Below are 122,675 nucleotides of genomic sequence, written 5' to 3'. Positions count from 1 at the left end.
GGGAACCAAAGGCCTAATTTGTTTGGTCCTGGAGCTCAAGCTTTTTTTTTTTTAGTTAAAGCTTGTCCTAACATCCTTGGACATCCCTCTTTAGTATTGGTTGAGCAGCCTTTCCTTTGCCCTGGCAATTGGCAACATACACTGTAGCACATTCTTATCTAGGAAGTGCCTTGTAACAAAATGAGGCTATTTGTTGGGTATCTCTTGGCTTAGCAAAACCCAAAATCTCCTGGCAATTAGGGTTTGGTGGCTAAATGAAAGAGTTATGTAGTGCAAAGAGAGGACTGGTTTCAAGTTCTGAGCCTGGGCCATCCCCAGACTGCTGCCTGTACTGCTTGAATGGAAAGTAGCATTAAATTGTAGCAGATAGCTCACCTATTTGTTTCTAGCTTTCAAGCCAGTTTATTCCTCTGGCTATAGGCTGAGGAAATGTGGTAAGCTTAGAAGCTGCAGAGCATGACAGAAGCATTCCTTTAAACTATCAAGGAGGAACTGGGAAAGTGGACTTGCTGGGGATGAGGTACATTTAAAAGTTCTCCACTTAGCACCACAACTGCCTTCCCCAGGATACCATTTCAAGGTTTTTTTAGACCATTGTGGTTTACCCTGTAGGAACAGACTGTCCCTTTGTTCTAGACTGCAGAAGCTTCAGCACTATCCTCTTGGCAATGTCTTTTTGGGACAACGAAGCCAATTGGGACCTTTCTAGGGAGCCCTCTGTCCCTCTTCCCCACCTTCTGAAGGCGAGGAACTTTCCTCTTAGAAGAGACTGGGAGTTCCCGGCCATGTTTTTGGAAAAGGCCTATGGCTTGTTAATGGACGCGACCTGAAAAGGAGGAGGTGCTTGGGTACTTTGAAGTATTTGACTAGGTGTTTTGTACAGTATGTTGTATCTTCACAGCATTCATGTGAAGTAGTTTATCACATAACATTATCACATTCAATTGCACATAACAAACCCCCAACTATATTGGCTTAAATAAGAAACTTACTACAAAGAAGTCTTGATTTAATATGGCTCCAAGATTGGCTAATTCAGTCGCTCAGTGATAATACCAACAAACCAGATTCTTACAATCACTTTCCTCTGCTATTCTGTGTTGGTTTATCTGCATACTAGTTCACCTCAGTGTCCCAAAGTGGCTACTGTAATTCCAGGAAGGAAGTGCAAATAAGGCAATCCTTGGAAGCCCCAGCAGATCTGGCCTGTCTCATTCACTAGAAATGGGTCATCTTCCCACTCCTGCCACTGGCAAAGCAAATGAGATCATCTATCATGAGTGGCTTAGATTAGGAGTTATCCTCTGAGTCATGTGGATTAGAAAGACAAGTTTTGACTGCTACGCAAGAAAGAAGGGGATAAGGACTCCTGGGTAGGCATTCAGCAGTGTCTGCTCTGCCTAGGTGCTCTGGCTTTTAGAGATGAGGAATGTGAGGTTCAGAGAGAGTGACTTTCTTGGAATCATACATAGTAGCAGTGGGCCTCAGTCTCAGCTCTGTCCCAAAGGCCAATATGTTTTATACTGTGTTCTCCTGCAGTACAAAATAGCTTTCTCTCTGTATAAAAACTGATGGTCTCAAAGAAAGAAAAACAAAAACTGATGGTCCAGGAGAATATTTCTGAACTTGAGTCAAGTTGAGGATCATCCAGTGATGTTTATCTAGTACAGGAAGCCTAGGAATGCAACTTTCAGAGGGCATGGATTTCCGTGTTCCTTAAATGCCTGTAGTATTTTATAGTTCTCCCTTCTGAAAGCAAGCAGTGCCACAAGGGATAAGGACAGAATTTTAGCCTGAGCCCCATTCTTGAAGCCCATTCATTCATCCATCCGTCCCACAAATATTTATGGAATGTAGCTATGTGCCAGGCATTGGGGCACATAGGCTAAGCACTAGGCACTGGGGCTATGACAGTTAAATACACAAAGACCCTGCTCTATGGCCTTAAGGGCCAACTCATTCGGGAATGAGGTTATCCAAAAATAGGGTATGCATGTGGTCAGGGGAGAGCCTCTTACAGCTTGCTTTTGGCGGAATTATTGGACCTCTTTTATTCCTACTTGATATTACAATTCATGAACCATTTACATGGGCTCACTCTAAAGAGGTGGTGAAGTCCCTGAATAGCAGAAGCAGATGGGAAGGCTTTATTGACATTAAATTGGACTGAATTAGGAGGTCCAAATCCTGCCTCATCAATGTCAACAAAGAAGACAGTGCCTGCCCCTCAAGTGCTCATCACTTCTGGGAGATGACAGTGAAGCCTGCAGTCACTTAGTCACTTAGTCTGGAATCAGTTCCAGAATGGGAAGTTGAGGGTGTGATAGAACCTTGCACAAGAGTTGGTATTTACCCTGTTGGGGTGCTGCTACTGACTTGGATTCTGTGTAGTCAGGTATTGAAAATTTAGGATACAGTGTTTCATTTGGTGACATTTAATATTTTGAAATGGAAATTTTCTGTAAAAGGGTTAATGGTTTGAAGAAGAAAGGCAGAATTGAAGTCAGAGGTGGGTTTGAATCCCATCCATTTATGAAATGTTTATTGTAATAGGTGCATGTAATAAGTGCTTTAAAATGTTAACTAAACTTTTTTTATTCACTAGCATGTAGTTAGGGAGGATTTTCTCTGCTTTATATACATTCCCTAACTTCATTAACCATTATATAAGGTATATTTCTCTCCATTTCTCAGATAAGAAAACAAGCCCAGAGGCTTAGTGATTGATGCAAAGTCCCACAGTGACTTAAGTGATGGGGGGGGGGGGGGGAGTGGCACTGAAGATAGGGTATTTTTTCTCCTTTTCCTCTTTGTTTCAAGCTTTAAAAAGCAAAAGTACTTTGATTTTTAAAAGTCTAAATGATGTTCCTACTGATGTTTGGGATATAGGCAAAAATCAAATCATTCTTCAGCCTTAAATAGTTATCACCTCTCATTAAGGCAACATATGAAGGACCTACTATTTCCTAGCGAGTGTGCTGGCCATCGTAATCTTACAAAGCTCACAAACTAGTGCGGGAGGGGGGCACACAAACTAGTAAGCAGAACAAATTACAGATTGGGAGGATTATTAAGGAAATGCTGTGATAGAAAAACGGGCCCCCATCATAGATCGGTGATCCGGAAAAGACCGCTCTGAAATAAGTCTTAGGTTGAGGTATAAAAGGAAGCATCGCAGGGCTGGAGAGGGAAGAAAAGGTGAGTGTGAAGAAAAAGGAGAGGCTCTGTTCCCGGCCAAGGGAAGAGGGGCGCCAGGTCGGAAAGGGAAGCGCTTTGCCTGTTGTGGGAATTAGCAGATCAGTATAGCTGTAGCATAGTGATGAGGAAAAGTCTTGCTTGAGGAGAAAGGAAGGGCCCATTTACGCGGTGCGTTTTGGCACCGGGAAAGCGTGATCTCAGCGTGATGAGACGCTATTAAAGCGTTTCAAACAAGGAAATTATCCGATACGTTGTGTAATGTCCTCTCAATCCTCTTTTCCCAAGCTAAATTGCACCCCCTCCCCCCCCCAAAATGGTCGTCAAAGCAACCCACGGACTTGGAGTGATCAATTATGGTGGTCACTTGACCGCCTGCTGAGGAGGAGGCGCGTGGTGCCGCCCAGGCTGGGCGGGGCGGGAGGGGCTCCTTAAGGAGGGTGGCTCTGCCCTAGACGTGCTCTGCCCTAGTCACTCTCAGCTGCAGGTCCGGGCTTTGCTCCTCAGACCGGCCACGCTCCAGGTAGGCTCCTCCCCAGGTAAGCTACCCCCTCAGCGTTGTCGCCTTCAGCCGGCACGGCCCAGCACTAGGGTGGTGCTAGGAGTCCAGCCCCTCCGAGTTGTCTCCGGCCGGTACGGTACTGCTGAAGACCGTGGGAGGGCCCGCCCGCCCGTCGCGCGTGCCCCACGCCCCGCCCAGACTCGGCGCCGGCTCCCTGACACCTCCCCCGCTTCCTCCGCGCCGGCCGCGCCCGCACCGACGTCGCGCCCGCACGGCTTGGGGCGGAGAGGCGAGGCTTGGACGTCGGGCGAGTCCGGGCAGCGGAACTGACGCCAGCGGGCTTCCGGGGGCGGCCCCCGGGGAGGTCGGCGGCGGCGCCGCAGTCGTGGAGGGGCAGTGGGAGCGTAAGCGGCCGCGGGCGACGCAAGTTCCGCACGGGGTTCTCCTCTCCTCGATTCACGCTTCTCCTTCCTCTCGCCTAGTCGCACGCTGCCTCCCCACGGCGGCTGTTCCTGACGAGAGCTTTCGGAGTGCGGTAGCTGAGGAGAAGCCATCACCACCTCGCCTCGGGGCCGAACGAGGGTGCCTGTCGCGCCTCGTCGCCCCCTGCGCTGCCTCCTTGCCCCCAGTGGTGGGCGCCCTTCTCGCTCGAAGCACTCCCCCCAGCTCCATGAATGGAAATCGGCTCCGCAGGTGAGCGAGTCCGAGCTGCTGGCCTGGTGGGTAGGGGTGTCCCCAGAGCATCGTCGCTCCCTCCGCCCCTGCCCAGGTGCGAGAAGTGTGCGCGGGCCCGGCGGCTCTCCCCCGCCCCCCGCGCGGCCCCTCCCCCGCAGCCCCGCAGCCCCGCCGCCCCGCCGCAGTTCCCCGGGGCCACTGAGTAGGCGAAACTGCGGGGAGGGGGCACTGCTTAAAGGATTGAAGTTTGGGTATCTCCAGGCGGTATTACTCTTTTTTTTTTTTTTTTCTGGAGTCTAGAAGGGTTTGTCGTCCTTTTTTGTTATTCCAATTGAAGGTGTAACGGCGTGCGCGTCCTTTAACCGGGTTGTGTGTCCCATGGAGGCGCTGGGCGGTCAGCTCTCTTACCTCTTAAGGTAGTTGTGAAGCTACATGGAGATAACGGAGGAGTGTTAAGTTTGAAATAGGTATTACTACAGCGTCAAATGCAAGATGGCATTTCATCCATCCCCGATTTCTCTTCTGATATTTGCGGCCGCATGGTATGTAGTTACTGAGGATTTCGGAAATGTCATATCGGCCCAGATTACAGCTTACGTGAGGAGGTGGATCTTAAAATTGCTGACAATATATTTTTCTCATTCCTCATTCCCTAGGAAAACGGATATTATATTCTTGGCAATTTAGAATTAAAAAAAAATCTTTTCTCTCCTTGGGAAAACTGCAGTCTTTAAGGAAAATTGCAACATGGGCAGTAGTTACCTTGAAAAAAGAAAAAGCTTTCTTTATGGTTCTAAAGTAATTAATTGAGAGGCATAAAGTAGGTGTTACATAACCGTTTGCTTTCCAAAGGGTAATACTTAATATGTTAAATTTGAAAGTGTGCTTTATTCAGACAGTAACAAATTTGTAAGTTAATTTTCAAAATATTGGTGGGAGGGGGCGTCATGTTACTCATGGGACCGCAGGTCCCCGAAGTTCACATCTCATTTTGCCAGTTTGGGAAGTGCTTGAACATAAGAAGAACTTAAATATAAGGAAACCAGTGACATAATGATAACAAAGGGTTTGTTATGATTAGGTTAAGAAGTAGAATTGTCAGTAGATGCAAACAGCAGTTAGGATTTGTAGAGGTGGGGTGAGGAGAGGGGCTTATTACAAGTTTCACTGTATGAAATTTTCTGTAATCGGTTTCTCCCATTTCTCTTTCGTGTGCTTTTTCTGTAATCTTCATATTTTCTTAAAAAGGGAAGCTTTGTAGATTGTGAAGAGTTTTAGACTTTTATTTGTTAATCATTGGTTTGTGTATTTCTGAAACTGTGTCCTGCCTTTTTAATTTTTTAATTTTCTACTGTACTGTTTAGTGAATATGATGATCTCGGGCTATAGATAACTTTTACATAACTGTCCTTTCGTCACGCCTGGAAAACAAAACGTGAAAGTTAAACACTTTATTGATTGTCCTAATATTTTAAAAGATAGTTCAGTTTTTTTTTAAACTTCTTTTGTCCTTTGGGTTTTTCATACAAAATTATGCCTCAGGGCGTGGACAATATCTTAGAAAATATTTCTGAAGTCCAACCACCTAGCCGACTGGTCCAACTAGCCAGGTACGATTCAGTAAATGCTCCTATGAATTCTTGAGCTATAGATAAGTTTTACATCTTTTTGCATGTGTCATTGCTGAAATTTATACCCGTTAAATTGTCTTCACATCTGGGGAGGTAGAGTTAGATAATGTCTATCTCATCTTAGATATCTTGAAACTCAAAAGGTTGTTCTTCAAGGATGTTTATACATGATTAACTGTAATAATGAAGTTAAAATATAGTCTGTCTCAAGGTTGTCATCATCAAAAACAAAATTTTCATTCTTCCTGAGACTTACATGTAATTGTTATGCTGCATGTGAAATTGAAAGCACAGTTGGGCAAAATGTGCAACGAAGTTTTAAATCCAGAATTGGGCAGGTATAGAGAGGGGTGCCTGGCTGGGTCAGTGGAGTGTGCGATTCTTGATCTCAGAGTTGTGAGGGAGAGCCCCACCATGGGTGTGGAGATTACTTTAAAATCTTTAAAAGGAAAAATTAAAAAAAAAAAGAATTAGACAAGTATGTATTTTGGTTTACAATTTTTTAATACAGGTGAGCCTCGGTGGCTCAGTCAGTAGAGCATGTGACTCTTGATCTCTGGGTCGAGAGTTTGAGACCCACCTTGGGTGTAGAGATTACTTAAACAATTTTTTTTGGACATAAATGCTCTCTGATAGTCTGTTGAGTCAGTGTTGGATCTTTGTACCAAATTTTTTTCAAAGTTTTGTGTGTGTGTGTGTGGAGATTCTTAGGAATTATGACAGGATATTTTATTTTTTTATTTTTTATTTATTTATTTTTTTAAACATTTATTTATTTTTGAGACAGAGAGAGACAGAGCATGAACGGGCGAGGGGCAGAGAGAGAGGGAGACACAGAATCGGAAACAGGCTCCAGGCTCTGAGCCATCAGCCCAGAGCCCAACGCGGGGCTCGAACTCACGGACCGTGAGATCGTGACCTGAGCTGAAGTCGGACGCTTAACCGACTGAGCCACCCAGGCGCCCCTATGACAGGATATTTTAAATGCTAGTTGTTAGGTAGATACATAGAAAACTTAAAATTTACATTGGAAGACTTAGGATACAAATACTATATAATTGTTTCTCACTAAAAGTTAATATTTGTTCTTCCTTTTTGCATGTAATACTTAAAGCGACTTTTAAGGGTGTTCTGTACAATGTACTGATTTAGTACTATGTGAACTTTGATTTAACCCGAAAAGGTGGCACAGTTGGGTTTTTAGCTATAACAGTAGTTTTGCATTTTTTCCTAGAGGTACTTCCGACGGAACCCTGTTTTTTATGGTTTAGTTACATTTGGACTAAAAGTATACGTTTTGTTTTTATTTACAAAGGTTTTTTTAAAAAAGTAATCTCTGTACCCAACGCGGGGCTTGAATTTACAACCCCGAGATCCAGATTCGTGTGCTCTACTGAGTCAGCCAAGCACCCCTAAAAGCATATGTTTTAATTCCAAATAAAGTGTGAATAGAAGTAGAAATGTACATTGAGATATGAGTTCTCATGAGTAGCAATTTTTAGGACATTAATACTCTAGTCTGTATTTTTAGGTAAAGTCAGACTACTGTTTAGGGTAGAAGGAAATGTACTTAGCTGCAATGGAAGAAAAACACTGTTACTTTAAATTAATGATAGGCAAAGTGATTTGACATGTTTGGTAGTTGTTTTATACAAGGGGTGACTAGACCATCTTAATGATACTCTTAAATTCATGTTTGGATCTGCATAGTAGTCTTAAGCCTCTACATTTCTTTAATAATAAAAATCTAGAAAAATCATTCAAGAACAAGTTCCAAAGGAACAGAAGTTGCATGTATGGAAACTAGATTTGAATGAAATGAATTAAAGTTGTAGATTCAAATTAACTAAAATATATAATGCCATTAGGTTCTCAGTTTAGTAACTAAAATAATCTTTTTAAAATCACTTTGGGATGTAAGTTTTCTCACTTGTAGATTTTTGTCTTGAAGAAAAAAAAATGTCAAAATGCTGCTCTGTCTGGAGAATATGAATTTTGGAGGTAGAAAAGGTTTTTCTACTTGGTTGCTACTTAAATTTTAGCTTGTGCTGTTCTTGAGTGGCCATGATAATTTTTTCCCTAGTATTTGCTGCTCTTGACTGGCAGTGGGACTTACAAAAATATGCGTGATTATTTTGATTTGTTTTAGAACTTAATTTCTCTGATAGTGATAGAACACCCTGAGGGAATATAGAAAAGGAGGCAAGAAACAATTTTGTTCTTCTCAACAAAGATTTAAAGGAGAAAAAGAACATATAGGTAACTCTCAAATGTAATTTGATTAACATAATAAAGACCTTTAAAAATTATCCGTGATTCCATCACCCTGATCACTTTTTAAATTTCTAAGCCAGATTTCAAACTAGTAAATCTATTTTTAAAAAAATAAGGAATTAAGTAATTGAGGAAAGTGGCTAGAATGAATGAAATGATTTCAAGATGCTACTCCCTTTTGCTCTTTTGGAGACTATTATGTACTAAATTGTCAACTTAGATTTAATTCATATTAATTTATATTTTCCAGTGGGAACATTGTATTTGTTTGGTTCTATAAGCCTGGCCTGAGAGCATGCAAAGAGGCCTGGGGCCCTGTAAAGGGATATTTCCTGGAAGAGTTCTCTGTTGTATATGGAAAAACCCTAGTTTAGAATAGAATTCTTGCTAAACTGACATAAACTATTGTATTCTAGTTGAATACTATGTTGCTTTCTATCACAAGCATCTTTTTCACATTGATTTTTATAGTCTTTAAATACTTGAGGGTCTATCTGAAAGATGAAGTAAGTAAATATTTTGTTAATCTAACAAAACATTTATGATACTTAAAACTAGAATCTAAAGTAATTTATAGGGGATTTTTGTTTTTGTTTTTTTTTAATAGATGAGGGAATAAGGCGAGTGATAGTTCTTTTTTTGGGAAAGTAAAACTAAAAATATAACTTAAGAATAGTATCCTTTCCAAACCTATTTAGTGTTCATTTGTTGGAATAAACAGTATTCACCAGACATTCCTACTTCTAATTCAGTTGTCTAGGATACCCAATAGACCCCCATTCTTGGCTCATTAACAAAACAGATGTGAGAAAGAATATTGTGTGGTTTTTCAACCATAATGGTTATGCTGTTAGGATACATGAACAGCCTTTCTGTATTTGGAGTTTCTGTAGTTTTCTGCCATTATCTGTGTTAATATTAACAACTTTCTTTGACTAATCATTGCTTTAAAAAAAAAAAGACTATTGAGATTTAGCAAAACCATGTTAAACTGTTTTTTCTTAATGTGGGCTTTTTGTGATTTGGTTAAAATAAAAAATTATTTTATGAAATACATTATTATGAAATAATAGTGAAGTAACTTATAAGAATTCTTTGTTTTGTATCATCCAGTTTTTTCTACATTATAAAACTACATTATTTCTAAATTGTCAAGTTTTTGAGAAATGAGAAGGTATCTACAGAATATAAACATGAGATATTTTTGTATTTTTCATTTGTGGAAGGAATTTTGCAAGAAAATATTCTCAATTGTAGATTTACATAATACTATTTTTGAATCATTACCAATACTTGATATTTTAACTGAAGTTCATTACTGTGTCTCAGAATTAAAAAAAAAAAGGTTAAAAAATAGATTGCAAAATGGGTTAATACCTTAGCAATCAAGTCTTTTTTTTTTTTTTTTTTTTTTTTTTTTTACTTTTTGAACAAGAAAGTTCTGCCTTCTAAATTAGGACTTGATCTATCTGTATATTTAACATAAACATAGCATTACTCTAAAATTACTCAAAACTTTTTTATCTAATTTTTTTTTTTTTTTTTTTTTTTGAGAAAGAGACAGAGTGCTGGCCCGGTAGGGGCAGAGTGAGAGGGAGACACAGAACCAACCAGGCTCCAGGCTCTGAGCTGTCAGCACAGGGCCTGATGTGAGGCTCAAACTCACGAACCATGAGATCATGACCTGAGCCACCCAGGTGCCCCAAAAATTTTCTAAAATTTTTGCTTGGGTACTCAAAAAGTTTTTCAAAAGCTACCCAGCCTTTAATTCTGAAATAAATCTCGATACATTTCCATAGGGCAGGACCTACTTGGGCCATGTCCTCCCTTGTTTTCAGGGGGCACAATGCCTTTTTAAAAATAGTTCCCCAGTACTGCCATCTGAGAAATTTTACCCTCAGCAGGCTGAATCTTCTACAAGTGATTATTAAGCTATAGTGAATATAATAAATGTAATATGGTAATAAGTGCACTGTTTGTATAAGTTCATCGAATGAATAGGTAGAATTAGTATGTGGGAGGTTACTAAAATCTCTTGCTAATGTTTACTGCTTAGCCTTGTGGGTATATGTAGTAAACAGTCATTTTATTATGTCAAATTTTGAGGCCAACACAATGTTTATTTTTCCAAAACAAAAATTGAATGTTTTCCTGAATATAAAATAAAATATTATTTTATTTTTTTAAATGTTTATTTTTGAAAGCACACACACAAGTGGGGAGAACATAGAGAAAGGGGGACAGAGGATCCAAAGTGGGATCCATCCTGACAACAGAGAGCCTGATGTGGGGCTTGAACTCCAGAACTGTGAGATCATGACCTGAGCCAAAGTCGGACGCTTAACTGACTGAGCCACCCAGGCACCCCATATATTTTCAAATCTAGTAGGCAATGTATGTATTTGTTAAATAAATGTGCTTCACTGGAAGTATAATTTGTTGTGTTGACAGAATTGTTTCTTCATTAATTTACATTAAAATATTTTTTGGATACTTAAACTTGATTTTATAATAACAGTAGTTTGTTACATTGCTTATTCATGAAACAATTTTGGTCTTTTGCCAGTTTGTATAAATAACACCCAGCAAAATAATGGAAAACAATTTGGGTGTGTGATGTAGTGCACAAAGCATGGGTTTTGGAGACAAATCCTGGCTCTCAAATTAACTGACTTGATAATGATGTGTCATTGTAGATTCAGTGATTGTAACAGATGTACCACTCTGGTGTGGGGTGTTAATAGTGATTGAGGCAGGCTAAGTCTATTTAAAAGAATTAACTGACTTTGGGCAGTGCATTTAATCTTCCTTAACCTTAATTTCCTTGTCTGTACAATGGGTGCTAAAAAAGTATGCAAGGGAAATGGTACTTCTCTTCCTACTTTTTAAGACCTTTTATTGTGGAGAATTAAGGGTGTATACAAATAGGCAGAATTACATAATAAGCTATTATGTACCCATCATTTAAACCCAATAATCCTCATCCACATCCAGTTGTGTCCCTTCCTATTTCCCATGACCTTGTACTTTTTGGAAGCATATTCTAGTCATAATGCTATTTCATTCATAAATGTCTGCTAAGTGCTTATAAAAAATACAGAGTCTTTAAACCATAGTACCATTCTCATTGCAAAATAATAATATTCCTTTATATCAAATATCTGGTCAGTGTTCAATTTCTACTTGTCTCGTATATTATACTTTTGTTTCTAGTTTGCTTTGGTTTATTTTTTCATTCTTGAATTCAGATCCAGTAAGTTTCACACATTGTGATTGATATATCTTTTAAAAATACCAATATAATTAATGTACAGTGTTATATGAATTTCATGTGTACAACATAGTAATTCAATTCTGTGTGTTAGTACTCATAAGTATGCTCTTAATTCCTGTCACCTATTTCACCCATTCCCCCCCTTTGGTAACCACCAGTTTGTTCTCTTTATTTATATTTAAGAGTCTGTTGTGGGGGCACGTGGGTGGTTCAGTCGATTGAGCCTCCGACTTGGTGTCCAACTTTGGCTCAGGTCATGATCTCATTGATTCATGAGTTCAAGGTCCATATCAGGCTCTGCACTGACGGTGCAGAGTCTGCTTGGGATTCTCTCCCTCTCTCTCTCTGCTCCTTCCCCACTTGTGCTCTTTCTCTCTCTTTCTCTCTCTCAAAGTAAATAAACTTTTGAAAAATTAAAAAGGAGCATTTGGGTGCCTTAGTCAGTTAAGCGTCCAACTTCAGCTCACATTGTGATCCCATGGTCTAAGTTCAAGCCCCACGTTGGGCTCTATGCCAACAGCTCAGAGCCTGGAGCCTGCTTTGGATTCTGTGTCTTCCTCTTTCTCTGCCCCACTCCCCTTGTGCTCTGTCTCTCTCTCCCGCTCTCTCTGTCAAAAAATAGACATTAAAAAACCAAAAATAGACATTAAAAAAAAAAGCATTGGGACGCCAGGGTGGCTCAGTCAGGTAAGCGTCTGACTTTTTTTTTTTTTTTTTTTTAATTTTTTTTTTCAACGTTTATTTATTTTTGACAGAGAGAGACAGAGCATGAACAGGGGAGGGGCAGAGAGAGAGGGAGACACAGAATCGGAAACAGGCTCCAGGCTCTGAGCCATCAGCCCAGAGCCTGACGTGGGGCTCGAACTCACGGACCGCGAGATCGCGACCTGGCTGAAGTCGGACGCTTAACCGACTGCGCCACCTGGGCGCCCCGCGTCCGACTCTTGATTTCAGCTCAGGTCATGATCTCATGGTTGTGAGATTGAGCCTGACGTCAGGCTCTGTGCTGAGTGTGGAGCCTGCTTGGGATTCTCTCTCTCACCATCTCTCTCTGCCCTTCACACGCACATGCTATCACTCTCTCAAAATAAACATTAAGGGTTGGCTTTAGCTCAAGCGGTTACTTCACCTGTGGTTATCAAAATAAACTTTAGGGGCGCCTGGGTGGCGCAGTCGGTTAAGCGTCCGACTTCAGCCAGGTCACGATCTCGCGGTCCGTGAGTTTGAGCCCCGAGTCAGGCTCTGGGCTGATGGCTCAGAGCCTGGAGCCTGTTTCCGATTCTGTGTCTCCCTCTCTCTCTGCCCCTCCCCCGTTCATGCTCTGTCTCTCTCTGTCCCAAAAATAAAATTAAAAAAACGTTGAAAAAAAAATTTTTTTTAAATAAAAAAAAAAAAAACTTTAAAAGAAATTAAAAAAACTAAAAAACATTTTTAAGGTTTGGTTTTTTGTCTCTTTTTTGTTTTGTTTCTTCAATTCCACATATGTGTGAAATCATAAGGTGTTTGTCTTTCTCTTTCAGTTAGTATTAGACCTTCTAGATTCATCTGTGTTGTTGCAAGTGAGAAGATTTCATTCTTTTATGTGGCTGAGTAATATTCCATTGTATATATACTACCTTTTTTATCCATTCATGATTGGTATGTCTTTTAAGTGTCTTTTAATCTGTAAGTGTTCTATAATTCTTCCCTATTCAGTTTATGGATTGTTTGTCCTTTTAGAGTTTCTCACAGTCTGGATTTTGTTGGTTCCATCTTCATGGTGTAATTTAACATGTTTCTTTGTTATTTTTAATTTTTTTTCATGTTTGTTTATTTTAGGAGAGAGAGTTTGAGCATGCCAGTGGGGTAGGGGCAGAGAGAGAGAGGGGGAGAGAGAATCACAAACAGGCTATGCTGTCAGCATGGAGCCCAACAGAGGGCCTGATCTCATGAACCTAAAGATCATGACCTGAACGAAAATCAAGAGTTGGTCACTTAACCATCCGAGTCACCCAGGCTCCCCTAACATGTTCCTTTGAATTTACTGTAAACTACTAGGACCTAAAGTCTTGATTATATTCGGGCCATTCCTTTTGAAGTTACTCCAGTCAAGGTTTTGTCCCTACCACTCTGTTGAAATTGCTCTTATCAAGGTCAAGAGAGTTTGCTAAACCCAATAATCAGTTCCCAAATCTTCGTTTTATTTGGCTTTATTTGATTATAAGTTGCTTCCTTTTTGAAATCCTCTTTTTCCCACTTTCTCCAAGTCCTCCTCAACCTTACTGGATATCACTTTTCTGTCTCCTTTGCTATGCCCTCTTCATTTCCCTAATCTCTAAACATTGGGAGTATCCCAGGGTTTAGAGTTCTTCTGTATCCCACCACAGAGTGGGTAATCACTAATCCAGTGATTTCAAATACTGCTAATATGCTAAGGACTCTCACGTTTATGTCTCTAGCTGGACCTTTTCCTTGAACTTTATACCCATCTAACTGCCTATTAGACACCTAGTTGTATAGACCTCTCAAATTTAGCATGTCCTAAAAATCCTCTTGATTTCCTCTCCAAACTTGCTCCCATCACTCTTTCCTAATTCAGTAAATGACATTTGCATTCATTCAGTTGCTTAGACCAAAAAACAAAACAAAACCCTTGAGAGCTTTTTTCTCTCATACCACACACCTACTCCATTAGCAGTTCCCATCAGGTCTACCTTGTAAGTATTTTCCACATCAGCGTCTTTCCCCCAACTGCTACTTCCCCAGCCCTAGCCAACATTATCCTTTGTCAACTAGCCTACTAACTGGTCTCGCTGCTTGTACCTTTACAGGCAGTTTTTAATAAAGCAGCCTGAGCGATCATTTAAAAAAAAAAAAAAATTAAGTCAGATCATAATGCTTCTTGAACCAGAACGCTTGTTGGTTTCTCATGTCTCACGATACAATCCGAAGACCTCATGATGGTTTACAAATCCTGTGTGATCTGATCTCCCATTATCTTTGACCTCCTCTCTTACTCTCTTCTTGCTCACTGTGCTCCAGGCATAGTGGTCTCTTTGCTGTTCTTCACCAAGCAAGCTTCTGCGTTTTCCTTTATATTTGATTTTTCCTCAACCTGAAATGTTCTTCCAGATGTCCATGGACATGAGAAAACATGACTTGTTTTCTCACTTCCTCTGTTTTCTGATTACTTGTCACCCTTTCAAAGAGGCCTTTGACAAACCTGTCTAAAATGGTTAACTACCTATTTGCTTTCAACCCCTCCTTCTATCCCCTTAACATATTTTATTTTTCTTTGTAGCACTTACTACTACCTGATTTGCAAAAAAGAAATGCAGTGTAATCTGCTCCCCCCAACCCTCCCATAAAAGCTTCATGAAGACCAGGTCTTTATTAATATTATGAAAATTATTGTTCACCTGAGCCTGAACAATGCTTGATAGTTGGAGGCAATAAATATTTGTTGAGCAAATTAATGAGTCGATGAATGATAGACTTTCACCAGATGTTAGTTTGTAGTGTAGTGTAATGATTAAAAATGCAGTCTCTAAATCAGACTATTTACAAATCCTGACTTTATCACTTTATAAGTGTGAATATGTTTTTTAATCTCCCTGTGCTTCAGTTTCTTCATAATATAGTACTTGCCTCAAAATTATATTATGAGAAATCACAATGCATTTCAAATATTAATAACACAGATTAACTATTGTTGTTGTTAATATTAACTTTAAATATTAAGGTGGAATATCCCCCCCCACAATATATTAGGAACTAGTTAAAGCAGATAACTGACTTATTATTTAATCTGTGTATCTATAAAAACTTGAATATGGGGTGCCTGGGTGGCTCAGTCAGTTAAGTGTCTAGTTTCAGCTCAGGTCATGATCTTGGGCTCAAGCCCTGTGTCGGGCTCTGTGCTGACAGCTCAGAGCCTGGAGCCTGCTTCATATTGTGTGTCTTCCTCTCTGCCCCATCCCCCGCTCACACTCCGTCTTTCTGTTCCTCAAAAATAAAAACATTAAAAAATAATTTGAACATAACGTTCAATAAATACTTAAAGTAGATATGACTTTTTATGTTTTTGATTATAAAGTTTTATTTATTTAAGTAATCTCTACACCCAGCATGGGGCTCAAACTCACAACCCTGACATCAAGAATCATGTGCTCCTCTGACTGAGCCAGCCAGGCACTGCTTTGTTTTTTATTTTTTAAAAAATGTTTAATGTTTATTTATTTTAGAGAGAAAGAGGCAGCATGCACAGGGAGGGGCAGAGAGAGAGAGAGAGAGGAAGACACAGAATCCAAAGCAGTCTCCAGGCTCCAAGCTGTCTGCACAGAGCCTGATATAGGGCTTGAACTCACAAACTCTGAGATGTCTCAAGCCGAAGTTGGATGCTTAACTGACTGAGCCACCCAGGCGCTTCTGTTTTTGATTTTTTTAAAGATTATCTGGGTCGGGGGTACCTGCCTGGCTCAGTCAGTAGAGCATGTGTTTTTATTTCAGGGTCGTGAGTTGAAGCCCCACGTTGGGCATAGAGCCTACTTTAAAAAAAATTAAAAAGGAATTATCTGGGCCACCTGTGTGGCTCAGTGGGTTAAGCATCCAACTTCTGCTCAGGTCATGATCTCACGGTTGGTGGGGTCAAGCCCTGTGTCGGGCTCTGTGCTGACAGCAGTTTGGAGCCTGCTTCAGATTCTGTGTCTCCGTCTCTCTTTGCCCCTCCCCCACTTGTTCTCTCTCTCTCTCTCTCTCTCTCTCTCTCTCTGTCTCTCACAAAAATAAATAAACATTTAAAAAAATTAAAAAAGAAAAGGAATTATCTATAGGAGCAGTGAGATTAATGAGAATTGGGGATATAGAACAGCAAAATACTATTTTTAAGCCAATCTTGATAGTAACCACATGTAAATAAAATAGCAGAAAAAAAATTTTTAACACATAAAAGGTATTTTGAAAATGTAATGCCTAATTCTAGAGAGGGTAAGAGAGAGAGAGCTGGGGATAATGATGTGTTCCCATGACAGTTTGGCAGTAAATATCAAGAGTCAAAAAAACAGTTCTCTTCCTACCCTTTGATTTTGTAAGTCTACTTCTGAAATTGATATGAAGGGGCAAAATTTCTATATACCTGTTTCCCTCTGTACTTCCCCCCCCCCCCCAAATAGTAGGTGCTTAATACAGGATGGTGCACTTAGTATATTGTGTGACATGTGGTACATGCCTGTTAATATTTGTTGAAAAGCTATAGTTTTTTTTATGACTTAGTGCCAAGCACATCTAGAATGTATAGTTTTATCTCATTTTTTAAAGCATTTATTTTTGAGAGAGAGAGAGAACGAGCGGGGGAGGAGTGGAGAGAGGGGGACAGAGAATCCCAAGTAGGCTCCGTTCTGACAGCAGAGAGCCCTATGCAGGGCTCAAATTCACGTACCACGAGATCATGCTAAATAAGGATTTACCAGAAAGAAATTAAGGAAGCAATATCATCTACAATTAAATCAAAAAGAATGGAATACTTAGGACTAAATTTAACCAAGGAGATGAAAGACCCATATACTGAAAATTGTAAAACATTGATAAAAGAAATCGAAGAAAACACAAATAAATGGAAAATGCTCTTGGATTGGAAAAATTAACATTGTAAAAATGCCCATACTACCTAAAGCAGTCTACAGGTTCAGTGCAATGCCTATCAAAATTCCAATGGCATTTTCCACAGAAGTAGAGCAAACAATCCTAAAATTTGTATCAAACCACAAACCACAAAAGACCACAAATAGCCAAAGCAGTCTTGAGAAAGAACAAAACTGGATGCATCATGTTCCCTGATTTCACATTATATTACAAAGCTGTAGTAATCAAAACAGTATGATATTGGCACAAAAAGAGATACATAAGTCAATGGAATAGAATAGAGAATTCTGGAATAAACCCACACATATATGGTCAATTAATATTCGACAAAGGAACCAAGAACATGCAGTGGGGAAAGGACAGTCTGTCTCTTCAATAAATGGTATTAAGAAAACTGGACAGGGGCGCCTGGGTGGCGCAGTCGGTTAAGCGTCCGACTTCAGCCAGGTCACGATCTCGCGGTCCGGGAGTTCGAGCCCCGCGTCGGGCTCTGGGCTGATGGCTCAGAGCCTGGAGCCTGTTTCCGATTCTGTGTCTCCCTCTCTCTCTGCCCCTCCCCCGTTCATGCTCTGTCTCTCTCTGTCCCAAAAATAAATAAACGTTGAAAAAAAAAAAAATTAAAAAAAAAAAAAAAGAAAACTGGACAGCCACATACAAAAGAATGAATTTGTATCCCTATCTTTTTTTTTTTTTTTTAATGTTTGTTTATTTTTGAGAGAGAGAGTGGACAGAGCATGAGCAGGGGTGGGCCAGAGAGAGAGGGAGACACAGAATACGAAACAGACTCCAGGTTCTGAGCTGTCAGCACAGAGCCCAACGTGGGGTTCGAACCACGAACCTTGAGAACATGACCTGAGCCAAAGTCAGATGCTTAACCAACTGAGCCACCCAGGCACCCTGAAATTGTATCCCTATCTTATGGCATACACAAAAATTAATTCAAAATGGATTAAAGACTTGAACGTAAGACCTGAAACCATAAAACTCCTAGAAGAATACATAGGTAGTAAACTTGACATCAGTCTTGGAGGTGATTTTTTAAATTTTCATTTGCATGGAATATATTTTTTTCAACCTTTCACTTAAAATCTTTGTGTGTCCTCACATCTGAAGTGAGTCTCTGGTAGGCAGCATGTAGATGGGTCTTTTTTTTTTTTTTTTTTATCCATTCAGCCTCCACTCGATGTCTTAGTCCATTTACAGTCAAAGTAATTATTGATAGGTATGTACTTAATTGCTCTTTTGCTAATTGTTTTCAGGCTGTTTTGTAGTTCTTTCCTTCCTTTCTTTTCTGCTCTTGTCCTTTGATGATTTTCTTTAATGGGTGCTTAGATTCCTTTCTTTTTATCTTCTGTGTATCTACTGTAGGGTTTTGCTTTGTGGTTACCACAAGGCTTCATGACTTTTTCTTTTTTTTTTTAAGCACCAGCAGTGCATTCCCTTCGTAGGTACTTAGCAGGCTTTAAAAAACTTGTGTAGAGCCCCTGACTTAGTTGGTTGGGTGTGCGACTCTCCATCTTGGGGTGTGGGTTCAAGCCCCACATTGGGTGTAGAGATTACTTAAAAAAAATCTTGGGGGTACCTGGGTGGCTCAGTGGGTTAATCGTCGACTCCAGTCAGGTCATGATCTTGCCTTTTGTGAGTTCAAGCCCCACGTCCGGCTTTATGCTGACAGCTCAGAACCTGGAGACTGCTTCAGATTCTGTGTCTCCCTTTCTCTCTGCCCCACCCCTGCAAACACTGTCTCTCTGTCTTTCTCAAAAAGAAACAAACATTAAAAAAAATTTTTTTTTAAATCTTGTATGTGTGATGTCTGGTATTCTACCAATTGCATTGTAGTGTAATTTGAAACTTCTTTATACATTGTCTTGCTTTAAAAAAAAAAAGGCTGTTTTGGGGCATCTGGGTGGCTCAGTTGGTTGTGCATCATGATCTCGTGGTTTGTGAGTTCAGCCCCGTATTGGGCTCTGTGCTGACAGCTCAGAGCCTGGAGCCTGCTTCGGATTCTGTTGTCTCCCTCTCTCTCTGCCCCTCCCCCGCTTGTGCTCTCTCTCTGTCTCTCAAAAATGAATAAATGTAAAAAAAAAATGTTTTTTTAAAAAAGGCTGTATTGAGTTTGGGGGACTTAGTGTAAACGTTTGCTGTATAAAAATAATTTGAAAAAATTATATCGGAAGATGTTTAAGCACATTCTAAGAAGTTTAAGGCTCCTGGGTGGCTCAGTCAGTTAAGCTTCCAACTTTTGATTTTGTCTCTGGTTATGATCTCCTAGTTAGTATGATCCAGTTCCACGTCAGGCTCTGTGCTGACAGCATGGAGCCTCCTTGGAATTCTCACTGTCCCGCTCTCTGTCCCTCCCCCACTTGCATGCACGTGCTCGCTCTCAAAATAAATGTTTAAAAATAAATAAAAATAAAAACGAAGAGGTATTTCATAGGAAAAAAATTCAGTTCTGTGGTGTATGCCTGTAATTACCGGGCCAAAATGGAAGAGAAATGGAAACCTAGAAAAGTAATGACCTTAAAAGCCACTTTTTCCCTGAGGGCATTTGCTGGTTTTGGAAACATTAAGTTTTGATGCCTTGAAGGTGTGGAGAGAACAGAAATTAAAGTCCAGAGTCTGCATATGAGAGTATACAGGAGACTTCTGTGCCATAAGCTGAGACCCTCGAATGCTATGCTCAGGGTGAGAATAATCTTGAAGTGGACAACCCTTACTGGAAGCCTAAATTGTAATCTTGAATTTATTTTAAGTTGTACTGGACAGGTAGTATTCCCAGGTACCTGACAGAAACAAATGCAGACCTTTTCTTGGGGAATATATTTTTATCCTAGTTCTCAAATTATTTGTGCAAACTACTTTTCGAGTACAAGGCCCATCTAGATATACATGCTAACAAGATACCATGAGCAAGAAAGACAATAATGAAAACAAAATCATAGACTTCAGATATTGAAGCTATTGGTTGCAAATTATAAAGCAAATATTTATAAACAACTGTATTTACAGGGCTGTTACTACAGCCTGTTACTACAACTGGGTTGGCTGTAGAATCCATGCGTGCAGGCTACTGAAGGCAAATTTTAGAGGTGTTTGAAAAAGACAAAAATAAAAAATGAATAAAGAAATAACAGAAGAAACCCTTCTGCAATACTGATCTCAACTGAAAACTGAACATATATTATGTTCCAAGCAAACCTAACAAAAACAGAACCGCATGAGGACATATTTATGGATTTTCAAGTCTCAGATATAAAGAACACATACAGAAAAAGAAATCCATAATAGCAAATTTTAGATGAAAATTTAGATGGAAATTTGAAGATCAAATTGTTAAATATATAGGTTCAATTTAGGTTGTTTGTATATGAAGGTAACACATTCTTTAAATGTGCAAGGGCTTGGGAAATCTGCCCTCCCCATGCCTTTTCGTGTAACATTACTTAATGACAACATTAGAATAACAAGACAAATTTGAAACCTCAAGAAGGGAGACTACTGGGGTTGTAAAGGATGGGTAGTAATCAAAGAAACCATATAAATTTATATATTTATATTTATTATCTTTAAAATTAATTTTTATTTTAGAGAAAGAGCATGCAAGTGGGGGAGAGGGGCAGAGAAAGAATCTTAAGCAGGCTCCATACTCAGTGCAGAGTCTGACATTGCTCGGTGTCATGACCTGAGCTGAAATCAAGAGTCAGACACTCAACTGACTTAGCCACCTAGGCCCTCCCATCCATCCATCTTTCTTCCTTCCATTCTTTCTTTGTTTCTTTTGTCTCTTTTCTTTCTTTCTTTCGTCTCTTTTGGCGCTTTTCTTTTCTTTTTAATATCTTATTTTTAAGTAATCTCCACACCCAATGTAGGGTTCAGATCACAACCCTGAGATCAAAAGTTGCGTGCTCTACTGACTGAGCCAGCCAGGTGCCCTGCTATTGTATGTTTTCTAATTTGATCCTGACAAGATTCAAAAGAAAGAGGCAGATCAGGTATTATTCTCATTTTATAGATCAGAAAATAGAAGTTTCAGGGCTACTAATATTTGACAAAGATCAAGTGGTTAGATAAATGGCAGAACCACAACTATGACCTGGTCTAGAATTACTCAGTGTTAGCTATGATGTTATCAGTATTATCTAGGATAACAGGAAGACTAATATCCTCATAAGAGGTTTTACCAAAAAAAAAACAAAAAAAAAAAAACCTGATATAGGCAGCACTTCAATGTACTTTCATCCAATGAAAACAAGTTAATTAACCCAACTTTTAATTCCTGATATAAACTTGATTTTTGTGTGAAGCATTATCCCTTTGATACATTGCTAGATTTACTTTGTTAAATTTTTATGATTTTTGCATGTATATTCGTGAATGATACTGTTCTGTGATTTTATTTATTTTTCATAATGTTCTTGTAAGGTTTTACTATCAGGGTTTTTCTGGGATCATAAGTTGAATTGGGAAATATTTACTTTTTTCCTGATCTTTGAAAGAGTTTGTATAAGGTCCGTATTATTTTTTCCTTTAATTTTTGCTGTAATTCTCTAGTGGAACTATCTGGATTTGGAATCTCTTAGTGTATGTGTGGAAATATATATATTTTTTAAAGATTTTATTTTTGGGGCGCCTGGGTGGCTCAGTCGGTTAAGTGGCCGACTTCGGCCCAGGTCATGATCTCGCGGTCCGTGAGTTCGAGCCCCGCGTCGGGCTCTGTGCTGACAGCTCAGAGCCTGGAGCCTGTTTCAGATTCTGTGTCTCCCTCTCTCTGACCCTCCCCTGTTCATGCTTTGTCTCTCTCTGTCTCAAAAATAAATAAACGCTAAAAAAAAAAAAAAAAAAAGATTTTATTTTTAAGTAATCTCTACATCCATTGTGGGGCTCAAACTCACGCCCCTGAGAGCAAATGTTGCATGCTGTACCAACTGAGCCAACCAGGTGCCCTCTGGAATTATTTTTAATTGTGGATTTCATTTTTTCAAATAATTACAGGACTTTTCAGATATTTTAAATGTAAGTTCATTCAGGTAACAGTTATTAATTAACTGAATTTATTGTTTGAATTTCATTTAACAAAGTTACAACATTTTGAGCTTTAAAATCTTAATGCTAGATATCACTTAAGGCGTTTTTTAAACTTTGATAAAGTATACATAACATTAAATTTACCATCTTAGCAACTTTTTAGCATACAGGTCAGTACTATTTAAGTATATTCACATTGTGTGCAACAAATCTCCAGAACTCTTTTCATCTTGCAGAATTGCAGCTATACTCACCAAGCAACAATTCCCTACCCTCCCTTTACCCCAGCCCCTGGCAACCACCCTTGTATTTTTTGTCTCTGAATTTGGCCACCCTTGTATTTTTTGTCTCTGAATTTGGCCACAGTAGATATTAAATAAGTGGCATCATACAGTGTCCTTTTGTGATTGGTTTATTTCATGTAGCATAACATCCACTAGGTTCATCTATGTTGTAGTGTGTCAGAATTTCCTTTTTATAAGGTTAATGTTCCATTATATGTATATACCACATTTTGTTTATCCATTCATCCATCAGTAGACCCTTAGGTTGCTTCTTCCTTTTTGGTGTTGTGAATAATGGTGCTATGAACAAAGGTGTACAGTTATTGGGGTGCCTGGGTGGCTCATTCGGTTGAGTGACTAACTCACCTCAGGTCATGATCTCACAGTCTGTGGGTTGGAGCCCCACGTCGGGCTCTGTGCTGACAGAGCCTGGAGCCTACTTCTGATTCTGTGTCTCCCTCTCTCTGACCCTTCCCTGCTTGCTCTCTGTCTCTGTCTCTCTCAAAAATAATAAGCATTAAAAAATAATGTGTACAGTTATTTCAATACTCTGAATTCTTCTGGGTGTATACCCTAGAGTTGCTGGATCATACAGTAATTCTATTTTTAATGTTTTGAGGAGCCACAATATTGTTTTCCATTTTATAGTTATAGCAACGGAAGACTTCAAATTTTATATACTTTGGTATGTGAGTAACCTGTATTTCTCTAGTAATTTGCCTATTTCACCAAACTTGAAAATTTATTGACATAATGTTGTATCTTCAATATCTGTAGTGATATCACTTTTTTTTTCACTTAAATTGGTCACTTAAGCCTTTTTCCTCCTCTTTTAAAAATCAGTGTTTCCTGGGGGCACCTGGGTGGCTCAGTTAGGTGAGCATCCAGCTCTTGATTTTGGCTCAAATCATGATCCCAGGGTCTTGGAATTGAGCCTGCATCGGGTTGTGCCCTGAGTGTGGAGCCTGCTTAAGATTTTTTTTCTCTCTCCATCCTCCTTTCCCTCTCTCCCCCCTCCCCCCACCTCTGCCTCACTCCTCCACTTGCTCTTTCTTTCTAAAATAAAAAAAATAGTGTTTATCTTTTATGGTATTTTGTTCATTTGTTCTTGTCCTTATTATGTCGTACTTTAAGTTTAGTACTTTGTTGTTGGTCTCACACTCTTCGGGTCTGATTTGTGTTTGCCCATGCTCGTCTGGGTTTGTGTGATTGCTCTCCCCTTCTTTCTACCCCTTTGAAAACAAGTTCTCACAGGTACCATTTTTTTGTTTGTATGTTTAAATGAGGAGAGTAAGTTGGGGAGAAAAAAGTTGAAGTGTTAGAAATGATAGCATCTTTTAGCACTAGGCTTCATCCATTATCAGCTGTACTAAGAATTCTCATATACTCTGATTGACAAGATTATCAAATGCAGCTTATAACCGTGTTACTCTTTTTTTTACCCTCTCTTTGGCAGGACCCGTTGGGGCCCAGCCCCTACTCATGGTGCCCAGAAGACCTGGCTATGGCACCATGGGCAAACCCATTAAATTGCTGGCTAACTGTTTTCAAGTTGAAATCCCAAAGATTGATGTCTACCTCTATGAGGTAGATATTAAACCAGACAAGTGTCCTAGGAGAGTGAACAGGTAAGAATCGTGAAGTCATGGAGATTATTTTGCTGTTGATATTTGTTTGCTTTAGTAATTATGTTTACCTTTCACATTTAATAACAATAATAATGTTTAACAGTTTGACCAAGCACACATGGTAATTTGTTTTGAAATTGTACTTCAGGGGCGCCTGGGTGGCTCAGTCAGTTAAGCGTCCGACTTCGGCTCAGGTCATGATCTCGCAGTCCATGAATTCGAGCCCCACGTCGGGCTCTGTGCTGACAGCTCAGAGCCTGGGTCCTGTTTCAGATTCTGTGTCTCCCTCTCTCTGTGACCCTCCCCCATTCATGCTCTGTCTCTATTCAAAAATAAATAAACGTTAAAAAAAAAAATTAAAAAAAAAAAGAAATTGTACTTCAGAGCTGTGATGTTGGGAAAAATCAACAAATAGCCTTGAAATTTTCTCATATAGCATAAGCTCACATGTTTTCTCTGTGATAATAGAGAAGGTCCAGCTCCTTTTTACATGCTCTTGAAATCAGACTAAGCATATCTTTTCCATTGCTGTTGGTTAACATATCTGTGCTTTCTTTTTTTCTCCCCTTTACGTGCCCACCTTATTTATCCCTTTAAAATGATGGGATGGTAGCAGTAGTGGGTAGAAATAGTGGTTGTCATGTTTCATGCTTTCTGTTCTGGTCCTCAACTCCTGACTTTCCTTCCTTTTATGTAGGAACAAGTACATAATGATATAGAAAATTTATCAATATGCTTTTAGTAAGCTGCTTCTCTCAACCTCCCCCAAATGTATGTGTGTATGTATGTATGTATGTGTATATACATATATGTATGGTTGTGGTTTAGGCAATAAGGGAAGATAAATGGAACTTATGACATGGTGTACACCATGAAGGAGCTTTTAAAAAACAAAATAGGCGCCTGGGTGGCTCATTTGGTTAAGTGTCTGACTCTTGGTTTTGGCTTAGGTCATGATCTCACAGTTTGAGAGTTCAAGCCCGTGTTGGGCTTCGTGCTGGCAATGGAGGCTGCTTGGGATTCTCTGCCCCTCCCCCGCTTACTGTTTCTCTCCCTCCCTCTCTCTCTCTCTCTCTCTCTCTCAAAATAAATAAATAAACTTTTTTTAAAAAGCAAAACAAAACAAGACATACAGACAAAACACTTAGAAAACAGTGATACTCAACTTAGCATTTTGATTTATGCTATCAAATATCCCAGCCTTTTCTTATTCAATAAGTATTATTAAGAGTCTTCATTTAAGACATAGGTGGTTCTTGCTGTCAAGAAATTCATCATTTAGGGGCACCTGGTGGGGCTCAGTTGTTTGAGCGTCCGACTCTGGCTCAGATTATGATCTCCCAGTTCATGGTTTTGAGGCCCATGTCATACTCTGTGCTGACAGCTTGGAGCCTCCTTCAGTTGCTGTGTCTCCCTCTTTTTCTGCCCCTCCCCTGCTCTTGCTGTTTCTCTCTCAAAAATAATTAAACATTAAAAAAAAAAGAAATCATCATTTAGATAAGACACATAAGAAATATGAAGTGAATGAGCACTAAGAGACTTTGCTATAATGTGTAAAAAAAAAAACAAAAAACCATCATATGAATGTAATAATGTGGAGTGCAGAGTTCTTTCTGAGGTCACTCGCCTACTGCAAAATTTATTTAATTCCCTGTGGCCTACAGAATGACATCTCAAATTTAGTATAATATACCCTTCTTTGTTTGGCTCTAATCTATATCCTTTACCATATTCTGCAGTCTTACCTAGAATGCCCTTTCTGCCCTTATCTATCTGGCAAACTTCTATTATGTTTCAAGACACACCTTTTGAACTCCGTAGTCAGAGGTAGTTCATTCTTCTGTGACCTTATAGTACTTGGTGTACAATGCTGTTATAGTATTTTTAGTGTATATTGGTTACTTGTTGCTTTCCTCTTCTCACAGTATAATTTCTTCATGAAAAGGAATACTCTTTTTCATTATCTTTGTAGTGCTGATATTAGCTTGATGATTGGCACATAATAAATAGTAGAGTGAATGAAAGCTTATAAAAGTAAAATGAGATGAACATGATGGTGAGGGGGCAGGAAAGAGAACTGGACATTATAAAAGGCTATATTTACCCAGAGATTTTCAGTGTCCTACCCTTTTCTCTTAAGGTCCATAAGCTAGTCTTTGTCTTAGAGTCCTTCCTCTCTCATCTGTCTTTCTGCTAGCCATCTGCTTATGGGGACCCAACTGTCTTCATGCCACACTCTCAAATTCCCTTTTTCTTGTTTCTCAAAACTGGGGTGTTAATCTGTAAATTTGAAGGATAATCCTGGCCCTTTTGATTGATGTCTAACATTTTATTTTATCTTATTTTTTTTTAATGTTTATTTATTTTGAGAGAGAGAGAGAGAGTATGCACTCAGGATGGGCAGAGAGAGGGGGAGAGATAATCCCAAGTAGGCTCCATGCTGTTAGAGCAGAGCCTGACTTGGGGCTTGATCCCTGGGAGCATGAGATTATGACCTGAGCCAAGATCAAGAGTTGGACACTTAACCGACAGAGGGACTCAAGTGCCCCATATTTTGTTTTATTTTTTAATATTATTCTTTTTTTTTAAGTTTATTTATTTATTTTGAGAGAGGGAGAGAGAGAGAATCCCAAGCAGGCTCTGTGTTCCACACTGAGCCCAATGCAAGGCTCAGTCTCACAAACCACATGATGATGACGTGAACCCAAGAGTCAGATGCTCAACCGACTGAGTGTTGGTAGATATTTTCTCTAAGGCAGATTTTTTTTTTAAATGTTTATTTATTCTTAAGAGAGAGAGCAACAGAGCATAAGCAGGGGAAGGGCAGATCAAGAGGGAGACGCAGAATCTGAAGTAGATTCCAGGCTCTGAGCTGTCAGCACAGAGCCTGACGCAGGACTTGAACCCACGAACTGTGAGATCGTGACCTGAGCCAAAGTCGGATGCCCAACCAACTGAGCCTCCGAGGCGCCCCTAGGGCAGATATTTCTGAACTCAATTCCTTACTACTGTCTTTCCCCCTTGCCCTGCCCAAAAGAGCCACCCCTAATTTTAGTATATAGTAAAGAATTGTTGTTGGTTATTGATTAAGTAGGAGAATCATATGATGAAAATGTTAGGAAAATAAAATTGCTTTAAAGACAAAATGGGTTATAATTTAGAAAATAATGGGAAATGGAGGCTTGGGGCTTAGAGGGATGTCAGCTGAGACTTTTTTTTAGTTTTTCAGAGTTCTGAGGGACTAGTGTAATATTAGGTTAAAAAAAATAACATATTTATTAGGTTTGTTCCTTCTCCTATATAACTTTTTATTTTTGGTAGGAATGAGGAAGTTATTTGTATATTATGTAAGTGTATATGAAATTGGGGTGCCTGGCTGACTCAGTCAGTAGAGCATTTGACTCTTGATCTTAGGGTTGTGAGTTCAAGCCCCATGTTGGGCATGAAGACTACTTAAAAGAAAAAAAGAAGAGAAGTTAAATAGCATAGAATTTCACATGTGGATGCTCAACATATTGGTTAAGTTTGGGAGAAATGTATGTAATAATTTGGTGTGTGCATTCTGGTTTTAACTTACTTCCCTAATTATATTTTGTCTTACGGTTGTTTTGTCTTGTTACGTTGTTTGCCAGTAAGAGTAAAACATCTGTAATTTAGATGTTTCCAAATGGAAGTTTTTTATCCTGTATCTTTAATTTGAGTTTTCACAGGAGCTACAGGATTTCTTTGAGATTCTTAAAATGATAGAAATCAACTTTACTCTGTTTCTTTGTTAATAATGACTTGATTTTATGTCAGCATTTGTAGAACTTACTGCCTTTATTCCTTCAAAAGAGTAACTTTTATCCTCACTTTTTGCAATATTGCTACATAACTAGTTAGTTAAAATTGTTGGTAGACTTCTGAAATTCATTCAGTTCCTACTCTTCAACAGCTAGAACTCGAGAAGTTAGAAGAAACTAGATACAACTAGACAATTCCTATTCCATATTAGCTAAACAGATATGGGCCAAAATGCCTCAGTATTTAAATCAACGGATAGGAGGTTTTTCTTGTCCATATGCCACATGCTCAAATATTTGGCACCATGGTATTAATCATAATAGTAGAATGATGGATTGTAGCCAAACAAGTTTCCACTTTAGTCATAGGAGTTTTCTTGGACAAAAAATACCCAGGAAATGCTTGTGAGTCATTTTTTGTGAGTCAACTTCTCTACTTCAGATTTTCTGTCTATTGCTTGTTTTGTCCTTTCCTCACCCCTTTAGGCTATGTGTGTGTTGTTTTTTTGCCAACTTAATGATTTTGATTGAAAATGATCATTTGGTAAAAGAGCATGTTTGTTAAGCAGACTTTAAATGTTTCCAGTTTTTTTTAAGTGCATGGTCTCAATAACTAAAAATCAAATATTTTTAGAAATACTGACCTAGAGTATAAATTCCTTAACTTGAGGTTTTATGCTAGTTTGTCCAACTGCTAAATATGTATTGGGATAAACCTCAAATAGATTGTTATGTACTTACTCAAAATCATTAAGTAGTGAAATATATACATGGGAAAAATTGTATAAAAGCTGATTATAACTGCAAGATCTGTTATTGTTAAACATGAAGTAAAGATTCGAAGGAATCTTGAGATGGTATTAGATTGTGGTTGAATTTTTTTGGTTCAGTTTTCTTTTATAAGTGAAACATTATCTTATACTCATTGTACTATTGTCACTGTTACTGTTGTGTTGTAATTCATGATACAGTGCCAAATATTTGTGCATGTTGCATATGGTTGTGGTGTAATACTGATGATTGAATTTTAGAAGAAAAAAAATAAATCTATATTGATTCCATTTTGGCTTTTAAATGGAAATCTCAGATCAGAGTCTTGGAAAGAACTCCCTTTCTGGTGTTATTAGGAATGTCATTGGCACAGTGTTGTAAATAAGTGATAAGCCAAGAGAGGGATATGCTTTTTTAAAATGATAACTTCATTTATACGAAATTCACATAGTATACAACTCAAAGTGTATAATTCAGTAGTTTTTAGTATGTTCAGAGAGTACAACTTTGTTGATAATTGCTTATTTCAAGTTTTTATTTAAATTCTAGTTAGTTAACATATACCACAATCAAGTTTTAGAACATTTTATCCTCCCAAAAAGAAACCCCATTACTCCTTAGTAGTCACTTACCATTGCCTCCCCACCCCTACCCCACAACCCCTGCCAACCACTAATCTACTTTCTGTCTCTACAGATTTGCTTTTTCTGGGTATTTCATATAAATGGAATCATATAATGTGCGGCCTTTTGTGTGACTGACCTCTTTCACTTCACATGTTTTCAAGGTTCATCCATGTTGTAGCATGTATCACTACTTCATCCCTTTTTATTACCAAATAATACTCCATTGTATGGATATTTTGTTTATTGATTGATTCATCAGTTGATGGACATGAGTTGTTTGCACGTATGAATAATGCTATGAGCGTTTGTATACAAGATTTTGTGTGGACATGTGTTTTCATTTCTTTTGGGTGTATTGCTAAGAGTGGAATGATTTGGTAACTCTGTTTAGTCTTTTGAGGAACTGCCAGACTCTTTTCCAAACTGGCTGCATCATTTTACATTCCCACTAGCAGTGTATGATGATTAAAGTATCTCTGCATCCTTGCCACCATTTGTTATCTATCTTTTTAATATAACCATCCTAGGAGTTTTAAGTAGTGTCTCATTGTTATTTTGATTTGCATTTCCCTGATGGTTGATGATGTTGGGCATGTTTTCATGTACTTATTGGCCATTTGTATATGTTTGGAGAAATGTCTATTCAGGTTCTTTGCCCATTTTTAAGTTGGATGTTTTGTCTTTTTGTTACTGAGTTGTAGGAATTTTTTTACAAGTATAGTTAAAAGTGCCTTATTAGATATAATGATGTGCAAAAATGTTCTCCTTTTCTGCATGTTGCCTTTCACTTCCACTTTCTTGACGTTTTCCTTTGAAGCACATTTTTTATTTTGATGAAGAACATTTAATTTTTTCTTGGGCCAGTTGCCCTTTTGGTGTCATGTCTCTAGAGGAGTATACTTCTGATTAAAATGATTTAGAGAACATACCCCAGAAAACACTGCTGGTGAACATCAAACAATTGTAGTTTTGAGTATTTAGCTATCTTGGAGAAACCGTACCATACAGTATATGTCAGTTAATAAGCATGTTTTATTTTCCTTGCTAATCGCTTGGAAGATAGGAAAGCTAACAAGTGGTGATTATTTCAAGTCTCAAGAATTCTTTTTTTGTAAGTTTATTTATTTATCTTGAGAGAGAAAGAAGGACAGAGAAGAGGGGTAGAAAGAGAGAGAGAATCCCAAGCAGGCTCTGCTCTGTAGTACTCAAACTCACCAACTGTGAGTGAGATCATGACCTGAGCCGACACTAGGAGTCAGCCACTTAACCTACTGAGCCACCCAGATGCCCCTGAAATCTCAAAAATTCTTTTAAGTAGCATCTAGATAAGTTACTCAGTAGTATTTAGTCACCTAGCTAATATTTCTACAATATATTTGAAGTTCAAAGATAGTTTTATAAGTAAATATATTTCTAAAGGGACTAGTAGGTAGGGTTTATTTCTAACATCTATTTGTGTAGATTTCAATTATAGTAACAGCTGTATAGTATTCTGTTGTTGGTGTGGAATTTCCTTATTTTTAGTCTACTGTATTTTTTTTTTTCTTAAATTGAGTTAAATCAATTTAAACCAATTATCTGAGGGGCACCTGGGTGGCGCAGTCTGACTTCAGCTCAGGTCATGATCTCATGGTTCGTGAGTTCGTGCCCTGCATCAGGCTCTGTGCTGACAGCTCAGAGCCTGGAGCCTGTTTCAGATATATTCTCTCTCTCTCTCTCTCTCTCTCTCTCTCTCTCTCTCTCTCAAAAATAAATAAACATTTAAAAAAAATTTTTTTAAGTAAACCAGTTATCTGAATTTGCTATATAGTTGTACCAAGGTAGAATGCTGTTTAGTAACAAGATTTAAAGAATATATGGACTCTGACTGGAATTACAATTCTAAATTCTGCAGTAACTTTTAAAACTTAAAGATCATTTTAAGATTATCCTGCTTTCATTAAGTGTTTCACTCACTGTGCCCCTTTTTTGTAAGATACAAAAGATGCAAGATACAATAAGGTACAAGGCAAAATAAGATGATCCCTGCTAGAGATTCCATCGTTTGTATGTAGTGAGAAATCCTGTGAGTTGTGCATTATGTGCTGTGATGAAAGAGTAATGATTCCTGCTTTTAGTTAGGGAGGAAGATGTGATACATGACATGGTATCTGAACTAAATAGTGGAGTAGGAGAAAGAATATATAGAGTGAACATAGCAAAAGCTTGACGTATTTATGTAACAGAAATAGGCCAATATAAATACAGTAGCTCGAATCTAAAAATTTAGCTGGAGGGGAAGTTATGAAGGGTCTTAAATCCATGCATGCTGAGGCTTATGAATTCAGAAACCGTGAAGACCACTGGAGGCTTTGAGCAAATGAGGAACATCTATAGTTAAAAGCATAACTAATGGCAGTGTGACGAATGAATTAGAGAAGAGAATGACCAGAGTTCTGGAGAACATTGGGACGGCTGTTGCAAGTAGTCTAGATCAATAGTCTTCAAATCTTTGATTACTCATCCCCATTAGTTAATACATGTTTGACCATGGACTGAACAGTAAATAAATAAATGTATATGCACACACGTTTAAAGTTTTTAAATTTATAGAAATGTACTAGTGTCCTAATGTATTACATAATTATAGAAAAATTCAAGGTGGGAAACAATATTTTGAAATAAACTATTTAAATTTTTTTTTTAACGTTTATTTATTTTTGAGACAGAGAGAGACAGCATGAACAGGGGAGGGTCAGAGAGAGAGGGAGACACAGAATCCAAAACGGGCTCCCGGGGCTCGAACTCACGGACCGTGAGATCATGACCTGAGCCGACGTTGGACGCTTAACCGACTGAGCCACCCAGACGCCCCTGAAATAAACTATTTAAAAATATGTTTACTAATTTGAAAATTTCAGATTAATACACCAAAAATCTGATTGAATATATTCCATACACTTGAACTGAAATAAGTTGCAACATGCCGAAGTGAATGAATGAGAATTCCAATGTTGATTCTTTTCTTCTTAATTGAAGTGTAGTTGACATACAACATTATATTAGTTTTAGGTATACAACATAGTGATTTGACAACTCTATACATTATGCTGTACTCATCACTGTACTCATAAAAGTGTAGTTATCATCTGCTACCATACAGCATTATTACAATACACTGTTAACTCTTATATGTTGCAGAAGTCCTGTTATTCTCTTAGGGTTCCTGGTGTGCCATATGTTATATCTGATCATATGACATGGGATAAGTGACAATAATAGTGTCAATTCATATTCATGAATGTTTCTAAATGTTAATTTCTAATTATTAGATGAAAATTAAATGTTTTTTTTTTTTTCTCACATACTCCAGCATACCCCCTAGTACCTCTGATACCTACTTTTCTAGATTAGAGGTAGTGTTTTCTAAGACTTAACTGCCAGCAGTGGCAGTGGTGATGAAAGGGAGGGCTTAGATGTAACATTTGGAAGAAAAATGAGTAATTTCGGTGTAGAGGGAAAGGGAAAAGAGATTTAGGTGTAGAGGGAAAGACCTCATAGTTCCTAGCTTGTGCAATAATGATAGCCTTCACAGAAATACAGGTGGTAAAAGGACCAAGTTTATTTCTGTTTTGGATATTTGGAGGTAGAATTGCATAAGAAACATGAAAATAGAGAAATTCAATAGATAATTGGAAATAAGTGTCTAGAGTTCAAGAAATCAAGATAGAGATTGAGATTTGAGAAGTGTCAGCATATAGGTGATAGTTAAAAGCTAGAGGCGGGGAAGAAGCTAGGGAAAGTATGCAGAGTCAAGATTGAGAATGGATTTCTGGGGATTCTGTTGTTTAACGGTTACCAATGAAGACACTTAGATTGGAAAGATAAGAGAACCAGGACAAAGTATAAGCTGTTTCAGAGAAGCCAGGACTGTAATAGTTGAAAAGAGATCATGTTTTTTAAGAAGTCATTGGTGGCCTGAGGGAGAAGTGTTCTAGAACAGAGTTGTTAGTGTAAGCCAGCTTGAGTTAAAAAATGATTGCTCAATCTAAAGTAATCTATCAGTTATCTGTGAATACTAGAAATTTACTCCACTGGTTTAGCTAGTGTGGTTACATAATACTATGAAAGAATTCACACCCATGTGAAATTATTATGAAGATAGTTTATAGTAAAATGCTCTGGTGTACTACAAATTTTATATTATAAAATATTAAAAATTTGATCTGAAGTATAACCCCTTCTCTACTCTCTATTTTTAAACTTTATTGTGATGCAAAAGTGTTCATTTGGCTACCTTCTGTCTTACTTACTGAGAAGTTATGAAGATAAATTCAAGGTTGGAAGGATATAAGGAGAGACTGCCAGCTTGTTTTAGTTGTGTTTTATAAGTAAGCGTCTGGGTGATTTTATCTTCTTGTTATACCTTAGCAATCTTCCTTCTTTCTCTCTATACTATAGTGACAGATTAATTTATTGTAGCTGTGAATACTAAACTAATGTGAAGAGTCACTTTTGGGGGAAAATATTATTTCATGGTTTCTCTTATAGACTAGAATAGTATTTCCCATTCTACCTTTTGGGAGCAGAGAATAAGAGGTACCTAGAAAAGAGATGAAGGTGGGTCTCTGTGAGCATATAGTAACAATTAACAAAAATAATTTCTTCTCTTTTTTACATTAAAATTTCCCTCTCCTACCATTTTTCTGCTGTATGAGTCAGGTGGTAAAGTGGAACTTACTGAAACCAATATTAAATTTTACTTTACAGTCTGTGCACCAGAGCATGATGGAGTCAAAAGACTTGGTACCAGAATGTAGGAAGTGGTGGTTGAGGTAAGAGTGGGAAAGGTAGGCTGTAGCCCTTTGTAAGACCAATATACTCAGGTAGGTTCCATTTTTGTAGTGATCACCAGATATCCTTAAGGAGTTTTAAATTCTATCCTGAGGTTCTACAAAAATGTATCATATTATACTATACAAGAATTCTTTCCTTCTCAGACTAGGGTTATTAGTAAAAGGAAGCCACTAAAGATTGGTTAGAAGTTCTTCTCTCCCTTTTCTCAGATTTTCTTTCCCAAATTGCTTTCCTAAATATTGCTTTAGAAGTTAAAATATTTTGTGTGTCTTGGTTATTGTAAACTTACTGCGATTTACTCTTTAAAAATTTTTTTTCTTTATGTTTATTTATTTTTGAGAGAGAGCGAGCAAGCAAGTAGGGGAGGGGCAGAGAGAGAGGGAGACATAGAATCCGAAGCAGGCTCCAGGCTTTGAGCTGTTAGCACATAGCCTGACACGGAGCTCGAACTCAGAAACTGCGAGATCATGACCTGACACTTAACTGACTGAGCCACCCAGGTGCCCCTCCTTTTTTAAATTTTTAAAAATTTTAAATAAAATAATTATTTTTATACTACAATTTACTCTTAAATGTTGCTCTAAAATTTCTACATTTGAACAAAAGATCAAAGGAATTCTCCTCATTGTTATAATAAAGACAACCTCACATAATACAAAAACAGCTCCACAACTATGATATAGAGAAAATTCAGTTCATAGTTTATGTTAATTACCAGAATTCATTCTTTGTATTAATGCATTGTGATGCATCTGTTTGTTGTTTGGAAGACTTCAGTATTTCAACATAGTTTTGAAGTATATTTATGAGATAATTATGCTTAAATTTTTAAATAAAAATAGAATATATATTGGCTTTTTCCCCCCAAAAGTGCTTACACTGATATCCCATATGGTCCCTGCAACAGCCTGTAGACTATTAGCCCATTTTTACTGATGAAGGAACTAAAGTCAGAGAGGCCAGGTAACTTTCATAACAACTTAGTGGCAAAGTGGGACTAAAAACTTATTTCTCCTCCAGTGCTTATGTTACCACGTGTTGCAAAGGTTTCTCATATTGGCAGTTTCCCAGTTCAGACTTTCTTCACAATACAGTGAGCAACTTTGCTGCTATAGCTGAATAGATGTCTAGATAAAGCACTATTTTAGAGTTTTTTCTTCAATTCCACAGCCTCTGTGATGAACATTCTTTTTTTTTTTTCCCTAAGGTTTATTATTTTTGGCAGAGAGAGAGCACCACGCAAGCAGGGGAGGGACAGAGAGAGAGACAGAGACAGAGGATCTGAAGTGGGCTCTGTGCTGACAGTAGAGAGCCTGATGCAGGGCTTGAATTAATGAACCAGGAGATCATGACCAGAGTTGAAGTCAGACGCTTAACTGAGCCACCCAGGTGCCCTGCCTGATGAACAGTCTAAAATACATTATCCTTTGCCATAGTATCTTTTGAGATAAGAAGTAAAATTTTGCAGTTCCTTGATTTGTCATTTTGTTAGTTTGCATACTAAAGTTTAATTAAAACTCTAAAGTGGTGCTTGGATGGCTCAGTCAGTTGTCTGACTCTTGATTTTGGCTCAGGTCATGCATGATTTTATGGTTCGTGGGTTTGAGCCCTGTATCGGGCTCTGCGCTGACAGTGCAGAGCCTGCTTGAGATTCTCTCTCTCCATATGCCCCCTCTCAAAATAAATAAATAACCTTAAAAAAAAAACAAAAAAACCAACCTCTCAGTTACATCATGTTAGTGAGAGATGAAAGTAAAGAGACATAATGATAAATGATGGTCCTTGTAAAAGCTGATTCCCTTTGAAATATAGGTTTTTGTAATTATGAACTTAAAAGTAGTTTAATGTCAGAATTGCCCAGTGTATATGGAATTCTAACACCATTCTTCTAAGGCTTTGAGAGCTTAAATTCAAATCCGTGTTTAGTGTAATTATTCATAAAGAAGTTTTTATATCTGATGCCATGGGAAAATCTGCAGTGTTTCATTATTTGATATTCTCCTAATTAAATTTTACGGTTAGAGTAGATTACAGACATTCATTTCAATCTTCTGGTTGGTGTGTTCTAGTTGGTATCTTCATTGACATAACTGCTCCTCGAACTGTTCTAGCAAAGATGAACCCAGGTACTTTATAAGATAGTGTAATCTACTTGTGAATAGTTCTGGTGGTTAGGAAATGTGGGAAATTTTGTTCCAAAGTCTAGCGTCTTATATCTTTCCAACTATTTGTCCTAGTTCTATCCTTTCAAACAAGATAGATTTTCTACTTAGTTAATCACATGACAGTCCATCAAAATAGCCAAAGGTTTCTATAATTTCCTTTGAGTCTTTCCTATTCTGGACTTGAGGTCTGTAGTTTGATTTATTTATACTCATGTTACATGAGGTTCTATCAGGATTACCTTCTTCTGGTTATATTTCATTTTTTTTAGGGTCTTAAATTTTTCCAAATTGAACAGAGTACTTCAGAATGTGAAGTGACTTATATAATATGTGATGGAATGGTTACTTACTTTATACTGGGATACTTAAATATATGCAACCTAATTTCCTTAATTTTGAGGAAGCTCTATCCCACTATTAGCTCATTCTGGACATAGAGTCATCTAAAGTCCCTTCCCACAAAAGCAGTGAGTAAGTTCACATCCTCTAATCTGTTCTTATTGCAGTTGAGCTTTTTAAACGTAAATGTTTAGATTTTACAATTGCCCCTGTTATGTTTCATCTTCATTGTGCTCATTGTTTTAGTTTTTTAGTGAATTTTAACATGCTAATTTGTTTTTAGCATACTAGTTGTGTCTCCCAAGTGTGTATAATTTGAGGGTTTCTTAACAGGTATTTTATTATTACTATATGTAGGGCACTGGACACATTTCTTTTGTTATGGTATTGATAGTTTTTTTTGAAGGGGGTGCACTTTAGAAGTTTATTCTGGTTAAAAGTTTCCATGAATGTCCTAGTTAACTTAGAAAAAGAAAAGGAACTTGCCTTGCCCCATGTTACACATAATAAAACACTTCAGTAATTGTGAAAACATAATGATACTGGTTTAAGAACAAATAGACTACTGGGGCAATATAGAGAACTCAGAGCCAGATTCATTTATTTGTTGAGAACTTATTAAGATAATAAGTTCTTATTAATAATAAATTAAAAAAATTTTTTTAAGTTTATTTATTTTGAGGCAGAGAGAGAGTACCAGTGCATAAGCAGCGGTGGGGAGGGGGGACAGAGAGAGACAGAATCCCAAGCAGGCTCTGCTCCATCAGTGCAGAGCCAAAGGCAGGGCTCAAACTCACAAACTGTGAGATCATGACCAGAGCCAAGATCAAGAGTCAGATGCTTAACTGACTACACCACCCAGACGCCCCCCCAAAATGGCATTTTTATTTGATTGTTTATGTATAGACATAAATAGATGGTATGGGACAACTGGCTTACTATATGGGGAAAAATAAGACTCCTTATATAACACTGTTTATAAAGAAAAACCTCAGATGGATTAATGACCAAGATAATGTAGATAAAACTATAACATTAATAAAACATAATGCATCTTTGTGCCTTAGTATTAGGAAAGTATTTAAAACATCAAAAGCATGAAACCATAAGGTGAAAAATGATTCATTTGTTGATACAACATTAAGGATTTCAGTTCATAGACATAGACATTGTCAACAGGCATACAGCATTTGGAAGAAGATATTTGCAATGACTAAACCTGTTAATGAATCAATATCTGGAATATCGAAGAAACTCCTTCAATTCAACAAGAAGACTGGGGCCATAAATGAAAAATGAGCAAAGGAAACAAACAGGAAATTCACAAAAGAAGAAACACCAATGCATGAAGGGATGCTCAAATTCATTAGTAATAGGAGAAATCTCAAGACCATTTAGTTTGGGGCCCCTTCGTGACTCAGTTGGTTAAGCGTCGACCTCAGCTCAGGTTGTGATCTCACGGTTCATGAGTTCAAGCCCTGCATTGGATTCTCTGCTTCCAATCCTCTCTCTCCCTCACTCTGCCCCTTCCCCACCCGTGTAGTCTCATTCTCTCAAAAATAAACATTAAAAAAATAAATAAAACCTTTTAGTTTTACCTGCTAGTCTAGCAAAAATTAGAAAGCATAACTATATAACGCCAAATCTTGTCTGGGATATAGGGAAATGGGAAACTCCAGGAATGTGGGTTGTGGAGCCACTCTGGAGAGCAATTTGACAGTTCGTTTAGTTGACAAAATTCACTTGGACCTAACAATTTTGTTCCTGAGTATATAACCAGAGATTAAGTCTCACTTAAGTCCACAAAGGGACATAGTAAGAGGTATTTCATTGCTTATATCATATTTGGTGGCTGCAGTTAAAGTCTGCATCGTTGGGTGACAACATATGAAGTATTTTGCATCAATCAGAAACAATGAACTAAGTGTCCCACAGCAATATAAATACATTTTATTATTATTTTAATGTTTATTTTTGAGAGAGAGAGAGAGAGAGAAACAGAGAGACAGAGCACGAGAGGGGCAGAAGGAGAGGGAGACACAGAATCGGAAGCAGGCTCCAGGCTCTAAGCTATCAGCACAGAGCCTGACTTGGGGCTCAAACTCACAAACCATGACATCATGACTTGAGCCGAAATCGGACACTTAACCAACTGAGCCACCCAGGCGCCCCAATATAAATACATTTTAAAAACCTAGTGCCAGAGAATAAAGAAGGGAATATATACGAATAGAAGGATGTTCAAACACATTAGGAGAAAATAATTTATGAAGGGGACAGGTGCTTAGGAAATGGAGGTGGAAGGAAAGAAGAGATGTCTTACATAGATGAATAATGATATGAATTGAGGAGTATGATTTTTTTTTAATGTTTATTTATTTTTGAGACAGAGAGCATGAACAGGGGAGGGTCAGAGAGAGAGGGAGACACAGAATCTGAAGCAGGCTCCAGGCTCTGAGCTGTCAGCACAGAGCCCGACGCGGGGCTCGAACTCACGGACTGTGAGATCATGACCTGAGCCGAAGTCGGACGCTCAACCTGCTGAGCCACCCAGGCGCCCCTGAGGAGTATGATTAACATAACCTTTCATACCTAGGAAATAAAAATGGAGTTTAGGGACTTGTTTGGTAGTGATATGTAAGTTGTGTTTGAGAAGAAAAAATAAAAGGCATAAAAATGAAGAGACTTAAAATAATCCAGGTACTGGGATATGAGGTTGTAATTTAGAATGGTGATAATTGGAAATGAACAGAACATCCTTAAGATGTTTTGTCACAGCTATTTTAATCTCCACCATTTTGATCCTGAGAGTGCTTTGATTGGGTTGCTAGGATTTGGTAAGCTTAAAATTATACCAGTTTATTGTTGAGTAAAAATTTGACAAAATAGTCAAAACATTCTTAAATATTAGATCTGTATAGTTTCACCTAAGAAACTGGACTTGATAATGGCTGCAAAAGAAAATCTTAAATGGCAGAAAATCTTTGAAATGTGTTTTCTATATAAAAACTGATCAGTGAAGCAATTGCTCTAGAAGAATTTGCTCTAGAATTTGCTCTAGAAGAGGCTTGGTCTTGATTTAAATAGTTTCAGCAAATTTACTCTAGAAGAGTAAATTTTTTTTTTACTCTAGAAGAGTCTTGGTCTTGATTTAAATGGTTTCAGCAAGATGAAATTGAAGAAGGGAAAAATGGAAATTTTGAGCATGTGGAAAATTGCTCTAGGTATCAGGTCAGCTTACTGTGTACCAGAAAACGCCTTTTTCTCTCCTTTCTCTCCTACCTACCCATAGGCTAGAATTCAGTATTTTACTTTACCATTTATTACATTTTTAAGTGTGTTGTAAGTTTTACCAGTAATATGTAAGTATATTCTCATCATAATATATTTAGATTATTTAAGCAAAATAAAAAAATCATTCTTCACTTCTCTCTTCAGAGTTAACCACTGTTATCTTTTTGGTACATATCCTTCTAGATATCTTTCTACTGCTTTTACAAATAATGTGTGCACAAAAATAAACGTTGATTTGTGGATATTTAGTATTATTCTCACTATATTCCATTTTTTTTAAATGTAAAAGTCTTGAATATCTTTCCATGTAAGTATATATAGAATAAAAATGTTTGCTAGGTAAAAACAGGCTTCAGTATATTCTTACTGGCTAGATAACGTAAGGATGATTTGGGGAGTTGAAAGGATTGAGGGGAGTATATGTGTGTTCTCAAAAATCTCACAGTCTAGTAGAAGTGAAGCCTATAATAATTATAATGCATTGGAGTAAATGTTCTAATAGATATATGTATTAAGGTGGTATTTGAGCACAGAGGGAAGAGCATCACTCTTTTGATAGAGAAATTAATGTGTCAGGTAGTACTTGGAAATGGTAAAAGGGTTTTAGGATCATTTTCTAGGGATAATATTTTACAGGTCTACTGTGGCCCAGAACGATTTAAGTAATTCACTAGATTCATTTCTCTGTCTTTTGTGAAATTTGTATCACTTGCCAGAAATTATTCTTTCTGGTGTCCTAAAGTATGGTCCTGAAAGTAGTATCTTTATCATGTATGATTGTCTTTTAGAATTTTGGCAGCTTTAAATGGTTCAGAAATTACTTTAGTTAAATGCTCATATTTCATCATGCAGAGGATTATGTGAATGTATTTTTTTCCTTTTTTTAGAGAGGTGGTTGACTCAATGGTTCAACATTTTAAAGTGACTATATTTGGGGATCGTAGACCAGTTTATGATGGAAAAAGAAGTCTTTACACAGCCAATCCACTTCCTGTGGCAACTACTGGGGTAAGATGCAGTTCTTTATTGGAAAGTTATACTTTGGTGATGTCTCCTTTTAAATGCACTTACTACATTTTATTATAGTCCATAGATACATAAGAGTGTATCATTTATCTTTTTTAACTTTTTATTTTGAAATAATTTAAAACATATAGAAAAGTTGCAAGAATCATTCAAAGAACTCATATAGACCCTTTACCCAGATTCACCAATTTTCCCTTTTTTCCCCCCAGATTATCTCCACAGGCACATTATTATTTTTTTAAGTTTACTTATTTATTTTGAGAGAAAGAGAGCGTAAGTGAGTGGGAGAGGGGCAAAGAGAGAATCCCAAGCAAGCCCAATGCAGGGCTCAAACCCACAAACTGTGAGATCATGACCTGAGCTGAAACCAAGAGATGGATGCTCAATTGACTGAGCCCCCCAAGGGCCTCTCACCAGTGTTCTTTAACATTTGCCACATTTGTCTTATCATTGTCTTTTTTTTTTACTCTTTATATCTATACTTATTTAGAGAGAGAGAGACACATACGTACTTTTTTTCCTGAACCATCTCAACAGTAGGTTACATATATCACACCCTTTAATATGTATTTCCTAAGAACAAGGATAAAAATTAAAGTACAGTTATCTACTTCACTGAATTTTTCATCTGTATGATACTTTGGTCTGATCAACAACCCATATTCTTCCAGTGATGACTTTTAGCATTTTTTTTTTCCTCTGGTACAGAATTCAGTCCAGGTTTGTGATTGTATTTAGATACCATGTCTTTTTAGTCTTCATTATTCTAGAACAATTCCCCAGCATTTTTTGTTTTCCTTTCATGAAATTAACATGGTGGAAGATTACAGGCAAATTATTTTGTAGAGTGTCTCTCAGTCTGTGTTTGTTTGGTGTTTCCTCTTGATTAGATTCTGATTTCACATTTTTGGCAAGAATAATTACACAAGTGTTCTTTCTTATCAGTGGATCATATCAGGATACATTTATATGTGTTTGTTCCATTAATGATGGTACTAAGTTGATCACTTGATTAAGTTGGTATCTGCCAGGTTTCTCCTGTCAAGTTTTTTTTTTTTCTCTTTAACTCTTGTGGGGAGATTTTATTTTTAATTGTGGTAAAATACACATAACGTAAAATTTACCAGCTGAGGGCTCCTGGGTGGCTTAGTTGGTTAAGTGACTTCATTCAGCTCAGGTCATGGTCTCATGGTTTGTGAGTTCGAGGCCCACATTGGGCTTGCTGCTGTCAGTGAAGACCCTGCTTTGGATCCTTTGTCTCGTCTCCCTCTCTGTCTGCTCTTCCCTTGCTCATTCATTATCTCAAAAAAAAAGAAAAAGAAAAAAAGAAAATTTACCTTCTGAGCCATTTTTTAGGTCAGTTTAGTGGCATGAAGTACGTTCTCAGCCATCACCACCATCTATCTCCATAACTCTTTTTATCTTGTAAAACTGAAATTCTGTACTCGTGAAACACTACATCCCCATTCTTCCCTCTCCTCAGCCCCTAGCAACCACCATTCTACCTCTGTCTCTATGACTTTGACTACTCTCAGTGACTCATCTAAGTAGAATTATATGGTATTTGTCTTTTTGTGACTGACTTATTGCACTTGGCATTATGTCCTCAAGATTCATCCATGTTGTCACGTATGTCAGAATTTCCTTTTTAAGGATGAATAATATTCCATTGTATGTATATACCACATTTTGTTTATCCGTTTATCCATTGATGAGTACCTTTTGGCTATTGCAAACAATGCTGCTGTGAACATGGTTGTACAAATATCTGTTCCGGTTCCTGCTTTCAGTTCTTTTGTGTATAAGTGATAATTCTGGGGTGCCTGGGTGGCTCAGTTGATAAGTGGTAATTCTATTTTTAATATTTTGAGAAATCACCTTACTGTTTAGTACAGTGACTGCACCATTTTATATTCCCACTAATAATGCATAAGGGTTCCAAATTCTCCACACCCTTGCCAACACTTGTTTTCTGGTTTTTTTTTTTTATAGTAGCCATCTTAACGGATATGAGATTATATCTCATTGTGGTTTTGATTTGCATTTCCCTAATGATTAGTGAGTTGAGAATCTTTTCATGAGCTCTTAGAAGCTCATTTGTAGATCTTCATTCTTTGCCCGTTTTTTAAATTGCGTTTAGTTTTTGTTGTTGTTGAGTTTTAGGGATTCTGTATATATTCTTATCAGATACATGATTTGCAAATATTTTCTCACATTTTGTAGATTGCCTTTTCACTTTGTTGATTGTGTCCTCTGATGCACAGAAGTTTATAATTTTGATATGGGAAATACCTTAAGGATCTTCTTTCTCATTAGAGAAAGTATTTTTATTTTTTTGAGGGGTGGGGGAGCTGCGTGAGTGGAGGAGGGGCAGAGAGAAATGAAGAGAGAGAATCATTTTGGGGGCAGGGAAAGGACAGGGAAAGAAAATCTTAAACAAGCTCCATGCCCAGCACAGAGCCTAATGCAGGGCTCAGTCTCAAAACTATGAGATCATGATCTGAGCAGACAAGAATCGGATGCTTAACCGAATGGTCACCCAGACACCTCTCTCATTAGATTTTTAAGTAATTGATGATTTTTGCTTGGAAGGATTATTACTATGTAGTAATGGTGATTTTCTAATTCTGTCATTCCTTCAACATTTATTAGTTGATATTCGACTATAAGGGAGAGAATTTTCTTCTCCCTAATATATTTCCCCTTATTTATTTCACTGTCCCAGTTTTCCTAGATTTGGCCATTGGGAGCCACTTTAAGCTAGTTCCTGTATCCCTTTGACATGACACACTTTTTTTTGAGTACTTCCTTATTTTCTGGCACAAGATGTTCCAGGCTAATCTTATGTTTTCCCTGCTATACCCATGCAACTGGCCCTTTGTCAAAGGAACAGTGATTTCTTTTGGTTGGAGGATGCAACTTAGAAACTGAAATCTGGGTACTGAATGTATTCATTGCTGCTGGAGTGCAGGTATTTGTAAAATGGACAGATGGGACATAAAAATACACAAATAAAAGAGACAATATATCATAAATATTATATGTCATGTAATGGACTTAACACATGTATCCTACAAATACTATTTACTGTGCAATATACAATATATATATTGGAAATCATGAGTTCAGAGTGATTCTTCCAAGTTTCAGTCTGTTTCCCCCAGGATTCTTTCTTTACTCCCCATGTTGCTTATTTGTATCTTCCTTCTTTTTTGAACCTCAAAACATCACCACTTTTACTCATTTGTTCAATCCTACCATATACATATAAAATCATATCTGAATTACTACACCATACCACTACAGAAAACAAACTTCCTCATTAGAGTTTAAGATTTTATTTTGTATGCAGTTCTTTCCCACGTGTACAGCCCCCAATATGTTCTGTGTTCAAGAGTTCATTGTATTTTTTTCCCCCTTCTTTCAGTATGGTTATGTTATTCATTTGAAACATATTTGGTTCCATTTGATTTTGTTTATATTTAGTTTTAATTTTTTTACTTCATTCTTCTTGATTTTGTTTTTAATTTTTAACTTATAAAACTTTATTAAAAAAAAACACAAAAAGGGGTACCTGGGTGGCTTGGTCAGTTAAGCCTCTGACTTCAGCTTAGGTCATGATCTCAAGCTTTGTGAGCTCGAGCCCCCGTCGGGCTGTGTGCTGACAGCTCAGAGCCTGGAGCCTGGTTTGGATTCTGTGTCTCCCTCTCTCTCTGCCCCTCTCCCACTCACAGTCTGTCTCTCTCTCTCTCAAAAATAAATGAACATTAAAATAAATAAATAAAAACACAAAAAAAACCCTTTATTTAATATGTTTCCAGAAGTCAAAACTGTACTGAGAAATATACTCAGAATTGTTCATTCCTCCTTTATTTCTTCTGGTCTGTTCCTTCCCATCCTTTGAAAGTAATCCATTTCTTTGTTTCTGATTGATGCTTCTTGCATTTCTTTTTGCTGAAATAAGATATATGAATATTTTCCCATTTTCTCCTTCTTTCTCACACAAAAGATGGCATATTATTTGTAATCTTCTCTACTTTGCTTTTTGTACTTAACAGCATAGCTTAGAAAGTATCTATTGATTTAGCATTGAGGTTGGTTTTTTATATTTTCCCTGTTTTTTCTTAAATATTTTTATAACTTAAACCTAAAAATACTTGTACTTATCTTTTTCAATTTATCAATTGACTGTTTTCCCATCAACAGGTAGATTTAGATGTTACTTTACCTGGGGAAGGTGGAAAAGATCGACCTTTCAAGGTGTCGATTAAGTTTGTCTCTCGGGTGAGTTGGCACCTACTACATGAAGTACTGACAGGACGGACCTTGCCTGAGCCGCTGGAATTAGACAAGCCAATCAGTACTAATCCTGTCCATGCTGTTGATGTGGTGCTACGACATCTGCCCTCCATGAAGTGGGTGCTTCTGGCTTTTTTTCCTTTTTAGATTTTAAGTGTGTAGGCTTTTTTCCCAAGAGTGAGTTGTGCAGGCTTCCTTTAATTAACCTTCACGTGTTGTATATTTTGATGGCTTCATTTAGAGAATAGCATGCATACTAGTTCATTGACATGAGACGTAAGTTACAGAAAAAACTCTGATTTTTGAAAGTAAATGCACATTGTTAACTTAGCTATTCTAATAGATACCTCTTAGAAAAATGTCTAACCCTTTGTCTTAGAAGCTGTAAATCTTGAATAACTGATATGTTTTCAGATATATTCCTATAGTTAAATCCCCTTGTTCTAAAGGTAATTTTGCTGTTTATACAATAATATCAATTTGTATTGAAATTGCTGTTCTCTTAATCATACTTCACACAAGTGTGTGTTTGTATTTGTGTGCCTGTATATATAGGATCAATGTGTCCTTTTAAAGAAAAATATGTCTTGCAAACACATTTGTAGAAATAGCATTTTCTAAGATTGGAACTGGTTTTTCTTTTCATCTGTTTCTAAGAAAATATTTTAAATAAAATTTATTCTTACCCAAACTAACAGTTTTAGGAATAGAGAATTTCAGTGAAGGACGCTGACAGGTTTGTTTTGTTTCTCTTAGAATGGCTGCTTTTTGCTTTTCACAAATTTGGGGAATATTTATTTTCATATATTCCTAATGATAAGCATCATTATGATAAATTAAGTTTGTGTGCTCTAGACTTAACCTCTTCTGCAAATTTAAATACCTATATGGGAAGGAAAGGACTGAACATGACATTTTAATTTTTGTAGATATACGCCTGTGGGGCGTTCCTTTTTCTCAGCTCCCGAAGGATATGACCACCCTCTGGGAGGGGGCAGGGAAGTATGGTTTGGATTCCATCAATCTGTTCGGCCTGCCATGTGGAAAATGATGCTTAATATTGATGGTAAGGGAACTAAAACCATATTCTGTATTGGGTAGTTGATTCCTGTATTGCGCACGTGCACCTGTGTGTGTGTGTGTGTGTGTGTGTGTGTGTGTGCGCGTGCGCGCACGCAGTTTATATATAATTATATGTACTGGTGTCTTGAAGTTATATTTGGACATATATTAAGACAAAGTGGAAAAACTTTTGTGTTACATTTAGAAAGCCTTTCCACAGAAGTTGTCCTGGAATGCTACTAAGCGTGAAGTAAGCACATGAAAGCAAATATAGAAGCCTTGACATGATTATCTGAACAATCTCACTTTTGTCCATTTAATTCTTATTAATATTTCATTATGAAATACATGTTTTAAAGCAAGAGAAGTCTGTTGGTCATTTTGACCCCAGGTGTTATACCTACTGCTGATGCTTATAGTAGTACCAATTGCATTCTTATTTTTAGGTGTTTTCTATTAATGTTTTTGAGCATATTTAAAAGTAGGGAGAATAGTATGATAAACTACCGCCTATATGCAAACTGTCAAGTTTGTAGAAATACCTTTACTCCTCAATTAGAGTATTTTTAAATCAGATCCCGGATAGCAAGTTTTTTTGTTTCTACTACTTAAGTATGTACCTCTAAAAACATGGGTGTTTCCTTACATAGTCATAATGCCATTATCATATGTAAGAAAATTTTAAGTAATCATTTGTAGCCTCTAATATTCTCTCCATAATCAGATTTCCTTGATCTCAAACATGTCTTTTTATAGTTACAATCCTAATTAGGATCCAAACAAGATCCATGTATCATGTTTGGCTGATCTGCCTTTTTAATGCAGTAGTCCCATTTCCTCCCTCTTGTTTTGTTTTTTCTTTTTTTTTTATGCCATTGACTTGTTAGAGAAATTCACTTGTCCTGAAGAATATTAAAAAATCCACATTTGTCTTCTGTTCTTGTGGTGTCATTGCCTTGTTTCTCTGTCCCCTATATTTCCTGAAAGTGAAGTTGGCCCTAGAAGTTTGATTCAATTCTGGTTCAGAATACTTCATATGTGCTTCATGTTATATCATATTAAGAGGCGCACAGTATCTAGTGGTTCCAGTTTTAGTGATGCTAAGATTGACCAGTAGGTTCAGAGATCAGTCGGCCTCATCTCTCCATTGTAAATTTCCCAGTCAACTTTTCAATGACTAATATTTTATTTAATGATCATTGTTACCCAAATCATTTATTTCACTAGGGATTACCAACTGGTATTTTTTCTCATTCTTTTATTCCTTTTGAATTAGATGGAATTCTTATGTGAAAAATCACAATGTCCTATTGGTAATTTAGTAGTCATTGGTAGCTTTTTTGCTTTCTGGGACAGTAGGATATTTCAAGCTTATCTTATATTTCCTACCCTGTACCTGGAATCAGCCATTCCTTCAAGGATCCCTATGTCTCTTCAGATCACTATATAGTTTCTGCATTATTTTCAGCTGCATCTACCATTGTGGGTATATGTCATTGAGGAGCTATATCTCAGAAGTTCTCTTTCAGTGTATATTAGAGCTGTTTTTATTTGCCATTTCAGAACATTTCATGTATATGTAGATCTTTAGAATAGATTTCAGGACATAATGGGTCAAGGGCAAATGTGTTTGTAATTTTGGTCATTATTGCCGAATTGCCCTTTTTAGAGCTTCTAAATATTGTGCATTCGAGAATGAGACTACCTGTTTTGTTATGTCTTTGCCACTAGAGGTGTCAAACTCTAGATTCTATTAATTGCATTTGCAAGAAACAGTTTCCTTATCTGCTTTTATTTTGCATTTGACCATCTTTTCATATGTGTAAGGGTCACCTTTTTTTTTATTAGCTATTTATATCTTTTGCCTTTTTTCTTTCTGTTGGATTTTTGGTTTTCTCATTTACTGAGAGCTTTCTAAATTAAGGAGATTAACTCCTTGTTTCACAAATTGTAGATATTATCCCTAATTATTTGTCTTTAACCTTTGGTACAGTCTTGTTTTTATTTTTTGCCATATAGAAATCTGTATTTGGTTGGGAGATGGTAAATACATACACACAAACACTTAAATGTATTAGTCATTTCTTTTATGACTTTTTAAATCCTATAGGGCTAGTCTCATTTTTCTCTTCAGGCTTTTCTAGGCTATCCTTACTTATTTTACCATGTAAACTTCAGGAACTTCTTACCTAGGTTCAGTGGGTGTGGGAGGATGGGCTGTAATTTTTTTAAATGTTTTATTTTTATTTATTTTGAGAAAGAGAGCAAAAGCACAAGTGGGAGAGAGGGAGAGAGAGAATCTTAAGCAGGCTCCATGCTGTCAGTGTGGAGCTGGAAGCGTGGGGTCCAATCCCATGAACTGTGAGATCGTGACCTGAGCCAAAATCAAGAGTTGGTCTCTCAACCAAGCTACCCAAGCACCCCAAGATGGACTATAATTTTTATTGAAATCTCATTACATTTAGAAATTGTTAGGACAAATTGGCATCTTTAAGATACTGAGTCTTTTCTGTCCAAGAAAATGCTATACCTTTCTATTGGTACAACATTAGTTTTGTTTTCTTCAGGAATGTTTTAAAGTTTACCTTACATGAAAGTTGCACGTATCTTCTTGTTATTCCTAGATATTCCACCCCCCCTTTTTTGCTATTAAATGGGTTTTATAGATTCTAACTGGTTATTGTTTACATACATGAAGGCTTTTGACTTCTGTGTACTTTATGTCTGCCTTATTACATTTATGTTTATAGTAGTTATTCAGGTGGTATTCTTGGCATTTCTAGTTATAATCGTTTCATCTACAAATAGTGATAGGTTTAACTATTCCTTTGGATTTTTATACTTCTAATTTTTGTCTTATCAAATTATATTGACTAATTAGGCAGTGTTAAGGAGTAGTGACTAGCAGGCATCCTCTTTACCTTAGGAATGCTTCCAATGTTTCTGCATTAACTATGATACATATATATGTATGTGTATGTATACGAGCATCTGATGATTCCTATTTTATTAAGTACTTTTTAAAAAAATGTTTTATTCATGTTTTGAGAGACAGAGACAGACCATGAATGGGGGAGGGGCAGAGAGAGAGAGGAAGACACAGAATCCAAAGCAGGCTCTAGGCTCCAAGCTGTCAGCACAGAGCCTGATGTGGGGCTCAGACTCACAAACCGTGAGATCATGACCTGAGCCAAAGTCAGACACTTAACCGACTGAGCCATCCAGGGGCTCCTTATTAAGTACTTTTAATCAATAATAGGTAGTGAATTTTGTCAGATTCCTTTTCAACGTCTATGGAGCTGATAAGATATTTGTCTTTTTAACAAACGTTGAACCGAACTTGTATTTCTGGATTCTTTTAATGTGATACTGTATTCTGCTTGCTAATATTTTGCCTTTTTAATCAAAATGCAAAAGTAAGTTTGACCTGATCTGTATGTAATCTTCTTTTTTGTGTGTGATCTTTTTCAAGTTTTGGTATTAATCTTATATCTCATAAAGAATTTACAAGTTTTGTTTTCTAAAATGTACAACAGTTTTTAAATAGTACTAAACTTGTTAACTCTTTCAAGGTTTGATAGAATTCTCTTGTGAAGTCTGGTGTTGTGGTATGTTTTGTTTTCTTGATGCATAATAGCTCTTTGAAAATTGTTCCATTTGTTTTGTGAAAACTAGTTTTTTTAGGCTCAGTTTGTGGTTCAGATTTGGTAGATTTTATCTTACCAGAAAATTATTTTACCTGTATTTGATATTTTATAGAAAGTTTTACAAAGTCATTTCTTATTTTTTGAAATTGTGTCTACTTCTGTGGTTTCCTCCCCTTTCTTATTTTGTATATCTGTGTTTTGTCCATTTTACTCTTGATTAGGATGGAGTAGTTTAAACAACTGATTTCAGTGCCTCCCCAAACCCCCAGCAAAAGAGCTTTTGAATGTTTTGGGTTTTTTTTAAGCTCTCTGGCTTTCTGTTTTCTAACTCCTTAATTTCTGCTTTTAGCTTTATAAATGTTTTCCTCTACTTTTTTCAGTTACTTTAGTTGTTTTTCTAACTTTTTGAGCTATATTAGTAATTCATTTACTTTCATCTTTTCTTAATGATGAAAGTATTTAAAGTAATGAATTTTCTTCTGATCACTGTTTTAGCTACATCCCAAAGCCTCTAATATGTAGGATTTTTATTATTGTCCAGAAACACCACGAATTGCATTCGTATTTTCATTATTATCCAAATATTACTTGAGATTTTTGAAATTTGCAGGTTGAAGATCTTTTTATTTTCTGTTATCCATTATTTATTTTCCAATTTTGTGATTTTCTTGGGTTGTTAATCAGAGGATATGGCGTGTATTTCCCCTATTAGAATTTGTTGAAGTATGTTTTGTAGTCTGATACATAGTCAATTTTTGTGAACGTTTAATAGCTATTTGAAAATAGGTATATTTATTTATTATGATAGAGTTAAATGAATATCCATCTGTGCTTACCATTTTGATTAGGTTGTTTAGATCATTTCTTAGTTACTTTTGTTTAATTGTTCTCTAAGACTAGGGGAAATAACTTAAAAATTTCTATTATTATTGTGTCTCTCCTCATATCTCCTGTGATTTCTGCTTTCTTAATGTTACTGCTACATTTTTAAGAGCATACACACACACACACACACACACACACACACACACCTGTTCATCGTGAATTGTACCTTTTACATGATAAAGTGAATTTTTTTTTAATTTTTTTTTTAACGTTTATTTATTTTTGAGACAGAGAGAGACACAGCATGAACGGGGGAGGGTCAGAGAGAGGGAGACACAGAATCTGAAACAGGCTCCAGGCTCTGAGCTGTCAGCACAGAGCCCGACGCGGGGCTCGAACTCACAGACCGCGAGATCATGACCTGAGCCGAAGTCGGACGCTTAACCGACTGAGCCACCCAGGCGCCCCAAAATGAATTTTTTTTTTTTAACTTTGGGCCAAAAGTCTGCATTATCTAATGAAAGGATTATAATTTATGTGTGTGTGAACCTTATCCTATATGTTAACTTCTTTCCTGTCCTTTACCTTTTTTAATATTTTCTGAATCAGAGATGCATCTTGGTGATAGCATAGAATGGTTTTGCTTTATGGGTCAGTGTAAAGCTTTTTTTTTCTGTTAATAGATTAGTTGCCAGATAGATAGGAAGGAAATACATGCTTGGTCTTAGTTATGTCAGATTATTTTATATTTTCTGATTATATATGTTTTGAAACTTTAAGTGGTCTCTTTTCTGTGCTTTTTAAATGATAATTTTGATATTGAGAAGAGTTTTTTTTCCCTGCTAGTGGTAAATCTTTATACCTTTACCTTCATGTAATACTCATGTTTCTTTCTTTTAACTTTTTTTTTTTTTTTGTAGTATGGTTGACATGTTACCTTTCAGGTGTACAACATAATGATTCGACAAGTTTATTATGCTATGCTCATCACTCATCTTTCTCTTTTTAAAAAAAATTTTTTTTTAAATTTTATTTTAGAGAGAGAGAGGGAGAGAGTATGAGTGGGAGAGAATTTTAAGCAGGGTCCATGCTCAGGGCAGAGCCTGATATGGGACTCCATCCCACAACTCTGGGATTATGACCTGAGCTGAAATCAAGAGTCAGATGCTCAACCGACTGAGCCACCAGGCACCCTCATCTTTCTCTTTTTTAAAGCAGTGTCTTTTTTCCTTAATAAGTAATAATTCAGTTAGCTTTATTCTCTTCCTTTTTTTTCCTCCCTCTCTTTTACTGACTACTTTTAGCCAATATAGCAATATTTTATTGTTCTTTATAATTTTGTTTAAACTTTTACTACTTGACTTTCAACAGTGACTCCTATCTATTACTATAAGGTACAGTGAGTTTATTCTTCTTTTTATTTTTCTACTGTCATTGGTTTATTTGTATGTACTATTATTCCTGCATTCTTGGAGCATGTAACAGTTGCATTCCATTCTGTCACCTGTATATCCATTTGTTTTAACCTTAAATCTGCAATTAAATGTATTTGTGCTGTCAGTCCTGCTGAAATTTTTCCTGTCATCTACTAGTTGCAGTTTGTCCTCAAGTTGTTTCTTCAAGAAGGGCTCATGAATAAGAGCTAAGTATTTACATACTGAAAACCATTTGCCTATAGCATTATTCCTGAAGGATTGTCTAAAACAAAATTATTGACTTATACTTTCTGGAGTATCTTCTAAGTATTTGTCTACTGTCTTCTGACATTGAATGTTCGGTAGAGAAGTATGATACCAGCTTGATTTTCTTTCCCCTTGGAGGGGCCTGCTTTTTTTGTCTGGCTGCTGAAACTTATCTGGTTGCTTTAACACTAATTTCACTACATTTTTTGTTGTTGTTGACCATTTTGGGTCAGTTTCCAAGGGATTCCCTTTGAAAATGGAAGTTTTGAGTCTTTTTTAATTTTTTAAATTTAATTTTTAAATTTATCTTGAGAGACAGAGAACAGAGCAGGGGAGGAGCAGAGAGCAAGGGAGAGAGAGAATCCCAAGCAGACTCCATGCTCAGCACAGAGCCCAACTCAGGGTTCTCACAACTGTGAGATGACCTTAGCCGAAATCAAGAGTTGGACACTTAGCCTACTGAGCCACCCGACACCCCAGTTTTTCTTTGTTTATATTTAAGTTAATTTCTTTTAAAAAGTAACTGTTCTCTTTGCTCCTTAGTATACCTTTTGTGGTGTAATTTTTACCATGTGCTTATAGTTTTCAACTTTTAAAAATCTTTTTCTTCCATTTCTTTCATGAATTTTTCAGTACTTTTGTTTTTACCTCTTCCTGTTGACTGGCTGTCTCTTCCCTGAGTTGTTAAATTTCTGCTCTGATATTTTACTTTTTTTTTTCTTAAGTTTATTTATTTAAGTAATTTCTCCATTCAGCATAGGGCTCAAAATCACGACCCAAGATCAAGAGTCCGTGCTCTTCTGACTGAGCCAGCCAGCGGCCCCTCTGAGATTTTCTTAATAGCTGCATTAAGAATTTTTGAATTCATGTTATGAAGTAGTGTTACAGTTTTCATCTACTTTGTGATAATTTTTTGTTGAGTTTTATTTGTCAAGGATGTTGTACTGTCTTACATTTTTATGGTGTCTTTGTATGGATACTTACCACTTTTTTGTTATTCATATTTAATGAGATGAGCTTTTCCAAACCACCTGTTTGAAGAGACTAGTCAGGAAGAAGAATTGGAAGAGGACATTAGGAGTGAGGTGGTTGTCCAGGTTTCTGTGTTCAAGGCCTCTGTCCTCAGATGTTCTGATGGATTCTTTCTTCAAAATATAGGTACATCTCCTATGCCTCTTAGTAATTTACAAGTGTAAGAGGTGTGAGCTGTCAGCTACCAGGTCCTTATTAGTTTCTGCTCCCAAGGGATACAGCTCCTGCCTTTTAAAGTGCCTGCTTGAAATGTTAACAGAGAATTTGTGAACGGTATACAGGAGTTCTTTGCGGTATTCTTTGGACATTTCTGTAACTTTGAAATTACAGATAAAAAGTACATGCCTTGGTTTTAGAAGAGTTGTAGTATCTGAGATCTGTCACTTGTAGACTACCCTCCACTCATTCTCATGGCACTTTCTCCACCTCCTTTTTCTACTTCCTTCTGAGATTCTGCCATTCAGCCTCAGTTCTAAACATTGCAGTTCCTACTTATGATAGAACCCTCTGTTTCTGGGAATTAAAATTTGCTGTTCCCCAACTAGGCTCTTTTCATACTTCATGTCTTTTCCCTTGCCTAGGTTCTACCAGTCCCAAGTACTTTAGGCCATATTTAGTTATAATTTGGCATTTCAGGTTTTTATTGTCTCCTAGGTTCACTGAATACAATATTTTAAAAACATTCTCTTTGTTGTTCTATATTGGGTTCTAGGAGAAAAGGGGGAAAATTTGGAAGTAAATTGCTGTTTTCCTACTGGAACTTAAAGTCTAGCTTTGGATATTATTAAATTTCTAAATAATAAATTGGTCAAATAAATCACAAAGAAAATATTAAATATTTGAACTGCAGGATAATGAAAATACATATCAGAACTGGTATGATTAGCTAAAGCAATGCTTAGAGAGAATTTAAAACCTTAAATGCCTATTAGAAAAGAAGAAAAGCATCAGTACCTAAGTATTCATTTCAACAAGTTATAAAAATAAAGAAAAATTAAATGCAAAGCAAATAGAAGGAAATAAGAGTTAAAAACAGGACTTAATGAAATACAAAACAAATTTATTTCTATTCTGTAGGTAGAGAGTTTTGAAAAGTTTTTAAGAAGGATAGTGACATGATCATATTTGTTTTCCAGAAAGAGACCTCTGGCAGCAGTGTGGAGAATAGATAGAGGAGAAAAAACTAATCTCAGGAGCCAGTTAGGAGGCTTTTTCAATCCCTAGTTCAGGTAAGAGATGGTGATGGTCTAATGTGGGGTGGAGAGAAAGGAACATATTACAAGGAATAAGTTGAAAAAATAGGTTTCAGAACCATGTCCAGGAAAAAACAACAAAAAAACAAAAAAAAACAAAAAAACTTTGGGTATAGTTACTGGTACATGGTACTGACTGGAAATGAATAGACCAGAAGGTTTACTAGGTTATTGAAGGAATTGTTTTTTTTAGAAATAAACTACAGACCTGGTATATCTGTCAGGTTCAACCAGAGAAGCAGAACCGGTGGGAGGTCTATGTAGAGAGAGAGAGATTCAGCTTACAAATTGTAGGGGTTAGCAAGGCAAGTCTGAAATCCTTAGAATAGGCTGTCAGGAAGGGCAGACTGGGATTCTTGGGTATGGGCTAAAGCTGCTGTTCATAGGTAGAAGTTTTTCTCTCTCTTAGGGAAGCCTCAGCCCTGCTTTAAGGCCTTTCAGCTAACTGAATGAGAGTCATCCAGATTATCCAGGATAATTTCCTTTACTTAGTCAACTGATTATGAATTTTACTTATATCTATAAAACACCTGCACAGTAATACCTAGATTAATGTTTGAATAGCTGACAACTAGTAGCCCAGCCAAGCTGACACATTAAAACAAAAACATACCTAGCCTGCAAAGTTCTGTGATCATTCAGTCTTTGAAATAACCTTTATGTTCCTAACCAACCCTTCAGGCTCAGTGATTGTGCTGTATTATAAACTAGCTTCCAAGAAGGGCATACTCGCCAACATACACTCAGAGTAGTGACTCATTCATACCAGGTGTGAATGGTGATGCTGTCAGTTGAATTCAGAGATGGATCTGCTGTCACTGGTTAGTTGGCAGTGTACACCATATATAAATAGATAAAATGTTAACATATCCAAAACTTGAAGTTCCTATGGAACATATGGATAGAAACGCCAGTGTGTCATTGGAAATGCAGATATGAAAATCTGTAGTGGTGGGAGCTAAAAGTAAAACTTTGGAGACTGTTCAGTATGTAAATCCATATTTGAAACTGTAGAAGTGGAAAAACTTTTTTTTTAATGTTTATTTATTTTTGAGAGAGAGAAAGACAGCGCAAATGGGGATGGGGCAGAGAGAGAGAGACAGAAGATCCGAAGCAGGCTCTGTGCTGACAGCAGAGAGCCCGATGCAGGGCTCGAACTCACAGACCATGAGATCATGACCTGTGCCAAAGTCAGACAGTTAACCAACTGAGCCATCCAGGCACCACAAAGTAGGAAAACTTCTTTAGGAATAGTATTTAGAGTAAAAACCAGAATGAGGACAAACCCATGGCAAATGCTAGTATTTAAGGGAGGAAGAAAGACCAGTGAGCAAATTAATGATTATCGCAGCAGTATGAGAGCCCAAAAATGGTGTCAAGGAAGCCAGGGGAGGAAACATATTCAAAGAGTGGATGATTTCACAGTTAAGCAGTGGGAGCTTTTCCAATAAAACCAAGAGTAAAACAAGGATGTCAGGACTATGATATTTAGATATATTGTGTTTGCCAACTTCTGTTCTTCTTACAGGTTTCAGTCTACATGTTACTTCCTTGAGAAGCAATGTTTGATACCCATCTCTCCCCCCTACATCCAGCCACCCCCCAAGTCTGAATTAGGTATTTATTTCATTCATGTATTCCCATAGCACAGTGTACTTCCCCTATAATACAGCATGTGTCACTCTGAATTATAAATGTTTTACTGTTCTTTCTCCTATTAGAATGAAAGTTCTGCAAAGGTAGGGACTGTCCATCTTATTCACCAGTGTACGTATCCTCCATGCTTAGCACAATTCTGGGTCATACTAAGCAAAGAATAATTAGATAAAACTAAGAGCATAGAGAAGGAGTATCCCAAATGAGCCTGGAAAGTTAGAAAAATATTTGGAGGAGTAAGTGATGCCTTAGCTGAGCTTTAACAAACATGAGATCAAGAGTTGGATTGAAAAGGAGGTACATAGGAATAAAGATTTTTGAGAAGTCTCTAAAATAAAAACTTGATTGAAAAGACATAAGAGAAAATCTAAATGAAATGAAATGAAATGAAATATAATAGGCTTATTGAGAAGGCTCAATTTGATTGTCAGTTTTCCCAAAATTAACCTGTAAATGTAATTAAAATTTTTATTTTTTATTTATTATTATTATTATTAGATTTTTTTTTGGTTTTTTTTTTTTGTTTTTTTTTTTGAGAGAGGGAGAGAGAGAACATGAATGGAGGAGGGACAGAGAGAGTGGGAGAGAGAAATGCCAAGCAGGCTCCACACTATCGGTGCAGAGCCAGACACAGGGCTCAGTCCCACAAACTGTGGGATCATGACCTGGGCCGAAATCAAGAATCAACCAACTGAATTCAACTGAATTCAACTGATTCACCTCAATCAATCAACCAACTGAATCAACCAATTAACCAACTGAAGTCACCCAGGTGCCCCTGTAAATGCAATTTTAAATAAAATCCCAATAGGGTATATCATGAAACTTAGTAAGTGAATATTAAGGCTTATATAGAAAAATAACTATAATGACTAAGAAAAGCCAATGTAATTTTAAAGAAGAATAAAGACAGAGGAATTGCCCTCTTTGTTTTAAAACTACAATAATTACTATTCCATACTGCTGTAAGTGCAGGAATTGAAAGATTAATGAAGCAGAATACAGAGCCTTGAAATAAGCCATGTGTATATGGAAACTTTGTAAATATTATGTGGCTTTTCGTATCATTGAAGAAAGAGTAGAATATTTATCAAACGGTGTTCATACAGTTAACTACATGAAAAAAATAAATTAGACCCGACTCACATCACACCCAAAATTTATTTCTGGGTGGATTTTAATCCTAAATATGTAATGCCAAACTTTGAAACTCTTTTAGAAGAAATCTTACAAGAGAATATATCCAGTGTTGGACAAAATATAAAGTGTGTAAATTATAAAAGAAAATACTGACAAAAACTTGTATGTTATAAACAGTTAAAATGCTAGGAGAAATAACCAAGACCTTTACAAAATATAAGGACAGACCAATAGGAAAACAAGTACTTCAAAAAAGAGGAAACCCAAATGGCTAATAAATACATGAAAATCAGATTCTCAAATTCATTTGTAATCAGGAAAATGCAAATGAAATTAAAAAGGTTCCATTTCACGCCCTTCAGGTTTGTAAAAATTAAAGTCTTACGTTAGATGTTGTTGAGGATGTAAAGTTACAGTGTTGGTAGGAGTATGATTTGGTATAGCTGCTTTGGAGAACAGTTTTCAATCTCTAGAAAAGTTAAAGTAAAGATGAAATTGCACGTGTTTGAAAACCTATAATATACCATAGAGATACCTTGCATTTGTGCTTGAGGCATTATTTGTTATGGCAGAAAATTGGAAATAGCCTAATTCCTTATCCGTGTTTCTTTGGGAAGCATTATGAATGAGTACATAAATTGTTATAGAATATTGTGGTGTTCTGTGTGACAGTAAAATGAGTGAACCAGATCTACATGTATCAACATATTATCACTAAAAACAATGTGGAGGGGGTAATAGGTACTGAAAGGATATGTTATTATTTATGTAAATTTAAGAAAACAAAAGTTTATACAGAGTGCATACAAATGCAGTAAAATTATCAAAACATGGATGGGACAAATACACACCAATTTCAGGATAGTAGTTCCCTTTAGGAAGAAAGAAGGAAGAGGAATGGAATAGGTTGGTTGGCATAGAGAGAATAGATAGACCTTAAAAGCTGCATGTTACAAGAAAAAGGTGAGAGTATGTTTTTTGTGTGAACAAAGTGTGTAGATAACTTACGGTGCACTGTGAAGCAAAGAAGTCAGAAGATTGATAGCTTTTGTAAAAAAAGATATGTGGCATACTAATGAAATGAAAATACAGCCTAAAAGTTTAAATGAGTTTATTTTTTAGTTGACAGTAAAATATAGTGCTGCTGTGAAAAATAACGAGTGAAAATATTGCTCTGACCACCTTATTTGCTTATGTTTCCTTTTTTGTTTCTGTGTGATTTGATTTTGCATTGCTTGTGTTTGGTATATTGCACTGAACAAAACAGCCCTTATTGATCTTGAAATCTACTATTGAGCAATGTAAGTATTATGGAGGAGAAGTACTAAATGCAGAGGGAGCATGTAACAGGGATCCATTCTAGTCATTGGATTTGAGGAACATTTCTCTAAGAAAGCGACGGATTCCCTCTAGGTGTTATTGGTGGTGGAAATAAGAATGGAAGAGTGAAGAACAAGAAAAGAGCAATTTAATTCGAATTATGTGACTTAATCTTGTCTTCAAAATGATTGCTTTGTGCTATGTAATATTCTCTCAACTATGTAGGTAGACTTACCATATTTTACCAATCTAAGACTCAAAAATATTTTTTCTTCACATTTCATCATCTCTGAAATTAGAAGATGTCTTACAGTTGATGGTTTGTCACAGTTTAATTGGCAAGTTTCTTTTTAGGATACATAAAATATTGATGTACCTTTCCATCACTGGTGTCTTAGATTCAATGATATGTGGGATGAATATATGTTTAGTTTAGCCTACATTTAAGCCAAACTCATTTGCAACTTGCATTTTATTATAATTCCTACATTTCTAAGACTGTCACAGTGATGTGGTATTAGTTGTATTTCCCTTCAGATACCTTTATCACTCATTGGTAAGCATTTTACATTAATTATTATTTTTTTTTAATTTTTTTTTTTCAAATTTTATTTATTTTTGGGACAGAGAGAGACAGAGCATGAACGGGGGAGGGGCAGAGAGAGAGGCAGACACAGAATCGGAAACAGGCTCCAGGCTCTGAGCCATCAGCCCAGAGCCCGACGCGGGGCTCGAACTCACGGACCGCGAGATCGTGACCTGGCTGAAGTCGGACGCTTAACCAACTGCACCACCCAGGCGCCCCTACATTAATTATTTGAAGTAAATTCTACCAAAGTTGCATGAGTTAAGTTTAGAGAGAGAAAATTTCAATAAACTTTCTCTCTAAATTGACTCTTTCTAAGGGTCACATAGTTTATATTTAACATTTATGTTAAATAATTTATATGATTTTCAGAAGTAACAGAAGCAAAATCAATGAATTACTGAAGTAGTAATTAGTATAAGTTTATTGTGCACACACCAAAAACAGTTTGCAAACTGGGAGCATTCAAGCCAAAATATGGAATGAGGCTCAGGGGCATATTGTTATAAAGCAGTTTATATATAGAGAGAGAAAAAAATGATTGTTTTATTCTTCAATGATTGGTTATAATATTAGAATTTTTATCTTATATCAACCTTGGGAAACAGTTTAAGTTTTGCTTATGATTTTCAGAGGCATGAGCAAGAAATGACCGAGGTCAAGTTAGTCTTGTAAGACAAGCTAAATTAAGCTTTGTTTGTGTGACTAAACTGGTTTTGTCTGCTCAGGGAATTTTCAAGGCTGGTGTCCCATATGCTTTTGATTTTAACAGTATAACGTAACCTATTAAGCCAATATTTAAATATAGCCAGCTTATATTTAAGGCTCAAGGTCACATAATTTACATTGAAATTATAGAGGTCAACCTCTGACTCCAAATTATGTCCATATTATTCACAGCTCTATACTGTATCCCTTAAAAAGCAAGATTCCTGGCAGACAAATTTCAGACCCAGTACATCTGAATTGAGAAAGGTTATATTATTTTTATTTACTTATTTACTATATTTTTATATACTTATTTACTTATTTACTTTATTTTTATATACTTATTTACTATATTATTTAATTATTTTATTTACATATTTTTATGTCCTTTTCAGTAGAAGTAGCTTTCTGCAAAACATTCAGTGTCTGTTTTGCTCGTAGAAGAAAATAGAATATATAAATTGTAGAATTTAGTGATTGTAATTTATTCTGTGTAAGAGTCAAAAGTTCGCACTGAATATGCTTTCCTTTGCAAGGAGAACAGATTTCTAGAAAGTAATTTATTAATCACAGTATTAGTGTTGCTGGCTTTATATGTTTGTTTTTGAGTTCGGGTATAAGATCTCAAAGATTAAGAAATAATTTATGATAGTCAAATTAGTCTTCTCAGCAGTAAACAAAAGCAGAACATTTTTTTGGAGTATAATGAGAGTCTCATTTCAGGCAACAGGACAGGAACTTTATCAACATATGGTCCAGCCAGGCAAAGTAAATATGTGTGTGTCAGGCTTACCCAGACCATCCTCACATTACAGAATCAGAATAATGGCAGCAGAAACCTCAGTGACAGCCTTCATCCTATTTGTTTCAGTCTCATTGAGTATGCCCTTCGTATTTGGTACACAGCTGTCCTCTTGGAATCGCACATCACTATTTCCCTTGAGAATTTTTGTCTTTTTCCTTTATTGATCTTCTGTTTCCTATATCCTTTTTTTTTAGTGTTCAAAAGTTTCATGAGGAAACGTTACGTATGTAAGAGGCAAATATTGTGACACCTTGCGTATTGGGAAGTGAACTTAAATGACAGTTTAACTGAGTTTCTATGTTGGAAATAATTTTCCTTCACAAATTTGAAAGCAGTGCTCCATTTTTTAAATAGCTTTAGTGAGGGGTTTTGTTTGTTTTTTATACATACCATAAAATGTACCCATTTTAAGTGTATATCTAGTGTCTTTCACATATTTTGCTTTGCCTTCTGGAACATGTCCTCAGCTTCATCTTTTAACCCTTTATTCACTTTTTCATTCTGCTATCATGTTCTTCTTTTCTAGTAGTTATTTATTTCCTGAGTGTTGTAGGATACTATTCTTGTTTCACAGTTACAGTATCTTCTCTTGGCTCACTAAGAAACAGTAAAACCTTGGTTTAAGAGCATAATTCATTCCAGAAACATGCTTGTAATTCAAAGCATTTGGGTTTCTTTTTTTAATAAAGAGAAATCTTTTTTTTTTTTAAATATTTGTTTATTTTTGAGAGAGATAAGAGTTTGAGTGGGGGAGGGGCGAGAGAGAGGGAGACACAGAATCCAAAGCAGGCTCCAGGCACCGAGCTGTCAGCACAGAACCCGAGGCAGGGCTGGAGGCAGGGCTGGAACTCACAGACCACGAGATCATGACCTGAGCTGAAGTCAAATGCTTAACCAACTGAGCCATCTAGGCACCCCTAATCCAAAGCACTTTGTATATCAAAATGAATTTCCCCATAAGAAATAATGAAGTTGAGATGATTCATTCTACAACCTTAAAATATTCTTTTTTTTTTTTTATTATAAAAAAAAATTTTTTTTTTTCAACGTTTATTTATTTTTGGGACAGAGAGAGACAGAGCATGAACGGGGGAGGGGCAGAGAGAGAGGGAGACACAGAATCGGAAACAGGCTCCAGGCTCCGAGCAGTCAGCACAGAGCCCGACGCGGGGCTCGAACTCACGGACCGCGAGATCGTGACCTGGCTGAAGTCGGACGCTTAACCGACTGCGCCACCCAGGCGCCCCAACCTTAAAATATTCTTATAGAAATTATTACAATACTGTAATATAATACAAAATAATAAAATATAAAATATAAAGAAAAATAAATTAACCTGCACTTACCTTTGAAAACCTTCGTGGCTGTTGTAAGAGAGATGAGAGGACGCTTATTGTGTAGGACAACTTTCATCATCACTACCAGCATCAATGCTATCTATTGGTTCAATGGAATCTTTCTCTTTTCATGCACCGTTAACAAGGAACCTATCCAGTGACACTTGCTTTTGCCTCCTTTTGAGGATTTCGTGGAAATGTGACATTGCATTGTCGTTAATTGTATTCATTGCTCGCACTGCTACAGCCTTATTTGGGTGGTGCCTTTCTACAAAATTTTGCACTGTTTCCCACATTTTACACATCTCCCTAATCTCATTTGGTTCCTCTGCCTTTTTCTTCTCCGCCTCCTCCTCCTCCTCAGACAGGATGCAGACGTAGATTTCTTACAAAATCTTGCAATTTCAGCCACTCGCATACCTCGTTCGTACTTCTTGATGATTTCCTTCTTAACTTCCACTGTAATCATCTCCCTCTTACTGCCTTTCTTTTCAGCCTTTTTCTGCATGGGGGCTATTGTATACACTCTCATGGATGTTGACTATACTACAGTGTTAATAAACTCTTACTGTATTTAATATAACTGGTAATAAGGTAGCAGAGGAAAGGGTCTATATCTGCAGGCAGCCTGACCTAGGATGAAGCAGAGCATTCCTAAGCTTACTCTTGTTGGAAAAGCAAAGGACTGTCCATAGGTGCTCTGAAGTGACAGAAAATACACTAGTGCCAGTTGTGGGCACCTTCCAGCGTTCTGAAAAATGCCTGATTTCTGCCAAACACCATGGCCTGAGACCGAGCATGCAAGCACAGGAGACAGTCACCCACAGTCCCACAGCGCTCATGAGAGAGACGAACCGTCGGCTCAGGTGTGATCGTGTGACATTCAGTGTCACGTACTGCTCATCTTGTGGAATATTCGCAGAACAAGTTATTTGCAATCCAAGGTTTTACTGTAATCTATTTTGGAGTTTTCTTTTTCCTGTACATGTTTACCCTTCCTACTCCTTTATGTTTTGATCTCTGCCTTCCATGTTAGAGTCTTTCTTTCTTCAGATACATTGTATCTTTGGTTATCTACTCATGATTCATTAGGATCTAAAACACTGACTAGAAGCTCCGAATGCATCATTGGGGCCAGTTGAATATGAACTTCATTATAGGGTGGTTTCAGTGGACTGATGTTAGGGGACCTACATTTGTATCCTCAAGTGTGTTTGCTTGGCTGGTCAGGTTACTCAAAGATAAGTCTTTTCAGCTCCTGCCTGAAGGGTATCAGTCTGGTTGTCTACATTCTAGAAGCCAACATTCAGCATTTAATGTTCATATTCATTTAATCCCTTCTTTTTGGTACAGTCTGTGCCCTCAACTGTGCCTGATATGCTCCCTCCAGAGAGCCTTTCCTTTATTTTTTCCAGAAAATAAACCTCTGGATTTATGTAGGGATGACAAAAGGGCAGTTGTTCAGCATTGTGGGATTAGACAAGGGTCTAGGACGCTGCCTGCTTCTCAAACAGCTTTCCTCTTTATTTTTCCACACCTCTCCCCATTCTGTCACTAGTTTCAGAGGTACTGCCTAGTTTCAGAGGTGCTGCCACTCCTCATGCTTTTTGAAGATTATATAGTGTAGATGCAGTTGGTTCTTATCTTTCCCAACCTAGCTGGCCTGGGATTTCATTTTCTTGGATCTACTATGTCAGTTACAACCTGTCCACTTGCTTTTCAGCTTTTTTTTAATTTTAAATTTTTATTTATTTATTTATTTTTATTTATTTTTATTTATTTATTTATTTATTTATTTATTTATTTTTGAGAGAGAGAGAGCACCAGCAGAGCAGGGAAGGGACAGAGAGAGAGGGGAATAGAAGATCTGAAGTGGGCTCTGCAGTGACAGCAGCAAGCCCGATGTGGGGCTGGAACTCACAAACTGTGAGATCGTGATCTGAGCCGATGTTGGACACTCAACCAACTGAGCCACCTGGCGCTTCTTGCTTTTCGTCTTCTGAAGTGTTGATGGATTTCCTGTTTTCTGTTCTCCCCTCTTTCTAAGATTATGTTTTTGGTTTTTTAGAGAGAGAGCGTAAGTCTGGGAGAGGAAGAGTGGGAGAGGGAGATCATCTTAAACGGCTCCATGTTCATGGAGCCTAACACAGGGCTGGATCCCATGACCCTGTGATCATGACCTGAGCCAAAATCAAGAGTCAGATGCTCAACCGACTGAGCCACCCAGGCACCCCCCCCCTTTTATAATTCCTTACCATAATTATAACGGAGTTTGGGGATTGGGGAAGGAATGAAATGAGCATCATAACCCAGAATTTGTTCTTAAAAGGCAGAGTCTTTGTCTGGATCATCTCTAAATTTCAACCCATAAGAGAGTCCTTGATATAGTAGGTACTTAATATGTTTACAGGGATGATTAAGTCTTGCTTTACAGCTATAAAACTCAGTTGGTAACAAGTTTGTGATGAAGGCCTGGTTTCTTGCCACATGGACCACTCAAGAGGTCTGGTTAAGTTTTCTCACAGTATTGTGGCTGACTTTCTCTGGAGCAAGTAATCCATGATAGAGCAAGGTAGAAGCTGTAATGACATTAAGGCCTAGTATTGAAAGCTACATTTTGCCATTTTTATAATATCCTGTTAGTTACACAGTTATATTCATTGTAGGAAAGACTTATACAAAGTTGTGAATTCTATAAGGCAAGACTTATTAGGGACATCTTGCAGGCTGGGTATCACACAAAGTTTCTGTCCTAAGCTAAAGAACAAATCCAAATTAAAAGAAGGTAAAAAATAATAAAGATCAGAGCAAATATTAATTAAATAGAAAACAGTGCAGAAAATGAATGAACCCAAAAGTTGGTTCTTTTAATGAAATTAAAAACTCCTAGCAAGACTAAACCAATTTAGAAAAATAGAAAAAAACAGATTACCAGTATCAGGAATGAAAGAGCGTCTCACTAAAGGTCCTTTAGAATTGAAAGGTTAATAAGGAAATGTTATGAGCTTTATACCAGTTAATTTGATAATTTAACATGACTTTACAGAAATTTACTCTGAAGAATAATCTGAATAGCTCTGTATCTATGAAATTCAATTCATAATCGAATTTATGAAATTTATGAATTTATGAATTTATTGAAAATTCCAGTGATTTTACTGGTGAATTTTATCTAACATTTAAGGAAAAAATAGTACCGGTCTTTCACTAATTCAGGAAATAGAGGAGGAAAGACTTTCCAACTTTATGAGGCTAGTATACCTGTGATACCAACACTTGACAAAAACAGTATAATCCTCCCAACAAACAGAAAAATCATTAGACACATTCTAACGTTCTCATGATAAAAATTTACAATAAACTAGCAATAAAAGGAAACTTTTTCAGCTTGATAAAAGCGTCTAGAAAACATAAGAGGCATCATCTTCATACTAAAGGGTAAAAAAAGATTAAAAGCTTTTACTCCAAGATCAAGGCAAGGATACTTGCTTTTCACTGCTTGATTCAGCATGGTGCTGGCAGTGCAAACCAATGCATCGAGGCAAGAAAAATAAAGACATAATGTTGTAAGGGAAGAAATAAAATTCTCCCTGTTTGCAGAAGACCTGTTATTCTCTACATAAAAAATCCTAATGAATCTACCAAAAAAAAAAAACACACAAACCTACTAGAATTAATAGATGAATTTAGCAAGGACACAGTATACTAGTAGCATAGACAAAAATCAATACAAGCAGTATAACAAGAAATAATACTAGCATTCAACAATTAAGAAAAAATACCATTAATAATAAAAAAAATAGATTTAAAGAAAGATGTGCAAGTCTGTATAATGAAAGCTACAAAGACTTCCCAAGAAAGATATAAAGATACCATGTTCTTGGACCAGAACACTAAAATTGTTAAGCTGTCCGTTCTCCCCAAACTGACCTATAGACTCAACACAATCCTAATGAAAATCTCATCAGGATTTTTTTTTAATATAAGTTGACAAGCTGTCTTAAGATTTATATGGGAATACAAAGAACCTAAAATAGCCAAAAACATTTCAAAGAAAAACAAAGTGGGAAGATTTATACTACCTAGTTTTAGGGCGTTTAAATTTTTTTTAGTTTTTATATTTTTTAAGTTTATTTATTTATTTTGAGAGAAAGAGTGCACTGGCAGGAGAGAGCAGAGAAGGAGAGAGAATCCCAGGCAGGCTCTGCCACTGTCAGCACTGAGTCCAAATCGGGGCTCAGTCTCAGCAATTGTGAGATCATGACCTGAGCCAAAATCAAGAGTCGGATGCTTAACCAACCAGGCACCCCATACTACCTGGTTTTAAAGATAGGCTACAAAACCATAGTAATCAATACAGTGTGATATTGGGGTGAAGGTAGACCTGTTAATCAAGTTATAGAAAAGCTACAGATATTAAGATACTTGATCTTTATTTTTTTTCTTAAGATACTTGATCTTAATCACAGGCTGAGAAGCAATTAGAATAGCTACAGAAAGAGACCCACTCATGTGGTTGATTGATATTTGACAGAGGAGCCAATATAATTCAGTGAGAAAAAGGTAGTATTTTTTTTTTTAATACTTTATTTTAGAGAGAAAGTGAGCACGGTGTGGGAAGAGAGAATCTTAAGGAGACTCCATGCTCAGCACAGAGCTGGATGCACGGCTTGATCCCAAACCCTGGAGTCATGACCTGAGCCAAAATCAAGAGTCGGTGCTTAACCAACTGAACCACCCAGGTTCCCCGAAAGGATAGTCTTAATGAGTGATGCCAGAACAACTGGTTATGTGTATGAAAAAAATAAACATAACCCCTACTTCACACTATACTCAAAAATTAATCCACAAAGCTAAAACTGGGAAATTTCTAAGAAAACAGGAAAAATATTCATGTCCTTGGAGTGAAAGATCTATTTTTTCAGTTTATTTATTTTGAGAGAGAGATCGTGAGCAGGGGAGGGGCAGAGCAAGGGAGAGAAAATCCCAGGCAGGCTCCATGTTATCAGCATATATCCTGACGTGGGGCTCCATCCCACGAACCGAAAGATCGTTACCTGAGCCGAAATTAAGAATTGGACACTTAAGCGACTGAGCCACCCAGGCTCCCCAAAACATTTTTTAATATACTGGAAACTTCATCTGAATGAAAACCCTCTTTTCAAAACACTTAAGATGAAAAAGTAGGCACTGCTGGGAGAAACTATTTGCAAAACATCTATCTAAATAAAAGACTTGTGTCCAGAATATTAAAAACTTATACCAGACAATTTTTAAAATGTGGTCAAAAGCAGACACTTCACAAAAGATGTATGTGAATGGCAAGTAAACACTTGAAAAGATGCTAAACATCATTGCTCATCTGAGAAAGGCAAATAACCACAATGAGGTACTTACTTCACACCCACTGCGTGGGCTAAATTAAAATGACTGGCAATACCAGGGCACCTGGGTAACTCAGTTGGTTTAAGCATCTGACTAAGGTCATGATCTCATGGTTTCTGCATTTCAGCCCCACATCAGGCTCTGTACTGACAGCATGGAGCCTGTTTGGGATTCTCTCTCTGCCTGTGTGTCTCTGTCTCTCTCTCTCTCTCTCTCTCTCTCTCTCTCTCTCTCTCTCTCTGTCAAAACAAATAAAAACTTTAAAAATTCCACCATTAAAAAAAAAAAGACTGTCAATACCAGTGTTAGGGTGTGAAGCAACTGGAAATGGTAGGTGTAAATTGTACAACCACTTTGAAAAATATTTTGGCATATTCTTTTAAAGTTAAACATTTTCTGGCTTTATGACCCACCAATTTTATTCCTAGGCCTTTCCCCAAGACAAAAGAAAAAAGAGGTCATACAACGATTTATGTGCATATATTTGTTTATTCATAATAACTGGAAACAGGAAATAACCCAAATATCCAAGAACAGATGAATGGAGAAACAAATTTTGATGTATTCATACAAGGAAATACTACCCAGCAATTAAAAAGAACTATTAATTTATACAGCAGTATGAATGAATCTCAATTAAAATGTGCAAAAGAACGAACTCAAAATGGTATATACAGTATAATTACATTTATATGAAATTTTGTAACCAGTTAATCTATTGTGAAAGAATACTATAAGTGTTTGCCGAGGGCAGATGTGGGAGAAACTAACTACGTAGAGGCAGGAAAGTACTTTCTGGGGTGATAGAAATTTTCCTTCTTAATTGGGGTTGTAGTAGCATAGATATATACATTTGTCAAAATCATTGAACTTTACACTTAAAATGCATTTTATTATATGTAAGCCTGAAAATCCTTTTCTAAAAGTAAAGTATTCCTACATAACCCACCAGAAAGGCTAAAATTCAAGTCTGACAGTACTATCAGTGAGAAATTAGCACAAAAATGACTTATACATTGCTCATGAGAGGGTCAGTTGTTAAAACCATTTTGGAAGAGTTGACATTATCTAGGAAAATTAGAGATACAGATCCTTCATGACTCAGCAATTCTACTTTTAGATGGAGCCTTTTCTACCAGAGAAATTTATATGTGTATGTGCATCAATAAGACCAACTATAGGAATTTTCATAACCTTACAGTAACCAAAGGAAAATGCCAACACAAATGTCCAACTTTAGAATAGATAACTATATTTTTTTACCAGAGTGTTAGTGCAGTGAAAATGAAGAAACTATTTACATTTAATATATATGAGCTAGAGACCATCCTTAGCAACAGTCTCAAAAGGATTACATGCTTTATGTTTCCAGTTATATAAAGTTCAAGAACCAGGAAAACTAAACTGTTTTTGAATCTGTACTTATGTTGTGTATTTAAAGAAAAGGAAGTGATTACCATGAGCCAGGACTTTGATTACCTTTGAAGGAGAGAGAGGAAGTTAGGATTGGGAAGGGGCTAAGAAAGAGGTTGCTAAGATACTGGCAATATTTAGTTGTTGATCCAGTGCTGGTTCTGTATATATTTATTGTATAATACTCTCAGTAATATTCATATTTTATATACTTTACTAAATGTGTGATATTTTATATTAAAAATAGAAAAAATAAAACAATTCTTTAATCTATCAATATCTCCTGGATGCTATGTTAATAATATCTTGCCAGGTGATAATAGGAAATTCAAAGATACTTAACATGGCCTCTAAAGTGCTCACTAATTATAACCATAAAAAGACGTTCATTGTGTAATAAGTAGTCTTAATCTCTGTTCTCATACTTTCAGAGCCATGGGAGTAAGCCTATTAAAATTGAAGCAGATAACATCCATACCATGTAACCTCTCAGGAGGTAGTATGTGTACATTAAGGTATAATTGTGATTATGTTTTTACAAGCTTCCAATGTTATTTACTGTTCTATTTTATACTATTCATTTGGACCTGGACTTATTTCATAGTCATAGTTATTTTAAATATGGCAAGCACTTACTACTTTCTTTTTTCTTATCTGTTATTTTCTGCCATGTCTTTTGACATAGTGAAAAGCAAACTTAAGAATTCTAACCCCTTCTTGGGGCACCTGAGTGGCTTAGACCGTTAAGGGTCTGACTTGGGCTCAGGTCATCATCTCATTATTCCTTAGTTCCAGCCCTGCATATGGGGCTGTCTGCTGACAATGCAGAGCCCACTTTGGGTCCTTTGCCCCTCCTCTTCTGATGCGTGTGTGCAGTCAGTCTCTCTCTCTCTCTCTCTCTCTCTCTCTCTCTCTCTCTCGCTCTCTTCCCCTCCCCCCATCTCCCCCCCCCCCCCCGCCTTCCCTCTTTCTGAAAAAAAAAAAAAAAATTCTAAGGGTACCTGGGTGGCTCCATCAATTAAGCATCCAGCTTCGGCTCAGGTCATGATTTCCTGGTTGGTGAGTTCTAGCCCTTCGTAGGGCTCTGTGCTGACAGCTCAGAGCCTGGAGCCTGCTTCACATTCTGTGTCTCCCTCTCTCTCTGCCCCTCCCCTACCCTCCCCTTCCCACACTCTCTCTCTCTCAAAAAAATAAGTAAACATTTTTAAAAAATTCTAGTTCCTTCTTAATGGAACATTCTCCTGTAAGACCTCTTTAAGGAGTTAGTTTACATTAACAAAGTGATTTTGCCTAGAATTAAGACCTCACTAGATCAGTGAACAAATGACATGAATGAACAGTTCTTCAGAAATGAAAAAAGAGGGATGCCTGGGTGGCTCAGTCTGCTGAGTGATGGACTTCAGCTCAGGTCTTGATCTCACGGTTTGTGGGTTTGATCCGACATTGGGCTCTGTGCTGACAGCTTGGAGCCTGGAGCCTGCTTCAGATTCTGTGTCTCTAGCTCTTTGCCCCTCCCCCCCACACGCTCTTTCTCTCTTTCTCCTTCTCCCTCTCCCTCTCTCTCTCTCAATGAATAAACATTTAAAAAAAATTTTTTTAAAGAAATGAAAAAAGAAGCTCTGTTGAGTTCCTATTATGGTCAGCGTACAAGTAGGTACTTTGCATTGAATCCCCACACTAATGCTATGAGTAGTAGGTATTCTAAATTTACAACTGAACAAATAGAAATTCACAGAAATCATAATCAGTAAATGTTGGACCTAGGATCAAAATCTATGTCTATTTTATTTTAAAGCTTGTCCTTGTTTTATTATTCAAACACTGCTATGCATGAAAAGAAGAAAATAAACATAGCTTGGAAAAATCAATGTGCAACAAACAATCAGTGACAGGAATTAAAGGATGTATTTCTATCAGCAAAAAAAATTTATCATTTATCAATCTATATAAAGATACATTAGAGGTGTAGAGTGTATTACAAAACCTTACTGAAATTTAAATGTCCTTAATAAATTTGGAGATGAATGTTGATGAATTGGAAGACTATCCTACTGGTATTCTAGACATAGTCTCTTTTGGTGATTTTTTTTCCTTAGTTGTAGATTATATATATCTAGATACTGGCAATCTAAGTAGTAGATAATATCTCATTTTCCACCAAAGTCCTCTCAATAATATCTGTACTTGATTTCTAATTTTATTGATCTGAATTCTAACACGTGGCTAGTCCATTTTAATTATGTGCACACACTCCAGATTTATCCATCTGTTGATGGATATTTTGGTTTTACTATTAAAAACAATGCTACAATAAGCATTCTTACTCATGCCTCCTCTGGCATATAGGGAATTTCTCTAGAGTATGTATTTCAACATAGTGGAACTGCTGGATGGAAAAGTAAGCATATCTTCAAATTTACTATACATTACTATTTGCTCTCGTCATTGTATCAGTTTATATCCCTCCAGTCTGCATGAGAGCATTCATTCTTCCATTGGCTTGTTGTCAGTTTGTGTTACAGGTCTTAAAATTCTTTGCCCATCTTGACTGGTGTAAAATGATAGCTCAATATTGTTATGTATTTCCTTAATTACACATAAAATAATTCATGAAAATTTATGGGTTTCAACATTTAGATTTCTCTTTTATGTAATGCTAGTTCATGTCATTTGCCACATTTGTTGTATCTTGATTATAGGAACTCATTACATATTTCAATACTAATTATTTGTGGGGTGCCTGGGTGGCTCAGTCGGTTGAGCGTCTGGCTTCGGCTCAGGTCATGATCTCACGGTTTGTGGGTTCCAGCCCCACATCAGGCTCTGTGCTTGATGGCTCAGAGCCTGGAGCCTGCTTCGAATTCTGTGTCTCCCTCTCTCTCTCTGTTCCTCCCCCATTCATGCTCTCTCTCTCTCCTTCAACAATAAATAAACATAAAAAAAATTTTTTTTTAAATACTGATTATTTGTTATAGGTGTTACACATGTCCTCTACCAATCTATAGCCTCATTCTGCTGCTGTTTTGGGTGGTTTTTTGTTGTTTTGCTTTGTTTATGGGTGCATTTCTTACAGTTCTCTTCCATATTTTTTTTTCCCTTATAGTTTTAATAGTTTATAGTTTACGTATTTTAAATTCTTAGGGGTGTGTTGGTTGAGCATCTGACTCTTAATTTCAGCTCAGGTCATGATGCTAGGGTCATGGGATTGAGCCCCATGTTGGACTCCGCACTGAGCATGGAGCCCACTTAAGATTCTCTCTCCCTCTGCCACTCTCCCCCGTTTGTGCTCAAGAGAGAGAGAGAGAGAGAGAGAAAGAAATTCTTATGATTTCAATAGTTTATAGTTTTAATATCTTGTTAAGAAATTCTTCCTTACCACCAAGATCATAAAGATATTCTAGGGGTGCCTGAGGGGCTCACTGGGTAAAGCATCTGACTGTGGGTTTCGGCTCAGATCATGATCTCAGAGTTCATGAGATCGAGCCTTTGTTGGGCTCCACACTGACAGCACAGAGCCTATTTGGGATTCTTTCTCTCCCTGTTTCTCTGTTCCCCCCACCCAAAATAAAACATTTTTTAAAAAAGATATTGTATATTTTCTTCTAAATGTTTTTTTTTCATATTTATTCTCTGCATAATAATTTGTTTTTGTATATTGTGTGAGGTAGGCTTTCAAATCTGTTCTCCTGGTCTGTGTGTCTATCCCCATAGTCTCTTGACTTGAATAAGATTATAACAAATCTTGATAAATGATAGGGCAGACCTTAGACTTAAAAATTGTCTTGGCTAAGGTCACCTGGGTGGCTCAGTGTGTTAAGCATCTGACTCGTGATTTCAGCTCAGGTCATGATCCCAGAGTTGTGGGATTCAGCCCCTCATTGGGTTCTGTACTGAGCATGGAGCCTGCTTGAGATTCTCTCTCTCCTTCTGCTCCTCACCCCTGCTTGCATACTCTCTCTCTGAAAAAAAAAATTTTTTTTAAATAAATATTCTTGTTTTGTTGCCCTTTCGTATTAGTTTTAGGATTAGCTTCTTAATTTCCAGAGGTCCAGGTGATAGGTATTTTGATTGAAATTACTCTGAATTTGCAGATTAATATGGGAATAATTTATACAAATAGAGTATATTACTCCATTTATTTAGATCTTCTGTAGTATCTTTCAATAGTAAAGATACCGTTTACTTCTCTAGACCTTTTGTTGTTTTTACATTTTTATTTTTTATTTTTGAGAGACAGAGAAAGAGCACAAGTGGGGGAGGGGAAGAGAGAGAATGAGACACAGAATCCGAAGCAGGCTCCAGGCTTTGAGCTGTCAGCACAGAGCCCGACCCGGGGCTCGAACTCACGAACCATGAGATCATGGCCTGAGCTGAAGTCGGACGCTTAACCGACTGAGCCACTTAGGCGCCCCTACTTCTCTAGATCTTATACATATTTTGTTTGGATTTCATCCCAAGTCCTACTGTTTTTTGTTGTAATTTTAACATGTATTTTGCTAAATTACATTTTAATTTGGTTGCCAATGTATAAGAATAATTTCTTTTCATATATTGATCTTAAGTCTAGCAACCTTGCTGAACTCTCATTAATTCTATAATTTATCTGTAGATTTTATTGGGTTTTCTGTGTAGTCATACTGTGAATAATTTTTTCCCTTTCTAGTCTTTGTACCCATTATTTCTCTAACTTGCAATACTGTGCTAGCTAGAACTTCCTAGTAAATGAAGTTGAACTTACCATAGATGTTTTTTAATATGAATTTTTAAAAATTATTTTAGAGAAAGAAAGTGAGCATGAGCGGGGGAGCAGAGCAGTTGGAGGGAGGTAGGATGGGGGGGAGAGAAAGAGAGAAAGGAAGGGAGAGAGAGATAAAGAAAAAAGAGAGAGAGATAGGTAGATAAACAAATCCTGGGCAGGCTCCATATTCAGTGAGGAGCCTGAGGCAGAGCTCCATTCCAGGACCCTGGGATCATGACCTGAGCCAAAATCAGGAGTCAGATGCTTAACTGACTGAGCCCAAGTGCCCCTGAATTTGCCATAGGTTTTTGGTAGATAATTTTTATCAAATTAAGGAAGTTCTTGGGGTGCCTGGGTGGCTCAGTTGGTTGAGCGTCCAGCTTTGGCTCAGGTCATGATCTCACAGTTTATGAGTTCGAGCCCCGTGTCAGGCTCTGTGCTGACAGCTCAGAGCCTGGAGCCTGTTTCGGATTCTGTGTCTCCCTCTCTCTCTGCTCCTTCCCCGCTCGTGCTCTGTCTCTGTCTCTCAAAAATAAATAAACATTAAAAAAAATTTTTTAATAAAACATTAAAAAAGAAAAGAAATGAGTGATGGTGATGTGCTATTGGTGAAGCTCTTCTAGTTCTGAAGCCCAAGATTAAGAAGTCATGCTGGTTGACTGTTAGTAAACTACCAACTGTAGCTAGATCACATCGGGCAAATGCTCTTTACTTATTACTTCCTGTAATTTGGATTAGTACCAGTATCATTTACTAACACTGTCTTCTCAAATCTGTGCAAGACAGGAAAAGCTTTCACTAGAATAAACAGGCCAGGGTGGCACAACAAGCTTTGTTTAGGAGCGTATGTGTGGCTCAGTTGGTTAAGCGTACGACTTCAGCTCAAGTCATGATCTCGTGGTTCTTGGGTCCAAGTCCTGAATCAGACTCTGTGCTGATAGCTCAGCCTGGAGCCTGCTTCAGATTCTGTGTCTCCCTTGCTGTCAGCCCCCTCCCACTCATGCTCTGTCTCTTACTCTCTCAAAAATAAACATTAAAAAAATAACCTGATAAAAGTTAAAAAAAAAAAAAAAGAATAACCTTTTCCTCTGCTAAGGAGCTCTGGCATGTGTCCCCTTACAGGCCTTGTCTCATACCCAGAATATTTCTATACATGTAGCAGAGAAAGGTTTTATTCAGTTACCCATGAAGAAAAATAGATAATAAAAACTATAGGACTTGGCTTTTCTGTTCTTCTGCCTGTCTCCTAGTCAAACAGCCATCAAATTGAAACTGCTTGATTCAGAAATGCTTTTTTATATACATAAGTATGCATAAAGGATAATTATAACTTTATAATTAGTTAATTATCATGGAAACTGAGAACAAATTTCTGAATTTTTTTACAGAAACATTAATTTGTACCATTTGTGTTTTTCTTAGTTTCTGCCACTGCCTTCTACAAAGCACAACCTGTAATTCAATTCATGTGTGAAGTTCTTGACATTCATAATATTGATGAGCAACCAAGACCTCTGACTGATTCTCATCGGGTAAAATTCACCAAAGAGATAAAAGGTGAATTAATTAGCATTTGGAACAACTTAAGTATAAAATGCATGAATATAACAAACTTTTATTGAAAAAATGTTTAAAGTCTGTTCATGTAACATCATCTGTAAGAATATAGATTATGAAATGTTACATTAAATTCATTACCATTACATCTTAGATAATTGTTTGAAAGAAAGAAATGCCGAGTAATGAAATTAATATTGATACCAGCTAATATTTTATTAATACTTTGCGTTGCTAGCTAAAAGTGTAAGAGTATCTCATGGGAAAATGCTTCTATAATACTGTTAAAAGTAGGAAACTTATTCCAAAAACATTGTTAGGGCAGAACTGGAGTCATTATTTTTATATATTCTAATATAATGACCTCCTTATTTTTCTGAAATGATAGAATATTTTATTCCTTTGAAACTTTATGGATATGGGGCTAGCTAGCCTGTTTCATGTGTTATTTTAGAATTGGAACTTCCATTATTTCATGTACATTATACAGTTGATCACTGATCTTGCCTATTTTATTTAGAGCTAAAATTTGTACAGTGGTGTTGCATCCTATGTATATTTTACTAACATAAATTCATCTCTATAAGGTCTTCTGGAGAGAAAAAGAAAAAATTTAATAGTTCTAAAACTATTCTGTTCTAAAATTTGTGTGTAATTCATCTTTATCTAAATGTACATTTCTATGTACATTTAAATATACATTTATAGTTTTATATGCAGTCCTATTGACAGTGTACTTTATTAGCAATTGAAGGTATTTTTCATGAGTAATTTTGATTGTATAAAATTCTTGCCTTGTTCCTAACTTAGAACTTAATCCTCATGTAACATGTGACTCCACTGGGGGCACCTGGCTGGCTTAGTTGAACTTGTAACTCTTGATCTTGAAGTTGTGAGTTCGAGTCCCACGTTGGGTATAGAGATTACGTAAAAAATAAAAAGATGTGACTCCACTGTATTTAGTTTTTTATTACTTAGGCAAGAAGAAAAATTAGATATTCTCTAATTAGAATGAGTAGTATAAATTCCATTTGTAAGTGTTAAATCTTACATAGTCAGAAATTGTTTTGTTTTGTTTGTATTTTAAGATTTTGACTGTTGTAGATAATTTTCAGCTTCTGGTTTGAATGAAACATTGAACTGTTTCAGTGTTCACTGAACATCTTTCAGTTCCCTGAATCAGTTAGAATACCTCAGTGCATTCTGCTTGCTCCAGTAATCATTCATTCTTTGCCATTCAGTACCCAGGGGAGAGAGAGAGTGTCAATGTAATAAAACATTAAAAGGAAAGTTCTTCCTGCTTTGAAAATGAGCATCTATTTTATCTCAAGTTATCTAAATGCCAAAATAACAAAGTGTCATATATTAGTGTATTGCAACCATATCATTGTCCTTTCATAATCCGTATTAACTGCACTGTTAGCATTGTCGAGAGGTTAGTGCATTACCCACCATTAATGTCTGATCATCAAAATACCATGGTTTCCAGTGGAGTTGCTGCTTAGTTACCACCTCTGATATCATGAAGTCACTTACATTATTTTGCGGTAACTATGCAATCAACTCATATCACCACTCTATCACAGAAAATACAAGATGTACAGAACAAGGATTCAACTGCTGCCCGAAGAGCATGGACTCGATCTTAACTTCAACTGCTCAGGGGCCCAAAGAAATGACTGAAAAAATGACTAGAAAGCATTATAAAGTTGATGTTAGAGTGAAGGTAAAGCCAAGTTTATAGGTTAAATATTTGATTTATTAAAGCCAAAATTTTTTTTTTTTTTTTTTTTTTTTTTTTTTGGTTGGATGGAGGGTTTCGGGAGGGACCTGGGCAGAGAATTATCTAGTCCATTTTTTTTTTTTTTAATTTCAACTTTTTGCTAAGCCCTGGGTTCGGTCTAATCCTTAGGCACCTATAACCCTGGATTTGGGGTAGAAAAATCTGAGTTGGATCTACTTGATCAACTGATGATTTTTTTTCTCCATTCAAATTCAAAAAGGCTTTCTTCTTATTATTATTTTTTAAGAAGGCTCTTTAACATACATCATGTAACCCACCATGGAAACTCAGCAGAATCAAAGTTCTATGTTCTGTGCTATATATTTGGGCTTAATTTTTTAGCCAGCATAAAGGAATTTGATGGTAACTGTTAAATAGTGATACACACTGTGCTGTAACGAATAGATTTATTTAGTATATTCATTAGTTCCAGTTGAACTTTTTCCTAAATATTCAATAGTAACTTCAGGGTTGTTCCTTTGTATAATTATTCATGACGGTTTAACAGAAATATTAGAGGAAGTGTACGTAGTAAAAGTACCATATGTTTATACAAGAACCAATTTATTTTTGGTATAAACTTATTTAGTAGGCTATTAGAATATTACTAATAACTTCTTTAATTCAGGGGGAAGACTTGAAAACAAATGGCTAGGTGGTATAGATAACAGAAAAAATTTTATAATTTTTATATTGTGTTTTCTCCCTAAACAATATTTTTACATCCTGCTTACCTCATATTGCTTACTTCACATTTTCTTCTTATAAGGCCTTCTCTTGATAGTACTTTATTTTCTAGTTTCCTTTATAATATAGAGGCGTGTTTTATACTCTAATTGATCTGAAATTTAGTCTTACAATAGTAATTACTAATAAAAACTATTTATATCACTGATTCAGTTAGGAGTACTTCTCAAGAAAAATCCATACCAATCTGGTACAGTTGACGCTATGTGCATTTAACATCTTAATTTGTGCTGATAAATCAGAAGAAAATATTACTGTGAATGAACTTTGTGTTTGGTACTGCAGTTAGTGATTACATAGGAAAATAAATTACACTGTTTCAGGGTTTCTCAACCTTTCCACTATTAACATTTGGGGCTGGATAATTCTTTATTGTGGTCTGGGGTGGGAAGTAGTGCTGTCCCGTCCATTGTAGGATATTTAGCATCATCCCTGGATCCAAGAATCCCTAAATCTAGCGTCCAGTAAGTGCCCATAGCACCTCCCAGTCATGACAGTTAAAATTGTCTCCAGACATTACCAAATGTTCTCTGGAGAGCAAAATTGCCTGTAGTTGAAAACCACTGCACAATAGGAATCACAAATATAACAGGGAAACAATGCAAAAATAATAACCATAAATACTATCAGGAAACTAAAAGTTGTCCTTCATCTGCCCCTTTTTAGATTTTCTGCCTTTGGAGTCTAAGCCATAGTAATGGAGTTGCTTATCTGTAAGCAGCAGCAACTGTATCAATTTGTTACTCTTTTCTATCTAAGTAGCTCCAAGATTGCACTGGCAAATATGGTACCACTACCCACATGTAGCTACTTAAATTAATGAAATTAAGTTTTCACTTTCACACTAGCCACATTTCATGTACTCCATAACACATATTGCTAGTGATTACATATTAGCACAGATGTAGAACATTCTATCATTTCAGAAAGTTCTGTTGGACAGTACTGCTTAAGAAAATTAATCCCAAAGATTTTACCAGTGGTTTAAAAGACCATTGCTTCACTTTGTAAAGCAGGTCTGGGATCTTCATACTCCTATGGTCCATAGATGGATTGCAAGGATCCAGAACATCTATGTGTATATGCAATTTTCTGAGAGTTTACCGCTTTCATCAGATTCTCAAAGGGATCAGTGATTCCATAGGAAGGCAGGGTCACCTGCTCTAAGAATTGTTTGGTTGCATTTAATTTCTAATAGTAATAAGAGAGTTGTGTCACTATACTATACTTCAACTAAATTGTCACTCTGCCTCTGTTAAAGGGCCTGGAACTTTCTGCTTCCTACTTTAAAAATCTTTGAAGGACTTCCTTCTGAGATTTATTAAATTCTAAACTTCAGTCACTGTGTGATGACTAGACTATTCACATATCACATACTTTGAAAATTGTGGAGTATGTTGAGAATTGTTACAGCTCTTTCATTTCTCATTCCCTCTCCCAGCAATAAATACCTAAATTTATTATAAACAGGTTGTTTTGTTTTTTTTAATTGATGGAGAACTTTGTCCCTTGCTCTATAGGCTTTGCAACTTTTATGATTCTGTTTTTTAGTGTGTAGATCTTGATAGGATAGGGAAAATATTTGGAGATAGATATATCATGATTGTAATCATTACTAGCAATGTTATTTATAAAATGTTAATTTCACATTGCCTGTATCACAAATTTTCTGTCTGTTTAGAATTTGAGTTTTTCTGTAGTGAACAGGCTTTATAAATATTTGACATGTGACAGTTCTATAACCTCAGTTTTTCTTGTTGGGAACAGGTCTGAAGGTTGAAGTGACTCATTGTGGAACAATGAGACGGAAATACCGTGTTTGTAATGTAACAAGAAGGCCTGCCAGTCATCAAACGTAAGAAAAGCTGGTGTTTGTCAGAGCAGAGATGATATGAGGCAGCTTGCTGTAGTTAGTGGATTGGGAGTTTTGCTCACCATAATGAGATGAGAGTTGTTAATGTGTACCTTTTTTTTTTTCTCCAGCTTTCCTTTACAGTTAGAAAATGGCCAAACTGTGGAGAGAACAGTAGCACAGTATTTCAGAGAAAAGTATACTCTTCAGCTGAAGTACCCACACCTTCCTTGTCTGCAAGTGGGGCAGGAACAGAAACATACCTACCTGCCACTAGAAGTAATGTGTTTAGGCTGTTTCTTAATATCCTCTTGTTCATCATTCTGTTGGGGTTTTTATGGCATATAACTTACTTCAGACTCTCGCATTTATTTTGGAGATTGAACTGTTTTAAATTTTATTTTAAAATTTTAGTAATGAAATAATATGGAAAATTTTATCCACAAATCCTTATTGCTCTAAAGTAACCATTGTTAACATTTTGGTACACTTCTTTTCAGCCTTTTTATCGAGTGTACATTTTACCCTGTTACAATCATACTATAAGGCAGTATTGTTTACTACTTCTTAACATATTAAAAAGAAGCAGTTTAGGGGTGCTTGGGTGACTCACTTGGTTAAGTGTCTGACTCTTGATTTCAACTCAGCTCATGATCTCATGGTTCATGAGTTTGAGCCCCATATCAGGCTCTCTGATGTCAGCACAGCTTGGGATCCTGTCTCCCTACCTCCCTCTCTCTCTCTCTGTCTCTTCCCTTCCCTTGCTCATGCTCTCTCTCTTTCTCAAACATAATAAACAGACATTTTAAGAAATTTTAATTTCACATGTAATTACCAATGAGAGTTAAAAAAAGATATATGCATCTAGTACAAAACTTTTTTCCATTTGTAGGTCTGTAATATCGTGGCCGGGCAACGATGTATCAAGAAGCTAACGGACAATCAGACTTCCACTATGATCAAAGCAACAGCAAGATCTGCGCCAGATAGACAAGAGGAGATTAGCAGATTGGTTAGTACTTGACCCTAGAAATGTGAATTAAAAACATGTTAGGATGAGCTACTACTGAAGAGCCATGTCCTTATCAGCTCATACCTTACTTATTACCATTTCATGGACTATCAGAATTAAAAGGGATCATGGAAGTCATTCATTGGTGTTCTAGGGGTAAGCCTTAATGGGTTCTATGAGAAGGGTTAGATCCTTCTAATTTAACCCCAAGCTCTTTAATTGTAGATCTAGAGCAGATTCTCTCAGAACCAGTGTTTCAGTTTAGTGAACTGCAACTTTACTACCTCCCACCTAGTAAAGGAGAAGGAAGAAAAATCAAGGTATTATGACTAGCAATAGTGAGTCTTAACTATCAGTAGAATTGCTTAGTACCCAGTATCAGACTGGTAGCTGTATAGGATGAATAAAGAAATACAAGACTGAGGTGCCTGGGTGGCTCAGTTGGTTAACTGTCTGACTTTGGTTCAGGTCATGATCTCACAGTTTGTGAGTTCGAGCCCCACATTGGGCTCCCTGCTGTCAGCACAGAGCCCACTTTGGATCTTCTGTCCCCCCTCTCTCTGCCATTCCTCCACTCATTCTCTCTCTCTCAAAATAAATAAGTAAATTTTATAAAAAGAAAGAAAGAAAGAAATACAAGACTGCTCCAACTATGTAGGGTCTCTAAGCTATATCGTTGTTGTGAGTGGAAGAGGAGGAAAGTAGCAGTACCACTTTATAAAACTGATGGGATAAGGCAAAATGAAAAATAAAAGGAACCTGGATCTTCTCTTACTCTCTTCTTGAATGCCATTTAAATTATGTAAGTGAAGAGGAAAAAGTCTGGAAATAGGAATATTGCTTTGAGTAATAATGAAGATTGTTATAAAAAAGTTAACAACTGGCCTTTTCATTTTGTGAGCCAATTATGGGAAATTCCTGTATAGTTTTATAAAGAGCAAATAAAAGCTATCACACGATACTTAATTAGGAAAATACAGATTTGTTCTCATCATGGATTTTTTTATGATCTATGACAGGGTTTTAAAGCCTTTAAGAGGCTAGAACTTCTCACTGTCTCTGTGAAATCTCAATAACTACTTATAACTCATTTATTTCAGCTTTCCTATCCAAAGAGAGAATATCATACAGTAGTTAAAGTACAAGCTTTGGAATCTAACAGCTCTGGGGTCCATCTTCTGTGCTTACTTACTGTTACCATTATTGTATTATTATAATTATACCATCTACGGGGCACCTGGGTGGCTCAGTCAGTTAAGCATCTGACTTCAGCTCAGGTCATGATCTCATGGTTCATGAGTTCGAGCCCCACATCAGTCTCTGTGCTGACAGCTCGGAGCCTGGAGCCTGCTTTGGACTCTGTGTCTCCCTCTCTTTCTGTCCCTCCCCTGCTTGTGTTCTGTTTGTCTGTCTCTCTCTCTCTCTCAAAAATAAACATTAAAAAAAATTACAATTATACCATCTGGAAGACTAGTGCAGTGATTGAGAATAGAAATTCTAGAATTAGAACATACATGGTTTCAGATTCTAGGTCACTTGCTTAGCTATATGGTTCTAGGCCAGTCACTTAACTGAACTAAGCTTTAGGTTTATCCTTCGTAAAGATTATAAAAGTTACAAAAGACCTACGTTTATAGGTATACGTTTATTGTGGGAATTAATTATACAACTTAACACCAAGCACATCACACAGCAAGTTTTTATTTATAGTAGTTGTTATTCTTTGCAACTTTACTATGAAGGTACACTGAAACACACCAGAAATGAATGGCATTTAAGCTTGGAGAAGCATTAGTGCCTAATTTAGAAAACAACTCTTCTGTTTATTGTGGGAAGATTTTTTTTTTTTTACATATTTAAATTATATAGTTTTTTTTTAATGGATTGTTGCTCAAACACTTGAATACTGCCTTCATTTTGTAACCTTATTTGACCTCTACACTGAGACCAAGTAAATATGTTTTGAAAAAACATAGTTACTATAGTATGCTATAAACATGAATTATATTATGAGGTCCAAGTCTATACTGAATTAAAATAAATTCTTGGCACCTGGGTGGTCAGTCAGTTAAGCATCTGACTTCAGCGCAGGTCATGATCTCAGGGTTCGAGCCCCACATCAGGCTCTCTGTAGTCAGTGCAGAACCCACTTCAGATCCTCTGTCTGTCTCTCTTTCTGTCCCTCCCCCTCATTATCTCTCTCTCTCTCTCTCTCTCACACACACACAAAATGAACTTAAAAAAAATATTTTTAATAAAATCTTAATCTTCGTATCTACAGATATATTTTGTAAAAATTATTTATTTTATACTGGTTTCCTTATATGTTTTAAGTGTATCCCATTAAGTATATTTTATAATATGGCAATTTTTGTCAGAATATATTCAAGTAGTTTTATATAAATTGTAAATCAAATGATTCAGGGGAAAAAAGCCTCAAAATCATCAATAGCTGCTGTCAAACTCTAAGTAAAATTTAATAATATATGCCTGAATCTTCTAATTAGAAGTTTTTATTTTTTAGGTCACGAGTTTCTTCCTCTAATGATACCTAGACCACCCTCTCCAAAATGTATTAGGTTTAATCACATAAAATTGCCATTTTCATGGATTATAAATAGTTGAAATTTCTTATTATTCTACCTTTTACATTTAAATTTCTGTAAATTACCACGAGGTTCACAGACTTCTACAGTCCATTCATGATCTGTAGTCCCAGGTTAAGATTCTCTATCCTGTAATTAAGGCACCATTACTAGATCTAAAACATTATTGATACAGTGAAGAGAAGAAAATGGAAGGTTCTAATGAATAAAGCAGGGGTTGGGGAAAATTTTGAAAATAACTACTAACTTTTTCTGTTGTTAGGTGAGAAGTGCAAATTATGAAACAGATCCATTTGTTCAGGAGTTTCAATTTAAAGTTCGGGATGAAATGGCCCATGTAACCGGACGTGTACTCCCAGCACCTATGCTGCAGTATGGAGGACGGGTAAAACCTGTTGATGGTTTTTAAATTAAAAACAATTTCTGTTTATAAAGAGAAGGGCATCCCAACTAAGTCTGAGATTAGAAAGTGTTGTTTTACTCCAACAATACTTTTTTCTTCTGGGTATCTTTGCCAGAGTTTAGATGTTTTGGTTTTGTAGGATAAAAAATAGAAATACTATTGATGTAGAGTAGCCTATTACATGTAGAATGTCAGATATACATCAATTCAGCAATTTGAAATGTTTTTCTTTTCAGCTCATTAAAATAAATTGTATGTTAAGTATTTCTTTTTTGCCTTATTTCTCTTTTTCCTTTTTCTGTAGAATCGGACAGTAGCAACACCAAGCCATGGAGTATGGGACATGCGAGGGAAACAGTTCCATACAGGAGTTGAAATAAAAATGTGGGCTATAGCTTGTTTCGCCACACAGAGGCAGTGCAGAGAAGAAATATTGAAGTAAGGCATATCATTACATTGGTTTGAGAATTTTTTTGTGTTTCAATTTTAAACTACTTTAGCTAATGTTTTAACTGTATTGTCTCAATATGGAGTAATCACTGAGCCTTTGAAAATGTTTCTTGTCAGTACTTTCTGAATTTGTTAGTAAAGTTATTGATTCATGCTTGTAGGCACCTTAACAGTCCAGCTTATGTGGTATGGAAGGAGCATCATTGGCTTTTGATGGCAAATAGGTTATGTTTAATTCCTAGCCTTGCCACTTCCTGGCTATATTATCATGAATAATTTATTTAATTTCATTATGCTTCAGTTTTCACCTTTTTAGAGATAATAATACCTATCTCTTGGGTGAGGATGAAATAAAATCCTTATTTCTCAATTGAGCTCCTTGAAAAAATGATTTAACTCTTCATTTTCACTTCCTTACTTTCGAAAATTTGACCTCCATCTCCACCACTTTCTTCCCTTTTTCCCAAATTCATTTCCTCAGCATATAAGTGCTCAGTAAGCTTCTGTTTAAATTGAAAACAAACAAAAAATGGTCCATTTTCAGTGGACAGGCTTCCAGACTTCCATTTTGTCACCTTCCTTGAAAGAAAATGATTACTGTCTAAGTTCAATCTCCACTAATAGATCTTATAAAGTATACTCATAATGAATAGTTCTTGAAAGATACAGTTTACCAACCATGTCAGTTCAGAATTTGCTTTGCCTTCATATGAGAAATAAAAATATTTTTTCTATTTAATTATGTTCACTTCTTATTAACTCTAAATTTCTAAACGTATGTCTTAAGGTTCACTTAATATACATTTTTCTCCAGAGTTTTTATCCCCTTGCTTTCAAGTAAAATGTCAGAAGGATAGTTTACTACGATGCTATGATTATCTTGACCTCAAGACCAAAGAAAATGCCTCCAGTTGTTTTTCAGGCTTAGACTTATTCTTTTCATTTTACATTTGTTATTCATGGCTTGATAGAAATCTCATAATCTTTCAGCTAGTAGTTCTTGTTCAGGCTGACTGAAAATATCCAACTTCATACTTCTTGAATTAAACACTAATAAGGAAAAGGAGAAGGGAATTCCTACAAACTTTGTCTCTAAGGGAATTAGAATGTTTTTGAGCAAAGATGACTCAGATCCTTGGCTTAGGACCTTATTTGTTTTAAAAACAAGTAAAGTGATTGTTAAAGCATGACATCATTACTTGTTTATCTTAAGTTAAATGCAGAATTTTGTTTTAATATGGATTTAGTCTTCTGGGGTTTTTTTAGTGTGGATAAAATGCATTGAAATGCTTCCTGCCTCATTTGTTCTTAAATGTTGGTTTCTTTTTTTTTTTTTTTTTTTTTTTAATATATCTTTTCTGAAGACACAGCCTTCCCTGCTGTTCTAGTATCAGATACATAATATTGTGGAAGGAAATTTTGGAGTAGGTCATACTTCTGACTCTACATTCATATAGCCATTAGACATTGGTCAAATACTTGTCCCTGAAACTGTTGCCTCATCTGTAAAATAGAAATAATACCTCACCTACCACTTTCTTATGAATGTTGTCATGATCAAATTAGACAATGTGCAATGGGGCACCTGAGTGGCTCAGTTTTGTTAAGCATCCTCTTGGTTTTAGCTCAGGTCATGGTCTCATGGTTTGTGAATTTGAGCCCTGCGTTTAGACTCTGCTCAGACAGTGCAGGGCCTGCTTGGGATTCTCTGTCTCCCTCTCCCTCTGCCCCTCCCCTGCTCATGTATGTGCTCTCTCTCTCCCTCTCTCTCTGTCTCTCTCAAATATAAATAAATAACACTTAAAAAAAAGAAATTGGGTACCGTGGTGGCTTGGTTAGTTAAGCGTCTGACTTCAGCTCAGGTCATGATTTCACGGTGTGTGGGTTCGAGCCCCACATCGGGCTCTGTACTGACCTCTCAGAGCCTGGAGCCTGCTTTTGATTATGTGTCTCCCTCTTTGCCCCTCCCCTATTTACACTTTGTGTGTGTGTCTCTCTCTCTGTCTCTCTCAAAAATAAATAAAAATGTTAAAAAAAATAAACACTATTTAAAAAAAAAAGAAAACGTACAATAGTTTAAATTTATCAAGTTCTTACCATGTCTTGGGCAGTGTGCTAAGCTCATTTATTATCTCACTTTATTCACACCAATTCTGTAATGGAAGTAATCATCTTACAGATGAGAGAAACTAAAAAAATTTGCTTAAGATTTCAGAGCTAGTAATTGACAGAATTAGGATTGAAACCTGTCATGCTAAGTCTAGAAATGAACTCTTAACCAGCACACTGTATTACTAATGCCCTTTATAAACTACAGAATACCACATAATTCTACAGTAATGTTCTTAGTTTGGAAAATAGATTACTGACCCCCCATTGCCTTTATTTCAGTAATCTTGGTGACCTCTTCATATATGGAGCACACAGATCTTTGCTTCATTTTCCATTCACTTCTCAAACTTTCCATTCCACTTTGTAGATGTGAATAATTAGACAAAGGATTTAGTTTTAGTGATTTCTCTTTCTAGGGGTTTCACGGACCAGCTGCGTAAGATTTCTAAAGATGCAGGGATGCCCATCCAGGGCCAGCCTTGCTTCTGCAAATACGCGCAGGGGGCGGACAGCGTGGAGCCCATGTTCCGGCATCTCAAGAACACCTACTCAGGGCTGCAGCTCATTATCGTCATCCTGCCAGGGAAGACACCAGTGTATGGTAAGGATGTCTTAAGATTGTTTTTTTCTTCAAGTACTTGATATTTTTGGAAAAGACAAATCAGTAGAGCAAACTAGCCCAAGAAGAAGGGCACCTGGGTGGCTCAGTTGGTTAAGCGTCCGACTTCAGCTCAGGTCGTGATCTCACGGTTCGTGTGTTTGAGCCCTGTGTCAGGCTCTGTGCTGACAGCTTAGAGGGAACCTGCTTTGGATTCTGTGTCTCCCTCTCTCCCTGCCCCACCCCTGTTCGCACTCTCTCTCTCTCCCTCTCTCTTAAAAATAAACATTAAAAAAAAATTTTTTTTTTTTATTTTTTTTTTTTTATTTTTTTTTTTTTCCAACGTTTATTTATTTTTGGGACAGAGAGAGACAGAGCATGAACGGGGGAGGGGCAGAGAGAGAGGGAGACACAGAATCGGAAACAGGCTCCAGGCTCTGAGCCATCAGCCCAGAGCCTGACGCGGGGCTCGAACTCACGGACTGCGAGATCGTGACCTGGCTGAAGTCGGACGCTTAACCGACTGCGCCACCCAGGTGCCCCAAAAAAAAATTTTTTTTAATAGTCCCAAGAAGAGACCCTGTGAAAAGAATTTTAGTAAAGGAGGCATCACAAAAAAATGGTTAAAAAAAAGAATTATTTCTTTAAAATGGCATTGAGATAACTTGAGTATCAGTATATGATATATTGGTTAAGAGCACAGGCTCTGGAGTCAGACTGTGCTACTTAAAACCCAGGTTCTGGGGGCGCCTGGGTGGCGCAGTCGGTTAAGCGTCCGACTTCAGCCAGGTCACGATCTCGCGGTCTGTGAGTTCGAGCCCCGCGTCGGGCTCTGGGCTGATGGCTCAGAGCCTGGAGCCTGTTTCCTATTCTGTGTCTCCCTCTCTCTCAGCCCCTCCCCCGTTCGTGCTCTGTCTCTCTCTGTCCCAAAAATAAATAAACGTTGAAAAAAAAAATTTTTTTTTAAAAATAAAAAAAAAAAAAAAAAAAAAAAACCCAGGTTCTGGGGGCTCCTGGCTGACTCAGTTGGTTGAGCATCTAACTTCAGCTCAGGTTATGATCTCACTGTTCATGGGTTTGAGCCTTGCATCAGGCTCTCTGCTGACAGCACGGAGCCTGCTTCAAATCCTCTGGCCCCTTCTCTGCCCCTTCACTGCTCAGACTCTCTCTCTCAAAAATAAAAACAAACAAAAACAGGTTCTGCCAACTATACTACCTGTGTGATATAGCTGAATTACTTAACCACCCACACTAGGCTTTAGTGTCCTCATCTTTGAAATTGGGATACTAAAAATAACTAACCTATAGAGAGTAGTTGTAAAGATTAAATAAATTTACATATATAAACAGGGCCTAGAATAGTACCTATTATATAGTGAATACCCAGTAAATGATAACTATTATTGTAAACAAAAAGTTTAGTCATAATTATAAGTTAAACATAAATCATTGAATCTTGAAAAATACAAAGAAAGTATAGTTTTCAAACTACTGAATGGAGTATAGTCATTTAGGTTTAGAAATGATAGAACAGGTGGAAACAATCTACTAAACTAAAAGGCAGCCTACAGAATGGCAGAAGATATTTGCAAACAACATATCTGATAGTATCCAAAATCTATAAAGAACTTACCAAACTCAACACCCAGAAAATAAATAACCCAGTTAAGAAATGGGCAGAAGGCGCCTGGGTGGCTCAGTCAGTTAAGTGTGTGACTTGATTTCAACTTGGGTCATGATCTTGCGGTTCGTGCATTCAAGCTCTGCATCAGGCTCTGCGCTGAAGCTGGAGCCTGCTTGGGATTTTCTTTCCCCCTCTGTCTCTGCCCCTGCCCTACTCGTGCACTGTCCCTCTCCCTCTCCCCCTTTTCCCCCTTTCCCCCTCTCCCCCTCTGCCTGTCCCTCTGCCTCTCCCTCTCTCCCTCTTCCCCTGTCCCCCTTTCCCTCTGCCTCTCCCTCTCTCAAAAATAAAGGGCAGAAGACATGAGTAGACATTTTTCCAAAGACATCCAGATGGCAAACAAACACATGAAAAGATCCTCAACATCATTCGTGATCAGGGAAATACAAATCAAAACCATGATGAGATACCACCTCACACCTGTCAGAATAGCTAAAATTAACAACACAAGAAACAATAGGTGTTGGTAAGGATGCAGAGAAAGGAGAACTCACTTGCACTGTTGGTGGAAATGCAAACTGGTGCAGCCACTCTGGAGGATAGTATGGAGGTTCCTCAGGAAACTAAAAATAGAACTACTCTATGATCCAGCAATTGCATTATTAGGTATTTACCCAAAAGATACAAAAATACAGATTTGAAGGTGTACATGCTGCACCTCATTGTTTATATAGCAGCATTATCAACAGCAGCCAAACTATGGAAAGAGCCCAAATATCCATTGACTAATGACTGGGTAAGGAATATACAGTATTTATATACGATGGAATTACTCAGCCATCAAAAAGAATGAAATCTTCCCATTTGTAATGACATGGTTGGAGCTAGAATGTATTATACTATGCAAGATAAGTCAGTCCAAGAAAAACAAATATGATACAATTTTACTGATATGTGGAATTTAAGAAACAAAACACATAAACGTGTGGGAAGGGAGAGAAGAGGGAAACAAACCACAACAGACTTTATTTTTTAATGTTTATTTATTTTGAGAGAGATGTTGGAGGGAGGGGAGGGAGGTGAGAATCCAAAACAGGCCCCATGCTGTCTGCGTGGAGCCCAACAGGGGGCTCAACCCCACAAACCATGAGATTACAACCTATGCCGAAATCAAGAGTTGGATGCTTTAACTGACTGAGCCACCATGCACCCCAACCACAACAGACTCTTAATGATAGAGAATAAACTGGGGGTTGACGGAGGTGGGTGGAAGATGGGCTAGGGTGGAGTGATGGGTACTGAGGAGGGCACTTGTGATAAGCACTGGGTGTTATATGTAAGTGATGAATCACTAAATTCTACTCCAGAAACCAATATTGCACTGTATGTTAACAAACTTAAATCTAAATTAAAAAAAAAAATTTTAAATGATAAAAGTGCCTTAGTGGCTCATTTGGTTGAGTATCTGACTCTTGATTTTGGCTTAGGTCAGGCTCCCAGGGTCATGGGATTGAGCCCCATGTCAAGCTCCACCCTGAGCATGGAGCCTGCTTAAGATTCCTTTTTCTTTTTCTTTTTTTTTTTTATGTTTATTTATTTATTTTGAGAGAGAGCGAGCACGCAGTCACGTGCACAAAGGTAGGAAGAAGCAGAGGGGGAAAAAGAGACACAGAGAAAGAATCCCAAGCAGGCTCTATGCTATCAGTGCAGAGCCTGACATGAGGCTCAGTCTCACCAACCTTGAGATCATGACCTGAGCTGAAATCAAGAGCTGGATGTTTAATGGACTGAGCCACCAGAGGTGCCCCAGAGCCTGCTTAAAATTCTCTCTCTCCCTCTGCCCTCCTCCCCAACTCACATTCTCTCTCTAACTCTTAAAAAAAAAAAAAGAAGGATAGAACTGTTCACAAAGGAGAAATTGTTAGATTTACTACATAAAAATTCAATTTTCTATATCTCACAAATATATAATGATAATAAATAAATGGAAACCAATAGAATCTAAAAAGTGTTTGCAGCAAATGGAGACAACAGAGGGCTAGTTTATTATTAAAATATCCATATAGATCTGTTATTGTGATCAAAGAAAAAATCCTTATATTCTTATAGATTAGTGAGCAAGAATATAAACCAAAATTTCTCAAGAAAAAACAAAACCAGTTATATGAGAAAGTATTGGTTTTCACTAAAAGTTAAAGAAAACTACAAGTAAATAAAAGGAAAAATTTTAGGAGCAGCTGGGTGACTCAGTTGGTTGAACATTAGACTCTTGGTTTTCGCTCAGGTCATGATCCTGAGGTGGTGGGATCGAGCCCCATGTTGGACTCTGCTCTGGGTATGGAGCCTGCCTGAGATTTTCTCTTGCTTTCCCCCACTCAAGTACATTCACTCTTTCTGTTTATTTTTTTTATTTTTTTTTCACTCTTTCTGTTTAAAAAAAAAATGAAAGAAAAATTTTATGTTACTAAATTAGCAAATGTATTTAAATATTGTAATACTTAGTGCTTGTGAGTATGAAGTGAATCTAGAATTTTAATATATTGCTGATGGCAGTTAAATTGATAATATCCTATCAAAAGTATAAAAATGTGTTTGTGTGATTCAGTAATTTCAATTACAAAAAGGTGTTCAAAGGAAAGAATTCATAATGGAGAAAATTCTATGCACAGAATTTTCATAATGGTATCTGTGATATTAAAAAACTATTGAGAGGGTGCTTGGTTGGCACAGTTGGTTAAGCATCTGACCTCGGCTTAGGTCATTATCCCATGGTTTGTGGGTTCCATTCCCACATTGGGCTCTATGCTGACAGCTCAGAACATGGAGCCTACTTTGGATTCTGTGTCTCCCACTCTCTCTCTGGCCCTCCCCCACACATGCCTTATCTATCTCTCAAAAATAAACCTTTAAAAATAAATAAGACTATTGAGAACTGGCTTTAAACAATGAGTAAGCTATAATATGTTAATAAAATAGTATGCAGTGGTTACAAACAATGTTATAAAATTCAAAAGATATTTTTAGTGGTGCCTGGGTAGCTCAGTTGAACCGACCAACTTCCGCTCAGGTCATGATCTCTCAGCTTGTGAGTTCAAACCCCAGGTTGAGCTGTGTGCTAACAGCTCAGAGCCTTGATCCTGCTTTGGATTCTGTGTCTCCCTCTCTGTCTCTCTGTCCCTCCCCCACTCATGCTCTGTCTCTCCTTCAGAAATAAATAAACATTAAAAAAAAAAAAAAAAAAAAAAAAAGCACAGAGCCCAGTGCAGGGCTCGAACTTATGAGCTGTGAGATCATGACCTGAGCTGAAGTCAGATGCTTAACCAACTGAGCCACCCAGGCAACCCCCCAAAAAAAGATATTTTAAAAACTGATAAAATACAGAAGCTTGAACTCAAAGAATTTGTAAATCAATAAGGAAAGGACAAACAACTCAACTGAAAAATAGACAAAGGACATAAAACAGAAAAACAAATGAAACAAATGGTCAGTTATCTGATGAAAAGATGCTCAGCCTCATTAGTCATTAAGAAAATATGAACTTGAATAAGTAATTTTTTACTAATAATCATAATACCCATTTCTGGCAAAAATAAAAATAAATATTGACTCTCATACACTGTTCATGGGAGAGAAAGTTGGTATTACCATAGCCTCCTAGCTGACATTCTTGCCTGCATTCCCTGTAGTTCCTTTTCAGTCCATTCTCTACATTTCTTCTCGTGCAATTTTTTAATTAATACATTTTTTTTTTATTTTAGATATACAGAAAAATTAAGCAGATAGTGTAGAGAGTTCCTATATATTTACCCCTTCCTCTGCAAAGTTTTCCCTGTTATTAACATCTTGTATTGGTGTGGTACATTTAATGAACCAATACTGATAAATCATTAATTGATTTATAAATAAATAAAATTTATAAATCTTAATTAATGTAAAAGCTTACATTAAAGTTCACTTTTTGTGTTGGACAGGCCTGTGGGTTTTGATAAATGTAAAACATCATATATATACAGTATCATAAAAAATAGTTTCATGGCTCTAAAAATCCCCTGTACTCCACCTGTTCATCCCTCCCTGTCTCTCCTCAAAACCTTGACACCCACTGGCCCTTTTGTTTCTATAGTTTTGCCTTTTCTAAGATGTTGTATAGTTGGACTCATACAGTATGTGCCCTTTCTAATTGGCTTCTTTCACTTAGCAGTACGCATTTAAGGTTCCTTCATGTCTTTTTGTAGCTTGATAAGTCATTTCTTTTTACTGCTGAAAAATATTCCATTGTATAGATGTATTAGTTTGTTATCCATTTAACCTGTTTTTACCTCGTAATCAAGAAGGATGTTTTCATTGCTTCCAGTTTTTTGGCAATTATGATTGCTGCTGTAAACATTCACGTGCAGGTTTTTGGATAGACATAAATAAGTTTCCAACTGACTTGGGTAAATAGGAACACAATTGCTTTACCTTTTGGTGAGACTGCCAAAATGTCTATACTCGGGCACTGGCTGGCTCAGTCAGAAGAGCATGAGACTTTTGATCTTTGGGTCATGAGTTTGAGACCAATATTGACTGTAGAGACTGCTTAAACAAGTAAATGAATAAACTTTTTTTTCTTTTTTTTTTTAATTTTTTTTTAATGTTTATTTATTTTTGAGACAGAGAGAGACAGAGCATGAATGGGGGAGGGTCAGAGAGAGAGGGAGACACAGAATCGGAAGCAGGCTCCAGGCTCCGAGCTGTCAGCACAGAGCCCGACGCGGGGCTCGAACTCACGGACAGTGAGATCATGACCTGAGCTGAAGTCGGACGCTTAACCGACTGAGCCACCCAGGCACCCCTGAATAAACTTTTTAAAAATGGGTGTACCATTTTGTATTCCCACAGCAACGAATAAAAGTTCCTGTTGTGTACTACATCCTCTTCAGTATTTAGTATTGTCAATTTTTAAATATTTTAGCCATTCTAATAAATTTGTAGTGTATCTGACTGTTGTTTTAATTTTCAATTCCTTAGTGACACATAATGTTGAGAATCTTTTCATGTGCTTACTTGCCATCTACATATCTTCTTCTTTTTTTTAATATGAATTTATTGTCAAATTTGTTTCCATACAACACCCAGTGCTCATCCCAACAGGTGCCCTCCTCAATGCCCATCACCCACTTCCCCCTCCCTCCCACCCCCCATCAACCCTCAGTTTATTCTCAGTTTTTAAGAGTCTCTTATGGTTTGGATCCCTCCCTCTCTAACTTTTTTTTTCCTTCCCCTCCCCCATGGTCTTCTATGTTAAGTTTCTCAGGATCCACGTAAGAGTGAAAACATATGGTATCTGTCTCTGTATGACTCATTTCACTTAGCATAACACTCTCCAGTTCCATCCACCTTCCTACAAAAAGCCATATTTCATTCTTTCACATTGCCACATAGTATTCCATTGTGTATATAAACCACAATTTCTTTATCCATTCATCAGTTGATGGACATTTAGGCTCTTTCCGTAATTTGGCTATTGTTGAAAGTGCTGCTATAAACATTGGGGTACAAGTGCCCCCTATGCATCAGCACTCCTGTATCCCTTGGGTAAATTCCTAGCAGTGCTATTGCTGGATCATAAGGTAGATCTATTTTTAATTTTTTGAGGAACCTCCACACTGTTTTCCAAAGTGGCTGCATCAGTTTGCATTCCCACGATCAGTGCAAGAGGGTTCCCATTTCTCCACATCCTTGCCAGCATCTATAGTCTCCTGATTTGTTCATTTTAGCCACTCTGACTTGGCATGAGGTGGTATCTCAGTGTGGTTTTGATTTGTGGTTTTGATTTCCCTGATGAAGAGTGACGTTGAGCATCTGTATATCTTCTTTAGTGACATGTCTATTCCAGCCTTTCACCCACTTTTAAGTTGTTTTCTTATTTTTCAGTTCTAAGAGTTCTTGTATATTTTGGTTTCAAGTTCTTTATCATATATGTATTTTGCATTTATTTTCTTCCAGTCTGGCCTGTCTTTTCATCCTCTTAACAGTTTCTAGGGGTGCCTGGGTGGCTCTGTTGATTAAGGGTCTAACTTCGGCTCCAGTCATGATCTCACAGTTCATGAGTTCAAGCCCCACATCGGGCTGTCAACATGGAGCCCATTTCAGATCCTCTGTCTCCCCCTTTCTGCCCTTTCCCTGCTCATGCTCGCACTCACGCTCTCTCTGTCTCAAAAATAAACATTTAAAAAAAGAGTTTCTAATGTTAATAAAGACTAAAAGTCTCTAATGTTAATAAAGTCCAACTCATTAATTTTTCTTTCACAGATCATGTTTTCGGGGTTATAATTAGAGCTTGTTGCAAGGCCACCTGGGTGGCTCAGATGAGCGTCTGACTTCAGCTCAGCTTTGATCTCATAGCTCATGAATACAAGCTCCGTGTTGGGCTTTGTGCTGACAGCTCAGAGCCTGGAGCCTGCTTCAGATTCTGTGTGTTTGTGTCTCTCTCTCTGCCCCAACCCATTCGCATTCTGTCTCTGTCTCTCTCAAAAATAAATAAAAAGTAAAAAAAAAAAAGAAAAAAAAATTAGAACCTGTTACCAAGCCCAGGGTTACATGAGATTTCTTCTATGTTACTTTCTAGTAGCTTTGTAGTTTTTTTTATATATATATAGGTTTATAACTCATTTTGAGTTACTTCCCGTGAAAGATGTACTGTCTGTTACTAGATTCAGTTTTTTTGCATGTCACTATCCAGTTCTTCCAGTTCTATTTGTTGGAAGGACTATCTTTCTGCATTAAGTTGCCTTTGCTACTTTGTCAAAGATTGATTAACTATATTTGTGTGTCTATTTCTTGGCTTTTTATTTTGTTCCATTGGTCTATATGTCTATTTATTTGCTAACATCACAGTCTTGATACTAATGTAAGTCTTAATGTCAGGTAGTGTCAGTTCTCTGACTTTGTTCTTCTTCACTATTGTGTTAGCTATTCTAAATCTTTTGCCTCTCTGTATAACCTTTAGAATCTGTTTGCAATATCCACAAAATAATTTGCTGAGATTTTTATTAGGATTACATTGAGTCTATTAATCAGGCTGGAAAGAATCGACATCTTAAAAATGTTAAGTTTTCCCATCCTTGAAGACGTACTGTCTCTCTGTTTAGAGGCTCTTTGACTTTTTATCAGAATTTTACAATTTTGTATAGATCCTGTACACATTTTGTTAGATTTATACCCAAGTGTATCTTTTTTTTTCTTTTGATACTAATGTGAATGGTAATTGTGTTTTTCATTTTCAATTTCAGTTGTTCATTTTTGGCATTTAGGAAAGCAGGTGACTTTTGTATATTTACTTTGTATCATGCAACCCTACTATAGTCACTTATTAGTTCCAGGAGGTGTTTCTTTCATTCTTTGGGATTTTCTACCAAGACAGTCATGTATCCTGTGAACAGTTTTATTTCTTCCTTCCTAGTCTGTATACTTTTAATGTAATATACACATATTTTGGAATTTCCCAGCTATCTTTCTGTTACTGATTTCTAGTTTAATTCTGCTGTGGTCTGAGACCATATTTAGTATGATTTCTGTTCTTTTAAATTTGCTAAGTTATGTTTTTGGACCAGAATGAGGTCTGTCTTACTGAATGTTGTGTATAAGTTTGAGAAGAATGTATATTCTTGCGGTTATTAAGTGAAGTATTTTATAAATGTCTTTTAACTGCAGTTATTTAATGATGCTGTTCAAGTCTACTGTATTTGCTTCTTTTATAGCAGCTGCACCATTTTGCATTCCTACCAGTAGCGCACCAGGGTTCTAGTTTTTCCATATCCCAGCAATACTTGTCATTTTCTTTTCTTTTTTTTTTTTTTCCTTTTTGGTAATAACCTCCTAATGGGTATGAAGTGGTATCGTGTTGTGGTTTTGATTTGCATTTCCCTAATAATTAGTGATGTGGAGCATCTTTTAATGTGACTATTAGCCGTTTGTACATCTTCAAAGACATTGTGTATTTAGAGCCTCACACAGTACTAGCATGTATTAGGTGCACATTAAATATTTGTTGAGTGAATGAATAAACCTTTTTGGAGAGCAATTTATCAGTATCTACAAAAATGTTAAATATATATACCTCTGACCCCTCAATTCTATTTGTAGAAATGTATCCTGAAGCTGTAGTTACATAACCAAACAAAAATAAATGTACAGGGATATTATTTGTGTAGCTTTGTTTGAAATAATGAGAACCTGGAACAAGCTATAAACATATCTGTGTATGACTGATTAGATTCTTTATGACATTTAAAAACAGACTGTTGGGGCGCCTGGGTGGCGCAGTCAGTTAAGCGTCCGACTTCAGCCAGGTCACGATCTCGCGGTCCGTGAGTTTGAGCCCCACATCAGGCTCTGGGCTGATGGCTCAGAGCCTGGAGCCTGTTTCCGATTCTGTGTCTCCCTCTCTCTCTGCCCCTCCCCCATTCATGCTCTGTCTCTCTCTGTCCCAAAAATAAATAAACGTTGAAAAAAAAAATTAAAAAAAAAAATAAATAAAAACAGACTGTTATTATTACAAATAATAGCAATTTATATATTAAGATTCAGAATATACTACATTATTAAATGAAAATGCCAGTTTGCAAAGTAGAATGCAGGTTTGCTTTTAAAATTAATTAATTAATTAATTTATTTATTTATTTATTCCTTCCTTCCTTCCTTCCTTCCTTCCTTCCTTCCTTCCTTCCGTCCATGTGTGGGGCACCTGAGTGGCTCAGTTGGTTAAGCATCTGGCCCTTGATTTCGGCTCTGGTCATGATCTCATGGTTGGTGATTTCAAGCCTTGCATCGGGATCTGTGCTGACAGCTCAGGGCCCTCTTTGGATTCTCTCTCCTTCTCTGTCTCTGCCCTGCTCTCTTTCTCTCTCTCAAAATAAACATTGAAAAGAAACATTTTCTATGTGTTTTATAAAAAAGAAGGTATGTATACTGAACTCTTTATGGTTGTCATAATGGCAAAGAGAAGGAAAGTTACAGGGACCTTTTATTCTTTACATTGTAAAGACTTTTTATTTTATTTTTTAAATGTTTATTTATTTTGAGAGAAGGAACATACATGGGAGAGTTTGGGGGGGGGGGGCAGGTACAAAAAGAGAGACAGAGAGAATCCTAAGTGGACTCTGGCAGCACAGAGCCTGACTCAAGGCTTGAACTCACGAACCGTGAGATCATAACCCAAGCCAAGACCAAGAGTCATACACTTAATTAACGAACTAAGCCGCCAAGGTGCCCCATACACTGTAAAGACTAATTTTAAGTTAAAAGTTGCAAAATAAGGGGGCGCCTGGGTGGCGCAGTCGGTTAAGCGTCCGACTTCAGCCAGGTCACGATCTCGCGGTCCGGGAGTTCGAGCCCCGCGTCGGGCTCTGGGCTGATGGCTCAGAGCCTGGAGCCTGTTTCCGATTCTGTGTCTCCCTCTCTCTCTACCCCTCCCCCGTTCATGCTCTGTCTCTCTCTGTCCCAAAAATAAATAAACGTTGAAAAAAAAAAATTAAAAAAAATAAATAAATAAATAAAAGTTGCAAAATAAGATTGAATGCTATAACTATACTATGAGTATAACTGCATTAAAATAATATAAATGAGAAAATCACTGGAAGAAAGTACAATAAAATGCTAACAAGGGATTATGTGTGATATTTTTCTTTCTGGATTTTCAGTTATTATGATTATATTATTTTTATGATGACAAAAATATACTTTCTTACATAAAGAAGAAAACAAATGGGAAAATTATCACTAAATATTTAAGCTAATCTTCAAGGCAGTATACTTTAAATTATAACAGCATTGTTTTAGTATTGTTATAATTTTTAGAGTCCTGTAATCCAGTGATGTATTTCAAGGGGGGAAATATAGTAGCTTAGTTTTCAGTGAAGCTTGACCTTTTTTCTAACTGGAGGTATTTGTATTTGTTCCATAGCGGAAGTGAAACGTGTAGGAGATACACTTTTGGGTATGGCTACGCAGTGTGTCCAAGTCAAGAATGTAATAAAAACATCCCCTCAAACTCTCTCAAACTTGTGCCTAAAGATAAATGTTAAACTCGGAGGGATCAATAATATTCTTGTACCTCATCAAAGGTAAGATAAGCTAATCACTTAATTAAATGTTAATTACTTTTCATCTTAATTTTTCCATATATCACTATATCTAAAATCAGTGTAAGAGACATTTTTGATAATTCCTGCCATGGGAGATAAGTAGACATTTTAGCAAAAAAATTTAAGGCAAGATTAAGAGATTCCCTTGTGAAAAATCCCCTTTCAACTCCATTTTTATTTAGTATATACAAATAATCTCTTTCCCAGCTAGAAAGTATTTGAGAACTTTACGTATTTCTCACTGGAGAGCTCAACTTGAAGAATTTTCTCGTTACTTGATAGTCCTCTTTAATCTGGGGAAGGGAAGAATGGAGGGTCTTGGGTGGGGCATGTCAGTTAAGTGAATCATTTAAGTGAGCCTTGTCAACCTCTGCTACCTTCAGTGGGACAACAGATGTTACTGTCAGATTGTTATCATGTCTAAGAGCTCTTAGGAAGAATGACATAATGACCTAGAAACAGGTGCTGGGCAAGAGACTGAGAATTGAACAACAGGTTTCCTTTTAATAGTTGAAGCAACTGAGGCTTTAAAAAAATATCTTGACTAGAATGCACCACAGATAAGCTTTAGAATAAGGATAGACCCATGTGTGTTTGGCACAAAAGCCCTTTTTGTTTTGTTTTTCCATGCTGTCTGTTAAATAGATGAGAATCATAAATGAGATGGGTATAGAATTCTATCAAGTCCACCAACTAAGAGACAATCATTTGAATCTTAAAGGATATAATTGTTGGTTTTCTTTAATGTTTATCTTTTTTGAGAGAGAACACAAGCAGGAGAGAGAGGGAGAATTCCAAGCAGGCTCTGCACTGTCAGCACAGAGCGTTATGAGGGGCTCTGTCTCATGAACCATGAGATCATGACCTGAGCCGAGATAAGGAATTAGATGCTTAACTGACTGAGCCACCCAGGCACCCCATAAAGGATATCGTTTTTTAAATAAAATGACTGACCAACTACTTTATGACTGTTAAGTATTTATACTTTTGGCCACAGGAAGGGGAGTAGTAGATTCCTGTAATCCTTTTCAGTGAAAAGGTTAATGATTCTTTTTCTCCTTGAGAGATTACATAGTTTAAATGTAAATAGATTACAGAAAGATTGATACAAACTGGGATTAATATGAGGCAGTTTATCATTTTATGCCTCTTATGAAGAATGCCTGCCCTTTGCAACCACCAGCACCAATGCTTAAGGCAGAAAATTGCTCTGAATAGGACATTGGATAGACCTATTGTGATAGCTTCTACTTCATTGAGTTAGGGATTCATGAATGAAGAGAATAAAACAGTAATTCAGGCCTTTGAAGCTGTCTGTGTAAGATCTCCTCTGTGCTGTGTCAGCAACTTGTATTTGTGTGGCAGTAGTATGAACAGATAAATGCATTATGAAAAAATGAATTATCTAACTCTTTTAAAAAATGTGTTTAAGACCTTCTGTGTTCCAGCAACCCGTGATCTTTTTGGGAGCAGATGTCACTCATCCACCAGCTGGTGATGGGAAGAAGCCTTCTATTGCTGCTGTGAGTGTCATTAGGTTTATCTTGTCTAAAGTTTAGAGGATCAACATTTTGGTTTCAGCTTTTTGAATTTTAATGACATTTTTTCTTTGAAACCAATTTTTATAAATATACATATCTAGAACGAATTTTCAAATAGTCTTTGGATATTTTTAAAAGGATGATCATTCCCTTGGGGCACCTGGGTAGCACAGTTAATCTTCCGACTTCGGCTCAGGTCATGATCTTGCAGTTTGTGAGTTTGAGCCTCACATTGGGCTCTGCCAACAGCTCAGAGCCTGGAGCCTGCTTCAAATTCTGTGTCTCCCTCTCTCTGCCCTTCCCCTGCTTACTCTCTGCCTCTCTCTCAAAAAATGAATAAACATTTTAAAATTTAAAAAAAAAAGGTTAGGGGCGCCTGGGTGGCGCAGTCGGTTAAGCGTCCGACTTCAGCCAGGTCACGATCTCGCGGTCCGTGAGTTCGAGCCCCGCGTCGGGCTCTGGGCTGATGGCTCAGAGCCTGGAGCCTGTTTCCGATTCTGTGTCTCCCTCTCTCTCTGCCCCTCCCCCGTTCATGCTCTGTCTCTCTCTGTCCCAAAAATAAATAAACGTTGAAAAAAAATAAAAATAAATAAAAATAAAAAAAAAAGGTTATTCTCTGGTTTGGGGGCTACAAGTTACATATATTTATTAAATCAAGCTTATTAGTTGTATTATTCAAGTCTTTTGTTTCCTACTTTAATTTACCTATTTGACCTCTCTATTGATTATATATTTTCAGTTAGTTTTTATTTAAAGAGTTTATGTATTTCAGTAGTGTCTTTGCATTTTTTCAATGTAAAATTCTTCTACCTTTGTCCAGTCTAATACTTTGCACCTGAATTCTTTGTTTTAATACTACCGTTCCTACTTTTAACATTTTCCTTTTTTTTTTAATGTTTATTTATTTTTGAGAGCGCACCAGAAGGGAAGGGACATAAAGAGAGGGAGACACAGAATCTGAAGCAGGCTCCAGGGCCTGAGTGGTCAGCACAGAACCCAACATGGGGCTCGAACTCACGGACCGCAAGATCGTGACCTGAGCTGAAGTCGGTCGCTTAACTGACTGAGCCACCCAGACACCCAACATTTGCCTTTTATGTCTCTGCCCACCTCTATGTTTGTAAAGTTTCGTCAGTTCTTTTAAGTGTAGTTCTTATAAACTTCAGAAAGCCAGATAATATTTTACCCACCTTGAAATTCCTTGATTTTTAACAAATACCAACATTTTGAAAATGTCAACATATTTTATCCATACTTGATAAATTTCACAAATTAAACTGTAAAATGTTTTACATATGTTTTCTGTTACCTTTATAATAAACTTTACATAAATCTTAAGTTACAACAACCTGGTACATTTTATTTGTCCATGTAAATGATAGTAATGTTAAAATTCTTAAGATTCCAAAGCTATTTTTATTAGTGAAGGAAACTTGCTTTTATCTGTTAGTAAATTTTATTGCTTTTTATTCTTATAGTTACGCATGAATTGTCATTTTACATGTCCTAGAGGTAGTATTGAGCCACTTCCGATATTCATAAAAATGCTTATAGAAGATGAAATTATTTTTTCAAAAAAAATTCAAAAGACTTACTTTGAATTTGCTATCTTAGGGTCATTTTCCGAGAAAATTTAAGCCTAGCTTAAATTTTGGACTTCTGGGTAGTCATTGTCCTTTTCTACTAAATCCATTTCTGCCAAATATCCATTTTCTTTTATTATTATCAGAGGTCTTGTAAATAGAATTTATTAATTCTTTTTGCTATATGGCTTCTATTCCCAAGAACTTAAAGACCAGTGTGAAAAACAAATGTAAGTAATAAATGCCACATAGTATAATAGATACTACTTTAATAGCAATATAAATTAAAATTTAGATCACAAAAACCTGGTGTGTTGAGAACGTTGAGCAGTGTAGGAAATTGGAATGCAGTATAGCAGATGTGAGGCTAGTAAGCTTTTGTGTGGCTTTTTGTGCCATACACAAAGGGGTATAGATTTACTTGTTAGTAATGAGATACCATTAAGAGGAACGAAATGGCTAGAGTTCTTTTTTTTTTAACCTATAGATGATAAAGTGGATAAAATCCTGTGTACATAGTAGACAAGTTCTAGTTCATTTCTTTAAAAACTCTTGATTATTTTCTAGTCTGACCTAACACAGAAGAGAAACATAAGAATTTTCCATATTTTGGTTTCAAGTAATAAGGCATTAAATTACTGACAGGAAGTTAGGTGCTCTTTTGAAGTACTATTTTTTATTATTTTTAATTGAAGTATAATTGACCCATAATTGCAACGTAATGATTTGATATATGTATATATTGTAAAAAGATGTATACAGTAAGTCTAATTAACATCTGTTACCATACATAGTTACAAAATTTTTTCTTGTAATGAGAACTTTTCAGATTTACTCTCTTAACAACTTTCAAATATTCAATACAGTGTTATTAATGATAGTCATCATCATACTGCATGCTATACAGTACCTCTCAATGACAGAATTTATTTTATAACTAGAAATTTGTATCTTTGAACCCCCTTCCCCATTTCATCCATCACCCACCCCCTGCCTCCAGCAGCTAACAATCCAGTCACTGCATCTATGAGCTTGGTTGCTTTTGTTTTATTTTGTTATGTTTTGCTTTACTCCACATAGAAGTGAGATCATGTGGTATTTGTCTTTCTCTCTCTGACTTTTTTGACTTGTATAATGCCTTCAAAGTCCACCCATATTTGCACAAATGGCAAGATTTCATCCTTATTTATTTATGGCTGAGTAATATAATATTCCATTGTTTATATATGCTACATTTTTTTAATGCTTTCATCCATTGATGGACACTTACGTTGTTTCCACATCTTGACTACATGTACAGTGAACATGGGGTTACAGAGTTCCATTTTAGAAATATGGCTTTGATATAGATCCTACACTGGAAGAAAGAGAAGCTGGAGGCAGAGTGACCAGCTGGTTCTCAGACTCAGCTCTGATTAGAATGATGTGTAGACATTTAAAAAATATTTGGGTTCCAGGGGCACCTGGGTGGCTCAGTCAGTTAAGCGTCTGACTCTTGATTTTGGCTTAGGTCGTGATCTCATGATTCACGGGTTTGAGCCCTGCGCTAGCAGCACGGAGCCTGCTTATAATTCTCTCTCTTTCTTTCTCTCTCTCTCTCTCTCCCTCTTCCCCCCCCCCGCCCCTCCCCCGCTCATGCATGCTTTCTCTCAAAATAAACATTTTTTTTTAAATATTTGAGTTCCAGAGATTATGCTTCATAGGTCTGTGAGTAAAAGATATAAAGAAAAATGAAGCGTTTGAATGGGTCTTCTTTATTACTTACCTCCTTTCTCTTCTTCTCTTTAAGAATGTCTTTTTGTCTCTCTTCCCTTACTAATCTTTATATATACCAACAACATCTATAAATTAGAATCTTGTTAAATGTAAAGTGCAGGGGTGCATGGTTGGCTCAGTCAGTAGAGCATGTGCCTCTTTTTTTTCTTTTTTAAATTTATTTATTTATTTTGAGAGAGAGAGTGCATGTGCATGGGCAAATGGGGGAGTGAAAGGGAGGAGGGTAGAGGGAGAGAATCCCAAGCAGGCTCCACACTGTCAGTGAGGAGCCGGATGTGGGGCTCAAACTCATGAACTGCAAGATCATGACCTGAGCCAAAGTTGGACACTTAACTGACTGAGCCACCCAGGGCCCCTGAGCATGCTAATCTTGATCTCAGTGTCATGAGTTTGAGCCCCACTTTGGGTGTAGAGTTTAAAACTAAAAACAGGGGCACCTGGGTGGCTCAGTCAGTTGAGCGACCGACTTCAGCTCGGGTCATGATCTCATGGTTTGTGAGTTCGAGCCCTGCATCGGGCTCTGTGCTGACAGCTCAGAGCCTGGAGCCTGCTTCGGATTCTGTGTCTCCCTCCCTTCTGCCCCACCCCCATCCCTGACACTCTGTCTCTCTCTCTCTCTCCTTCAAAAATAAACAAACATTAAAAAAATTTTAATAAATAAATAAAACTAAAAACATATTTTTTAAATTTTTTTAATATTTTATTTATTCTTCAGAGAGAGACAGAGCATGAGTGAGGGAGGGGCAGAACAAGAGAGGGACACAGAATCTGAAACAGACTCCAGTTTCTGAGCTGTCAGCACACAGCGTGATATGGAGCTCAAACTCATGAATCTTGAGATCATGACCCTAGCTGAAGTTGGACGCTCAACCAACTGAGCGCCCTGATTTTTTTTTTTAATGTAAAGTTCAACCTACTCATAGGAAAATAGTTTTGTTTTTGAAGATTTTATTTTTAAGTAATCTCTGTACCCAATGTGGGGTTCAAACTCACAACCTTGAGATCAAGAGTCATATACAGGGGCGCCTGGGTGGCTCAGTCGGTTAAGCCTCCGACTTCAGCTCAGGTCACGATCTCACGGTCCGTGAGTTCGAGCCCCGCATCGGGCTCTGGGCTGATGGCTCAGAGCCTGGAGCCTGTTTCCGATTGTGTCTCCCTCTCTCTCTGCCCCTCCCCTGTTCATGCTCTGTCTCTCTCTGTCTCAAAAATAAATAAACGTTAAAAAAAAAAATTAAAAAAAAAAAAAAAAGAGTCATATACATTCTACCAACTGAGTCAGCCAAGTACCCCAGAAAATAGTTTTTGACCCTGTACTGGATCTTTTATTCTCTTCTTCACTGGGAATTATCAATTTTTTATTACTTTGAAAATGAACAGTAATAATGTTATATAGTAAATTACAAATTTAAATGAAATCCATGTGCTTATTTTCAGTTTTTTTTATTGTAAAACTCATAATCATGGAGCTTTGATTGTCTTAATTTCTATTTTTCTTTCCTTTTTCCAACCTAGGTTGTAGGTAGTATGGATGCCCACCCAAGCAGATACTGTGCCACAGTAAGAGTTCAGAGACCCCGACAGGAGATCATCCAGGACTTGGCTTCCATGGTTCGAGAACTTCTCATTCAATTTTATAAGTCAACTCGGTTCAAACCTACTCGTATCATCTTTTATCGGGATGGTGTTTCAGAGGGACAGTTTAGGCAGGTTGGTTGCCTGGGATCTCATCATTCTGTGGTTAAATCAGATACTGGGTTTATAATATGGTATCTAGTTCTAAAGTTAGAAGCCTTAATTAGGTTGAAAATTCTCAAAAGTCAAAATTTGATGGTTCCTTAGATTTTCCCTTCTAAAAAGCTTACTATGGATGTGTAAGCCTTGATTGCTAACATCATTCTCCGATAATAGTTTAAATGGAATAAAGAAGTGTATTTAACTGTAAGGTGATAAGATTAAGAAGTCCTGAAACTAAATTATGATCTTAGTTTGAAGCATATATAAGAGAACAACTGACTATATCAAATGTTTCCATTTCATCTCCTCTAGGTATTATATTATGAACTACTAGCAATTCGAGAAGCCTGCATCAGTTTGGAAAAAGACTATCAACCTGGAATAACCTACATTGTAGTTCAGAAGAGACATCACACTCGATTGTTTTGTGCTGATAGGACAGAAAGGGTAATTTTACATCTGTTGTAATGCTATAAGACAAACTTACCTCAGATAGCTCTTAACAGAGCTCATAGAACACTTAACAGAGGCTCTCTGCCAAGCAGAGGTCCCAATATATACTAGCAGATTATGAGTATAAAAGCATCCAAATAGGTTGTTGCTTTTAATTTTCTAGAATTTCTGTTAACCAAGTTCTATTCTCCAAGTATTCAAAATCCTGTTAATGCTTTTTGTTATTGTGAAGAAATTCTTTGTTTTGTTTTTTTTTTTTTAAGGATGGGAGAATCTTTTTTTTTTTTTTTTTAATGTTTTTTTTTTGTTTTTTTTTTTTTGTTTTTTTTTTGGTTTTTTTTTTTTTTGAGAGAGAGAGACCAAGAGACAGCATGAGCTAGGGAGGGGCAGAGAGAGGGGAGACACAGAATCTGAAGCAGACTCCAGGCTCTGAGCTGTTAGCACAGAGCCTGACACAGGGCTTGAACTCATGGACCATGAGATCATGACCTGAGCCAAAATTGGATGCTTAATCAACTGAGCCACCCAGGTGCCCCTGGGAGAAGCATTTTTTAAATTTTATTTATTATTACTTTTTTTTGAGAGAGAGAGAGCAGGGGAGGGGCAGAAAAAGAGGGAGAGAGAGAATCTTAAGCAGGGCTGAATCTCAGTGACCAGAGGTCATGACTTGAGCCAAAATCAAGAGTCAGACTCTTAACTGACTGAGCCACCCAAGTGTCCTGAAGCTCATAGTTTTAAACTTATTCTTTCTATTCCTATGTGTCTTAAATGTTCAGAGGGAATAAGGTACATTCATTTTTTAAAATAATCTTGTAAGAATTAGTTTTTTTAAAAGCTAGGGACTTGGGGCACCTGGGTGGCTCAGTTGGTTAAGCATCAACTTCGGCTCAGGTCATGATCTCACAGTTCGTGGATTTGAGCCCCACATCGGGATGGGGCTCTGTGCTGACAGCTTGGAGCCTGGAGCCTGCTTTGAATTCTGTCTCTCCCTCTCTGCCCCTCCCCTGCTTGTGCGTGCTCTAACTAGATAGGTAGGTAGGTAGGTAGGTAGGTAGATAGATAGATAGATAGATAGATAGATAGATAGATAGATATTTTTAAAAAAACACCTAGGGACTTTCTAGAGTGATTAGTGGAAATTCATGTAAACCAACTTTTAAATAATGCTTCCTTTAAAATTCACAGAAGTTTTTTTGAGATTTTGTTTTTTTAATGTCTATTTTTTTTTTAATGTTTATTTATTTTGAGAGAGAGAGAGAGCGTGCACCACTGGGGAGGAGCAGAGAGAGAGAGAGAGAGAGAGAGAGAGAATCCCAAGCAGGCTCTGCACTGTCAGCATGGAGCTAGACAGGGGCTTAGTCTCACAAACCGGGAGATCGTGACTTGAGCCGAAACCAAGAGTCAGACACTTAACCGACTGAGCTTCCCAGGCACCCCAGAATGTCTCTCTCTCTTTTTTTTTTTTTTTTTGTTCTTTTGATGTTTATTATTTTTGAGAGAAAGAGACAGCAAGCAGGGAAGGGGCAGAGAGAGAGGGAGACACAGAATCAGAAGCAGGCTCCAGGCTCTGAGCTGTCAGCAAAGAGCCCGATGCAGAGCTGGAACTCAAAGACCGTGGGATCATGACCTGAGCTGTAGTTGGCCGCCCAACTGACTGAGCCATCCAGGCGCCCCTCTTTTTTTTTTTTTTAAATGTTTATTTATATATTTAGAGAGAGAACACACACACGTGCAAGCGGTGAAGGAGCGGGGAGAGAGGGAGAGAGAGAATCCCAAGCAGGCTCTGCAGAGCTTAATGCAGGGCTCGATTTCAAGAAGCACAAGATCATGACCTGAGCTGAAATCAAGAATAGGACACTTAATGACTGAACCACTGAGGCACCGCAAGATTTTATTTTTAAGTAATTTCTATACCCAATGTAGGTCTTGAACTCACTACCCCTAGATTAAGAATTTCATGCTCTACCAACTAAGCCAGCCAGGCACCCCCTCACAGAATTCATTTTTATGTTTTGTAGTATGACTATGTATTTTATAATTAGAAAGAGGAGGAGGTGTAAATACCTAGGGAAATCTGTATTCTTGTCTGCATGAAGCATAGGCAAGTAACAGTCTTGCTGTCATTTCCATTGCTCCATTCCCATCCTTCAAACTGTGGAGCAGAGAAATTTGAGAATTGCAAGTGTTAGTGTCTCCTTGGGGAAAGGGTTCAACAGAAAAGACTGAGAAGTGTATGCTAGGTTTGGTATATATTTTGTCTTTGGTTACACTCTCCATGTAACTTTGGGCAAGTAACTTAACGTCTCTGTGCCTGTTTCCATCCCAGCAAGGTTTGGGTGATATTAATTTCTTCCTTATTTGGATTGTTAAAAGGATTAAATAAATAAAAATATGTAATATACCTAAAACAGTGCTTGGCACATACATGCTAAGCACACAATAAAGGTTGGCTAGTTGTAGAGTGGTGGTGATTGTGGTAATAATAGAGGAAAAGAAAAAAGAAAAATAATAGAGAAAAGGAAATAATCATAGCAGACTAGGTATTTGTTATAGGTATTTGTAATAAATTTAACTCATTTAATCATCACAACACTATGAGGTATTTATTATCATTTTCCACAGAAGGAAACTGGGGCATATGAGGTTAAAGAACAAGGTTTACAAGCCTAGTTGTTGGTAGACCTAGGACTCAAATCAGGCACTCTGGCTCCAGAATGCTTATAATCACTGTTAACCTCTCTGATGGCAGTAGTGTTAGTTTTTTATTGTGGCCTCCAGTTGTTAAAGGCCTTTGACCCCAAATTTCTATGTAATTTTTTTTTGTGCCTGAAAAACCAAATGTTTCTTCAGAAGCAAGATTAGGAAAACCTAAGTTAGATTTAATGATTACTAGCATCTGATGTTTAGTCATGTTAGTCCTTCATTTGTCAGCTTCTCTTTCACCTTTGTTCTAAATACTATTACTAATAATAGATGAGAGGTAGTTAAAATACCATGCCCTAGATAGAACAACTAGAAACCGGTGAAGCTGTGATATGAACCCATTCTGCTGTCTCTGTAAGTAAAGTAAACCTTTTTATACGTGTTAATTTGATTTGTGTATTAAGAATAGGCATAATTTAGTTGATTATGAACTGTTTTCTTTGTTTTGTGCTTAGTATGAACTGTTTTCTTTGTTTTGTGCTTAGTGAAGGCTAAGCTACATAGCTGTATAGCTACATAGCTATATATAACTCATGCCACTACCTGATAGTGGTCCCTCACATGCAGAAAGAATGTCTGAGTCAGTAAAATAGTTTCTAATTTGCTAACCTTATAAACCTAGACTTAGAATTACTGATTTTAAATGTGTTAGAGATACAGAGGTAGAGGTGAGTATACATATGCATTTTGAAGTGTTTTATTAGGAACCTTTTGGGGCGCCTGGGTAGCTCAGTTGGCTGAACGTCCATCTTCAGCTCAGGTCATGATCTTATAGTTTATGGGTTCAAGCCCCATGTCAGGCTCTGTGCTGACAGCTCAGAGTCCGGAGCCTGCATCAGAATCTGTCTCTCTCGGCTCCTTGCAAAAATAAACAAATAAACTTTAAAAAATAAGCCTTTCCTTATCAGAAATTTTGAACCATTTCAGTCACATTCACACCATCGCCATCATGGTGTTGGCTTCCTTACAAGATGTTAAAACTGCTAGTATGAAATAAAAGGAATAGGACCTTTGCAATCAGTTCCATATTTCACTACCAGTTCAGCCCTTTATTGTGTGCTGTACAGCAAATTATTTCATATTCCTGAGCCTAGGTTTCCCAAACAGGAGGGAATAACACCTGACTTGCAGGATTATTAGGATTAGAAATAGTATACGTTAAGTGCCTGGCACATAGTTAACAAATGGTTACTACTGTTGTGTGTTGTCAGCATTCTTGCTCTCTAAAAATACAGTGTTTCCAAGGAAAATGCTAGTTTTCATAAATTACACATTCAAGAGTGCCTGTTGTTCACAGGTACCATAAATTGGAACGTGTATAGCAGATTTGTTTTTATTTTTATTTTTATTTCTTTTGGGGGAGGGGGAAAAAAGGGAGAGAATCCCAAGCAGGGTCCACAAGGTCAGTATAGAGCTTGATGGGGCTCGAACTCCCAAACGATGAGATCATGACCAGAGCTGAAACCAAGACTTGGAGACTTAACCTGACTGAGCCACCCAGACACCCCTAAAGTAATTTTAAGAAAAATTTTACGTGTTCCACCCATATTGGGATCACCTGCTAGTTAAGCACCAATAGACACTAGTAACTCTTTGTTGTTTATCAGCTCTCACTTTCAGCACTATGTAAGAATAGGAACCAGGACTAGAATAAGGTTTCCGGTTAATGCCTGCTCAAGTAGTATTTCAAGTTAAAGGTAGTGAAACACAGGATCAGCTGATATATTTATACATTTTTAAAAGTGCTTTTAGATACATTCTTTACCTTTGTCTCATTTGTTTAAACTTTGGCCGAACAAATCTAGGTTGGAAGAAGTGGCAATATCCCAGCTGGAACAACAGTTGATACAGACATTACACACCCATATGAGTTTGATTTTTACCTCTGTAGCCATGCTGGAATACAGGTAAGCCTACACTTTCAGCAAAATGTTCTAATTCAGGAATTTCCATTCTTATGTGTTTTGTTTTGTTTTAATCTTTTTTAACGTTTATTTATTATTGAGAGAGAGAGACAGAGCACGAGCATGGGAAGGGCAGAGAGAGGAGGAGACATAGAATCTGAAGGAGACTCCAGGCTCTGAGCTGTCAGCACAGAGCCCGACACGGGGCCCGAACTCACAAACCCAGCGAGATCATGACCTGAGCCGAAGTCAGACACTCAACCGACTGACCCACCCAGGCGCCCTGTTATGTGTATTTTTTTAATTGAAAGAAACACTGTTTTCTACACTCTAAATTGTTTCCACATGAAATTAGATGAAACTTTCAGTAAATAAATTTCTTTCCCTTTCTTACCTTGGGGAGAGGGGCTTATTTCTACTAAAATACCAGAATGTAAGTAGTTTAACAGAATAAATCTCCCAAACTAGGTCCTCAATTTAACCTAAAACTTCAAAAATTTTAAAATACTTGATTCTTCCTTTGACATTTGCTTCTTTTTGATAATAATACTTCATAGAGAACTCTGGCATTTACTGGCAGATATTGAGCATGTGAAAGAGTTTATCAATTTGTAGCTTTAAGTTTCAGTGAAATAATTTTAGAGTCTTACTCTTTCCGGGGCACCTCGGTGGCTCAGTCGTTTAAGTGCCTGACTTCACTCAGGTCATGATCTCACAGTTCATGGGTTCGAGCCCCTTGTCAGACTCTGTGCTGACAGCTTGGAACCTGGAGCCTGCTTTGGATTCTGTGTTTCCCTCTCTCTCTGCCCCTCACCCACTCACTCTCTGTCTCCCTCTCCCTCTCTCTCTTTCTCTCTCTCTCTCTCAAAAAATAAACATTAAAAAAAAATTAAAAGAGTCTTACTTTTTTCATAAGATCACATTATTTGTTAGCTTTATTACTTAGTAGAACATAAGCTTTATTTATTTTAAATGAATCCTCTTATTTATTTAGTTAGGTATGTTGAGAGAGAGAGAGAGAGAGAGAGAGTACAAGCTTGAGTAGGAGAAGGGTAGAGAGTGGGGGAGAGGAAGAGTCCCAAGCTGGCTCCAAGTTGTAAGCATGGGGGCGCCTGGGTGGCGCAGTCGGTTAAGCGTCCGACTTCAGCCAGGTCAAGATCTCGCGGTCCGTGAGTTCGAGCCCCGCGTCAGGCTCTGGGCTGATGGCTCAGAGCCTGGAGCCTGTTTCCGATTTGTGTGTCTCCCTCTCTCTCTGCCCCTCCCCCGTTCATGCTCTGTCTCTCTCTGTCCCAAAAATAAATAAACGTTGAAAAAAAAAAAACAAGTTGTAAGCATGGAGCCCGATGTGGGGCTTGAACTCACAAACTGTGAGTTCATGACCTGAGCCAAAGTCTGACCCTTAACCAACTAAGCTACCCAGGTGCCCTGAACATAAGCTTAATTCAGTGTTTCTCGAACTTTTCAATGACAGAGTGAACCTCTGTTCCTAGGATGTCTGACAGAATGTAGCACCAAACTATTTTAGGTTACTTGCCATTGATTAAAACAAATTTCAGGAAGATGTTCTATGCTGAACAGCTGTATCTCAAAGTCTTGTATGTCCCACATACACTAACCCCTTGTTCCACTCTTACAACTTTAAAATTATTATCCCACTCATTTATCTGTGTTCTTATATCTGTTCCATTTCACAGTTAGTGAATCAATGTCAAACATTTCCACTGTGGGTGGTAACAGTCATTTAGCAAAACAAAGTTAAAAGTACCTTCCAGAGATAAAATCTGTAAAATTGGAGCACATATTTTTTCAACGTTTATTTATTTTTTGGGGACACAGAGAGACAGAGCATGAACGGGGGAGGGGCAGAGAGAGAGGGAGACACAGAATCGGAAACAGGCTCCAGACTCTGAGCCATCAGCCCAGAGCCTGACGCAGGGCTCGAACCCACGGACCGCGAGATCGTGACCTGGCTGAAGTCGGACGCCCAACCGACTGCGCCACCCAGGCGCCTCTGGAGCACATATTTTTTAAACGAGTGTTTCTGTCCATGTATCCCATGGAACACTACTGCTGTGACTTTTCAATAAATATTATAGAAAAGAAAAAAAGATTTTTCGTTCAGATGAATTCTGGAAATGCTGGTTAAACAGAATTTTTTACTCTAGATTTTTTGTATGCTACTGATAGGCAAATGGTCATTATGAATCTTAAAGGCAGAGGTACTTCCATACTGTGTTTAACCAGCAATTTTAGGGACCAGTTTTCCTTTTGAACACTAAATTGAAACTTTAGTCAGTAAATAACCAGGAACATTTCACAAGGACTGAGGATGGTTTTTTACACATCTTCTCAGCTTTATTAGAATTTTCAAACTTCTCAGAGATAAAAACAGGAGTCTTGGGTTTTGTTTTGTTGTTGTTGTTGGAGTCTTGTTTTTTTACCAGCTAAAATTAAAAACCCAATCATTTCTAACCAGTATAAGAGATTATTTTTTTGTGTCATTGTTTTTAACTTTATCAGTGATTAACAGACCCTTCAACATTTTGGCCAAATTCCATAACATTTAATGCTTTTTATTGGTCTTGTTGGTATTATTTTCTCCCTTCTGCATTTTATTTTGAGGTAAAATTCACACTCATCTTTAAAACTTAAATTTACAAATCACATCAAAGCTTGCTACTACTCTGTTCCGCCCTTTACCTGCCCAGATCAGGCTAGAGCTTTGGTCCTGGTAACTTTGAATAGAGGAGGGGACCATGGTCTGATTCTGAGATACCTCTTTCTCCTCCTCCTTCAGGTACTCTAACTCATCTCGTATTGCTGCCAGTCTGCTAGTATTTAGGAGCTCCTGCACTTATGCTCACTTTCAGTCCTTTAGGCTCCTAAAACTGTTTATAGTAATTCTTACCATTCCAGCCCTGTGGAGATGGCAGAGTGGGCCTGTGGGCTCTGAGTTCGGGAAGTGTCCAGCTGGGGCATGAGATAAAAGTCTCCCTTTCCAACAGGTTATCTTTATAATGGATTCTCCTGGAGTCCCTCTTATTATATTTTCATGAGAGAGAGTGTACCTTTCCTCACAACTGCAATTCCATGTTTTCACAAAACCTATAATCATTCTTTTCCTCTACTGGGAGGATGGGGATTAGGTGAGAAGAGGCCAGCACCAGGGAATTGATGGTAAGACCTGTCCTAAGCTGGCTTCTCTCAGTGAGCCCTTGAGGAGAGGTGGCTGGCTCCAAAGATTGGTAATTCTTTAGACTGTGGGGTGCCTAACACCTTTAGTCCTCTCCTTCAGACCCTAGTTGCAATTCCAGGACAGCAGGGGGGAAAAAAAACCCACCTGACATACTATTAGAAATGTGTTAACTGAAGGGAGCCTGGGACCCCTCTGAGCCTCCACAGGGAGTTCTCCTAAAAAGATAAATGCTCCCTGTTGAGGAATCACAGCAGACAGTGTCCTAAATTATAATTTCCTGATATAAATCACCACAACTTCAAAGATCTCCTTCACTATTGCTTAACAATCCTTGAACTCCTCTTTTGTTAGCTCTTAATACCATTTTCCAAGGGGCCCTAACCTTGGTCTCTTGCCCTGACACTCAGAACATGACCCCTTCCTTTTACCTCAGTAAGAAACTATACTGTCAGTCACGCCTGCTTTCTTCTCCCCTTTCTCACAGGAGGAAAGGTTCAGTGTGCAGTGTTCGAATTTGCTCTCGCCTGACTCGAGTTGGTCTCAGTTCACCAGTTATCCTTCTTTTTGTACCTTCAGTCATTTCCAAGCTTCTGACCTCAACCCCTTAGCTGACACTTCCCCATCCTAAACTACAGTTCCTTGGTCCTGTATTTCCCTTCAAGTTATTCTCTCGTATATTTCTTCCATTTGTAACTAAACTATTCTTAAAACAATAGCCTAAAGACATTCACCTGAAATTTAAAGAGACAAATGATATTAAGGATATAGAACAACTGAAACTTTACATTTTGCCAGTGTGAGTATAAATTAACATGAACATTTTTCAAAACTGTCTTGTCGTCATCTACTAAAGTTAAATATATGCATACTCTGTGACCCAGGATCTCCAAGATACCCAACAGAAAATGCATATCTATGTTCACCAAAAGATAGTACGTTAATGCTTAGAGTAGCACTGGTCATAGTCAAAAACTACAAACAATTCAAATGCCCACAATCAGTAGATTGGAGAAATAAATAATGTATATTTATACAACAGAATATTCTACAACAAAGAGAATGCTGCAACAATATGGATGGATTTCACAAACACAGTGTCAAGCCAAGGAAGTCATACCCGAAGGGCACATGACTGTGATCCAGTGATGTGATTTATTATAAAGTTCAAAAGCAGATACAATCTTTAATGTCACCTATAATGTTAAAAGTCCAGTTACTGAAGGCAGAGTAGATAGGATGGTGACCACAAAAGGGCACAAAGGGACTTCTTGGTTGCAGTTAATGTTCAACTTCTTGATTTGGGTACTGGTTTCATGGGTATTTGTGAACATTCCTCATCCTATACACTTATGGTCCATGTGCTTTCCTCTGTGTATTTATATTTCTGTAAAATGTTTATATTAACAGAAGAGACTATAATTGGCTGTATCCTCTTCAATTTATAGCAGCCTTCCACTGCTGCTTCTTGAACTCTGCAACATTCAATACTGTTGTCACTCACTCGTTGAAACCATCCACCATTTGATTTCCATACACATTTTTCTCTTTTCATCTTGCCTTTCCATTTGTTCTTCATTTAGTTTAAATTTTTAAGTTTAAATATTTGTGACTTTGAAATCTCTTTACAGAGAGAACTTTTTCCAGACCTTGAGGTTGTTTTTGACTACACCCTCTCACCTGCCACCCTTCTCAAATCCACCCCTCAACCCTGTAGAATTTACCATCTCACTCTCAGACCCTTCTCATCCTCACTTCCCCTGCTTGATTCAGCTCTCATTATTACTTTTCCTGTACAATTGCAAAATGATCCTAAGTGCCCCCATTTAATCTGTTCTCCCTCATTAATTAAAACATAAGACCCTATCATTCATCTATTTCGTGCTAACATATCCATTGAAGGTAAAGTCTCATTTTCTTAGGACAGCATACATACTCAATTCCTGATGTCTGCATCCTGCTCCCTTCACTTCTGCTACACCTCAGTCTGTTTTGCTTTTTTTCTCCTACTCTTCCTTCCTCCTTTCCTTTCTTTTTCTCCTCCTCTCTATATCTCCTCCCTTTCACATACACAAACACACAGAAACACAACAGGACTACAGCCATTCTAAACAGCCATTCTAAACAGAGTTCTCATAACTCTCCTGACCATGTCTCTCCCTTACCTTAATTACTCCTTCCCTAATTTAGTCCTGTTCATCCCTTAAGATTCATCTTGAGGATCAGCTCCTCCCAGAGCCTTTCTTATATCCTTCCCCAAGACAAATGCCCCTCCTCTGCACTGCCTGAGCACCCTATGCATACCTCTTTATTGTATTCATTAGACAGCATTGTAACCATGCTTCTGTTTCTCTCCCCCTTACACTAGTCTGTGAAGTCCCAAAAGGCAGAGACTACTCATTCATTCAGTCAACAGATATTTATTGTGTCTGCCTCCTAGAAGATAGGTGTTGATGCTAGGTATACAGAGAGAACAAATAAATACAGTCCCTTACTTTTATAGGTTGTTGGGGGGGGGGGGGGAGACCTATTAAGTAAGTAATCTCACAAATCCATATTTATAAGTTGGGATAAGCATAATAAAAGAAAAGTAAAGCTAGGAAGAGAGATTTTAGTGGGGAACTGATTTAGGTTGGGAGATCACATTTGAGAAATGACATTGAAGGTAAAATCAAGAGGAATAAGTGGGAGTTAAGCCAAGAAGGGGGAAGAAAATTCCTGCCAGAGGCACATACAGGCTCTTTGGTAGAAAAACGTTATCCATTGAAGGAATCAAATGGAGGCTGTGACCGCAACATGGGGGTAGGTTAGAGAGACAAGCCGGGGCTGAATTATACAGGCCTTGTCAGGCAGGGATGAGCACCTGGATTTTAGTCAAAGTGCATTGGAAAGCCATTAAGAGGCTTTAAGCTGGACATGAACATCGTTAGGTATATGGTGTGTGTATGTGTGTGTTTTAATTCACTCTTACTGAAAACAGATTCTCCTGGGGAATAAGAGTTGTGTAGGGGACATCAACTAGGAGTCTTAACATAATCCAGGCAAAAGATGATGGTGATGGAGACAAGAACAGTGATAGAACTGAATGAGTCACATGTATTTAGGGTTTTTACTCTGTCTCTTCCCTGTGCCTGAGATGCTCTTCCCCCCAATCTCACAAGCCCTCTGTTATCATTCAGAGCTCACATCCATGTCTCCTCTTCATGCATTACTGTGCGCCTGGCATTCAATACGGGACATGGCATATAGTGAGTGTTCAGTAAATACTGAATGTGTGAATGTACAATATAAATGCATTATAAGCCTATAATTTGGAGGAGCTAAGATTTGGTAATTTGAATTTTATCCCCAGAATCTTATGCAGTATCTAACAAATGATGCTCAAATTACTTGTTAAAGTATTAACTCATCTTTCTCCTTTTCTCTCTTGCTACTGCCATTTCCTTAGTTCAGATCTTCATCATCATGTGCTCAAACTAATGCAGCAGCCTCCTGGATGTTCCCCCTTGCTTTCAGTCTCTTCCTGTTTCTTTTTTTTTTTTTTTTAATGTTTATTTATTTTTGAGGGGGAGAGAGCGTGAACAGGGGAGGAGCAGAGAAAGAGGGAGACATAGAATCCAAGGCAGGTTCCAGGCTCTGAGCAGTCAGAACAGAGCCCAACGCAGGGCTAAAATTCACGAACCATGAGATCATGACCTGATCTAGAGTCGGATGCTTAACCGACTGAGCCACCCAGGTGCTCCAGTCTTCCTATTCCTAATCCAGGCTCCATGTTATTGCTATTACTTTAATAAAACCCCAGTCTCATCCCAACTAAAGTCTCTCTTGTTTAAAAAACAACCAAAAAACCCAACATGCAGTACTTTCCCTGCTGCCTACAGGTAGAAGTCCAAATTCTGAGGCATGTCATTGAATCTGATTCCAAACCTTATTTTCAGACTTCATCTTTTTTCCCTTGTGCACCATACTCTGCTCACACAGGTCTATTAGCCATTCCCCCTGTGCTTTTGGTAAGGCTGTTGACTCTTTCTAGCGTCTTCTCACACTGGCTGCCCAAAAATGACAAAATCTCCCTCTCTCCCCTTCCCCTTGGTGAAGAACCATGGCTTAGCCCTATAATTACTTCCTTTGGTATTCTCATACAGGACTAAGTGCCAGTAGTACTATAGCTTTTGTTAGTTTCTTTTAAATTATAGATGCCATTAACTCCTCTACTAAATTATGTTTTCCAAAAGAAAGGAAACCTTTGACTTTGTTTTTCTTTGAATCTGCAGTATCTAACATAGTAACTGTTACAGAGGAACTCAACTAAATGTTCTGGGTTTTTTTATTATAGTAAAATTATACAACATACAACTTACCATTTTAACTACTTCTAAGTGTACAGTCTGTCACATTAAGTACGTTCACATTGTGTGCAGCCATAAGACCATCTATCTCCAGAACTTTTTCATCTTCCTTGACACTCTATACCCATCAAACACTTAACTCCCCATTCCCCTTCCCCACCACACCCCTGGCCACTGGCAGCCACCACTGTACTTTCTGTCTCTCTGAATTTGACTTCTCCAGTTACCTCATATGAATGGATCATACAGTATTTGTCCTTTTATGACTGGTTTATTTCATTTAGCATGTGTCCTCAAGGTTCATCCATGTGTTAGACTTTTTTTTTTTTTAATTTTTTTTTAACGTTTATTTATTTTTTTGAGACAGAGACAGAGCATGAACAGGGGAGGAGCAGAGAGAGAGGGAGACACAGAATCCGAAACAGGCTCTGTCAACACAGAGCCTGACGCGGGGCTCGAACTCATGGACCGTGAGATCATGACCTGAGCCGAAGTCGGACGCTTAACCGACCAAGCCACCCAGGGGCCCCTAGACTTTTCTTTATAAGCCTGAATAATAGTCCATTGTATATATATACCACCTTCTATCCATTCTCCCATCATTGGATACTTGAGTAGCTTCTGCCTGTAGGCTATTGTGGATATTACTACTTTGAACAAGGGTGTGCAGATATCTGTTTGAGTCTCTGCTTTCATTTCGTTTGGCTATGTACCCAGAATCAATTAAGTAAAGTATGTTTTATTTTACTAATGTGCAAAGCTGGTTTTTTAATATAACTTGGTCTGTGATGAGCATTTATTTAAATGTTTAAAAACCAACAGAACATCCACTGCCTTCTCTACAGGGTACCAGCCGTCCTTCACACTATCATGTTTTATGGGACGATAACTGCTTTACTGCAGATGAACTTCAGCTGCTGACTTACCAGCTCTGCCACACTTACGTGCGCTGTACACGATCTGTTTCTATACCTGCACCAGCGTATTATGCTCACCTGGTAGCGTTCAGAGCCAGATACCATCTCGTGGACAAAGAACATGACAGGTAGTATAAAAGCACAACAAATACAGATTCTCACCCAAAACCAAGTATGGGTCAGCATGTTAGGCTTTTCTTGCAAAATTTCTTTTAAGTGTTTCCATGTATGTGCCTCTCTGCCACAAGCTGTTAGAGGACTCAGTGGTCCATATGAAAAGGAACAATAGGCAGAACTGACTACCCAAGATAAGGGATCCGTTAAAATGTGCACTTTAGGCTTATTAGTATTAGAATGGTATAGTGATTTAGTTGCTTTACCAGGTTAATTCAAGGGAGAGATCATTGCTAATAGACAAAATGATGGGATGTCTGAGATTTGCTTCTAAACAATCCTGGGGAGGTGAGAGAAGTAAAACAAAATTGGCCTTGGGTTAATAATCATTGAATCTGGGTGATAGAAATGTTCATAATGCCAGCCTCTCTTTTTTTAATATAAATAGTTTTGAAATTTTCTATGAGTAATATTTTCTAAAATTACTACATCAGAATAGGGTTTGTTTTTGTGTTCATTGCCACTTCTCTTACAGTGCTGAAGGAAGTCATGTTTCAGGACAGAGCAATGGACGAGATCCACAAGCTCTTGCCAAGGCTGTACAGATTCACCAAGATACCTTACGCACAATGTACTTTGCTTAAAAAGTCCAAGAATATTCTCTGAGAGGAAGAATTGAAAAGATGCATCGACATAGAGCGTATGTTTCCAGTGGAGTCAGTTGAGTGGGAATGCCTCCAGCCATACAGCAACCAACACTGTGTGGGGACCAGGGTCTGATTTTTATGTTAATATAAGGAAGATTGTTTACTTCATCAAGGAACACAGCACCATTATGCAATATGAAACCAGCCAACTGCTTTTTTGTGCGGTCTCCTTAGGAAGTATCGCCATTGTTTTGTTTTCACTTTCTTGTAGTCTAACCCTTTTAATGCCTTTACCTCAAGTTGCTTGGCAGCACAACTATCTTTGCAAAAAAAGTACAGAAAAAGTAAATGACGGTTTAAAAAAAAAACACACACACCTTACATGAATAATCAAAGTGATTGTTCACAATTATGTGTGCAAAAAAATTAATGTGCATTCGTGTATTCTTGTGAAAGGTATCTGTGTATATTTTAAATATATACATGTATACTTCATATGCATATATATCTGGATCTACACTGACAGTAGATATATATGTGTCTGTGTGTGTATTTTATAGTTCATTCCATCGGGAAACTTTCTTTCCCTTTTATCATCCTCCCACCACCACTTTGATTTCTCTCTACCTCCCTCGCCTTCATCACCTACATTTTTTTTTCCTGATGCTACCAGTGACATTCAGATGTTCACGTATCTGGTTCATTTGGATATGAAGCATGGCAAACTAGAGTTTTATTTTTATTTTGCACACCCTACTCCTGTCTCTGGTCTCATACACAATTCTAAGTCCTCAACTCTTGATATTGCTTTCTTAAACAAAATTATTATATATATACACACACATGTATATGTATGTATATATATGTGTGTGTGTGTGTGTGTGTGTGTATATATATATATATATATATATACGTATATATATATATGAAGTTTCTATGAGAGTGTCTGCCCACTCCTGCTCTGAACTTAACATTTGCCATTTGTGCAATGTGTATATAAGCAGTAGCAATCTTAAACTATTATTTTTCTTTAGTTTGTTAAAGCTGCTATAAATATAAAACTTTGTCAGAAGTTGTAACTCAGAAATTTCTCTATAACTGATATGTATTCTAAAGCCTTCTGTTGCTATGGGTTATACATGAAAATCCCTTACAGCTTTCATAAAGGGCAAATATTTTAAATGATTGAAACTCTTTAGGGTTGAGGCCTCTGAAATTGGGTGGAGAGAGAGAAGGGGTTGCTGAGGGTTTTTTTTTATTTTAAATTTTTTTTTTTTTTTTGCTAGTTTACTTGTTGCCTCTCATACCTTAATGTGATTTTCATATATATATATATATATATATACATACATATATATAAGCATATATATATGTATGTATATATATATACATATATGTATGTTTTGAAGTACAGCTTCCTTTTATATTTATTAGGATAGTGCTTTAATAATTAGAGAACTGTATTGGCAACATCTTTTATAGAAATGTAATCATGTTTATTTTAAGAACTGACAACTTGTTTTGCTGTCTTTTAGTGCAATAAGCAGTTTTAAAGGAAAGGTGTGTCTGTTTGATTTCTTTACCACAGATAGTGGGAGAAACAGGCACCTCCATAATTTTAAAAGGGCAAAGTAATACAGCCTTAATTTCAGAAGGAAAGTTTTGTAATTTTTCAAGTTTAAAGAATGTCTTTTAAAAATCCTAATGAAAATGAAGGAAGTTATATTTCCTAAATGAGTCTGATCTTAAATATTAGAGATAGAGTTGAACTTTGATTTAAGAAATGACAGTGAATAGGGGCTTAGTTGGTGGAGCATGTAACTTTTGATCTCAGGATCATGAGTTCAAGTGCCACTTCAGGTGTGGAGCCTACTTTTTAAAAAAATGACAGTGAATAACTTAACATTTAGAAGACATTTAATATTTTGAAAATAGATCATGTTTATTGAACAATCATACTGGTTAGGTGCCCATTTTCATTTACTAAAATTAATTAGGAAAATGTAAAATGATATTTTTAAAACATTTTTTGCCAATTTATCACCAGTGTAACTTTCCTTTTAAAATTAGGGTTATGGTGGCAAAGGAGGTTAGGACTGATCATTTTAAATGAGTTAAATCACTGAAATCTGGAAAAGGTTTTACAAAACTTCTGTTTTATTGATTTTGTTTTAAGGTATTGAAAATATTATAGAGCTGTCAAAATCAAGTTCATCAGTAACATTGGATTCAGGGGAGCTTAGCACTTTGTAACTCATGAAAATTGCATTTTAATTTTTTTTTTTTTTTTTTTGCACTGGTTCAGAGTGTAGATACTACAGATTGTTTCCAGTGGGCATTTTAAACCTTTCAGAGTTCCATCTGCACATGATATCAAATGGATTAGCTCTTTAGTTTCTCTCTTACCTGTAATCCACTCTTATTGCCAATTTACTGTATTTTGAGCCTATAATCTGAGCCCGTGTCCTCCAACAGGTATGAAATATTTTGTTCCTCTGCCAGAAAACTAAGAAAGTACTGTATTTTGTATGTTTATTATTACTGAAGTGTCTGAAATGCAATTTACAACACTGTTTCAAAGCTCTTTACATGAAGTAATATTTGTATAGTATATACATTTTTTTCTCCCAACCCTGCCCCTCTCCTCCAAAAATTTCCTATAAAGCATGTATTTTTTTTTTTTTACATTAAAATTTCACTGAATATAGTCAGGAACATGAACAAGAGAAGAAAATAGTTTATCCTTGATTGTTATATGCTTGCTCAGTATGAGTAAAACACCTTCCTTTACCAATGGGAGCTACACAGACATGTGGGAAACTATAGGGCCCAGGGAAGAACTATAAGATACCATTTGCCTATTTAGTGCTTCACTTCATTTTCAGTTGCTTAGTTTTCCATGTGGTAGAATGAAACCCGTAATTTAAATCTGTTTGGAAGGACTTTTACTGAGGAAAAACAAAAAACAAAAACGTTTTTTAATATAAAGCTTTACCTTTGAAGTGAGTTCTTTTTTAGGGTTTCTTTCTTACAGTTTCAACATTGCTAGTTTAAGGTTG

The 122,675-nt window shown here is 37.1% G+C and overlaps 1 protein-coding gene across 1 annotated transcript; it reads left to right on the top strand.

The window, feature by feature from the left end:
* Positions 1–4,157: 4,157 nt before the first annotated feature.
* On the top strand, positions 4,158–120,451 carry AGO3 (argonaute RISC catalytic component 3). The gene is made up of 19 exons (XM_047084531.1): positions 4,158–4,390; positions 23,936–24,107; positions 40,808–40,928; positions 45,153–45,361; positions 46,175–46,311; positions 75,257–75,391; positions 79,689–79,776; positions 79,905–80,052; positions 80,666–80,785; positions 83,654–83,776; positions 84,099–84,232; positions 86,773–86,957; positions 98,522–98,681; positions 100,135–100,225; positions 105,115–105,309; positions 105,649–105,783; positions 110,298–110,399; positions 118,784–118,983; positions 119,505–120,451. Exons 1-19 carry the CDS (start codon positions 4,372–4,374, stop codon positions 119,611–119,613), a joined length of 2,583 nt encoding a protein of 860 aa, XP_046940487.1. The 5' UTR covers positions 4,158–4,371; the 3' UTR covers positions 119,614–120,451.
* Positions 120,452–122,675: the final 2,224 nt, after the last annotated feature.

Source organism: Lynx rufus, unplaced genomic scaffold (assembly GCF_022079265.1).
Source record: "Lynx rufus isolate CCGP_SWC_20201006 ecotype Redwood Valley unplaced genomic scaffold, mLynRuf1.p SCAF_2, whole genome shotgun sequence".
Lineage (NCBI taxonomy): Eukaryota > Metazoa > Chordata > Mammalia > Carnivora > Felidae > Lynx > Lynx rufus.
This window is presented reverse-complemented; position numbering and strand designations above follow the sequence as displayed.

Bases quoted from the DNA above. Each gene is read 5' to 3' on its own strand.
- AGO3 (XM_047084531.1), top strand. The intron at 24,108-40,807 runs GTAAGAATCGTG...TCCTTTTTTTAG, and splicing joins TGTCCTAGGAGAGTGAACAG to AGAGGTGGTTGACTCAATGG. The intron at 40,929-45,152 runs GTAAGATGCAGT...TCCCATCAACAG, and splicing joins TTCCTGTGGCAACTACTGGG to GTAGATTTAGATGTTACTTT.